This window comes from Pyrus communis, chromosome 2, assembly GCF_963583255.1.
Source record: "Pyrus communis chromosome 2, drPyrComm1.1, whole genome shotgun sequence".
NCBI lineage: Eukaryota > Viridiplantae > Streptophyta > Magnoliopsida > Rosales > Rosaceae > Pyrus > Pyrus communis.
In genome coordinates this window covers 16,973,692-17,085,532 of record NC_084804.1, presented here as the reverse complement: position 1 = coordinate 17,085,532, position 111,841 = coordinate 16,973,692, and the positions used below count along the sequence as shown (strand labels likewise).

Sequence of the window (111,841 nt, the reverse complement as noted above, 5' to 3'; positions counted from 1 at the left end):
ATTTAACTGATAAATAAACGGCCAAGCTAACGGAAGGTATAACATTGACACAAATTCGTAAGATTAGGTATGACATTGTCAATTTTAAAAGATGAGGTATGAAAGTGTCATTTGACCCATAATTGAGGTAGTTTTTTGTACTTAACTCGAATTTTACCATGACAATTAAATGAGGAAATGATTTCGGATTGAATTGATTTTTTGTAAAGTTGATCCATGCATGAAGATTAAAAAAAAAAAAAAAAAAGTTCAGATCGTTAAAGTTCGATAGACAAAGAATCCCGCAATTAGTCCCTTTTTTTTTTTTTGAAAAAAATAGAAATCCCTTTACAGCCCTGTCATTGTAAAATTGATATAAGGTCAAGTTGCGTAGGTCATCCTCTGGTCATTAGAATTCAATGTCGTTTAATTAGGACATAAGTTAGAATACACAAACTAGTTCTAGAAGCTCAATCTAGCTAGTTGTATTTTGTACACAATACACCTCGCCTCTAGAAGCTCAATTTTGTCAACTTTGTACATCATCTCATCTACCTCTGGCTCAATTAATTTGCAGTAAAGTCATCATTTTGCCAACCCTTTTTTCTTCGCTCCACAGAAATGGTAGGAATATGTGGTTAATTATAAAAACTTTTAATTTATTTTTCTTGCATTTTAATGTCGACGAGTAGAATATTGGACCGCCATACTTAGGTGAGGAAATAAATAATAAGATCCCAATTGATTTTTCCAACACTGTTACATGATCGCTTCTCTGCCAATAAACAGAAGAACAGAAAATTAATGTCACGGTCAATAATTCAGAGAGTTCAGTTTCTCCTGCAACATCTCCAATGCAAGGATTCAAATCTTATATTGGAGTTCAAATAGAAAACAAAACATTTTTAATGCACGTGAGACTTAAAACTCAGATAAAGTAAGACCCATGTTTGGGTTTCAATATGAGATTTGAGTTTAAGGTGGAGCCTTTGTCAACTTAAAAAAAAAAAAAAAAAAAGGTAACGTTAGAGAGATTAAATTTGTAGACTAAACTTACAAACTAAATGATGTGTTACCAAAAGGAAATAAACACGTTTATCAACGTTTAAGTAATAATCCAATTATCAACTTTCATGTCATTTAGTTTACAAAATTTAATCTCTCTAACATTACTAAAAAAAAATGTTATTCAACCAAAAAAATTGAGATTTGAGTTTTCCAATGCACACAACCAAATTATTAAACCTCAAAAATGAATTTTGAGTCAATTATTTTCTTTTTCAATACAAAGACTCGGGACTCAAAACGAGCCTATTTAATCATCTCAATTACAAAGACTCGAACCTTAAGACTCAAAACAAGCCTATTAAATCGTCTCAACAAACTATGTGCCTTGAATTTCTTTATTACTATTTTTTTTTTGCTTTTCAGTGCCGCGAAGATAGGGATGGCAACGGTTCGGTTTGAGGACGGAAATGCTAAATTTATCCCCATAACCACGAAAATTAATCATATCCATAACCGCAAATTAACTATCGGGAATTATCCATAACCATATCCACCGGGTAACGGATTTTCAATCGGTTATCGGTTATATCCATCTTCGTCAAAAAACCAAAAAAAAAAATATATTTATCCAATTGACGCATTATAAATTTTAGTAGATACTAATTCCGTCATTAAATAACAACATCCAATTACAAAAAACTAACAATATATTTGAAGTTGTTCATGATAACATGCACCAATTTCTTAATAGTGAGACTCTTGAAGAGAGATGAATCTGATAAACTTGTAATATTTGATAATTGATATATAAAATGATTCAATGAATTAATTTGGTTGAGTATAACAATAAGAGTATTGAATTGATGAGGTTGTTGGTATGCCCCATGCATGATGTTTGGTGTATAATAAAGATAGTATAGGGTTTGATGCATGCATAATGAATTAGTATAGGGAGGGTTCGGTAAATTGAATAAAATTATATTATATATTTGGGTCGGATTCGGGAACGGATACGGATTGGAGACTCCTATAACTATATCCAAAACCATAACCGAATAAAGTTCATGGTTTTTCACCCATATCCATATCATACCCGAATTTTCATATCCAAATTCAATCTGTTCGGACAGTTATCCACGATTATCGAGTTTAACGGTTAGAATTGTCATCTCTACACGAAGGGGGTTGAGTGAAAGAGGATTGTGGTGTGCCACTGTTGGATATGCTGTCAACCGACAGAGAATGTGTTAGCGTGAGTTAAAGTATCATTAAGAGCTTGCTAATACTAACAACCGACACTCAGGCTATCAGTAAGAGCTTGCTAATACTAACAACCGACAGGGTATGTGTGCCACTGTTGGATACGCTGTTCAATTTTTACTTCACGTACATAATGTATTGTACACAAACGAAGCCCGTTTGCAGGTTTTTGATAAATAAAAATCATTTAGCCCTTTAATAAGCCTGATTTTTATTTGTTTCCCAAACACATACATGTATTGTAATGTAATAGCGATAAATCATAAAGGAATGATGCTTTATCAACAATTTGCTCATATACGCATGAGTGCCATTAGCACAACTCTTAAGTTCATCTTTTCGTAAGATGTCACTAGTTTTGTCAGTACTAGCAAAGTTCACTAAGGGGGCGTTTGTTTGCCCTCACTAACTTGGACTGGACTGGACTGGACTAGCTATTAGTCCAATACTGTGTTTGTTCCATGCTGGGACTAACATTAATGAGACTAAAGGGGACTAGCATGGACAAAACCCTTCACTAAGAGGTCTTAGTGAGACCCCCCAATAACCATGGGACTAGCTAAGACTATCCTCTATTTCTCGTCCTTGTCATGCTCAACGACCACTCCCGACAGACTCCTCGTCATCACCGGTCACCTAGATCAATCATTAACTTCCCGACTCTCTTTCAGATCCATTTCACAACCAACTTTCATATAAAATATACCAAATTGAAGCTGGGAGTGACAATATTACGATTTTACTTGAACCGAGGCCAAAATGTGGTCGAATGTGGCCGGAAAATGGCTTGGAAGTCTCGGCCTGTTTGGGCTTCTTCAAATCCATGACAAATTCGAGCATGCAAAGCTAAGATCTCGGTCCAGGGATGGTGATGAATTTTTTGGCGTGCTAACTTCATCTAATTTAATGAGGGTTGGCCAAAAAACACATCGGGAAACCTGCAACTCATCGGGAAAATTGGAGCCGTGAGGTTCCGTTCGAACAACGCATAGCTAGAGAGGGAGGGAGGACAGAGAAATAGAGACTGGAATCAATAAGGAGTTTGACCAGGAATGAGAAAGAGACAGAAATTGAGAGGTATGAGAAGAAAAGATGGAGAAAAAGATAAGATCATAATAAAATATTAATAATTTATATATTAAATAAAATAATATTAGAATTTGTTATTATCCAGCTTTTTAGTCCAATACTGCACCAAACGCTTCACTAAGTTAGTCCAGTTTAGTCTAGTCTAAGCCAGTCCAGCTTAGTCCTTGAAGCTAATCCAGTCCGAGATAGTCCGGCGCAACAAACGCCCCATAAATGGATAAGGGTGGTGATATTTTACTTCACACATTCTTTCAATTATTTAATAGCTTTTGATGTAATAGCATATAAGATGATGATTTTCGCACTATTTTACCTCACATACATCCTAACATATTATTAAATAATTAAAATAGTACGTAAGAGATAAAATGGGTTGTGTAAAAATCATCACCCAGAACTAGTGACATCCTAGCGTGATTTCAACAAGAGCTTGCTAATACTAACAAAACTAGTGACATCCTAGTGTGATTTCAACATACATCTATATCCAATGAAATTAAGGGCCTGTACCATGCATAATTATATAGTTATCAAATTAATGATGGAGTATACCTTTTAAGTAACTTTCATTTTTTTTAATAACCTGTATGTGGTGGGCTGTTAACCGGCCATTTCATCTAAACGGGTGACAAGTCACGAGCCCTAATCTTACACCAGATGGCACTTCCTTGTGATATTGCTTGTTTCTGTTTTCAGTTGAAACTTCCAAGTTCCCAGTAGTAAAGGTAGTTGAAACACGAAACAATATGCTGAAGCCAAACGAATAAAAGACTAGGTGAGGTAGTTAGGGTTCTAAACGCCAAATCAGGTCATGCGATTTGCCTTTCCCATAATTTCCAACTCAAATATAATATTTTTAGATTTTTTTTTTTTTGTCTAAAATATCTCACTATGTCGTTTTATTTTAAAAGAACTCGTTTGAGACTTCTTTTAACAAATTAAAATGCTTCTAAAATGAGATAAAAAAAAGTTCACAAGAAAAGTTTTGAAGTGTTTCTAAATTATAATTAAACAATTTTTAGTGCTTTGGGAATGAGCACTTTCAAGTAAATTTTGTAAAACGCATAAAATTTCAGTAAAATCACTCATAAATTTTACTAAGCGACTATGATATATTAGGTAAATTAGAGTTTTTAAAGACATTAATTATTTTACTACATTATGAAACAACTGATACATATATACATGTATATATATTTGTATTGGTACCGATTGGTCATAACAATTTATATAAAATGAACCCACTTATATCATAATATGGATTTATTTATGAGGTTGAGAAATATAGTCGTGTAGCACTGTTGAATTAAAATATATCATTTTTTTTCATTGGCAATAAGGAAATAAAAACAATTTTCTCTCCTTCATGCATGGGCTGCAGTTCACCAACCAAGGTAGCTAGCCAAGCCCTAAACACGTATATATAAAAAGAAACATTTGTGAGATGGGGAGGGTTCAACTGTTTTTTAATTCTTGGTTCTCGCTCACTCGAACCCAGAATAGAATATATATTGACGACTTTGTTTCTTCTCAGCTTGCAGAGATGGGTATCTTTCTGCGATACTGAGGTGAGGTGGATGCTGTACTGTCTGAGCTTAATTTTTGAATGATGAGTGTGAGAAGTTGTTAACAATTGCTATCGAGTAGTAAATTTTGCTTGGACCCTTCTAGCTACCATTTTACCTTTTCTCATTAATATATTTTCTTTCTTGTTTGTTCTTTCATTTAGTAATTTTCTTTCTCTTCCCAGTGAAAACAGTCGGCTGCAATAGTCTTGGAAGCAAGAAGTACTAATTGTCATCTGACTGGTAGGGTTTGCATGTTCTTCTGTTGGGTGCATGTTAGTTGACAAAACTTGTTGCATAATAATAAACAAAAAAATTTGGAGCATTGTAAAGAATTCCCAAATTATGACAAATTTTAGCTGATTCTTCAAAATTAATTCTCTGTTTGAACAATTTGAAATTAATTCCATGTCTCAATTATTGACTAACGGAATATTTGGTGCAAAACTGAGCGCAGTGACATTATAAGATTCATACAGCTAACCCCACTTAGTGGTATAAGGCTTTGTTGTTGTTGTTTCGATTATTGGCTTTTCACAATTAATCATATTATTTTGCAGGTGGCATGAAAATCATTATGCAAAATCTGATTGATAGGCTTAGACCCCTTGTGTGTTTGAAAGGCTGGGATTATTGTGTTCTATGGAAATTGAGTGAAGACCAAAGGTTAATTAAGAGAGGAACTACTTAATGATCTGTTGCTAATTGAAATTAACTAAATATTACCCTCCTTATCTCTTCTTTGTGTGACAAATTTAAAGATTTTTTATATTTTAATTAGGTTTATTGAGTGGATGGATTGTTGTTGTTCTGGGACTGATGGAAACACTCAGACAAATGGAGGACAAGAGCTTCTTTTTCCAGTTTATCCTGTCCTTCCATGCCGGGATATAATGCACCACTCACGAACCAATTCTTGTGATCTTCTTGCCCAGCTTCCTTCTTCCCTGCCCTTAGAATCTGGGTACCTCTAAATATTATTTAGCCTTCATTTTTTGTATATTTTTAATCATTCAATTATAATTAGTACTAAAAGTAAAAACTAAATTGTGTTTGCACAGGATTTATGCACAGGCATTAATTTCAAACCAGATCATTTGGTTGAACTCTGCTAATAGAGATTTAAGTCCTATGGTATAGTGGTCGTCCAATTCTTTTAGATATTTTTAAGAAAAAAAATCCCCTCTTTGTTGAGCATATAATTAAATGTAACTCTATACTCCTCATCACTTATTTTGCAGGAAAGAGATGAGACCAGGGTTTTGGTTCCAAGTGGTGGAGGGCTGATTGAGCTGTTTGTCTCTAGAGATGTATGATATATATGATGCTTAACTTTTAAACAGCTTCCTTTCAATTTGTTATTTTAGATCTTTCATGTAGAGAAATTCTTGCATATGCACGTCCATATGTGCCACCTCTTACACAAAAGTTGAGCCTGAGTTGGACCCAAATACAAAGGCTCACCTTTTGTATGAGAGTTGCCACATGCAAACGTTTATATGCTAGTAGTTCTCGTGTACATGATATAAACCAACTATTTGAAACATTTGTGTCCTACATAAATTTTGTGAGAGATGGGGTAGGTAAGTGTCACAATTTATAGTTTTGCCCGCAACTAACAAATTCACACATTACAATTTTTAAGTATTTGCATTTTTTTCCACTTTGACAGGTCTCTGAAGACCAACAAGTGATTGACTTTATCACTGCCCAATGCAACATTTCACATGAGCAAGATATCCTGCTTAGTGCAAGCTGCAATGCAAGCACAAATACAAGCTTCACCGTGGATATAAACAACATGAGCAATGACAGAAGACCAAAGGCATTTCTTGTAGATGATAATGGGGGAAATGATCATCTAAACAACAATCATAGTTTCCAGCAGCAACCTGTTTTTCCTGCAATGGCATTGGATCACAATTCGAATTTGCCATGCGATATCTCAGTTGACCAAATCCGCCTATGCAGCACTTCCCCAATGAATTTCCTCCAAAATAGTAACAATAATAATGTCTATAATTTTGATCAGGGTTCACATGAGTCTTTGGGAGAGATGGGGCTTCAAGCTGATACTAATGCACAAAACTTGCATAATAATATTCAAGTTCCTGAGGGAATAGAAAACATTGAGCAGCAGGTTGTGGATGATCAAGACTCAATTAAACACGAGGGTGGAAGAACTGCAGATCATTCAGCTTCAGATTGCAGTGATCAGTTTGATGATGATGGTGGCACGAATTATAGGAGAAGAACAGGAAAAAAGCCTCAGTCCAAAAACCTTGTGGCGGAGAGGAAGAGAAGGAAGAAACTTAATGAGAGGCTCTATCACCTCCGCTCATTGGTTCCCAACATTTCTAAGGTGATGACCACGGCATTATTATTATTATTTCAATTGTACTAGATGGATCTTTACACTTTCTTATGTGATAGTTGATAATTAATTAACAGTTGACAGTAGTAACTAGTGTGATAAGTATGTTGTCACATCATGTGGTCGGCCTAATGTTATATAAAATACGTGACATCTTTAGCAGAATCTAATGCCTACTCATTTTGATTCACAGATGGACAAGGCTTCCATACTCGGGGATGCGATTGAGTTCGTGAAGGAGTTGCAGAGGCAAGAAAAAGAACTCCAAGAGGAGCTTGAACAGCATTCAAATGATGGAGGATCTAAGAAAAGGAATTCCAATAATATCTGTGGAAACCACACCAATTTCCAGCCAGAAACTCTGAGTCAAAACGGAAATACCATTGCAAATAAACAAGAAAATGATGAGCTTCCAAATGGGTTTCATGTGAGAACAGCAGGAGACATTGGCAATATCTCTAAACAAAAAAACCAAGACTCAGATAGTACTAATGACAGGGGACAAGAGATGGAGGTATGACTTAATCTTATATATGTTTTGTTAATTTAAAATTTCAGATAACAAAAAGATTAATGGAAAAATATGGTTGCAGCCACAAGTAGGGGTTACTCAGTTGGATGGAAATGAATTCTTTGTATCTGTATTCTGTGAGCACAAGCCTGGAGGGTTTGTGAGATTGATGGAGGCATTGGATTCTTTAGGCTTGGAAGTGACCAATGCAAATGTGACTAGCTTCAGAAGCCTTGTCTCTAACGTCTTCAAAGTAGAGGTAACCAATTATCTCCTATTTATTACTTAATTATGTAGCTCCTGACAACTATTAATGTTAATGTTAGTGAATATTTCGAGAATCTTACTATAAAAGACAAAATCCCTCATTTAACAACTAAGTGTGAGACACACTAATTGACGGGTCTAATAATAGTTGGATCAATGAGTTTTTTTTCCTTCTTTTTCTTCAAACCGGTGCTTTAAGTGTTTTTGACATAACCAAGAGTTTTTATTTGTGAAAAGCACTTAAGTTTTTATTATATGTTAATTACGCAGAAAAAGGACACTGAAATAGTTCAAGCTGATCATGTGAGGGACTCCTTGCTGGAGATAACAAGGAATCCATCATCAAAAGGGTGGCCTGAGATGATTGCTAAAGCATCAGGGAATGTCAGTCCATTGGATCATTTTCAGCATGATCATTACCAACAACACCATCTCCACGATTACCATGCTTCTTCGTACCAGCTTCAACATCTTTATAGTTAATTTAGCATAATCTACTAATTAATTATGTATTAAGCATTCTGATGAGAACAACTAGCGGGACAGATTATGGACATGCTCGACATGCGTTATGCGGTGATTTATGGTCTTTTGGGCCAAATACATGTTTGCTAGATCAAAACTACGTTTGAAGAGTTGAGATAATTTTTCTAATTTCCTGTTTCCTCTCTATTTCAAAGCTACGATTTGGTAAGAGTTTTTAAACACCAAAACAACTTGTATTCAGACCATCATATCATATTTTCAAATATAATTTGATAGTGTTCTCATATCAAAAATACTTAAAATATTTTTTTAATATAGTTAAAACACTATTTTGAACAAGAAGAAAAAACATTATTTCTAGAAATTTTAAGTATTTTCAAAACTGTATTTCAAGTGTTTTAAGCACGTACAGCGATTTAAGTATTTTCAAAACAGTGTTTTGAGGAGTTTTTTATTTTTTATTTTTTCCCTAGAAACATCGTTCCTAGAAATTCCTGTTTCTAGGACTTAACCCTGTGCTCTTTTCTTTTGTTATTATTTATTATATCCTCCTTTTTCACCCAATAACTAAGAGCCTATAGACTATTCAATATGATGCAACTTCATTATGCATGTATATGTACTTGGAAATTCGCTACATATAAGTGAGGGAGCACGTTAAGAGTTTGAATTCCACGTTTAGGAAAGAAAAGACTTTGCATATACTTGTAAGGAATTTTGGATTACTCTTCATATTGCTTATTGATGTTAAAAAACCTCAACTTTCTTCCCACAAAACATGATTAATTTTAAAAGCTGAGGGGCTTCTTGGAAGATCTTACACATGCCTAGCACCATCCACATTTAACTTAAAGGTCCCAGATGGAGTGAAAATGGAGGATTAATTAAAGATTCACGGTAATTGGATCATTGGTTTTATTGCTAAAAAAGGAGTTGGGGAAGTTCTGTATGCTGAGCTTTGGGTTGTTTTATGAGTTGAAGATAGCTAAAGCTAGAAATTTCTCTCATCTTATTATGGAGGTTGATTCTTCTTTGGTGGTCTCATTCATTATTTGCCTATCATTAATCATCCTCTCTATGGTCTTGTCTCGGAATAAAGAAGTTTGATCATAGATAACTGGAGTTGTAATTTGCAACATGTTCATAGAGAGCGTAGTTTTGTAGCTGAACGGTTAGCCAAATTAGATTTAAATAGCTAAATAGATTTCCAAGAGCTTGGGCAGTCTCCTCCTGATTTAGTTCGAACTCTTTCCGATGACTGCTCTGAAGTCGCTAGCTAAACTAGTTGTTCTTTAGGTGTTTCATTTTTTTCTTCTTCCATGTTACCCAAAAAAAGAAAAAAAAAAGATCTTACACTTGAGAATACATCACAATTAATAGAATACATAAGACAAGAGCCTAACTAATCACTAGCTAATCTGAAGTAAACAATAACAGTTTTACAGGAAGATGACGTGTGATTAACAAACTTCACTAACAATTTTACAAGTACATGGCATGTGATAACAAACTTTGACTAAGAGGTGACTTGATGAGATTATTCTGTTTTGGCAATGAGTTGGCATCTGATGTGTGGAAGATACCATACCTCTATCCCTTCTTATTCCTTGTGCGATATAGGTTTGAACACAACCTAATCCAAAAGTAGGCATTTTGTGTTCACGGGTTGCCATTTCAGTTTAGGTTTCTTAGACAATTGCCCATCCAATTTAGATTATTTTAGTCAATTGCCCCTTCGGTTTAGTTTTTTTAGCTTTATGGAGTAGTTGAAACATGAGCAAATGCATATACCAAACCCAAGTGAATGAAAAACTTTAGAAAAGTTTCAGCTCATTCATGCAATATGCTCTCATATTTACCAAGCCATCCTGTTTAATTACCGAAAGAGAAGAAACAAAAAAAACACAAAAAGAAATTAATTAGTTTGTGTAGTTTTTTATTAAGTTCTCTTTCACGCTACACTCATGCATGGACTTCAGTTCACCTACCAAACTCTCTCTATAAAAAAAGAAACACTTTTTTCAAATGCAAGAGTTCCAAATTGATTTACTTGATTTGATCAATTGACTGAAGTTATGGATCTCTACCTTTGCTTCATCTGCTTCCTCGTTTCTTCTTTCGTCCTCGTCGCGTTTTTCTTACTGACATGTGCAGGCACAAGAGGTAGCTATATATTTTTCTTCTCTCAGTTCTTGTTATGCACTCAACTAATCCGGTAAGGTTTAGGATTTTGAAATTAATGTTTTATCGATCGTTTACAGGTGGCATGAACATGATGATGACCCTGCCAAGCCTCAGACAGATGCGTGGATCTCTAGTGCGTTTGAAAAGTTGGAAACTGAGTGAAGACCAAAGGTTATAATTAGCTAGCTACTCTCTATTTCTTCCTTTTCCCAGTGACTTTTTCTGTTTTTTTTTTTTTTTTTTAACGTTTACTGATGAACTGATTGTTGCGGTAGGAATGAAAAAGTACCCCAATCAAACTTTGAAGCTGAAAGGAAGAGAAGGAATAAGCTTAACGACGTATTCCATATCCTTCGCACTTTGCTTCCCAACAATACTGGGGTGATGATCAATTGCATTAAGTGTTTATTTTTATTTTCAGATTAGTATTATCAGCGTTTTCATTTAGACATATGCAGAATAATGGGAACGTGCGCTGACAGTTGATATGTTAACGAACAATTGATGTGATTAGTACGCTGCATGTCACATCTTGTATTCAGCTAATGTGATTACAATCTTTAGGAGAAGCTCTAATATAATGCCTAATCATCTTGATTCTTAGATGGACAGAGCTTCCGTCATCGGGGACACAATTGCATACGTGTCGAAGTTGCAGAGGCAAGTAAAAGAACTTGCTGGAGAGCTTGAACTTAACTCAAATGGTGGAGCAAAGGAAACTAGTTATATTTGTGGAAACAATGGCAATTTACAATCAGAGTTTCTCCGTCAAATGGAAACTATCATTGCAAACACACCGGAAAATGAAAAGATGGAGGTATAGACTAAACTAAAATCTTATATTTTTTAAATTTGGATGTATATTTGGACTTCTATCTCTTTAGGTGATCAAAAGAATGTGAAACTAATTGCAGCCACAAGTGGAAGTAACTGAGTTGGATGTTAATGAATTCTCTGTGACTGTATTATGTGAGCACAAGCCAGGAGGGTTTGTGAGACTGATGGAGGCATTGGATACTTTAGGCTTGGAAGTAACCTATGCAAATGTGACTGGCTTCAAAACCCTGATCTTTAATGTCTTTAAAGTACAGGTAATTAACGTTATCTAAATTGTCTTTAATACCCCAAGGCATTTTATTATATTTTATTAATATTAGCTGATAACTATTATGTTTGGTTGTGCAGAAAAATGACAGTACCGGTAAAATAGTTCAAGCTGATCATGTTAAGGACTCTTTGCTGGAGATAACTCGGAAACTGTCAATGGAATCCATCATAAGGGTGGCCTGAGAATCTGAGATGATGGCTAAAGCATTATATATATGGAATGGCAGATCAGTGGATCGTCACTCTTATCATGATCGTTACCAATAACACCATCTCTACAGTTACTTCGTCATACCACTTACAACATCTTTATCATCAGTCGATCATAATCTACTCAGTTCATGTATGAGTTAAGTAGGAGCATTCGGTTTCTTTCACTTCATGTCGTACAAACTTAGTTATAATGGTTATTTTAAATATACTTCATGTTTTTTCTTTTATTGGTGGAGGTGGGGTTTGAACATACGAGCATCAATGAGTTCAGAACTTCTTTAAAATAACACGAAAATATGTTTTGTGATTTTGAACTTCGCAAGACGCACACATATAAAGAGCTCATAGTTTAGTATAAAATGAATATTTTAATTTTTGTAATACTCCATTAAATTTAAAAAAATGATGTTATTTATCTCTCTAAACATTTTTCCTTAAGTAGCCGTTACCACCTACCACTACAATCACTAATCTTACATCACCATCATCATCACCACAACCATCGTTGCTGCCCCACAATTGTCACCGTAAAAACTGACTTTCCTCGTATTAGCATAGAACAATTGTACACATATTTAGACAAGCAATGGAGTTAGTGTGTTCTACAGTTACAACAGGCATGAATACAAGATAAATATAGAGTTAGAGCCTAATAACAACACAACGAAAATACATAGAGTTATTGCCTGATAACAACATCGGAAAGATCCCTTTATACGACCATAGTACTCCCTAAATAATGTTGAATTAATGCTTATGACTCCCTTAGACTCCCCCACAAACTTGACTCGGAGTAGGAGACAAGTTTGGAAACGAGAAGCTCAAAACAGTCTGTATCGAAGCCTTTTGTAAAGACATCGGCAAGCTGATGTGTGGAGGGAATGGACTAAACACGGTGACTGCCTGATGCAACTCTCTCACAAAGTTATAATCAATGACTATATGTTTCGTCCAGGCATGAAATACTGGATTGGCAGCTAAATATGTTGCTGAGAGATTAAGAACCAGACGAGTGAGTGGACAAGGAAGCTCTTGCAAGACACCTTGGATCCATATTATATCCACACAAGCATAAGCAAGAGCTTGATACTTCGCTTCCGCAAGAGAGCGGTAGCAACAAAGGTGTGGTAATAGTAATGGTGGTGTAAGGCTAGTGTTTGTCTTCTAAAACTCAAACTTCTCCACTAAACTCTATTTTCGATTCACGATGATTTTTCGTCAACCTTGTCAATATAACTGATAATACTCAACGTGGCATACTCCGTCAATAAAACTGAAAATACTCAACGTGGCATGAGTGAGACCCACTTAACTATTAATATAACTGTTGAAGAAAGTTAAGGTTCCACCGTAAAACCAATTAGCAATATGGAGAGTAGTCTAACTATTTATAAGCACATGCAAGGTCCCTCCTCTCATCAATGTGGGATTCATTCTCAACACTCCCCCTCACGTGTAATGAATTTTCAAGCCTAACATGTGGACAACACAATATCGGTAAATGGTGACGTGGAGCACGTGTGACCGTTGGACTTCACGTGGGACGACAACCTGCTATGATACCATGAAGAAAGTTAAGGTTCCATCATAAAACCAATTGACAATATGGGAAGTAACCCAACTACTTATAAACATGTGCAACATTTCTCCTCTCATCAATATAAAATTTATTCTCAATAACTTCCACATCACAATTTTCTAACATAAAAAATTCGACCAAACCCAAACGGGAACCTACTAGTCCCTCTCTCTCCCCACGGTTCATGGATTTTTATCATGTAGTAAGATTGAGCAAATTTCCTACATGGATTCAAATTTTGGTCACCTTCTTACCTAATAGTCATGGATATTTTTCCAAACTTGATGAACAAATATCAAATTTTGCATACGATGAATGCATAGAAGTTGGAGTTATAAACAATTGTCAAACGATAAATGATAAGCACACATTTTTTTAGCTTCTTTTACATTCCTATGTAATTCTGGTTGGTGGTTATGTTTGACTTATTCAAGGCTAGTTAGGAGGTAAATGTTTGGTAATTTGTAGTGCTAAAAGTGTTTTGAGCAACCACTTAAATATTACAGTTTAGTGGTATTTCTCTTCATTTGTAAGTGAGAGGTCTTCGGTTTGATTCTCGCCAAAAGCGAATTTGAACCACGTTATTGCCACCACCTCCCCATATAAAATATCGTTTGTTATAAAAAAAACATTTTTTTTCTTTTCAAAACTGCTTATGTTTGTTGTGAAAATAAACAACTGTAATAAAAAAAAATTAAAAAAAAAGGGTAAGAAGTGCTTTGAGCAACCACTTAGATACTATGGTTTATTAGTATTCTTCTTCACTTGTAAGTGAGAGATTTTAAGTTTGATTCTTGCCAAAAGCGGATTTGAACCATGTTATTTCCACCACCTCCCTGTAGAAAATATCAATTGTTATAAAAATAAAAATAAAAAACAACAACGCATTAGGTTTAGGAGAAAGAGTCAATATGAAAGTTGCATTAATTAGTCGGTTGTTCACCCACCTAGGTTTAGGATAAAGAGTCAAAGGTGGGATTGTCGATATGAAAGTTAACACCCAAGTCTAAACCCAAGGTTCAAGTTCTCCAATGTCCATCTCTTCAATCACTTAGAGAGAGAGAGAGAGAGAGAGACAAAAGTTTTATAAAATGTGAGAAACTTTTGGTGATGACCAATGTGGGATAATGAGATTTCTTCTAAAAAACTCCAACAAAATAAAGTAAAACTACTAACAAGGCCCTTCAAGAGCTAGAACATTTCTGGAATGTCCCGGATGATTTTTTTTATAAACTTATATTGCGGAAAACTAACACGAAATAAGTCTTACGATGATTTTGTAAAAAAAATTTATGAAACTTTGCAAATATGATTACAAACCGCGAGTTAAGCTGATAGTTTTTTTGAAACTGTTTGGCCACTATAGGGGGTGCATGAAGGGCTTTTAATCCTTAATTAATTAGGTCGAACTTCGTAGCTTAGCGGACTGTTGGGCATTTCATCTAAAAGGCGGACAATCATCCGAGCTAGCTTGCATTTCCTTCACCAACTGTTTGAATGGAATGCTCACGTATATATGGTTTCCGTTTTTGGTTTAAAGCATTTGGAGAATTGGAGTAGTTGAAACATGAGCAAATACATATCCCAAACCAAAACGAATGAAAAACTTTAACAATGTTAGTTACCACTTTGCACGCTATATTAGCTCATGCATTATGCTCCTCCCATCATTACCCAGCCATCCTCCTTAGTTATCCAAAAAAAAAAGGAGAAAAAAGAAACACAAAAAATTAATTGAGCTCTCTCTCTCTCTCTCACTCTCTCTCTCTCTCTCTCTCTCTCAGAGTCATGCATGGACTGCAGTTTACCTACCAAGTTCTTGCCATATAAAAAGTGTTTTCTTCTTGATTTTATTGAAAGCTACAAAATTATGTACAAGGTTTTAGAATCTTTGTTTTGTTCTTCTGAGTTTGCTGAGGTATTGAATATGATGATGGTGCAGTTAACTATTGCTGCCAACTGAACTGATACTCTTAAGATTCTGTGTTGGAATTTGAAATCAGTTTACTCCGCGTTTTCCCCTCGCTTTTGTATTTTCAATCGTTACAGGCGGCAATGATGATCATGCCATACCTCATCCACAGGCTTAGATCTCTTGTGGGTTTGAAAGGCTGGGACTGCTGTGTTCTCTGGAAACTAAGTGAAGACCAAAGGTTATGAAACCATAACTACATTATCAATCTTTCGATTTCTTCACGTCCCAATATATATGTATATGTACGCGCGTATGTGACTTGCTTGTGGTTTATTTTTAGGTTTATTGAGTTGATTGATTGTTGCTGTGCTGGGACTGAGATCACCCAAAGTGATGCTGGACAAAATCTTCCTTTCCCTCCAGTGCTTGCTTGTAGGGATACAATCTTACAGCATCCAAGAACCACATCTTGTGATCTTCTAGCCCAAATACCTTCTTCCATGCCCCTAGACTCTGGGTATAACCTATTTATTTGTTTCAGTTTTCTCCTTTATCCCTCCTTTTTTTTTGTGCCGTATGAACAAAGTGTTCTCCTTCAAGGCGGCCTGACATGTTATGATGTGCGATCCAAATTGACGATATAGAAAAATGAAAGACTGTATCACACTTTCTTTTGTGTACTTTGATTAATTTATTAACCATTTGGCCTGGCCTCATTTAAATGTGTGATTACTGACAGGATTTATGCAGAGACCTTGATTTCAAACCAAACCAGTTGGTTAAACTTCTCTACCAACACATTTTTAAGTACTTTAGAGGTATGTACCACTAGCTCCCTTTCTCCTGTTTCCAGAAGGCACAGCCCTTTTGATATCGAGCTCATACTTTTCTTGATTACACTTGCAGGAAACTATTGGGACCAGGGTTGTGATTCCAATACCGGGGGGAATAATCGAGCTTCTTGTTACCAAACAAGTAATGTTTCCAGTATCTTTAACTTTTATTTGTATATTTAATTGCATTCATGCACATTTCGTATGAGCCATAAAGTAAAACGTTTTCCTTCACTATCCGAAAAAAATGATCTTTAGCATGGCAGTTATTTTATTCTTCTGTTTTCTGCGACTGCAGGTATTTGAAGATCAGCACGTTATTGATTTTGTCGCAGCCCAATACAACATCTCACTAGAGGACGAGGCCCTGACTAACATAAACGGTACGCGCAAAATGAGTAAAGTCGGATCAAAGTGATTTTTAGACCATCTTTCATTCAAAACTACTTCAGAGAATTTGAATATGCATCCATATGATGTATCCATGGAGAGAACAAGCAATTCTCCAATGAACTTCTCGCAGCAATTTACTAATTACAACTCGAGAAACCTAACCAAGAATAATATTGATATTTCTTCAGCAGAAAATGGGTTTCAAGAGATGGAGGCGATGCAGAGGTCTATCACTAGTGAGAGACAACAGCACATGGATATGCAACACTATATGGAGGCATTAGTACCAAACATTGATCAGCAAGAGGGTAACGAGAAGCGGGACTCGAATACACATGAGGCAGAGGGACAAGCTGCGGATTTTATGTCGGATTGCAGCGATCAGATTGATGAGGATGAGGATACAAAATATCAAAGGAGGACAGGGAAACGGCCTCAAGCCAAAAACCTTATTGCTGAGAGAAGGAGAAGGAAGAAGCTTAATGACAGACTTTATGCTCTTAGGTCTTTGGTTCCCATTATTTCTAAGGTACCCATTGCATTTCATCATCTTGCATCTTTTCTTTTGAAACCTCATTCGATTTGTGTCATGTCTTACTTCGTTAATGTGTTGGATCAATTCAGGCTTTATAAACGATATGAAAAGAAAGAACTCACTAGTAACCTCACGTAATAGGCTCATAAGAAGACCTATTCATAGTCAAGTTAGCTAGGGCAATGTATCCTCCTCTCTTCTACACCCAAGTTCAAATCTCCCTCCCTACAGTTTAGATTAAATTAGAATATCACTCGACTATAAAAGTAATTGGCTCATTGAAAATGCTGTCTTTTATCTAATGCCAACTCCCTTTCAATTCACAGTTGGACAGGGCCTCCATTCTTGGGGATGCAATTGAATATGTGAAGCAGCTGCAGAAGCAAGCTAAACAGCTCCAAGATGAGCTTGATGATCATGCTGAGGATGATGCTGCTACGAACAATGTCAAATCAGAAATTCAGAGCCGAAGTGGAGTTAATCACATTAGGCCTAAAACAGATGATCATCAAGATGATCATAAAGCTTCAAATGGTTCTCATTTTGGAACACCGGGAGACTGCAGCGTCTCGAAACAAAGCAGAGATTATTCATATGCTGTCCATGATCACAAGACAGAACAGATGGAGGTACATATCTTGTGTTCTTCTCTTCTTGAAGTTTTTCTTTTTTGGGGAAGTGATTTTTTCACTTCACCTACATTCCTTCCTTTTTTTAGCCATTGGATTGAATAAATCCATGTAGAACCAATGGACAAAAACAATGGGAGGAAAGCATAAGGAGAAAACGAGATTGTGAAAACAACTACCTTTTTCTATTCGGGATTAATTTATTTCTTGGGTATTAATCAAAGAAATGGAAAATGTTGCAGCCCCAAGTGGAAGTGGCTCAATTGGATGGAAACCAGTTCTTTGTGAAAGTGTTCTGTGAGCAAAAGCCTGGTGGATTTGTGAGGTTGATGGAGGCTTTGAGTTCACTGAGCCTGGAAGTTACTAATGCAAATGTGACTACCTTCAGATGCCTTGTGTCCAATGTTTTCCTTGTAGAGGTTAGTTGCTTTTCTAGCTCAAAACTCTAAATTTTTTCCAACCGTTGCACATAGTTGGGAATTTTTTTTCGGTATATGAGTGTACACAATCCCTCGTCTCACAACTATTTGTCACATAATCAGTATGTGAGGGTGGTTTTTGCGAGTGCAACGTTGTGTATACTCGTTGTATGCAAGGATTTTCCTTAGTAAGATGAGGCAAGCTCGTGTGCACATTCGCCTTATATGTGTGAGAGAGTTGAGAAAAAGTATTGGGAGAAAAGTTAAGAGGGTTGTAACATCTACCGTACAATTTAAAGAAGCATTGATCTTACATGAAGTGACTTTGTTCAATTTTTTTGTTGCCAGAAAAAGGATACTGATATGGTTGAAGCTGATGATGTGAGGGACTCCTTGCTAGAGCTAACAAGGAATCCGTCAAGACCGCGCAGCGAGACAGCTAAAGCGGTGGAAAATGGGGTTGGCTTGGACAACCATCATGACCACCACCACCAACACCTCCACAACCACCATTTTAGTCCCCTCCACTTGCACCATCTTCCTAATGAAGCATAAAGCATCAGTGTTCCATATGGGAAAAGCATTTTTCAGTACTTTATGTTTTGGTTGATTTTCACTTTGATAGAAGTTTTAGCACAATCTCAAAGGACAGATTCTACATATCTTAAACTAACAGAAACATTGCTCTCTTTATATATCAACCCTAAATCACTATGACTATCCAATCAATTGCTTAGTCTTTGATATATTATTATTAACCAATTTTCGCCAATTGTCTAAAAATTACATTATAATGATATATGTATGTCCGACATTGGGATTTCACACATAGAAAGAGTGAGTGTCGCCATGAACAATGAATCTCACACTCTTTCCATTGATGTGAAATCTAACAAGTTTTTTTTAGAGTCACTTGATAACTTTGTTTTCAGTTTTTGTATTTATTTTTTTAGCAAAAAGTTTTTTTAAATAAAAATACAAATTGAAAACTGAAAACCAAAAAGTTAAATCTTTCTTTCATTTTTTTTTTTTTTGAGGGGGCCGTTAGAAAACCAATTTATTTGCAGTTTTTGTTTTCACATTTTTTGAAAATTGAAAACTCATTTGATAAATACTTTTAATTTTCAGTCTTGCTTGTTACACCTACCATTTGTAAACCACAAGCTTAACTAAGTCGGCTAGAACGATGTACTCTCATCTTTACACCCCAATTCAATTTTTTTATAATTTAGATTAGATCAACTATATCCCTTGAATAATAAAAACCAAATTTACTCAGGATGGGTTATTAGTTACGGCCCAAAATAAAATTAAAAAAAAAAAAAAGGACCTAGGGACATTACCAATTGGCCCAACAAAGGCAGAGTGAGGCCCATAACCAACCACTTGGCAGTTCCAATATCGAGACTTTCCCCATCACCAAGTAATCCCAGGAAACCTAGTAACACGGTCTACGTGCAAAAGTCCACAAGAACCCTAGACTCGACCCTCCCTCTCCTAAAACCTCACTGACATCCCAAAAAAATCCCATCTTTTTTGGTCCATCAATGGCCCCTGTCGCCACCGGCGGTCGATTCAAAGAGCTCCTGAAGAAGTACGGCAAGGTCGCACTGGGCGTCCATTTCACAGTCTCAGCTGCCTCGATCACAGGCCTCTCTGTCGCCATCAAGAACAACGTCGACGTCGAATCGCTGCTCGCCAAGCTTCACATGGGGAGCGTGTCCTCCAAAGACGAAACCCCCCAAAACCCACCTGTAATCTCCGATGGGTCGGTGTTTCGGGACGGACGCACATCGGGAAACGGGCAATCGACGGCTGTGGTTGTGGAGAAAGAGAGGAATCGGACGGCTGAGCTCGCGGCTTCGACTGGTGGGGCTCTGGCATTGGCTTTGCTCTGCAACAAGGCTCTGTTTCCGATTCGGGCTCCCATCACTCTGGCGCTTACTCCTCCTGTGTCTAGGTTTTTGGCGCGAAGAAGGTTCATCAAGACCGGCGGTCTCTGAACGTCGTTGCCTGGTACTTGTTTATCCTTGCTTTTTATATATCTTTTCTTTTTAAATTTAAATTTTGGTTATTTTGATGTTTATTGAGATGAAAATGAACATAAAACCGGCAATTGAATGTTGAATTTTTTATTTTGCAACGGGATGTATGACTGGTAGCATTTGGGTGAGAATTGAAGTTGAATAACTGATTTCGATGTGCCCTAAGTGGTGTGATTCTGGAATGCTTGAACTATAAATTTGGGTGCACAAGTTTGTTGCCGGAAAAATTCGGATATTTGATGAACAATTTGAAGTTTAAGACGGAGTATCAGATTTTAAGTAGCTGTGAACGATGATGATGATAGTGATGATACTTTCTGATTAATTGAAGTTTTACTTCTCATAGATCGAAATGAGTTGAGTGACATGTAATTGTTAATATTGAACTGCGTAGTGTTCATGAGCCGTTATTCCATTAGAGGATCAACTGGTGTAACATCTTATTGTTAAGTAATTTGTATCTGTTGTAAACTTGTAATCGCCGGAGATCTTTAAATCCCTGAACTTCTAACTCTAATTTATATAGAATCGATAATTCTCAGGCACTTAATTCTAGGACACATTCCACATTCCACATTATATGGCACGGTATAAATTGGGAAGAAGCTGCATTTCCCGCAGTGAATTTTCAATTGTTTCAGTGATTCGACGTTCCTGCAAGCTATTGCCTTCGGATAAGCCTTCCATAGTTTCAAAAATGTGAAACCACAAAGCCTAACCTGGTAATTAGCTAGTATAGCAATGTGGATCATCTTTCTTGCCGGCGAACTCACGTATCTTTCTTGTGGCATATCAGGAGAAGGAGCAAAGGAACTATAATAATCGTGGAAGTTATAGTAATTACCAATAACAGTATCACGTGGAATCCTAAAGTTTGCACAAAGTAGTGAAGGTGGATTCAGTTTAAGCATTGCAGGAGAGAGCGGCGATCGCTCCCGTAGCAAATCGGTGAGAGGAGAATTTTAGTATTGTTATTGTTATTATGTCAATCAGATGGGTTCTCCCATCCCACTCTTCTATTCAGATCTGAATATGTGAGCTTATACTCTTCTTTTTCTTACTAATAATGTAAGTGTTGCATTGATGGATTTTATGCAAATCTCATCATTTAAGTTATGTTGATTAGCTTGAACAGGATTGTTCGGTTCATTCGGATGTCAATTGTTTATGTTGCAGAAATTTATGATTTCGTTTGGACACAATCCTTGTGTTTTTAACAGATTGGTGAATGACGGGTTCGATGTTTACTCGAAAATGATAGGGTTTAGAGGAGTTTTATAGAAATCAAATCAACTTAACATCCATTACACTATGTTTGGATGAAGAAATTTAAGATTACCAAATAATTTTATTTTCTAAAATTTGTGAATTTTCTTGTTTGGTTAACTTAAAAGAACAATAGAATTGAATACGGAATTTGTTATTTTTTAACTCTCAATTATAGAAATTGAAAAATGATATCTATTTACATGAAATTTAAACTTAGGAATTGAAGGTCTCAAATTCCAAGTTTTCTTTCACTCAGAAATTCTAAATTTGTATGTTTATGAATCCAACAGGGGAATTGGTGCATATCAATTTATAAATTCTGACTTTTACCCAAATTCCAAGTTTAGTTTTCTACTATATTTTTGCAATATGGAAGCAGTCCATGGTAAAAGATGCAGCTCAAAATGACCGAAAACAAAATAGCATTCTAAAAACTGAAAAAAAAATTGTTTGAAAATCTTGGATTTCGAATTAAATCTTGTTTACAATGTTGAATAAGTGAATAGAACAAATGAGGCAAGAGTTGAGTCAATTGTGAGAAGCCAATCCACACAGTAAATCTGATATAGTATCAATTAAATCCATAAAAATCCTGAAGAGGGAGCAACCGAAAAGTGATTGCAAAGCTATGGTTGCTTTTGCGGCTGCAGAAAGCACCTGCCAAAAGCTACCAGAAGATATGTCAACATAAGTTAGCAACCAGATGCCGAAAGTCACTCCCAATCAGGGGAGTGCCGGCAACTTTGCTTCGACAAACCCCCAGTATGCCTAAAAAGGGAGATAGTATACCTAATGACAAGGTGTATACGTCTGGGGATAGCATGAAGTCTCAACTAAAATGGGTCAGGCCTTCAATTTCTATTGAGTTTGAAAAAATGAATTCAAATTGAATGTGAAAACCTTTTGACAAGTATCCGAAATCTTCAGAAAATAACAACGAAACAAAACGGATTGACCTTTTTGGCTTGATGGATCCGAGACCTTGACAAATAGAATCTTCAAACCTATGCTACGATTGTTGCAGATGCTTAAATTCTTGACAATTAGCTCCAACCTCACTCAGGGCTGAGCAAAGCTTTGGCACAATCTTAGCTAACATCAACTTGAAACCAACCGAAGTTGAATTTACATCACTCTTATCACTAAGAGAGGCATCTTTAGTGAGAGAACCAATCGAATAGCCTTTCATATATGCATCGCAGGCCTTCAAGATATAGAAACCACGCCTCCGGAAATGGTCATTGACGAGCTCTTCAAAGTCCTAGACATGCCAACAATACTATTACTAAACTTTATTGAGTCAAGGATAAAAGCAACATATAGGACTTTCTTTGTAAAATTACCACACAACATAAAACGTGAAGAGCGTTCCCCAAGTATTTAGCAAATATAAACAAAACATCAAGTAGATTCAATATTTTCATGATGCCATGTAATGCATACAGTTCACTTTTTTTTCCTACCATGTGCAGATAATGCTCATATACTTCAAGGGGTACACCCAACTCAAACGGAAAAGATTATATCAACAGACTGAGTAATATCCAACTAAAATAGAACCCCTATCACCAAACAAATTTTAATGAATCAAAGATATGAGGAAACGATCATATATGATGCACACAAAGAAATAGAATCTTATAACGGAACAAGATAAAAATTGAATATTCGATATCTGATACATCACCTTTGGTGGCCTCCGAATAAGATACATCATTGTCTTACAGTTCAGTAAGAAAGTATTCTCATTGTAGGACAATGAATTTTTCTCTCCTTCAGCCGTCCCAACCTGCTTATCGTAGCCCGCTTCATTAAAATATGGCTTAGAATTTAGCACCAACCCTTGGAGCGAAACAAGAACTTGAAGGATGCTAGAAGACTTTGGATCCCATACTTCATTCCCTCTGCCAGTCCAAGTATTCAAAAGACTAAGACACACTTTGCCTTCTTCATATAGATTTGGATTTATCCGCCAGCCACCAGAATGATAGTATGCTGTCTGTAACACATAAATCCATTCAGAAAACGACAGATAAATGCTCTTTCTTTTTCTTTTTCTTTCTTTCCTTTTTTTTTTTTTTTTTTTTTTTTTTTTTTTTTTTGGCATCAAATCCAAAAAAAATGTTGTGAAAAAAAAAATGATAGTATAGCCAAAGATTAATAAATAATAAAAAGTAGTTCTAACCAGAGGAACATCAGGGTACTCTGGAGGGAGGTGAAAATCAAAAAAGAAGAGGCCATCTTGGTAAGGTGTCCCATAAGCCCCAACTATAACTGCCCTCAAGAGATCCATTCGATCTTCATAAACTCGTACACAAATCCCATCTGTTTAAAAATTTACTGTTAAAATCAAGTGTTTCTAAAATGGGACAGATAGTGAACGTCAAAATAAGAAACTGAACCCTTACCAGGAAGGTTATTTTGAAGGATGTTCCAATCTTGCTGAACCTTCTTAAACCACTTTCTTCCACTGGTATTCTGTAAGTATCATTTAATGTGAAAAACAGGTTAGAAGTATGAGGACAGTTGACCTATTAACAAGGCCAGAATAGAATGACAGGCTTTAGTCATTGCGGCAAACGAATTTTAGAAAATTAATAGAAAGCCCCTCGCAAAAAAAATTATTCAAATACTCTTAGACAACTTCTTTATCATTAAGGGCACCTCTTTTATTATTAAGGACATTTGTTTAATTCAAAACCCTCATGAAGTGTGACTCCTTTTTTGTTTTTTGTCCTTAAATAATAAGAAAAATGGTCCAAGTGTTTTTTGATAAAAAAACAGTTTTGTGTGACTTTTTATTAGTTCTCCGTAACAATTTCCAGTTCATTAGTCCTCGTATGTCCAATAAAATATAAAGCAGGAACAGAAACTGGAAAATCAAATAGACAAATATATCTAACCGCTTTATTTTCATTTCTTCTTTCTCATCTTTAAAGGAAAAATATGTATCCTTGTCTAGCCTATTATACCTAATCTATAAAAGGTCCATGCTACAGAACGAGGATCCCTCAAGAATACAAAGCAATAATGGGGTTGAAACTGAAATAGAAAAAATACCTGCCCAGCTGCACAAAGGAAATGATGGTCCAAAGGATCTTTGGCAATATCAAAGCGTTTGAAACTGCAAGCATCATTCTTATTGCATTCTACAAAATCTGATTCTTCAGTCTTTAAGTTGCATAGAATTTCTGCTGCATCAAACATTTCTGTAGCCTGTGGGGTAACATGTTTCTCTTCTTCTTCCTTATTTATTTCTAGACCATAAGGATCCACCACATTAGATTTCTGAGAGCTGGAATCTTCACCGTGATCTCCTCCCTGAGCAATTTCTACTTCCCGAGGCTCAACTTCACCTTCGCCCTCACCTTCAGTATCCAAAGAATTTGAATCCATATTTCTTTGTCCTCTTGAGAATATACCATGTGCCAGTCTGGTAACGAACCTAAGTGCAGCCAAGGGAACAGACAATGCCGGGTTCCTCCCAGAATTATTCTCTCCACTCTCTTCAGCTTCAAAATTCATCCCAATGGCATTTTGTAGCCGAACTTCCTGAACATCAACAACTTTATCATCTTATTCAACAATAAGAATCAAACCAAATAAAGTATATTTAAGGTCTTCTCTATACAAATATACTCTAAGAAAATAATAAATTCATCTAGAAGAAGAATCAGTTTCCCAATATGATGAATTCAAGTAACCATAATCAGTTTCCCAATACAAGTACCCAGTCTGTCATTTTAATATTACTTTAAAAGCCAATAAACTCAAAAACTCACGTCCTTAAAGAGGGAGGATTACAATTAGGACTAGTGGCCCAAAGCTCCTCTTTCCCAGATGAAAGAACAACATCTTGAAATACACGGAACAATGTAATTATTTTTTGGGCAGGTATCGGATTGTAAATATGGTTAAACATACAGCTATTTCAAACAGAAACAAACCTCTTCTGTACTCGCAGGGACAAATAGTGCAGGCATCTCATCATCATTAACCGTTTCCCAACTAGCAGCATCACTAACATCACTTCCAGCACCGATGGAGTCATCATCATCAGCTCGGCCAACAACATAAATTGCTTGAGGTCCAACCTAATAACAAATCAAAGAAACAAGAAATACATTGGAACACTTCCATAAAATTTGACATACGATTGAATTTTGAAAAACAAGCACAAATTTAGTTGTCTTTATGCCAGAGCAAGGTAAAACAACCAAGAAAAAAAAAATCTTGTGATCAAACAATAATCCAAAATAATATATTCGAATAAGATCCCAATTTTGTTTTACACCCACCATTCTCCGAGCAGCTGCTTACCATCAGAAGCTTCCCATAAGTTTCTACTCTTTTCTCTCATACTCTATTGAATCGAAGATTTTATATGACATGGTTTACATCCCTCCCTTTGACTAGATTCTTTCATCCTAATCAATATAACTAACAATTCCAATACAAGATAAGCCACTATTAAAGTCTTTTTTGATTTCGTTTCCGAGGCAGGGAACGGGTTGGACGCCCATCAGGAGTGGAGCCCTCAGGAAAAGGACTTCCGAGACCTAGAATTTTTAAGTGGACTTCCAAAAGTAAACTGAACCATTTTTTGGGGAGGAGAGGTTAGAACTAAGAAGTAATAGTGATGATGTTATCAATTTAATAATTCTAAGTTACTGATACAAAGTTTTATGTTGATTGACAGCCAAAGCGTGAACAAGAAAACAAGAGTGACAATTTGAAATTAGGCAAATGAACATACCGTAGAAACCATCCCATCAGCCCATGTAACTTCAATATCCCCATTCTTAAGACCAGTTATATTTCCAACCCAAGAAAGATCGGAGAAGTCCAAACAAGCTTCATCACTAGATAGATCTTCCTTTTTTGTAGAAGCGGAACTAAGATCACTTGGTCCGTTTTGTTGCTTTGGTTCCTCATCTAAGTCTGTCCCTGAAGCAGTTTGTGCAGAGACAAAAACTGGCAACAATCTGACAACAACATCCCCATGACAGTAATCATAATCCGGATGCCCCTCAAGCTCATAGACACTCACAACTTCCTCCTTCTCAAACTCTCTAGGATCTTCCGGTCTGGAAACTGGCTTTAACCACCTCACACAAGCTGTTCTCTCCTTGGCATTGACACTTTTCACAAGCCCAACACGCCTAGCTTCATAAGCATCCTCACCATCATCAGAGGCCTTCTCCACCACATACTGTTCAGCAACAAATTCGTGATCACCCGGACTATCAAGCGGAATTAAATCTTTAGAGTCCAGTTTCAGTTCTATTGTACCATCCTGCCATGCCACATCAACTGTTGTCTTGGTATTGACAATCAAAAAGGATCTTTCAAAATTTTCTTCCTTCCGTGCCTTCTTGTCTCTCCTAACCACAACTTTGCGGATCTTTTTGCGATGAAGAGGCCAGGTTTCATGAACTGGCTCCTTTGAAACTGACAATAAACTATTACACAAACTAGATTCAACAGATGTATTCCTTCCAGTATTTCCATTGTTTCCATCTAATACAGATACTAGATCGATGTCCATGGATTCGTGATTGCCATTTGGTTCATCAAGCGCACTCTCCTCTGAATCACACTTACTACCCATTTGAGTAGGTTCTAAGTCACTGCTTACAGAATCATGAGGTTCTAAATTTGATGATCCCTTGTCTAAGGGAATGGAAGATGATGACACTGATGAGGGAAGAAGACACCAATCACCCAATTGCCAAGTTGCATGTGTAAAACAAGACAATAATTTCAAGTTCTTGGGAATCTGCTCTTTAGCAGGTGCGGTAGAAGAATCTGGCCCACAGCCAGCAGAAGCTATCCAATAAATTAATACTGAAGCAACTGTAACCTTAGTAACAGTACCTTCCACACGATTAGGTTTCCACAAGCCAGATAGCCACCTAGCATTCTTGAAAACTGACGATCTTGCCTTCACACGCTGACCTGGGTAGTAAGGGAAATGCACATCCTCAAGCATATTCTTGGAAACCGGTTTCAGATCCATCGGCTCTGCTTTCATAATTTTACACACAGAACCATCATCAAACAAAACTGTCACATTATCATAAACATCATCAATCCTACCTAGCCAGGGACCAAGGACCACATAATCACCCACGGTGAACTCCCTCACACGTTTTAATTCGTTGGATGAAAGGTCTTTTATGACTGACCCATCAGGAGCTAATAGATCAACAGAGATATTGACATCCACCACAACACCAACTTGCCCGGTTGGGTCAGAAGCAGCAGCAACAAAATCCCCATGTAAGAACCCTCGATCAACAACTGTTAAATCATTAATGTTTTGGGTTGACTCAGTCTCATCCATCCAAAGTACTCGAACCTGGTCAGCGGGAAGGGGACCAGTCTTATCATTACTACCATTTTTGTTCTTGTCACCATTCCCATGAGTAGTATTATTGTTATTACCACCTTCTTCCTCATTCTCATCGTCGTCGCAGTCATCATCTTCATCGTCATCCTCGTCATCAGTGATGCTACTATCAGAATCTGAATCACCAGCAACCTCAGTCACAATCCCAGTCATACCACTCTTGCTCCTGACGACATCTTGTCTATAAATATATGGGGTATTGTTAATGTTACTGACAGCCTCACTTAACTTTTTAACTTCATTACTTTCAGTAGTTACATTTGAATCGCAAAGAACTGTGCTTGTTGAAGAATCAACCTGGCTCAACGAAATATTATCGTGGTCAATAGCAGTAGGCTCGTCATCTTTAAAAACAGCGTCATGCTCCTTGGTTCCCATCCAAAATCTGACAACAGGCGATAAATGTGGTATCTAACGTCAAGCTGAAATCATACACAACCAAAACGAATAGCAAAATTTTGAGATTTATCATCTTCTTAAGAGAAAGGAAACACATTTTTATCATTGATAATTTATCAACTTAATCATAAAGCTAGACTCATGTTTTCAACCTTTAAAAAAGCTTCTGGGCAACTAGTTCTACGCATTACTACTTTTAACCAAAAAAGTGAGTTACTTAAAAATGTTCCTGTTATAAAAAGAGTCCAATAACAACAGATTAACACATAATCCCTGTGACTACCTACTTCTCAGATGGAAAACCAATACTAAACTACAAGTCTACACCGAAAAGTTTCAACCCCGAAAAACTAGTTCAACAAGAAGACACATGTCCAAATACATGATATTCATCCAACATAAGAAACTTAATAATTAACATCAGAATCCAAACACAACAAGCTAAGAAATATTCACAAGCACAAACCAAGGCGCGAATCCGATAATAACGTGGAACCCAATATTCCAGTCGGATTCAACAACATATAGGATTATTTGGGTGCACAAAAAAATCAATTTTATCAATAAAATTGCAGCTTAGAAAGCCGAGAGCAGCTCACATTTAGCAGACAAACCCAACAATCAAACAATACAAATGGAAAAAGCATAATAGAAAAAACCGATATAAAATATCATCTCCATTAGATTGTGTGTTTGATCATGGATTTCAATCCAGCCCATTTGAAATCGGAAGTAAATGAGAAAAACGATTAAAATTAATAAAACTAATAATTTAAAAATGGAGCTTGGAGCTATATGTAATTAGATGATTGCAGGAGGGGTTGTGTGAGAATATACCTGAAGAAATCTAGGTGCTCGATGAATGAGAGAGAGAGAGAGAGAGAGAGAGATACTCTGATGGAGGAGGAAGACGACGGAGAGAGAATGGGAAGAGCCTTTCGGTTTTTTGAACGGAGGGTATAAAGCTCTGAGCTGGAAGGGAAGCGGCACTAGGGGTATTCTCGTAATTCGGATGATGTTGATATGAGAGAGGCCTCTATTTAAGAAAAAGATAATAATGACATTTTAAATTCTCTTTCGCTTCTAGATTTCTTTTCCTTCTTATTAATTGGGGAGGTGAACCTGTTTTTTTTTTTTTTTTTTTTTTTTTTTTTTTTAAATTTATTTTGTAACCAGAAAAACTTCACAACTCACTTAGAATAAACAAAAATATCTTTTGACAAAAAAAAAAAGAAAATCTATTGTTTTTAAGAACTAAGAGCAAATTATGTTTTACCGTAGTGACAGAAAATAATAATGTTTGTGCACTTTGGTGCAGGTACGATCCGTATTACCCCTAACATTTAACAATTTAATCTACTAACCTTATCATTTGTCCAAAAAAATTATTCAATTACAATTGTTGTTCACCTATATCTATGGTCAATGTTACAAGAGAATCGACGAGAAAGAGAAAGCAACACGATTTCTAGATCTTTAAAACCAAATACTTGGTCAAGCAATGGTAAGGGAAATGGAACATAAGACCTCAAATGCATGATAGATGTTTTAATCTACAAGTTAAGAAGTTATATACTTAAATTGGGTATTAGGGTTTGTAAATGATAATATACAAATATACTTTCAAGGCTTCACCCCCTATCATCATATATCAATTGAGTAAACTCTCATTTACTAGTTTGATGTGAAAATGTCATCTTGTATTCAAATTACAATTTATGCCATTTATTATGTATTTTTTTATTGCATATTTTCTTTATAAAATTACAACAAAACTAAGATCCAAGAATGTGATGACCAAAGTTACCAAAAGTTGTATTGAAAATGGGATATGGATGGTATATGTCTTTTGAGAGAAGACTATTAAATTAAGAGAGTTTTAACGGAACATTCCTGATACTGTTCACTCTTAACGAAAATGATATTTTTACTCTAAAAAATCATTCTTGTTACTATCCACTTACAACCTTTTTGTCCTTTTGATTAAAACTCAAAGTTTTCAAACCATTTTCATTAGTTTTCCTTTAAATTAATTTCAATTTTTTTTTGTTGGAAAATTAATATCAAATATTAATTATGATTTGAATACTTACTCGAAGCAAAGAAAATTGATTATGCTTTGTTTGGACAATGGGGAGAATAGTGAGAGTTTGAAGGACTAGGCAAGGTAGCCTTTTCTTGCAAGGGAGGACTGCTTCAAGGTCAAGAAGTCATCCTTTAGGACAAGCAAATTACCATTCTATTTTTTATAAATATTTAAGCCTATTGAATTTTTTTTTTCTCTTCTAATAATTATGGTTTATAAAACTTGAACATAAAGTTTCTGTTAGAAAAGTGATAATGGGTAGCCCGGTAAATCAAATGATCATATATTAGAAAGAAGTTAATCTAATCTTCATTTTTCACCACTATTAAACACAACATTTGAAAAAGATAAAAACAAAAAAGAAGAAAGATGAGGTTTATTGCCATTTATTTGATAACTAACCTCAAGACAATGAGCAACCCTAATATAGTCGTAATTTTATTTTTTAATTTCAAGATCGTACGTAAATTTGAACTCAAAATCTCCAACTTTTTTTTTTCTATCTGAACTTTCTATATGGGCCTGAGGCCCAAAACAATGCTCCGTAAATGTAGTTAAACCCGGGAAGATGTAGACGATCTAGATCCACTACCCCCATATATAGCAAACGACGTCGTAACTAACTCCCGGGACTACGTGGAAACGCGGCATCATATCGTTCTCACCACTGAAGCAAAACAAACGGAAAGCCGAGCCGGAGAAGATGATCGTCTGCGTCGCCGTCGTCGGCCACCAGAACAACCCGCTTTACATTCAAAGCTTCACTGACGCCGATGACGCCCTCAAGCTCCACCACATCGTCCACTGCTCCCTCGACGTCGTCGACGAGCGAGGTAAACAAAATTCAAGATTCAGATGTGGGTCAGGGTCTCCTTTACTTTTGAAATTCTCACTTCTGCGTTCTGCTAAATAGTTTTGATTTTTCTGTTCGATCGAATTGGAAATAGACTAAACACTGAAATCATTTTTGGGTCTGCTTTATTTAGCTGAAAAATTAGACCTTTGATTGTCGGGTTTGTGTATTTTAGTTAGAATTTATGTAAAGTTTGTGTATTTTTGTGTGATTTTGTAGTGAACAATCCGAAAAAGTCCGGGCCAACATTGAATGAGACATTCTTGGGTCTGCTGTATCCAACTGAGAATTACAAAGTGTGAGTACTTTTGTTGTGTATGCTTAGCTTGAATGTATTGATCTTTGGTGTTCTTATATGGTGATATTGTTTGCAGGTACGGCTATTTGACTAATACAAAAGTGAAGTTTATCTTGGTAACTACTGATCTTGATGTCAAAGATGCCGATGTTAGAAATGTGAGTATTGCTCTTGGTGTTGCATCTTACTGAATTACTCATTTTCTGAAAAATTAAACATGATGCAGCATTCACTCAGAAATTTTCATCAATGCTACGATGTTTTCCGACGTAAATTAGTTGCTATGTTTATATACATACTTCTGAAACAAGGTTTCTTTCTTTTTTGAGGAAATGACTTAAATAGTAAGTTATGGATGCAAGTGTAATGCAAATTGATTTCGCAGTTTCTGCTTCCTCCAGTGAGAGAATGTTCATAAAGCAGTCATGACTTCATGTTTATGTACATAAGATTGATGAAATTTGGTCTTCTCCAAAGATTGATTGAATTCATATGGTTTTGAGAGATTGAAAGCCCTCTTAATCCACCTTAGTTCATGCATAGTTTGGAAATGAGATGCAAGAATAAGTGATACAAAATATTGTGACAGTAGTTCCCTTGACAAGAAATGCATATGTGACAAATTTACCCGTACGTCTGACATGTTTATTTCCTGCCATCATGTACTTCTTAAACAACTGTAGGCAGCTGTTATGTTTCTTGAGAACATGAATTCTTGAATTATTTGGATGGGATTTTCAATGGTTCTCTGGAGTGTGGGTTACTCCGTTTGTTTAATTGGTTATGATTCACTATTCTTCCATTTTGATAGTGTGGGTGGCCACTAGTTTTTGTAAGTGCTAAATATGTTCCATGGTGTGCTATCTTTAGTGAGTATTGTCTATATATGCAACAAGGTTTGGATAATCCCTCTAATTGGTTTATTTGTGTTGTAGTTTTTCAGGAGATTCCATGCCGCTTATGTGGACGCAATTTCAAACCCGTTTCATGAGCCAGGTAAAAAGATAACCTCGAAAACGTTTGCAGAAAGGGTGAGCACAATCGTCAAGTCATTTGGCATGAGTTCAACCAGGTGAATGATCTCGACAGGATCGTAACTGAACATTCTGAGTCTTTCTTTGTTGAATGGGTGGAGTTCATTCGCTTTTCTCACCTACGAAGTGGAGTTAGATAAGATCACATGTTTTGTATCCCAAACTTCAGTTCTACTACAGATGAAACAATTTGTGATTCTTCTTTTCCAATATAACATTGTAAAATTTCTAACATTTGGCTTCACCGGATATGGCTTTCATCTTTCGCGTTCTTCGTTTGCAACGTCTTTTCGTTTTTTTCTTTGAACATTGGCATACAAATGCAAAAACAATTCCATCTCCAAATGCACGTATGAAAACGATAATAACGTAAAAATGATTGTAAAACCATCCACCCTAAACAAGTTAATACCGATCACCGAGTAGCCGGACAAAGAAGAAAAAGACTTTACAGGCATCATGTGTTGAACCAAAATTACATGGTTTACGACACAACTTTCTCAACCATAAGCGGAAAAAAAGACTCTGCTGGCAATATGCCACTTGAACAATCGTCAAATTACAGGGAACATAAGAATGAATGACAGCACGCAAGAGAGAACTACTTTGGTAACCTGATAAGCATGTTCAATGTCTGGTGAAATGTAAAATATTCGATGTTCGTATCATATTCAACGGAAAGAGGAGGTCGCTCAGGCCCAACTCGATAAATCTGTAACACAAACGGAAACGGACGCTATCCCAGTCAATCAGACAAGGAACTCAAAATATTCTTGATACATTTTCAGAAAAGAAAACAAAACAGGCACAGCATTTTGAGAGCATTGCACAGGGAAAGTAGATGGCTGGCTTTCTCAGTATATAACCTCTTCAAAACTCATCATCATCTTCCTCGGCTATGTGCTTTGCAAGCTCTTGCTCCTGTTGTTGCCTCTCCCTCCTCTTCTCAGCACTTTCTTTCTCCTTGTGGGAATTTGGTGGGAACCTAAGTGCTCGCACTGCATCGTTGTGCAAATTGAGGCAAAATGCAATTCTTGTGTCGAATGCAGCTTGGGGCTCGTTAGTAGAGTAGATATCCCCAGTTTCCTTTGACACCATCCATCCATTTGCATGATCCAGAGTGGCATCAATTGCACCATCTCGGATTGCCTTCGCCACAATGCTTTCAGCATCAGCAACCGGGTTTGGAGAGTCCAATCGCAACTTTTTAGCAACATCAACCAGAGAAATACGGGAATAAGAGATGCTAATGTTACGCAACCCAGTCCTTATGACATTATGTCGCAGCCTAACAATCAAATTATGGGTTCGGTCTGCATTGAATACATCTGAGAACTTTTCTGCAATATTCTTGAAAAGCTCCAAGTCACCAATTCTCACAGCCTGAAAAATAAATCGTCTCAATCAAAACCAGCAGTAGAAAAAGCTCATGGCCTATTCAGGGAGTTGATTCCAAGTAGACCCTCCCAGCCTCATATACTGCATTACTACTCTTCAACACAACAAAATTCTGCTCAAACTTGACAAGAGTAAAGTTCAGAATTCAGAGTTCAAGGTTTTTGAGAAATGCGGGCTTACATTTGTTAGTTCGAAGTATGGCCGCAACGCCTTCTCCATGCCTTTTTGCATAAAAACGGTTCTCTCAGGGATTTCTCCAAGCAACAAGCGTACAATGATTGCCCACTTGTTGCACTGAATCCGAAAACCAAGGGCTGCTATAGGAGCTTTCCTAGCAGCTTGCAGGAGGGACTCCTTTGCATCAGTGTACTCCAACTGAATTGTTCTGATCTTTCCTAGGTAAAAGAGATACCGACAGAACTGCAAGAAAACATTGGCCAATCAGAATACGCATCTTACAATTCATATAAAGAGAACTACTGAGGTAATATATGCTATTGTTCTGATATGTACTCCTCTACCACAATGTTTTGAACCAAGCTGGTACAAATTTGACTCTATGAAAACAGTCTTGTGGTAATCCACATACTTCCCAAGGACCCTCCTTGTTTCCCTTAAAGTTGTAAGCAAACAAGAGACGCAAAAAAAATGTATGTTCCTCTGAAAAGAAACCAAGTTTATTCCTCAGAGAACATAAATCACTAAAATTTTCTGAAATGTAGAAAGTAAGGAAGAGTAATATTTATTCACAAACTGCAACATGGTAACAGAGTAAGGGGATGTTCTTGATAGTAAGCAGTGATTGAAAGTGGAAGAAGGCAAAAACACAAGAGAGACCAGCACGTTATAAAAATATGGTTTTTGTTAATTAAGAAAAAGGAAAAAGGTTGTAGCCATGCAGTCCATTGATAATAAGCGTGAGAATAACAGTTGAAGAATGCAAAAACACAAGAAAGACCAGCATCACAATACATCTTCTTCATTTTATTTTTTTTTAATAAGAAATTGAAAATGTTAATATAAAAATATAATAGAAGATCTAAATTACAAAAGAGATGAAGAAGCAGTGCACCAAATCCAAATGACCCCAAATAAAAACTAAAGAAAGAAAAAACTTTCAAGGAAACAGCACCGATCTCAATGAACATACATGTCACCCAACAACATCTAGTAGTACCTATGTTACATCACATTTGTAATTTGTTATACAACTGAATATGCATAAGGTTAGAAGTTGATTATAAATTATAATGAGACTGAACCATACATTCACACACAATTGTGATCCTAGATACATTGTTTAAAGATATAGATTCAAATAATTGAGCATTACCTGCTGGTTGGAGTGAGCCTCAAATCGAGGTGCCTTGGACCTCAGTTTCTCAGCCTGATCATACAGGTTATAGTGGAGATAATTGCGAAGCAGAAGATTAAGAAGTGTTTCCTGCATCACATTGTTATCCACAAGTAAGAAACCAGTGGGACAGGCACAGTAGCTGACAATATTAAAACAAAAAAAAAAAAAAAACACTACCTGACCCAGCTCATCATGGCGCAAAGTGGCAATCCGGTGAAGATTCAGGAGATTTCTGTGAATGAATGAGTGAACAAATTAATCGTAATAGGAATAAGTTAAATACAGAAGGTCGGAAACATTGCATACCTTGTCCTTAATACAAAGACATTTGTACCTCAAAAACAAGCAAACGGATTCTTTAAATACAATAACACAATAACATACAACTCACCCTCTAATTTCTGCAAGATCACCAGTGAGTTCATAGCTAAGGGAGTAATAGAAGTACAGCCTGGATGCCAGAACATCAATGGTTCTCCTATTCAAGTTCTTAATACGAGCAATGCTTGCCGAGGCACAAGCTTTAGCCTAAAAGACAGCAAGTTCAATGTTATCACAAATATAAGAGCTTCAACTTTAAAAAGTAAACGATCCAGAGCCAGATGTAATAGCATGTTGTAAGTATATTGCTTCACCTCATTGTACTTTTTCTGATCAATCAGAAAAATGAGCACAAGCAAGTAGGAGTACATCTCTAGCTCTGGCAAGGCATGTTTTGCGGGAACTTGAGTAGCAGATGTTGCGGTATCAACATCCATATCCTGTTCATCATCCTGTACAACCAAAAGTCACTTTCACAGTGCTCGAACCTAAACAAGAACATCGTATACACCAGGTCAAATCCAAAACTCAATACGGTAGATCCAAAATCACCTTGGGAAGAAAGGACGATAAACGGCTATGAACCTCAGATCCCGGTGTAAGGGCAAAATTGAGGAATGCTGAAATCACAGAAACCTTCAGCTTCCGCCTCAACATCATCGTTAGCCTAACGGCACGCACAATCCGCCTAACCTCCCGGGTATAAGCAGCGGTCTCAAGGAGTGAAGCAATCTCCTTCAAATCTAACAAAACCAGTAAAAATTGAACATTTCAAGTCAAATCCCACATACCCAGTTCGATAAACTACCAATAACTTACTTAAACCCGTAAAAAAATGCGGGAAAATTAGTGTTTTACAGATACATATACAGATATATATATATGGATGCGGATGGTGAACTTACTGTGTAAAGTTGACGGAGAAGTCGAAGAAACTGAGTTGGAAGGCGCCGGGACCTCCTTCATCTCCACGTCGTGAGTCATCTTGTAGAGACTGTATCCAGATTACACAGAACGTGGATTTAACGAACGACGAACGAAGATGAAAGCGAAAAATTCGAAATTTGCTTTGAAATTAAGGCAAAGTTACCTTGAATCTGGCGGCGGCTCGCGCTGATCGGAATGGATTTGGTGACTGATGAACCAGGGTTTTGCTACGGTTTCCTCCTCTGCAAGTTTATGCGAGACCGAAGAGAGAATACGAGGAACAGTGGGAGAGACAAGTGAAGTGAAGGCCGATGTTATACGGCGTCGCTTCTTTCATTTCTTATTTTTCTTTCGGATTTTTAGAAAAACAATGCTTTTTTTTTTTTTTTTTCTTTTCGAAAAGGACCGCATATATTTCATAAAGCCAGTAAGTCAATTGGTACAAGGTGAAGAAACATCCTCCACAAGAAAATCACTAATTATAAAAGGAGGTTTATCTATCCAAGTACAATTCCCCTAGAGTGGAGGGCAAAATGGGCCAGACGATGGGCTGCCGAGTTTGCTTGGCGGCGGATATGGGCAACCAAAGCTTCAGCGACCAGAGACAGCAAGAATTTGGTATCTTCGATGATGGGTCCCATGGAAAACAAGTTCATCAAATACCCCAACACTGCTGAAACGATCTGAAGCGCATCACTCTCAATATCAATCTTAATTAAACCCCGTTCAACCACCAATTCAAGACTAACTCACATGGCCAGTGCTTCCACCTGGATAGGGGAAAACACTTCCATGAAAACACGGTAAGCCGCACCCACAAAGTTTCCTTTAGCATTTTTTATTATGATCCCCACTCCACCTAAGCATTGTTCTTCATCCCATACCCCATCTACATTAAGTTTCAGTCTGCCAGTTGGAAGACAAGACCATCGAGGAGGGACACCATGGCTAACCGATTGGGAAGGAAAGCAGGCCACACGTAAGAAATCCTGCCACCAATCCACCGCATGACCCATGACTACCATAGGATTCGAATTAGGAACCTCACCCCAAAGTTTAGCATTCATGGTCTTTCAAATCGCCCAAAATAACATAATGATACAATCAAAGTCCGACTTCACTAGATTTTGCGCTATAAGTAGAGCCCATTCCTTCAATGAGCATCTATTCCAGTGAGAAAGGCGGAACGCTAAGGGTGAGGCTCGCCAGATATCAACTGCGAACGGGCACTCAAGCATAATGTGACATCCCACATCGCCCAGGGGAGTGATCCTTAAATGTATATTCACATCCCTACCTAGCATAAGGCCTTTTGGGAGCTCACTGGCTTTGGGTTCCGTAGGAACTTCGAAGTTAAGTGAGAAGGGGGTACTCCCTTAAATGTATATTCACATCCCTACCTAGCACGAGGCCTTTTGGGAGCTCATTGGCTTCGGGTTCCGTAGGAACTCTGAAGTTAAGCGAGAAGGAGGCTAGAGCACTCCCAGGATGGGTGACCCATCGGGAAGTTCTCGTGTGAGTTCCCAAAAACAAAATCGTGAGGGCGTGGTCGGGGCCCAAAGCGGACAATATTGTGCTACGGTAGTGGAGTCGAGCCCGAGAAGTGGTCCCGCCTGGGCCGGGATGTGACACATAAGGTGATGTGTCGATTATGCACCGATTCACAGAGCACACATAACGGATCAATGGGGACTTTCCGAAGAATGACGTTTCCAGCCGTAGGGACAATATTTGAGATAATTTCCATGTCGTCATCTTAACTTTGGGAAGAACACTGGTTTGCCATAATATATCCCACAAAATAGAAAAAGGGTTGCAATGGGATGAAGAAGATGAAGATAGAGAAGGATGGAGAATCTTTTGCTGAGCCACATGATAGGCATTTTTAACAGTGAATTTGTCTTTTTTATCATAATGTTAAATCAAGTTGTCACCCATTGACCACATAATCAGTGGAAAAGTTCGAATAAGACCAACCTCTTCAAGAGGCAATACAGAGTTAAGCAAGTTCACATTCCATTTGGCATCATCAGTGATCAAATCTCGAACAACAGAGATGGTAGAGTTCGCATTCTTAGTGGATAAGGATTGAAAGGTTGAGGGTCGAGGAATCAAGTGATCTCCCCACACTTTGATAGTACTTCCATCACCAATTTGCCACTTAGATCTTTGTTTAATTACCTGTCTAGCGGCACATATGCTTCTCCACAAATAAGATGCATAATGCCGAACCACAGCATCCATGAAAGAAGAATTAGGGAAATACTTAGCCTTTAGAGTCCGTGCAACTAAGGATGAAGATTCAAAAATGATTCGACACCCTTGTTTTGCAAGAAGGGCTAGATTAAAGGCATCGAAAGTGCGAGAGTCCACCCTCATATTTTGGGAGGCAAAGCTTATTCCAAGCCATCCAATGAATTTTCCTCTCATTATCCGATTCATTCCACTAATAAGAGGCCACTAATTGGTTCAACTCATCACAAAAATACTTTCGAAATAGGAAGCAATACATGGTATACAATGGAATGGTTTGAGCCACAACCTGCACCAGTAACTCTTTCCCTGCGGCACTAAGTGCTTTGCCTTTCCAGCCCTGAAGTTTTTTTCACAGCCTCTCTTTAATATGGTTGAAGTAGGCTCCGCGATTCCTCCCGACCAATACTTGAACCAACTCTAACCCTTAGACCCAAATTCAAATATTTAGACCCACTAAGAGTCAAATTACAATTGATGGTTGATGTCAAATTTTGTATTTCTCCAACCGAATTATCAAATATTATTTTATTATTTAAATAGAATTTTAAATGGCTACAATTAATAAAAAAATATTGAAACAAAATTTTTATTAGTTGAAATGTTAGTAGAATAAGGGACACACCATTAGTAGGGGTGGGCATAAAAACCGCCAAACCGCAAAACCACATCGAACCGTAAGAAAAAAAACCGAAAAAAACCGTGTTGACCGGAAAAGTCAACGTTGAGTGAAAAACCGAACCGAACCGTTCAAACCGGTTCCGGTTCCAGTTTCGAATGACCAAGAACCGGCCGAACCGAACCGAATCGTTTTATTAATAATAAATAAATAAATTATATATACACACACATGTCATGGTATAATAGGTTGAAAAATAGTTTGAAAAATTGTGTACAGGAGCTGCTGCTTCTTGCTTGCTCTCTGAAGTCTGAAAACTTGCAATTTGTTTCATCATTTTTTTGTTTGTTGACTGATTGACCAGTGCATATGTATTTTAGTTGTCTCTTTTTGTTGACTTGGTGCCACTACCAAAGACATTTGCATTAAAAAAGATGTGTTGTATGCAACTTTATGTAATCAGTTTTAGAAGATGTATTTGAATGCATAATGATTTGGTGTTCAAATAATTTATTATTAGGAACCGTAAACCGGCAAGAACCGAATCGGAACCGGTGTAGACTGAACCGTAATGTTCTAGTCATAAATTTAAGTGGAACCGCACCGAATCGAACCATTAATATATTTCGGTTCCAGTTTCAATTTAGGGGTGGAACCGCACCGAACCGCACCGTGCCCACCCCTAACCATTAGAATGAATTAAAAATAAATTTGACATTAATGTCAAATTTGACTCCTAATCACAAAGCCTTCAAATCCAGTCAACAAATAACACTTCAATTGAACAGACTTTTGATGTCAAATATGCACAGTGGCATTCCACATAGGATTTTGACGTCTCTTTTGAAGATGCTCTAAAAGATAAAATTTTACGTCTATGAAAAGTGAAAATTACACAACCCTCGAGACCTAAATTTCAAGACATAAAATGTATTAAACTGTAGTGGAATGGTTTTAATCCTGATTTTTATTTTTCGGTAAATTTTTTTTTTGTAACTTTGAGTTATGTTATTTTAATTTAATTTTATAAATGTTTTAACCTAAAAAAAAAAAAAAAAAAAATTAAAGTCTAACAAAATTTTCAAGATCAAACAAATCATAACATAAATGAACAAATAAATGAGTATATATAGAGTTTGGGATAATTTTTAAGTGGACATGTTTTAAAATTTTTATTTATTATTTTGACCTTGGTATTTAAATATCAGTCGTTGGATTAAAAAAAACATATATGAACCGTTACATCAAAAGACTGCAAAAGTAAAAAGACATTTAATCTGGACTGTTGGTTACGGCTGCTTTTGACTCAATTGGACGGTTGGACAGCTGGGGTCCCCTGCCATGCGAGGCCCATTTGTCGCCCACAACCCTCACCCTTCTGCCTGTTGCTTTCTTAAAAATATGTGAGGCCCCCAAAAATTTGGGTCAACTAAATAGAAACCCAAATTTGGGTTTTAGTTTGAGTCTGAAGCAACTTTTTTTAGGTTTAAACCGAAATATTTGGGTTTGAGTCCGCCTTGGAGTTGGTCTTATTGAATTGGGGTTCAATATGTATTCTTTTTAATAACAAAAGAGATGGAATTCAAAGTTGGATACTTTCCAATCATAAAAAAGAAGTAGATATCCAATACTATTTGTATTTAAATTTGAAAGAAATTATTGCAAGTTTATATCCAATACTATTTGTATTTAAATTTGAAAGAAATTATTGCAAGTTTATTGTGAGGTTAAACTCATATTCGTTTTCCTTACTTTTAGCGTAAATAATATCGTGTGTTAAAAAAAACTGTTTTAAATGATTTGAGCATATTTGACTATTAAAAAGGATTTTGTTTTGGTTTGTCAAACATTTGGAGTGATATATTCATTATAATTGCCCATCATATATCGTAGCTACTAGAAATAAATGAAATTTCATTTATTACTTTGATCATAAAACGATTACAAGACGGTAGCACATAACTAACATTTAGAAAATTAAACTACTTCTAAAACAAAACATTTAGTTGCATAATTTTCTTGCATACATTATGAAAGCATCTCCAGCAACACTCGTCAAAATTGTTTGATTACCATTTTCACAAGACATGGCATTTTTCATTAAGATATGATGAGTTTCCCACAATCAAAATCAGCCTTCTTCAAAAGCAACAAAGCGAGGGTTGGAGCCAGAAATTTGTTCAACAATGTCATAATTTTTCCTCCACTCCCCTGCATAAAACCAACCACATAACCTGTGACAATGAGATCAAACCCTCTCCATCTCCTTTCATTGGCATACTTTTTCAACCCCATCTCAATCCTCTTATAATATTCCTCCACTCCTTCACCTCCATCTTTTATTTCTCGCCTTGAGTGTTTCAACAAGGCCTCACCAAGACACCTTGCTAACACAACCCCGTCTTCTAACGCAGCGCAGCCGCCTTGGCCTATGTCTGGTGTCATGGGGTGGAGCGCGTCCCCAGCAACACAAACATTGCCTTTGCTAATGTTTCCCCAAAGAAGCTCCCAAGGATGTCTATATCTCAGTGGAGATGATATAAAAGCATCCAAGTTAGTGCTTTCTATAACTTCTCTTACTTTCTCAGGTGCCTTTCCAAGGTTGCTCAGAATATATTGCTTCAGTTGAGCTGGGCTTTCTTCTAGCTCTCTCTCTACAAGACATGAAAAATAAATAAATGCGACACACATTTGACATTTTTTTTTAACAAGTGATCTTATTCTTTAAAATAGTCTAAACTACAGGGAGAAAATTTGAACTCGGGTGCAGAAGGGGAATACATTCGCTCTACATAGTAGCAGAAAATACAGTTTGAATTGAGAACAAAAATACGTACTTTCAAGGATGATTGAGAGCCAAAACTTTTGGCTTAAATAAAAGGAAGTAAGCCAAAAAGTCTGAAAATTGGTGTGAGATGCTTACCTTGGCTGGTAGGAGCCCAAGTGTAGTACCAATAAACAGTTTTATCATCACAAGGGATTACACCATATCTAATACCATTTCCAAAGAACTGCATAAATATGGGATCAAAACCATGGCCGCTCTTGAAGTTGGCAAGGCCTCGGATGGCAGATCTCCCTGTAAACGCCGGCTGCTTGAACCCTAGCCATTTAGCAACCACGGAGTTCACTCCGTCACTCCCAACTAAGACCTATTCAATCACGGCATTGATGTATAGGCAATTAGATCAAAAGATACCTATACATAGAGTTCAAAGAATTAGAGCGTCGAACCTAAAACTAATTGATAGCGATGAAGAGGAAACACAGTAAGGCAAGGCTCTACATTCCCTATGTGGGATATGCTCTCAACAATACCTTGGCCTTGAGGATGGTTCCATCAGCAAGATGCACCAGCTTCAAGTAGCCTGATTCGTCAATGGAAACCACCTTGGACGAAAACCTAATGGTGCCACTAGGGAGTTCATCTGCAAGGGCTTCCAAAAGCAATCTCCTTTTCACGCGACGAACTTCATGATCTCCGCTGCACGTCATGGTAAAATCTCAATTATATCTGAGCATGCTTGCATTAAGAAGCTGGAGAACGATACTGGGGGGCTGAAAAGCATGCGAAAAAAGGAGATGCAGCAACTGGAGGAATGTAAGCTATTGAGGGGATTAAGCAAATATTTGGAAAACTTACTTCTTTCCCTTGGCCTTAAATGACATCTCAAACACAGGAAGCCCAGAAATTGTTGAGGAAGTCACATTCCTGCATTCACAGCACCGTTTAGTTCCGTGCGAAAAAAAGCATCACACAGAATCATTTCTACACTGCCTGCTGAAATAATTTTACTTATTCATCAAACAAAAGGGTATATAATTTATGTCACTTATTCATTTTTGGTACTATATATTGAAATTAATTCGCACATGAACAAAATAGTTCAAAAGGAGATGGATCGAATATAAGGCCGGAGACTGCGTTCTCTTGTATATGTATGTGTGATCTCAAGGTGTCAAGGCACGCACCAAAACAGGCGTTCATGAGGGTTTAGATTGATTAACCGTTGGACAACATAACATATCAAAATTGTCCACAACAAGTAGTTATAAGAAAGTGCTGAGGTAGAGTCAGAATATAATTACCCACGAAGTGCCCCATGTTGTTGGCGAAGAGTATCACCAATGCCAAGGGCATCCAAGGCCTTCCATGCATTTGTCCATGTTGTTAAAGCAAACCCGGTCGTCCTCAAACTATCCGACGATTCTAAAACTACGCTCCGAATCCCCAGCCTGCAGCAAAACAAAATTAATTTTGCTTATTGCTTACAGTCTAAGTGAACATATTTGCAATTAATCATATTAACAAGTTTTGGTACGTAGTAGTAATTAAAACATATTATTATCCAGATCAGTCTGAAAACTTGAAGAGAGAGAGAGAGAGTGAGAGAGAGAGAGAGAGAGAGAGAGAGAACCTGTGAAGCCCCAAGGCTGCAGAAAGACCAGCAATTCCAGCCCCAACAATCACAACACTTTCTTCTACTACTTCCATGAGTGATGGTATTATTGACGCCATTTCGGAGTTGCTCTGTTGGATGGTTATTCCATAAGTTGGATTACAGTACAAAGTCTTATTCCATAAGTTGGATTACAGTACAAAGTCTTATTCCATAAGTTGGATTACAGTACAAAATCAACGGAAGGTGGGATTTGACGATTCCAAGGGGAAGTAGAGAGATTGATGGCGTCTGAAACTCTACTTTCGCAAACATGTGTGTTTTCGAAGAGAACAAGATAGAAAATAAAGAAATCTTAAATTATTTTTTAGGATTAATCTCAATTTACTTGTTGGTTTTCAACATTTAATACATGAAGTTTTTTTTATTCTAAAATGGTACATAAAATCATAATTTTGGAATATTTTCATATATCTTTTAAGTTTGCTGTTAAATTAGTTGTTAACTAATGACATGACTCTCACATAAACAGTGATTAAGCGTCACATGTTATAGAACCCACATAAATATATGTATTAAAAAAATTATATATGGAAGAATTTTTTCCATAATTTGTGGCGGCAATTGGATTTGTCATTGTGGGATGATGACGAATGGGATTACGATTGGGATGACACACTGGAAGGACAAGTAACACTGACAACAACGAACTTTCAACCTTGTTGCCCTTTTAGATTTTGTGCAAAGAGGCTTGTAGATAATGATTAAGAAAACTCCATCTTGCTGTTTTGCCCTCGAAATTCCGAGTTCATATACATATTGAATATGTCTACGCTTCTTGAATTTAAGCTTGTTATCAAAATTGACTATGATAAATGAAAAATATGATTGTGGAAAAGGTTTATAGGGCAACTATGAAGGATAATTTTGTCATAATGGGATATTGGGATTACTTTTCTTTGGTGGAAGCCATAAGCCATAGTGGCATTACAATTTGGAGGAGATAGGTGGCAATCAAACTGCAATAATTCCACCAAATGCTTTATGTTATTAGCAGTTGAGCACTAGGATAATTAATATTATCGGTTTAAACTTAGTCTGATGATATTTCTCTTCTTAATGTTGAAAAAGTCTCAAGTTCAAATTTTCTTTTGCGGTTGATGTTGAAAATGAAAAATTAAAGTAAACTTAGTCACAAATGTCTAATATAATTGTGATATAATATGATTAAAACTCTCTCATGGTAGTGACAAAATTACAAGTAGGGTAAGAAAGGTCTTTTACTAATATAATTGCGATATAAGAAAGATTACTTGGAAGTCAAACGAAAATTAATATACGTACAGAAGAACTACATTGTTTTAAGAGATGCTGAGCTTTCCACAATCAAAATCAGACTTCTTCAACAGCAACCCAGCAAGAATTGGAGCCAGACATTTGTCCCTCAAAAAGTTCATGATTTTCCCATTACCCTCTTGAAAAAACCCAACCACTAAAGCTGTGCTGATCAGGTCAAAGCTTCTCCATCTCCTCTCAGTAGCATAGTTCTTCAACCCCGTCTCAATCCTCTCATGTTCTTCCCTTCCTTCTTCGCCCGCCTTATCTTTTGTTTCGTGCCGTGAGCTCTTCAACAAGGCCTCACCGAGACACCTTGCCAACACAACACTGTCTTCCAATGCAGCGCACCCGCCTTGGCCAATGTCCGGGGTCATGGGGTGGAGCGCGTCTCCTGCAACGCAAACATTGCCTTTGCTGATGTTTCCCCATAGAATCTCCCAAGGATGTCTATATCTCAATGGAGAGGATACAAAAGCATCCAGTTCGGTGTTTTCTACTACAGCCTTTACTTTATCGGGTATCTTTCCGAGCTTGCTTAACATGTATTGCTTCAGTTGACCGGGGTTCTCTTCTAGCTCTTTCTCTACAAGACATGAAGAATTAGCAAAAAAAACGTGACACACACATTGATAGTTTCTGAATTGCAACGAGAATGTTGTCTGAGATGCTAAGTCATAGTATGATGCATTATCGCGTTTGTCTTAATCGTAATTTTTGTAGTGAGATTGAAAGCTGAAAACAATTTCTGAAGCACTCTCTCTACATTAATGTTGTAGAAACGGTGCAAAACCTAAAAATCCGCTCTAACTTTGAGCCTTAAAGGTATTGAAAGGAAGCATGGAAGCAAAGAAGTCTCAAGATTTTTGTGAAAGGCTTAATTACCTTGGCTGGAGGGAGACCAAGTAATGAACCAATAAACATTTTTATCATCGCAGGGGATGGCGCCCGATCTAATACCATTTCCAAAGTACTGCATAAACAAAGGATCAAACCCGTGACATCCCTTGAAGTTGACACAACCTCTAATAGCAGATCTTCCCGTAAAGGCAGGCTGCTTGAAGCCAAGCCATTTTGCCACCACAGAGTTCACTCCATCACACCCTACCAAGACCTATATATTCATTTCAATCGCAGCATTGATATCGCAAGCAATTAGAGTTAGGTTGTCAGCACAATGCAAACTAGTCATGGTTTGTCTTTACGAAGAGCAAAAAGTAGCGACAAAAAGAGGCGAGATAAGTCTACCTACCTTGGCTTTGAGGACGGTGCCATCGGCGAGATGCACCAGCTTAAATAAGCCTGATTCATCAATGGAAACCACCTTGGATGAGAACCTGATGGTGCCATTTGGGAGATCATTTGCTAGGGCTTCCAACAACAAGTTCCTTTTCACGCAACGAACTTCATGGTCTCCGCTGCGTGTCATTTACAATCTCAATCATATGGAATACTTGAATTGCATGTTACAAGTAGGGAACTAGCAATTCAAATAAAATAAATATACACGTGATATTCTATTGGGGTTCAAAGCAAGGAACAACATCTGGGGGTTGAAATGAATGCAGAAGGAAATGAAGTACTGTTACAGAGGAAACAGCTACATATGTAAACTTACTGTTTTCCTTTGGCGTCAAATGACATCTGAGACGTTTGAAGCCCTGTAATTCTCGAGGATGTTACATTCCTGCGTTCGAAACTCTGCCATCAGTTTCATACCTATATCTCGATGTAAAACAGCAAGTACTAAAATTTTTTTACTAGGAGTCATTGTCTACCGTCTGAGAAGGTCGGAAAAAAATACTAGCTGGCTAGCTAGACTATCAAGGGCAAGTGTTGATTAACTTTTGGAAATGGCCACTCAAACGAAACAATGCTTATAAAGAGTCGAACATTAAAAGGAGCGATGTTATCTAGCTAGACGGATTGATATGTCATGTTGTTACACAGTGAACCATGCGTTTAAACAAGCATGTGTCCAATCGATAATCGAAAACGTAACATGTTAGACTGTATGTCAAAGAACGTTGTGAAAACACAATTACCCATCAAGAGTGACGTGCTGTTGGCGAAGTGAATCGCCGATACCAAGGGCATCCAAGGCTTTCCAGGCATTTGTCCATGTTGTGAGTGCAAACCCTGTTGTCCTCAAACTATCAGATGATTCCAGCACCAAGCTTCTAATGCCCAGCCTGTGCACCAAAAATTTCAATTCTCCTTATAAATCATAGCCGGTAAACAGTCCACAGAGGAGCAAATTAAGCCAATATGATACCCAAATTGTTTTTCGGATACCATGCTTTTGTCTTGTGTGTGCGAGCGAGAGAGAGAGAGAAACCTGTGAAGTCCTAAGGAAGTGGCGAGGCCAGAAATTCCAGCTCCCACAATGACAACGTCTTCTACTATTTCCATTCAGCTCTTTGCTTTCTCTTTTACTCTCTATTTTTATGTGTGCGCGCGCGCGCAATAAAATGAGATGGATGGATGGATGTATGTGTGGCTATATATTTGTATGTGAATTTGATGGGCATGATTAAGTTGACGACAGGTATGACGTCAATAGTCGTGTTTGGCTTCGCTTTCCCCTTCTTGTATTATTGGGAGGTAGATTGTGTGCTTACAACTCTTCACATCTCTTCCTATTTGCGCGATTATGATTAAACTACGTCAATATTTTATATTTTTATTATTTTTTATCTTATTATTTTTATAAAAAAAATCAATATAAAATGTTAAGATGATTTAACCGTAACAGTACAAAATAGGAGATAATAGGAAGTGCACCAAACAGGAGGCAGACAATCTGCCTCCGTATTATTGATTGCTTTTCTCACCCGAAAGAGAAAATCACTGGTGCGGCGGCGGAGGCAAAATCAGATTAAGCTTCCGTTCTAAACTGTATGAAATACTTTTGTAAGTGATTTATTAGGAGCGCTTTTATTAGAATCATTTTTAAAAGAGTAATGATTTTAGAAACCAAATCCTCTCCGGATCCAAATGAATTGAGCTCAAAAATCAAATGATTCAAACCATTAAAATTTGATCCAACGGTTACAAAAAGGAGCTCCCTAAAAGTTATAATAATTGTAACCAAATCAAATTTCAATGATCCGGATCATTTGATCATTGGACTCAGTTCTTTTGGGTACGGAGGGGATCCAGTTCCATGATTTTAAACTAAATTTGCAAGCCAAATGATGTATCACCAATAGAAAATAAGCACGTTAATCAATGCTTAAATAATAATCCAATCATCATCAACAACCACATCATTAGATTTAAAAAAATTTAATTTCTCTAACATTATCCTTTCTGATAAATGTATTTGAAAGTGCTTTGTAAAGTTGTTCTTTTGATTGTCGTAAAGTGCTTTTAGCTTTTCCAAAAGCTGTACCAGGAGGCACTATAAAACCCACATTAAAATAAGATAATTGTTGTTGGCACTCTTGTTCTTTTAGTCAGATGAAGTAAAATCACACAAATACCATTTCAGCTACATGCCCCATTTCTCTGACCCAAAAACTACAATTCGATTTCCAATTTTCTTCAGCTTGTCAAGGGTGAAACTTTCAAAATTCGATTTTGCATTCGAAACATAAAAAAGACATAATATTTGAAATCCTTCTTTACTAGCAAATACAGGACTTTAGCCATGAGGCAATTTACTGAACAAGTCTAGTTACAGCACCCCATCCATTAACTAAGACCAAAACAAAAACGCAAACTGGAAAATTCAACCAATGAGAACGTCAATCGTTCTACAAACCCGTATTCTGTAAATTGACACTGGCTGTAAAAATTTCCAAGTCACCTAATGACATCCCTTCTTTCAGACAGCCCTGGCGATAACAATTCATTCAAACGCTCGCACGAAAATTGGACCAAAATTTAAAGGCTACCACCAAGGCATACATACACCAGCTACTTTTTCTACATTTGCTACCTTATCCTATCTGCTTTCCGGGAATTTAGCCTCGTAGGTCTGGGGCAACTGCACGAATAAACAGACATTCTCATAAAACAGAATACGAAGCAAAATCAATGACATGTGTGGTCACCAAAAATATGAATTACCATGAACGTTGCCTCGATCATCTTTCCAGCAAACCACCTTCCATGGAGAACATGCCGAGCACTAATAGCAGCTTGTGTATTTTCAAATCGCAAGTACACATGTCCAGCAGTATTCCTGCTTATTGACAAGAATGTGAGTTAGATGTATACAATAGAGCGGAAGGGCCATATAAATAATACAAATAAAACTTACTTGTCCACATATATATGCTTCAAAGTCCCGTATTTTGAACACTCCTCCTGAACATCATCTTTAATGTCCAAGTCAAAGTTTGGTTCCGACTGCTCAAAAACCAAGACAAGAAGTTAAATAAACGGCATAGAAGAAAATTTGAAAAAGAATCAGAAAAATCTATATTTATCAAAGGAATCCACCACCAACCTCAGCTGTGGGATCAAACATATTTTTCAACAGTAAACATTCGCTTGGAACACCAATTGTATCTACAGAAGGAAGAGTAGCTGCTGGAATTTGAAGCCCTGCAACACCAAGTCCGGCAAAACCAGGAATAGAGGCAATGGGAGGAACAAGAGAAGAAACCACCGGTGCAGCTCCCAGGATTGGTGCCATCGGTAAGGAAACGCCTGCACTATTGACAGCGGGTGTGCCTAAGGGACCAGCAATACTGCAAGCAAAGCCAATGTAAGACTAATGAAAACAAATCAAAATACACTAACGCGCTCAGAGAAGACAAACCTTGGTGCAGTTCCACTACGGTCCAATTTCTGCATAAGCATGGCTCGAGAGCGCGCATTCAATGCCTTTAAGATTATCAAAACATGTCAATTACCTTCAATTAGGTCAAGCAAAAAATTATGCAGTACAGATACTCTTAAGTAATCTCATTCTATTCCAAACTGCCCGTTCTTTGTAGTGCTGATGTCAACAATGCCTTGAGAGGCAAAGTACATCTTACTAGTTAAAGCAACAAGGAGGGAAAAAAATACCGAAACCAGTAAACATTAACATAATTCATGACTGGTGTGTTATTTTGAATTATCAAGCACAAGCCATCTGAAATGAGCGATATTACTAACCAAGCCACCGCCTTCATCATCATCAAAATCACCAGCATTTGCTCCAAGATCTTGCATTCCAGCTTGGTCTGTAACAGCCGACACCTAAATAAATAAAAAATGAGGATTCCGGTAAATAAGCAACAGTCTAAGTGCCACTGATCCATCCAGTTAAAATCAAAATGATAGCAGTTAACTGACACATCACCACAAAACATTCAAATATTTTGAATCACAGAAGTAAAAAGGCTTTTGCACTCATTTAAGACAATAGTCACAATACTAATGGTATCATCAATTAGTGCTTGTAGTTATCTAAATAATTACGTGCACCATTAATGTGAACATACCACATCATTTACTTGCTACTCAATGTGCATATTAAGAAAACCTGAGCTAATACGCTATCGCACAGTATAAGCATCAGTAATTGACCAGCTGAGATGAACAAACATACCACGCACCACTCATGCCACTATAAGCATCAAACACATGATGTTGAAGAACTACCACACGGCCTAATTAATGAATTTGGAAAGAGTACACAACGCAAGCATATCTTTTGGTGAAAGAAGTACAATAACAATATGATAAAGTGCCATTACCTTAATTACTCGACCTGCAATCTCCAATTGTCCATTCAAACTCAGAGAATTTCTAGCATCTTCAAGACGTGCAAACTGCATGCAAGTAACTGATTCAATGAATTTGATTTATCCAATAAACTAGCACATAAAGCATCTGGAAAGGAATTGGTGTGATATGCTGCAATAAATAAAAGAGAAAAGAAGAGAAAGAGAGAGAGGGGGGGGGGGGGGGGGGTGGTGTGGTGGTTTGAATAACTCAAATAGACATTTTGGTGGGGATGGGGTGGGATTTTAAAGCCAATTCTAATCTCCAACTCAAGCTATAATGAACCGCCATACAGACAGATATGCTTATTTTATATCCACAGTTGGTTAAGATGCAAGTTCTAATAAAACGGACCTGCACAAATCCAAAACCTTTGCAGTTATTAGTTTCATCAAGAGGCAACTGAACCAGTTCTACAGGACCAAATGCTCCAAAAACCTGTATAATATCAAATATTAAAGGTTGAAATAATCAAGCGAGCCAAACTGCAAAAAACAGCAATACTTCCACATAAAAATAAAAAAAAGAACTGTGAACAAAAGTGCTCAAAAAAATTACCACCAAGAGCAAGCTCGATTATGTAACGTAAACGTAATGAGTCTCCAATATGAGAATCAAGTCACAAAAGTACTCACCTGGCGGAGATCATCTTCTTTTATATTGCTATGGAGATTTCCAACATACAGCCTTCTAGCTCCACCAGAATATGGGCCTATCATCCCACCTGGTCCAGTGACAACAGATGTCGTTGACTGAACTAGATTCTTCTCAGCCTCTGATGGCTTCACCATCACTGGTTGACCAAGAAGAGGCTGACCAGAGAGTGCGATTGCCATAGGTACTGACATCGCATCATAAAACTCAATATACCTGCAAACTAGACAACATTAGATTCTTGAATGATTTAAACCTAACTGCCCATACAGATACATGTTAGCTAGATTTTACTGCAAGTTCCAAACATGGTTTACATAAGAGGAGAGAAAAATGTCCTTTTTATGATCATTTGACCAGCTGGAATAACCTACACCATATGCATTGCATTTAGACAAAGAGATCTGTATCATTGTAAATTTCCTATGATGATGGTGCAAAATTCTAACACTGTGAATGATCTAATGAAGCCACGTACTGCACAAGAAAATGTAAATAAGGAATGTAAGCCCCTTGAGAAGGAAGAACTGGCAGCCATTCCAAAACCAAATTCCAACGGTGAACAATTGACTTTAATCAGGACAGTCTTATTTGCACATAGAATGTATCCATAGCTTCTTGTCAACAAAACCAAATGACTTTAAACTCACACCATCTTAAACCCAATAATTTAACTCAATTTCTCTTAATGACCACAGCTTTTGCCACCAAGATAGACAAAAACCTACCCAACTCCCTTTGAACGTCTTGAATTGCGGTCCATAATAAGACGTACATCGCGGACCTGAAACACAAATCAGAGCTATTATATAAACAGTGACAGAAATACACTTACAACTACAGCCACAGAAACGCTTAATTAGAATATCAAATCATTATGGAAACTTTCCAGTTATCAGTTTAGTTAAAGCAAGGACTGAATCAACAGCAAATTTAAACTGTCTAGAATATGGTAAAAGATACAGTTCCTCAGTACATCTTTCTAGCATGTATGTTTATATGTTAGATGCTAAGCTGTTTTTGTTACAAATATTGCAATTACATAATTAATATAAGGTACAAAACATAATGCATTCAAACCAAGAAGTCCCTTTAGCTAAAAAGTGTAGAATCTTTACCGTCTATGATTTGTTAAATGAACATGATATAGATAAACGTGAAATCTACAAACCTTTCCGGCCCTTGAGAAGAATTCATATACATCTCTTTCATCTGCCTTCAGACAAATCTGTCAAATTTGTTCACCAAAAGTTGTTGTTAAGATATAAGAATCTAGAAGATAGAACTTTCAACATAACACAATAGAATGCATATACCAACGTATTTGCTATACCTGATACGCAAATACTGTCCTCTGATCTCTTTCAGGATCAGCCTCTGGTTCTGTCCCTTCTTCCTTTTTGTCTTTATGTCTTCTGCAACACAAAAATGAGAAATTGACAAACAATTGTATTGTTATTGACAAAACATTAATCTCTCTGGAAAATACATCCAGGAAGAACATGTAAAGATCAAACATAAAGCATCCTCGGATCCTGAAATTGAACAAAATAAAATCGCTTAATTTGGTAAAGAAAACAACCTGAATGATACATAGAAAGGATTCTGTTATCAAATATATAATAAAAACCAACCTGGAGTACAATATATCAATTGAGTGAAATTAGAATATTGATGATAATTGCTAAGAAGGTAATGCATGCAATCCAACTTCAAACAATGGATTAACAGATTGGTACCTTCTATGCACAATATAATGTTAAATGAAACAGCACCATCAAGTTGTATGGATGGCGGTACCAAAGGACTTAGTTGCAATTATTTGGAACCTGTTAGAAGCTTTTGTCCCAGAAAAAGAATCATAAACACACAAAGCAAAGTGATAACCCTATAAACTGAAAACATATACCATATCTACTTGCAGTCACACCCAAACGTCACTTTAAAATGATGCAACTTTTTTAACCGTGACTCTTAGAAAGAGCCTGAAAAATACCAACTCCAAAGGTGAGACCTGTAAGATGAGCAATCTGCATAAATTTCTAATATCAGGGAATAAAAGCTTGTATGTGGTATAATTTTTTGTACATATACAGACACATTGGGTAAAATAATAGCAGGTATCTAAGCTTGCAAAGGAAGGTCACAAAAGTCCTCTCCAGCACCAATGATCACAAAAGAAGAAAAAAATATCTTCCAAAGGTCGCAAAGGTCAGCCTACCCTAAAGGCAAGCAATCAAACAAGTGAAAATAACAGTACATATATACACTAAGAAAATAACAGCCAATCTTGTAACCACTGAAAACTGAATTTCCCACAAGAATCAGAAGATGAGGTGCTTATCTAAGCAAAGCCCATCTCTCCCCCCACCAGCATTTCTGCAACAGAATAAATATAATTAAGCAACGGAGTTCAGAGGGTGACGATAACGAAAAGCATTACATGACATCACCACCGTGGTCAAATTCTCGAACATTGAACCCTCAATCTTGCATTGCAAGCTTCTAAATAGAGTCCACAAAGTTTAGAAGAAACATTTAAGACCCATGACCTGAGCTGTGCCTGGCCCAATTGCCAGAAAGACCACCTGATGATTGCTCTAGCATATCTGCGAGTTCCCAGAATCTAGTGTTCAATATTCAGAATTTCTAATGGTGTTAAATACAAGTAACTTATGAAGCTAAGTATGACTAACTGAGAATATTCATTTATACAATAGCATGAACCCACTTATCCAAGCTGGAAAATAATTGGGAGGAAAGAAATAACAATCTATGGCGCAGAAAAGGTGACTAAATGTTCAAGATGGATACGGTTCCATATCCAGCACAGAACCCATGTGAAACTAGGCTGAATAAAAACAAAAGGCAAGCAACTTATCAAACTGTTGAGCAATCAGAGACTACAAATAAGTAAACAACTGGTTCACTGTCAAGCAATTTTTAAAAGTCGAAGGCGAGCCAAGGCGTTTCATGAATACCCTCGCCTAGGCGATAGCCTCACGGTCCCTAAAATTATTATAGTACTTAATATATGTAGATATAAAATATAATAATTTGTAAAACAATCAAGTATGGATGTCAAGCAATCAAATATTTGACTATTATTATTATTTCTCGAATTCACACCATAAAGTCATAATAAACTAATAGAAACTAAGTTGGAAACATAAAATTAGCATGAATTTTATAAAAACCTTGCCCAAAACAACGTTGTTTTGGGTTTGGGTTTTTTTCAAAAAAAAAAAAATTCAAAGGCCCAGGTCGCCTAGGCATTTAGGCTAGTCTATAGTCCACTCCTGCTGGGCAGAGGCGTTTTCTTCATAGCTCCGCCCCAAAATCCACCTAGGCGAGTCTTAAAACTAGTTTTTTAAATCACTGCTGTCAAGTGAGTTGACCACTTAGCAAAAAGAAAGAAAGTTAGTTACCAAAATGTAGCTGGACATATGCAATTTTTTTTCTGCAGACAGAGTCTCCGTTAACTTAAAATGTTACTATAATGAACAGGATTCTCTTTTTGGCGGATAAATTTCTCCCCAAGGTTCTTACCAACACTATAAATGCAAAGCAGCTCACCAGCTCTCCAGTTTCAGAGACATCAAAAACCAAAAACTTACATGAACTTCAATCTAGAAAATTGTATTAGCAATTTGGATCAGTTTAGCCTGAAACCCTAATCCTAATTCATGCGTTTGTGATGACATTGGGATACCACAGAGCAAATATAGCAAATAATACACAAACACAACCATCCTAACCATCAGCCCTTTCCCAAAATTGTCACATTGATACTAAAGTGCACTGAGCAACACAACTACATTACCCAAACAACCAAAAATGCTGCCATTATAAATGGCACGTACAAGTGAGAGAAAAGGGTGGAGGAAAATACAGATGCCTGTCACAGGTCCAACAATTATGTAACCCACAGAAGTGTCACTCATGGAAAACAGCCCATTTGAATTTGTTGCATACAAATATGCATACATACAAATGACGAAAAAAATATTGACGCCACAAAAAGGTTTGGTAGGCACTAGTAACAAAAATTGCACCAACAAAATTCTGACTAAGGATTCTCAGTAAATGTCTCTTTGGCCTCGATAACAGATTTACACAAATTGTTCCACCATAACTTTTTGAAGGGTGCTTGGTCCATGAATCATAATTTCAACAAATTGGGAACAGTGGCTGCTCACATTGTTCCAAGACATTTCAGAGGTCCAAAATTTAACATCAATCATACTTAAGAGGTGCATTATTCTTTGAAGTATGTTATATTCTTTTGATGCTCAATTAAAAGCATAATATACTCCTTAACTGCTAAAACTAACATCCTTTAGATCCCTGATTTCATAAAATAGAAAGGCACTAATGCATTATTCCAAAAGTAATCCCCTTGAAATGCATATCTAAAAAACGGGCTGCGATGGTGTCCCATAAGAACTATTGTCTAAATCAACTGGGAACAGAAGAAGAGGTCCACCCGACATTTTAGAAATAGGTACATCATCCACTCCCAAAATAAGGCACGTTATTATGAGAAACAATAACATTCCTCCAAAAGTTTAATCAGTGCAATCCAATCCAAGTTTAGAGGGTAGAAAAACAAGTAAAAGATGACTAAGTTGATACGTCTTCACCCAAGTAGCATATGAACTTTCTATAAAATGGAGTTCAGTATCTAAATTATGTTAAACTGCAAATAACTTAAGGTTCACATATGCGGTTAATATGCACTAATAGTAATAAGCTCATGCAATGACTTTCCATCAGTAATCTCCACTGTGCTACAAAGGATGGTGGTCATCCAAAAATAAACTATATAGCCTAACAAAGAATTTAACGGCTAAACTATAGGAATCGAAATAATACCTATTTTCTTTTTCCCGCTCCCTCAAATCCTTCTCCTTGTCTCTTTCTTTATGCTCCACCTCCCGGCTCCTTTCTCTTTCATCCCGATCACTTCGATGCCTTTCTGAATGGCTCCTGCTTCGACGTGACCGCTCTTTTTCCTTCTCCCGGTCCCTGTCACCCTCACGGTCACGTTCTCTCCTGTCTCTATCACGACCAGGATCCCGCTCTTTGTCTCTTTCCCTATCTCTCTCCTTACCATTTCTTTCCTCCCTTTCTCTGTCTTCTCTACCTCTATGATCCCGGCTACTTCTGTGGCGATCCTTTTCTCTGTCTCTTGACTGTGAGCGGTGATGAGAAGATCCCCTCTCTCTGTGTCGATCATTATCACGTTCACGTGACTCGTCTCCAGATTTTGAGCGCTTTGAGTGACGTTCCTCATCGTGACCTTTCTCGTCACCTTTGTGCTTTGAACTTCGGCTGCGACCTTTCTCTCCAGATTTCAATGTTTCCTCACCACCATTTGCAGTTTCCTTTGATTTCGGTGGTTCAGGATTTTCAACTGTTTTCTCTAAATAATCATACTCGTCAAAATCCATCAGACCTTTCTTCTAACCAGACAATGTAGCACAAATAACCTCACGGGTAAACCTCAGTTCTGGCGATATCTGCAACAATTCGGAAAAAATCAATGAACAGAACAATTAGTTTCCAAGCACTAGACCAGTAAGCCTGCAGTTATCCGAGAGTAACCAAATTTATACATTTTAAACTCAATAGTTTCTATATTTTGCACAAACCCAATAAACCCAATATAGAACCAAGTTTTCAAAACATAATTCTCCAATAAACTGAGTTCTCATGAAACTATAGTTTCTCAAATTTCCAGATTTGTAACACCTTTAACAACTGAAGTAACCAAAACCTTCAATTTTACCCGATTTTAAACGAATTACCGATCCCAAAACCCTAAAAGCAGAGTTGAACAAAACTAAAGCAACTAAACCGTGCCCTAATTCGTAATTCCAGCCTAAATCATCTGGCTTTGAGTTTCAACAGTTCCAAAACCGCAGAAAAACCTACAACAGTCCACGTTTCCCTTGTACCATCTCCCAAACCCAAACCCGTACCCTAAATTCATTAATAAACAAAGATGGTGCTAGGGTTTTAAGGCGAGCTCGAAATCTGTACCTCCAGTGGAGCTACGAGCAGAAGAAACAGCAAGAAGAAGAAGGAGGAGGACGAAGAAGAATTGCAGTTGCAGAGACGCGGACGCAGACGAAGGAAGAGCTGACTGAGACTGTGTGGGTTTGAATTGAGAGCGGAGAGGATTTGGTCCGAGCTTGAATTTGAGAGGGTGTGTCTCTGGCGCTCGCGCTAGGGCTAACTGTGTGTGCACTGGAAAAGGACGATAATTTGGGCGCCACGTGGTATATATACGACTTTGTTTTCACCGGGTTCGGAGCCTTGAATAACATATGGGTTTGGATCCACTTTAGCATAAGGGCCCCGTTTCCAAATATGTCCCTTTGTTTTTTTTTTTTTTCATTTATTAACAAAAAAAAAAAAAAATTTAACAAGTGATATTATCTACACCAAAAGAAGGGAGAGTGGGATAAGTCTTCCCATAATACGGTTCAAATTCGCCTTTGGCAATAATCGAATCTAAAACCTCTCACTTAGAGTTAATTTCATCTTATGGCCACAAAAATTTTACCATGCTCTAATGTATTTCAACCTAATTTTGGGTCACCAAATTTTAGCTATTGAATCTTTAACCAAGAATCTAATAGCTCAAACCCTTACAACAACATACTTTGGAGCATACTAAAAAACCCCAATCACCGACCACTTTCGGTCCAACCGAAAAGCTTATTTGATTCAATCGACTTCAACAGTAGTCGAGAATGGTGAAAATGTTTTATCAAATATGTGTGCAAGTGCTAGTCTTGGGTATGAAGTTAGTGAAATAGATGCGTTCATGCAAAACGGCGTGTGTGGTTGCACTATCTGCTAGACAACTAACTTCATCACTAGTCATACCTAGAATGAAAAGTTAATTTCAATCGGTCATATGCATAAAAGTTCTAAAAAATAAATATCCATTCAAAACAATTTTTAAGTATTCAAGGACGGAAATTAATTAAAATATCCAAAAACAAATCACCAACAAATAATCCAAACATAAAGGAAAATTGTTCAAACTTAACCAAAAAACAGGGGGGGTTCAGCCACTACTGTGGAATTCAACCCCAAGGTCTTATTTCAAGTAAAAAAATAAGTCTATGTTAAGATTCTAATCTTCCATAGGTTTGAAAGCCTCTTAAAAGTCAGAAACCTCCATCTTCAAACTCTCTGGTTCCTCCACTTGCATAAAGTTTAATTCAAACTTATTACGATGAGAATGATATTCAGCCACAACCTTTTGGGGAGCTCGGCAAACACGAAACCAATGGTCATTTGAACCACAATGATAACACATATCCGCATCCATGGTTTCAAGTGATTTGCCCTTATTCTTGAAGTTTAGGGCCTTGGGAGCGAGGTTTGGGCGCTTTTAGGCTTTGTTTCCTCCCTTAGATAGGCCTTGGCTCCATTGACCTTGGCGAGGTGGCTTATGGCCACCCATACCACGACTATTTTGGTGTTTTGGGTGTTGGTTTGTGCTATAGTGTGCTTTAGGCACAACAGTCGCCCTAGTAGGTTGAGCTTGATGATTCTTCATCAACAGTTGGTACTGCTTTTCAGTGAGAAGTAAAACAGATATCAAATCCAAGAACTTAGTGAACTTCTGAGCTCTATATTGTTGCTGCAGAACAATATTAGTAGCAGAGAAGGTCGAATAGGTCTTCTCTAGAATATCCTCTTCGGTCAAAGTTTCGTTACAAAACTTGAGAAGTGATCGGATTCGACAAACTTCAGAGTTATATTCATTCACAAACTTAAAGTCTTGGAAGCGCAATTGCTGCTAGTTATGTCTTGCTTCAGGCAATAAGATGTCCTTTTGGTGATCAAAACGATCAACCAAAGCGACTCATAGTGCTCGTTGATCATCCTTAGCAAGAAATTCAGTTTGCAGGGCATCATGGATATGTCTTCGGATGAAGATTATAGCGGTGGCTTTCTCAGCTTCGCCAACAAGGTTGTTTGTCTCATCTTTAATGGCGGGACGCAAATTCTTTGCAATGAGGTAGAGCTTCACATCTTGGACCCACTTGAGATAGTTTTTTCCAAATACCTCCAAAGCGGTGAAGTCGAGTTTGTTCAAATTCGAAATGTTCCTATCACAAAATAAAGGACAATATGTGATTAGTGCAATGGAGAAAAAAAAAATCAATCAATTCACATAGGAGTAGAACATTCATGTTTTAATAGACATGTATTGGTTAAATTCGCATGAAAAAGCTTTGGGTTTCCATGGGTAATGTTTGTAATGAAAAACTTTAGGTTTTCAAACAAGGCATGTTTATTGAAACCTCAGGTTTTAAAATAATTATGAACTTCAGGTTCATATGTTCCTGCAGACAAACGCATATATACACACACAGAAATATGCAACGAGAAAAATATGCAAATAGAACTCCAGTTCTAAAATTATAATTGAATTAATTATTTGGACTTCGGGCCAAAATTAAAGTGTGGGTGAAAAAATATATAATCCAAATTGTCTAAAAATATTAAACAATCGAAGCTCGGGGCCCAAAACTATAGGCCAAAGCCCACGGGTGGGCTGAGCAAGTCTCCTGCCGTGAGGTCCAGGCCCAGATTAGGCTGGGTTGATATTAGTTGGGCTGCAGGCCCAAAGGCGAGAGAGAACAGAAGAAAGGGGTAGGATCCAAAAGAGGAGCCTATGAAAGGGTATGATCTGGTGCACGTGAACAGTGAAACCGAGGGAGGACGCGATCCAGTGCGTCGCAGCGTATGAGACACCGTAGCCCTTAGGCTGGTGTCGTGCTTGGGCTGGGTTTCAATGTATGGGCTGCAATCTGGGAGCCCAGATTGCTATGTCTCTCCAATGGACTTCAAATAGAACACCAAAGCCCAAAGGGCTGATGTTGGGATAAGCCTTCCAATAATACAGTTCAAATTCTCCTTTGGCGAGAATCAAATCTAAAACCTCTCACTTAGAGTTAATTTCATTTTATGGCCACACAAATTTTACCATGCTCTAATGTATTTCAACCTAATTTTGGGTCACCAAATTTTAGCTATTGAATCTTTAACCAAGAATCTAACGGCTCAAACCCTTACTACAACATACTTTGGAGCATACTAAAAAACCCCAATCACCGATCACTTTCGGTCCAACCGAAAAGCTTATTTGATTCAATCGACTTCAACAGTAACCAGGAATGGTGAAAATGTTTATCAAATATGTGTGCAAGTGCCTGACTAAAAAACAACGAGTGCCTGACTAAAAAACAACGAGCGAGGTAGAGACGTCGTCCCTTTACACTTCAAAAAAGTCATCATGCATCCCTCTACCGGGCACAAAACTGAATTCTGAAGGGGAAGACAATTCTCTGGTCATCTCAAAATAATGGGTTCATAAAATGACTAATTATTTTTACGTAATAATATATTCCTGAAATAATCATCACTTCATCACATTTAAATATTATGCCTGCATCCTAGTTTGTCTTAGGTATCCGGTTTGGGTTCTCACTTGAGCTCTCTACTGAAGATCCCGAATCCTCGTTGTCCAACCTTATCCGTGCTTGTGCTGGTGCCTGGTCTTTGGCTGCTATCAGGTCTTGAACCAGGCGAGTTTGAATCTGATGGGATCCTTTCTGATACACCTTGTCTAGCAGGAGCATCACCTTTCGGATTGCTAAATATCCCAAAACCAAGTCCTGGAGTACGGGGAGCACTAGGACTTGAGGGTTCTTGCTTGGGGATATCATTAGGAGGAGGATTCAAGTTTCTAAATACAGGTGCATTCGTCTGAGCTTGCCTGGGTTCTCCCACTGGTGAGAAGGGTGGCATCGGGGTTCCTGTTCTTTGATATGGAGTATGGGGCTCTCTCATTCCCGGTCCCCTATTATCCATTCCTCTTGTTGGTGAGAAGGGCAAGTCAGTTGGTGTTCCTGTTCTTTGATATGAAGTATGGGGTTCTCTCATTCCCGCCCCCCTATTATCCATTCCTCTTGTTGGCGAATAAGGATTCCTCGACTCATTATTTCCGTGCCTATTTTGAGTCCCATAAGAGGATTCTCGCAAGGGCAGTGGAGTTGTGCATGCTCTTGTAGGTGTGACATGCAACGTGTCTGGATCACTAATATCTGACTGAGAGGAGGCTCTTTGTGGCACAGTCGAATTATCAACCTGTGAAGTAACGCCACTTGCATCCTCACTACCCTTCTTTTGAGCCTCAGGGCTAGTTTTTTCAACAGTCTTTGTTTTTTTTGCACCGCCCTTCTTTGATGGGCCAAACTTCACATGCCTGACGATTATAAATGCCTCTTTTCCTTTTCCTAGCGTTGGCTCACATTCGATGAGAGCTACATCTTCTATCTGCAAATGGTTGTCTAACTCAGAGTGGGAGAAAAGGAAGACAAAGAGTAATGAATACAAAACAATGATAAAAGAGCATCTGGCAATACCAACACAGTGAGACGAGAAAACAATTCTCCTAAGTCCTTATTCTCAGCATCCGAGGCAGTACACTGTTTCAGATCCATACAACACAATCAGGTAAATATTAGTTCATTCTTGCAGCTTTCACTGAAGGATGCTGTGATAGATCCATGCAACAGACATATTTAGCAAAACAACACAACGTATCCCATGGTTCTACAAGGTGTTCGCTTAGACAAGCATACATATGAACATGGTGCAGTAATAAATAAAATAAGTAGAGAAATACATCTGTCTTTTAATGGAATAAGCAAAATATAGGGAAATCGATGTATCAAGAAATTAACAAATAACAGCACCATGTTTTAGGTCGGCTTTTTTTTTTTTGGGTCAACTTCTAGGTTGACTTATGATGCAACTTTTGGCATTTTTTAAAAGGGCCAAATTTTTATCAAAGTTCCTATAAACTCTTTCAAAAGCTCGTTGTGTAAAAATGTTTAGATTTTAAACCAAATCAACCCCCTCCTGCATTCATAGTTCACTATTAAGAGTCATTTGTAAATAAACAAACTCAGTAGTTATCAATTCCCACAACGCATTTTTTTAGGAAAACATGAATAAAAGCCAATAGGCTATAGCTACCATAGCAAACATGAAATCCAGAAAAAATTGGAATATTTATCTCCCCATTGCCAAAGTCTCACTTGAACTCCTCCATTAAAGAGAGTGGTGCATATAGAATCATCATGACATTGTTTTTCTTTATAACCCTGAACTCAGAGATTTCGTTTGAACTGGAGCATTGAGAAAATTATGCAATTTCAGTTTTAATTACATAAATCTAACACATCACAGGTGTTTGCCGACAAGTCAGACAAAATCTTAAGAAGATTGTAATTTCAGGTTAAAGTTACAGAAAGTTTGACACATAATTATTTGGATTTGAACTTTGAAGTGATGCAATGTTTCAGGAGATTGTGTAAAGGGTCCGTCATCTTGATAATTTTTTGGTGATCATATGAAGGCTTTGAGATATTTTATTAGAATTGTCAAATAGGATTTTTCTTATGCAAATGGTAACTTCAGTCGTTTGTAGTGTTTACAAGGATAGGAAAAGGAATAAGTACCTTCACCCGGTAACCTTTCTCCATAAATCTCTTCACCATATCAGCTTTCATCTTTAGGTCCTTAGCTTCCTGAAATCAGTAGTAGTACGTATTTTGTAACATCAGAACTCAGCAATGTGTTTCAAATCATAACATTGCTACATTGATACTCAAAATGTAATCACCATATTCATCAAGAGATGAAAATAAAAACAGAAATGGTCCAGCCAGTGAGGTGACTTGCTTACCCAATGTACACTATATAACCCAGTATAGCGACGAACACCAAGACATAAAGTATTATAACGACAAATTTTCATCTCTTAGTTTAAATCTAATTATAAGATTAAAAAAGATACTATGATAAAAATTCTTTATTTTGAGTTCAATTTTCCTGTTATCTCCAAGCAACCCGTACAGAAGCAACATATTTTCCGTTAATCTGAAAAAGTGACATTTGCTCGAAGATGTATAAATTGATGGTGAAAGGAAACACAGAACACTTGAAAAAATAACTTACAGTTTTTGGAGAAAACTTCACTTCCTTAGAATCTGCTCGCAAAGTCTTGTCAGACTGCATAGATTACAAATCTTATTAAAACACTAAAAGCACATCACCAAAATAAAAACTCTAGCACGACGTCATAGGAAAGGCTGCGAAAAAACCAAAAACAAAAACAGGGGGGAGAAAGAAGTGGACCGCCCTAGAACCATAAGCAGTTTACTAATATGGGTTTTCAATAGAATTAACTTAAAACTACAGTCCACTATGGACAATTTGACATCTAGTAGATCTGAGGAATAATGCTCATTTGACTCTACAGAGCGTAATGAATGGAGGTATCGCTGTATCAATGTTACCATTCCTGTTACCTGTTTCTAGCATCATCACGGCCATTAAAAGATCAGTAGTGCAAATTTTTACATTATTGAGAATATGGGATGTGTTTCCCCTCTCCCAACCCAAAACACTTGAGCGCAAAAAGCATAAAAGTAAGGAAGCAACGAAGTCCACAATGTTTTCAAAAACACTTCCATCCCAAATCCATACCCAGACAAAAAGGTTTCAATTGATTCTGAAGTTAGAGAGAGAGAGAGATCTTATCATTTGCTTTTTCATTTTAGCATCAAAGGCAAAGGCATAAATATACACCATAACCTACCTTAATTTTAAGCTTCTCTTTCTCCCTTAATTCCTTTTTGTACTTCTCTTTGTGGAAATCCATGATTTTACAAACAGGAGGATCAGCCCTGGCTTCAACCTGTGCAAAATACAAGAAAAGTTATTGGTAATCAATAAGAGAACTAACTCATTGTCGGAGTAGATCAAACAAAATCTGCTACTATATAAAAACGTGGTTTAAGTTGACCATTCAGATAAGGATCAAAGAATTAAATATCATAGCTCAAATGACAGAGAAAGTAGCATGAAAAAACCCCTCTCAGTCTGGTATTGTAATAAGAGACAAGAAAAGATAATTGATTTGGAGAAAATTAGGCATCGTTACATGATTAAAAAAAATTACCTCAACTAAATCAAGGTCAAGTGTCCTTGCCCGTTCCAGAGCTTCACGCCTTGAGACAATAAAATGCTCTGCACATATAAATAAATTAGAATGGCATCTAATAGAGGTCCACTACACTCCTACTCTACCTCCAGCTCATAATTTCATTGAAACCACCCTCTTTTAATAACAGAGAGAACTCTTCCATTCCCTTCTCCTTTCGACACTCTCATAACTCTCAATACTCAATTCACTCCCTTTGAGTATTTAGTTTAGAACCGCCAATTCACAAGACAGGCTGTGATTCACTGGAAGATGATTTCCAATAACAACTGTTAGTTTTTGCTTCTCAGTTCTCCGCCATCAACGGTCAGAAACTGTTTGATGAACCATTTCATTCTCTTACTTTCTTTCCTTTTCTTCACAAGTAAATTCGTGCACCCTATAAGTATCAACCCAAAATTTCGGTGAGACACCCCTTGGCCTGAATGCCATTTGCTTCCTCCTATCAGTTCCTTAACAATACAGCATTTGCATCCAAAATACAACATCTTTACACTGTTACCATCATTTTCTCAGAAACCCAATATGGTGTTTGTACCATTACTTCCTAATATTAATTTCAAAGTAAACACACTAAACAAAGTTGATATACATAAACTCATAAATCTTTAATCACTTATAAAAAGATAGTACCTTCATCCAACACAAGCCTAACGAACTCAGCAGTAATCTTCTCATTCAATTGCGGACCGCTCGTGCTTTGCTCTACCTTCTTTGTATTTGTTTGAAACTGAACAATACATGAATTAAAACCACACATCATTCAACATTACCAAAATCATGAATACCCACATATCTCACAAGTCACCCCCAAACATAATCCCCAAATATGCCACCTAAACTGCTCACCTCAAAACACAAAACACAAAAAACAAAATAACCACTCAGCACTCCGGTCCAGTGGTAAACCTCAACCTTCGATGCCCATAGATGGAAAGTTCAATACCAAATGTAACATTCTACCTAAACTGCTCACCTCAGAAAACAAAACCCAGAAAAAGGAAAGAAAAATAAAAAAACAAATTCCCAATATCTATCTACAAATAAAGTGCAAAGTCATCCCAGTTTAATCAAATATGACTTACTACAGATTTCTCAATATCATCATATTATCCAAATAACCCACAAAATACAATAAACAAATAAAACATTTAAACCCCACAGAATTGGATAACAAATTAGATTACCCAGAAGATCAGATGGCCATGCGGGAATAAGTACCTGGACGGGAGCAGCAAAGAACCTGACTTTACTGCCGAAATCCGTTGGTCTACCGTGAGGGATCAAATGTGGGATTTCTGAGACGCATGCTTTCGAATGTGCAGCAGTCGGGTTGATCAAAGAGGCGTAAGGGATAGCCTTGAACTGGTAGGAAAACTGCCGCAGCTTCGACTGCCAGATTCTACTCCAAAACGCCATCTTTTTTTTTTTTCTGGTTTCACATATCGGACTGTGGCATTGAGATTACAGAGAGAGAGCGAGAGCGAGCGAGCGAGCGAGAGAGGGGATTCGGGGCGAGTGTCTTCGCAGGGAAATAAAAACGGGTCGGGTGTTCTAAACCTGGGCCAGGTTATCAAATGATCGGGTTAGATTAGAATGTGGGCTTAGATGTAGGCCCATTTTCTTACTGGATTCAAAGCTTCCCCTGCCCTATTGATTTGTTTTTCTTTCTTGGGTCCAAACGCCTAAGTACGAATGCTTTTCCAACGTATTGGATTGGAATTTTTCATTTCAAAAGTTTTGGATCAAATAAAAAATTTCAATTCGTGATTTTCAGATTACTCAAAGTTTTTGGAATTAGAGTTATATCGAAATTTTTAGAACATAATTTTTTTTTTTTTTTTTTTTTTGAAAAGATCAAGGCAACACGTGATGATGTGCAGGAATGTCATCCCTAAAGCAATGGATGTCAACTGCTTGACATGCATGGATGGCTTGACAAGCAGGGAGCACCACCCCCGTAGAACATAATTAAGAATTCATATATTTTACGAGTTTGTGAATATTCTCGAACTTTTATATATATATATATATATATATAAGTTATTGTTTTTTTTTTTTTAATTTGGTCCATGATTAATAGAAAAACTATGAATAAAATTTATCCAAAAGAACCAAAACTAACAATGAACATACAGAAAATACATAAGTTAACTACGAAATACATTATTTTTGCAAATAACTAAGATAAAATTAAAATATTTTGAAATAAGTTTGGAATACATCGGAAAATTTATATTGAAATTCAAAATTTTTGAGACCTCTATATACAATTCCAATTTTCATCCAATCTATTTGGAAATGTTCAAATTCAAAAATCATAATGAAAAATTCAACGACGAAAATGAAAATTTCAGTCAAAATTTCACCCCTAGCCTTATTGATTTGTTTATTCTCCTCTTTGTTTGCATAGCATTGATTTTTCGCCTTACGTTATTGGTTGTTTTGTTGGTTTGACTAAAAATTAGATTTAAGTTTAGTTATTTTGATGATTTTGTTCCACAGTTGAGTTGACAGTCAAAGTTGCAAAGCAAAAGATGAGAAAAAAGCACTTGACGATTTGATGGTTTCATCGTATCTGCTTCTGATCAATCAAATTTGAACACCCATTTGACATTTGACCTTTTACCTCTTCTGCGATCAAACCGTAAAGCCTCACGTTAATCTCTCAGCATCGTCAGTGTTCTAGTTCTAGAAGAATTATCGCGGAACCAAAAGTAAGCATCGAGACAGTTTTTTCTTCCGATCATCTCTAGACTTCTGCTGTTTTTGACAATGCAAATATATCATTAAATATGAGCTGATTAGTCTATAAAATTTTAATTAATCTCATTTAGATGAAAATTTTTTCATTGTGACGGAAACACGAGTGATACATCATGTGTTTTTATGTAAATGGTGGGAAATTTTATTTTTTAAGTTATTAACTTTTTAACACACATATCTCACCATTTGTATAATGACACATGATCTACCACCCTGTATGCCGATCGCGTTGAAAAAATTATCCACTTAGAAATCAGTTTAGCATGCAATATCATCCTATGTAAGACACGTGGAGTGGACCAAGTTTATGGGCCAACTTAAGAGAATAATTAAGATTAAAAAAGGGAAGTGTTATTGGCACTCCAAAAATCTCATTCTATACTCCAAACTTTCTATATTTGGAAAGAAAAATACACTTATGAGCAGTGTAGAATGAGATTTTTGGAGTGCCAATAACACTTCTCTTAAGAAATACCCTAACACTATGTTTGGATGAGGGAAATAAATATGAAATTTTGGTAAAAAATCATAATTTATAAATTGATAGGCACCAATTTTTCATTGTGATGGAAATATAAGTGATACATCATGTGTTTTTATGTAAATGGTGGAAAATTTTATTTTTTAAGTTATTAACTTTTTAATACACATATCTCACCATTTGTATAATGACACATAATCTACCACCTTATATGCCGATCGCATTGAAAAAATTATCCACTTAGACATCGGTTTAGCATGCAATATCATCCTATGTAAGACACGTGGAGTGGACCAAGTTTATGGGCCAACTTAAGAGAATAATTAAGATTTAAAAAGGGATTTGTTATTAGCCCTCTAAAAATCTCATTCTATACTCCAAACTTTCTATATTTGGAAAGAAAAATACAGTTATGAGGAGTGTAGAATGAGATTTTTGGAGTGCTAATAACACTTCCCTTAAGAAATACCCTAACACTATGTTTGGATGAGGGAAATAAACATGAAATTTTGGTAAAAGTCAGAATTTATAAATTGATAGGCATCAATTTTTCATTGTGACGGAAACACGAGTGATACATCATGTGTTTTTATGTAAATGGTGGGAAATTTTATTTTTTAAGTTATTAACTTTTTAACACACATATCTCACCATTTGTATAATGACACATGATCTACCACCTTGTATGCCGATTGCATTGAAAAAATTATCCACTTAGATATGGGTTTAGCATGCAATATCATCCTACGTAAGACACGTGGAGTGGACCAAGTTTATGGGCCAACTTAAGAGAATAATTAAGATTAAAAAAGGGAATTATTATTGGCACTCCAAAAATCTCATTTTATACTCCAAACTTTCTATATTTGGAAAAAAAAAATACAGTTATGAGGAGTGTAGAATGAGATTTTTGGAGTGCCAATAACACTTCCCTTAAGAAATACCCTAACACTATGTTTGGATGCGAGAAATAAACACGAAATTTTGGTAAAAGTCAGAATTTATAAATTGATAGGCACCAATTCTCTTGTTTGGATTCATAAACATAGAAATTTAGAATTTCCGGATGAAAAAAAACTTGGAATTTGGGACCTCCAAATTCCAAGTTCAAATTCCATGTAAATAGGTGTCATTTCTCAGTTTCTATGATTGAGAGTTTAAAAATAACTAATTCCGTATTCAATTTCATTGTTCTTTTAGGTTAACCAAACAATAACATTTACAAATTCTAGAAAATAAAATCTCGTCATTTCAATTTCCTTCATTTTTAAATTCCTTTGTAATCTTAAATTTTTTCACCCAAACATAGCGTAAGTCTATATTTTGAGCTGCTTTTTTCAAATATCCGACACGTTTCTTTTATAGAGAAAGAGAGGGGAAAAGATAAACACGGAACATGAGTAACAATTATTCACAATCAGGAAGGTGATTTGAATTTTCTTATCTTTTTCAATATGAGAAAGACATATTACTGCATCATTACACTTAACTATTCTACCAAACAAAATATGAAAAACCATCAACCAAAGAGCAAACCACTAATAGGCCACTCGAGCTAGTCCACTAGTGAGGTTGGTTGAGACTATATTACGTTTAAAATTCGAAACTCTTCAATTTACAAGTAAGAAAAGAGTATTTATTCAAGGTATGATTACATACATTGTATGGGGATGAGAATGAATGATTATGAGATAAACAACTCTCCTATTTGAATGAGATGCCTTCATTTCATATATGTCATACCCAAAACCTATACGACCCACTTCATTTTTTATTCACTTAAATTTTAATTGGTTTACGAGTAAGAATGATACTTATTCATTCCCAATCCATTCTTTGTCATTAAACATGCACGCATGCCCTTAGAGTCACAATCGAAAATTATAATATATCCGAACTCCTAACACTTCTTCAAATTTGTTTGATGTTTAGAATTTGATTGAATTCGATCATTTTTTTAATACAAAACGATATGACTACTTTAATTTATATTAAGGATGAGGAGAGTTGAACATGGAAGGTTTGGTATGTCATACTCAAAACCTATAGGACCCACTTACTTTTCATTCATTTAAATGTTAATGAGTTCATGAGTAGGAATGATACTTATTCATTTCCACTCCACTCCTTGTAAATAAACATGCACCATGCCCTTATAGTCACATTCCATAATTATAATATCCAAACTCTTAACACTTCTCCAAACTCATTGATATTTCGGATTTGATAATTTTTTTAGTACAAAGCGATATGACTATTTTAATTTATATCAAGGGATGAAGAAGGTTGAACATGGAACGCAGTGGGTTGAATAATAATACCCTACTTACTAGACTAAATGGGCTTGAATGAAGAAATTAATATTGTCACATCCCGCCCCGGGGCGGATCACTTCCCGGGCCCGCTCCACCACCGTAGCACGATATTGTCCGCTTTGGGCTTACCATTCTCTCACGGTTTTGTTTTTGGGAACTCACGAGCAACTTCCCAGTGGGTCATCCATCATGGGATTGCTCTAGCCCTCTTCTCGCTTAACTTCAGAGTTCCTACGGAACCCGAAGCCAGTGAGCTCCCAAAAGGCCTCGTGCTAGGTAGGGATTGGAATATACATTTAAGGATCGCTCCCTTGGGCGATGTGGGATGTCACAAATATCAACTTCTAAATTCTAGTTGAAAGTAAAATATGGATGAGAAATGCTAAAAAGACTCTCTTAAAGTAGAACTCTCTATAAACTCTTTGACATCTCACAATTCAAGATCAATTTTCGTGCTAATTTTATAAATTATTTTGCCAAAAGTATGAGCCTACGAGTCCAAATCAATTTAACTCTAGATACTAAAGTCCTTTTTTTGAGGACCTGTGAGGACCTGTTTTATATGAGTTATAAGATTAATCTTATGGTAAAAAAAATTTATGAGTTTATATATATAAACCTATTACACCTAAACAAAATCAAAACACGCTAACAAGCTTCATGCTCATCCTTCCTTCCTGCTTCGCGAGAGGAGCAAAATTGCAACCCGTTCAATCTCAGAGGAAATCTTTTGTCAAGGACATCGTGCCGACCCTCCCTCTCTACTGCTATGCTCCCACACTTGAGGATCATCGCTAACAGTTCGATATCGTCCCTGGGAAGATTGTTCTTCCATCATACAACAATATGCAATTAAAATTAAAAGTGAAGCGAAAAAAAAAAAAGGAGGAATGGAGTCGAGGTTGAACCATCACCACAAAGGAATATAAAATAGAATGGTGCTATTAGGAGAGCATTAGATGAAACCCAATTAAAAGAAGAATGGTGCTCTCGATTAAATTATAGCTTCCATTCCACTTTTTTTTTTTTCAACATCGGGGAGGGAGAAATTGAAATCCATACAACCACAAACGAAATACCTTTTCATAGCTTTGAAGAGAATTTTAATTTTCCGAGGGCATTGTGAAATCGGGTCGCGTTGCTCTCCTTCAACATCGAAAATTTGAGCGTGAACCCGATTTTTATTTTTTTTGGTGTTTTAATTTTGTTTTAGTGTAATAGGATTATATAAACTCAATAGTTTTTCTACTGTTAGATTAATCCTATGACTAATATAAAAGAGGTCCTTATAGGTCCTCAAAAAGAGAACCTTAGGGGAGCACTGTCGATATTTATATATCTTAATACTCAATGTAAAAAAAATCCCATAATCAAAATATTGACAAAAAACAACAACAAAAATTTAAATTGATATAAAAGTACTGGAGGAATAATTTAACAGTAAAACACTGCTAATTGTGGATATAGATTGATGCCGGCCGTCAAACAGTACACAAATAAAGAACAATATACATGGAGGAATAAACCCCAATTATTTCTCAATAGAATTTGCCTCAGATCTCACCTTTCCAAGTATAGATAGGTTTTGAATAGGTAGCTTCCAATTAGTCTAGAGTGACATCTGATGTAAAGTTTACCTAAATTTAAATTCAAAGAGTCAATCACATACTATCATCAGAGCATTTCAAATGAGATACGAAAAACGTCTTAAAACTGGTATTTTATATATTTTTATTGGCAGGAATATGTAAATATAAATATAAATTTACTTTTTTTTTTTTTATATATCTATTGGAGGCGAGCCTAACCAGTTAAAGAGAGAAAAATAAATGACATTTCAAATTTGCATCTCTTTCATTAGAAAAAAACTGTAAATATTCTTGAAATATAAATGAGATGTAAAATATGGGTTTTACATCTCAAATTTGCATATTTCATTTGAAAATGACCTTACAACACATGATCATATTTCTATTGTTTTTAAATTGTATATGGATTTCATATTTTCAGTATTCAATGAAAACATCATTTCCAAAATACAGATTGATTCTTGCAAAGTCCCGACCACTGACCTCAAGGTTTTATTCTTCTACTTGGAAAATGACTTCCTTTTTTTCCCTATGCTAGTGTGAAGTTAGAAAATGACTTGCACCTTACACTTTTAAGTGGTTTACTATTGCTGTCAACAAATAACTGTTAATTGTTCTTTATTTGTGAAGTGATAGGTTGGTATCGATCGACAATTTATAATACATGATTTATTGTTAGTATTAGGGGATGATGTAGGACAAGATATGAGTTGATTTTGACAAAGAAAGAAAAATAAAATAAAATGTTTCAAATTCTGGAGAATAAGAATTAAAGTTGGAAAATATTGGATTCATTTGATATGATGACAAAAAAGGCATCAAAAAATATTCTGATGTCAAAATTAGGCATATAATATGTCGATTTTGAAGAAAATTGCGAGCAAAACAAGTCGTTGATGTTATCAGTTTAAGTCATTTGTCGTCCAAAACTTCGTTTTAAATTAAAAGTCGAACTTTGCGTTTGTCGTCCGATTAATGTCATTTTAATTTCCTAAGCTTTTAAGTGATTTATTTAAGTCGTTGATGTTATCATTGTAACTCATCAATTCAAGACTTAATAAAATAAAATAAACTTTTGAGAATTTCTCTCTAAGTTGGTGGATTTCAAAATTTTGTTCTTCCAGAATTTACGTTTGTAATCCTTTCACTTCTTGCTGCGTTAAGGGATTGGCTACGATATACTTACAATCACCATCTTGCAGATATAATTTATGTGAATATATTATAATACCAAATTTTGATCAAATATCAATAGAGTATCAAACAAATATTGGAAATGTTTCAACTCATGGATTGGTACTCAGACTTCTTTTTTATTCGTTCACAGAAATTTTTTATTCCCAGACTCCGTCCATAAAATTAAAGGTTAGACCATGTGAAGAAAAAAAAAATGGTTTAAGGGACATTGATTTGATGCAGACGGAGGAGTTAAGCTTGAGCTATGAGAGACAAGATCTTCTTATGTAGCCGTGTTAGACACTGTATTTTTTAGACGCCTTTCAAAATTTCAAATGAAAGACGTTTTCAGTCAATATGTTCTGCCGTTCATAGAGGGGGAAAAGGGAGAAGAAGAAGTGGAAGATATTAAAATGATTTTGAATTATTTTCTCTTTTTCCTGTTCAAAATCGCTATCAGAGACTCGATTTTAGTACGTATTTTTTGTTTGACGGTCTACTCTTTTCATATTGTCACCCTTTGACAACCGTATCTGCAGATACTACCTTCCCACAATATCAGCAGTGATGATACTAAAGATTCTTTATTGACCTTCAACACCAACAAAACAATTAAAATTTGATTTCAAATTTCTACTACTTTTGGATTCATCCCATCTTTTGCCCCCCGTGCTTACGTCCTTCTCAGACATGTGCATACATCCCATTTTTGCAGGCATATACATATATATACACATAAATATATATAACATTCATTATGCACGTAAATATTTATAAATATATATAACTTTCATTATGCATGTAATCTTGACCATTCTAAGTATCTTATCTTATTGTATGATATTTTATTATCCATTTTACAAATGTAAAACAATTAATATTTCCAAATATTATGCATGTATGTCACAGCATACATCATCCATTCTTGTAAAATATGAAATTGAATGATGGCTTTACACATGCTGTGAGTTCAAAACTAAGCTTTCATTATTCCAAGGCAGTTCGGGAGTTTAGAGAAACATTCCAAGTCAGTGGTGACTTAACAGAAGAGAATAAGTTAACTAATCGACCCCAATCAAACTGGTCCATGGTGAAAGATGGGTAAGGGGGTCTTAATTAAGGTAAAAAAAATAGAAAAATGCTTAGGGTCGCTTGAGTTTTTACTACACTTTATGTTATTTTCGAATAAATTCTTCTTCAATAAACTAGCAAGGAAGAATAATGCAAAAACAATAAATTATTTTTAACCAAGTGGAAATTATCGAAATATATATATGGATGGTCCACTTCATTAATGGTTGAGAACCTAGGCTTCTCTTAGGTTCATTGTTTCCATTTGAGACATGACAATCTATAGAGTTGAATCGAAGATGGAAGAACATATCCAAATTCCTCAGATCTGGTGGTTGGGATACTGGATAAGGCCACAGCAGACTTCATGGCTGATAGGTCATTATATTTTTGCTGTCATTGAATGGGTTTTCTTTCTTTGATTGATGAAAAACCTTAACAACCATCTTATTCTTTGCAACTTGTAATTAGTAATGTTTTTAGGATTGACAGGTCAGATTTGACATGATGACACGCATTAACAAACATTTTATACTACAAACTTATTACTCGGGAGCATTTCGTTTCATTATTCATAAAAAAAGAAAAATCAATTTTGAGATAACTAAAAGCGATTTTAGTAATTTTCATACACTACCTTTAATCCTTTAAGATTATAGAAACACTTTCCACTACCTTGTTATAAGTACATTCACCACCAAAGATATCTTTGGTAGTGAATATTGTTTTTAGCAAAAACGCTTATGAAGAATAGTGATTCATAGGTAAGCATTTTGGTTTATCAAATTTTATGATTTAACCATCAACTTGGATGTTTGAATTTACAAATTTATGGCAAAAAAAAAAAAAAAAAAAAACACAGATGTATTGGATAAATAGTAATACTGTACTTTCGTTTCAAAGAGGTATGGATGTCTAGGGTAGGACCATGTTTGAAGTAAGTCCCAAATAATTTGCAATCAGTTCTTCGTGTCTATTGTGAAGGGTTGCGATACACAGAGAGAGAGAGAGAGAGAGAGAGAGAGAGAGGAGGGTAGGACGTCCTATTCTTTATTCACATGGCACCCTTGAAGCTTCCAGAATGTCAAGTTTAATTTGTCCCCATGTTGTACGGTCTATCTGTAGCGCCCATGCATCAATCCTCATCTGTCTTCCTCTTGAGTTTCTGTACAGATTTCAACTGGTAAATTACAAGGCCCTGGATCTTCGGGATTGAATCTGATTGAACCAGATTTTATGAGAGGGGAATCATTTCAGTGGTTCTTAATCATAGAGGTTGGACTCCTGTCCCTGCCCATTTCTGGCACATTGAATTTAAGTGTTAGGTAAAGGGACACATCTCTCTTTGCTTTTTATCTAACTTTATCTGTTTAATTACGGTTTAATTCCATGCAGATGCGTGCCTCCTATCACAAAAATATTATAAAAAAATTGCAGAGATTTGAATGAATAATTGTACAAATACACATTCAGGGGAAGGCTTGTTCCCGGGAACAATCAACTGGTATTTGCATTGAGACGAAGATTACAAATTAGGCAGTGATTGATTCTAGTCAATGATGGAAGGCCATTATTTCCTTTTATAATTTAGCAATATTATAATCTCAAATGAATTAGAGAAAGAATATTCAAACTACGGTGCAAAAAGATAAACACATTATTACAACTAATTTAGTTACACACGAGTCTACATGTATTATATGTACATAAGTTCATCCTTCCCCCTTCAAACTAAAACATGAAATCGTATATGTACATAAGTTCATGGATACCTTGGGTGTTGACCCTTTGAACTTTGGTGAATATCCATAGATACCTTGGGTGTTGTCATTTTGAAGATTAGAGCTGGCTTCATACATGTCCTCCAACTGTTTGATAAAATGTCTGAAATAAGAGTGAATAAAATCGTAATCTCAGTAAATAACAAAGCATCATCATTATTGGACAAACATATTAATGGGATGCAATGATATCAAACATTGTTAGTGTGTTTCTTTGTTAAACATTCATATGGGAGCAACCTTCAAACATGTTAGTTACCCTCACAAATGAGACATTAACAGGTGTGCAATATGTCTTTCCAAATGACTTTAGGCCTACCAATACTCGATGAAATGGCGATATGCATGCTATTATTTATAGTAAAAAAATTTTGCACGCTATGCGCTATTCTTACTAACCTCCTTAATTATTTCATGAAATGACTTCGGTGAATATCCATAGATACCTTGGGTGCTGTCCTTTTGAAGATTGGAGTTGGCTTCATACATGTCCTCCAATTGTCTGATAAAATGTCTGAAATAAGAGTGAATGAAATCGTGATCTCAGTAAATAACAAAGCATCATCATTATTGGACAAACATATTAATGGGATGCAATGATATCAAACGTTGTTAGTGTGTTCAAGCTAAGCGTGTTTCTTTGTTAAGCATTCTTATGGGAGCAACCTTGAAACATGTTAGTTACCCTCACAAATGAGGCATTAACAAGTGTGCAATATGTCTTACCAAATGACTTCAAGCCTATCAATCCTTGATGAAATGACGATATGCATGCTATTATTTATAGTAAAAAAATTTTGCACGCTGCACGCTATTCTTACTAACCTCTCGAATTATTTCATGGATCCGCCACTAGCTATATAATAAGAGAAAGTCTTTTGTTTTTTGTGTCTTTAGCACAAGCAGATCTATACATAGGACAGTAAATTTTGTGTTTCTAACCTTTCTTATTTAGCACCGCAGTAACCATTGAATTACCATCTACTCCTGCGTCCATATTCGTAAAACCCGTTACTGTGACAGAAATGTGGTGAACTTTTAACCATAGAATCTAAACTTGATGTACAAGCAATATGCCATAGATACATCTTCTTGTATCTACAATAACTATCACGTGATCAAGTTACGAGATTATATATCTTCTTGTAGGACAGATTATCCCCAAGAGAAAGGCAAAGCAAAGTCATGTACAATTTGAAACAAACATAATTAAGGAGCCCCCACAATGACTGTTGTACATTATGATTGGTGCATGAACGTGCCACATCTGTGGTCTTTTTTAGTGCACAACTCCTACGGATATGGTTATTTATATGCCAAACTTATCAAATAGTTGCTATATACGATAGTGGAATGAATAGTTTTAATGATAGTTAGGTCTTGTAGTTGTAGCAAATCGTTTTTTAGCAGCCTATAGAGGCTGCTGCTGCTGCAATTGCATAAACTAGTGCCTCATGTATATCCCCTTGTGCCTAAGTAATGGTTGGTCCTCATAAAAACCCTTAATACATAAAGGCAGATTGGAAAAGAAGCGTACCTCATTTGGTAGAAAGAAACAAGATATTATTAATTAGCGGAGAAGAAAGCAATTCAAACTTCATAAAAGTGGCCAATTGATTAATTGGTTGTTAAGTTCGAATAGAAGGTGTTTTCGTCACTAGCTAATTTCAATCCTCTTATTCTTAGTTGAAACGTTTTATTGTCAGACTGTTTAACAACACAATTAAGATGTCTATGTTTAAGTTTGAATATTGATCAAATTGACTGCTGCCTAAATATTGACTAGAAGTGTGATTCAAATTCACAGTATGACAAATGACAACAAAAGTTTGACAAGAGAATAGTACTCACCTTTTCAAACCAGTTCTCACTTTCTCGCTACCATTAATATTTTACCACTATTGCTTTTTTCCCTTATATCTTCTTCATGGGTAATAATAAAATAGTTTCATTTCCTAATCTTTCATACTCACAAAGAAGAAGACTAGCTAGGTCAGTCGATCGAGCAGTTTTTTCAATTCTCTTACAATACAGTAATTTAGAATATATATCGTCTTGTAAAAATACGCACGGAGACAAACAAATGCATGAATTAATGAGATTATGTGAAGAGATGGAACAACACTGAGTAGAATGGGACCAGTCATGTGAAATAAATAGATACAATACAAGTTATATACAAGAAAAATAATTCTGGTGACTAACTTTATGCAATGGAGGATCAGCCAAAATGACCTTTAAAAAATGGACCCAGTAGTTCTGGAAACCAAACATTATTTAGTTCGTGGATCATGCCATCTTATCCATTTACCTGAAAATGACAAACCCCTAGTTTATTATCTAGTGCTATGTGCGTACGTTAGCAATCACTCAACTCTCCTTTTCCATCTTTCTCCATAAACATTTCTTCATTCTAATGAAAATGGACTTGTATCATTTGTTGTCTATTTCGTTACTTGATGGAAGGATGGTTAATGTTTTTTTATCAGACTTATTTTCGTTAAGCACATGCTCATGTTGTAATTCGATGAATATGGATGCATTCATTCATATAAGAATAAAATAAATCCCTAACTCAAACTCATAATCTTACTTACGGCATCAAACAAACTTTAATACGAGAACTTTTCACATCAAGAGCTTCATTAAGAATTTCAAAAGGAAACCACAAGGAAAAATACAAAGATCTAAATGTCCTACGAGGGAAGAGTAATTATATACGTGTGTGCGAAAAGGGAGGAGAAAAACTATATGTACCTGAAAGGTCACGATAGCAGCAAACGAAGAGGGTTGTCTAATGTTGAAAACTTCAACCCTAAAATAGCTTCTATGTGAAGTAAGTGGTAGGGCAATGTGTATGGGGTCCCAGAAAAGATGGCCAATTGTCCATGAACACCAAAGTTGAAGTGGGTTTTACCTCAGCAGGAATCCAAGACTCAGAAGAGGACACTGTCCAATATGTGTAGGACAGTGCCCTAAAAATTAGGCTTTGAAATAACCACGTCCACACAAATGTTACATAAAGCTAGCTTCGATTTCACAGGACAGCAAATAATTCACCAATAACTTACAACTGCACTTACCTCCATGGACGAAAGAGAAAGTAACAAGTACCCATCTCAATTAAAAAAAAGAAAAGAAACGCTATTAAGGGTTTCTACCACGTATCACATACAAACACTTTCTGACCGTTACTGCTAATCAAATGAACGTATATAATACGTGTTCATATAGCCTGATTTTCTCTGCATTTAAACCGTGGTAAGCATGATACACAAGAATTTATGCATTATTACAAGGATGACGGCAAGGTGGACAAAAATGGGTAAAAGGTTTGTGCAATGTGCATCATCAGTGGGGAAGTGTCTGTGAGAGAATGATATGACCCAAAAGTTGCATGGAAAAATAAGTTTTTTTAGCTAAAATTATTTCTGAAATTGACATAACTCTTTACTTTAATCATTGACATTGAAGCCTACCAAAATAAGAAGATATGTCAATTTTAGAACTAATTTTAATAAAAAGCCTAAGAAAATACTTCTGATATTCAATACCTGCTACATATGTAATAATTGTAAGTATCGGCACCGTGTTGGTTGGCCTCCCACATACCTCTGTAGTAACGCACGTAGAGGACATGGGCTTGTTACGGGTTGGACTTGAACGAAACTCAGGTGATGGCGTGAGTAACCAGAAATAACAGACTATGTTACTCCGTTCAGCAGTAACCTAGAAACGCAATATCTTGTTACGAAACAATCACTTTGTGCTACAAGGCATTTTTTATTTTTTATTTTCCCTTTCTCGATAAAAAGAAAAGAAAATGAAAAGTGAAGGTGAGTATGAACAACAAAAAATTGTTTTATTTTGAATTCATCGATTGGACAATCTTCCTTAAAAATGCACAAAGTTTTTAATTTGTTTATTTTACCTCCACATATTTTTAAGATTTTAAATTTTTTAATTGTACTGAAATCAAGACTTAAGTATTGCCGGTGCTACATCGAGTTAGAAGTGGTGAAGAATTTTCAAAATTCATTGTCAAGTACATAATATAGACACGTTTAGTTTTATGATATATTTAGATTTCTGTTACATTTTGTTTCTTCGTATATTTAAAATATAATCATATACGTTTATTTTCAAATGTATCATAAGTTTTAAATACATTTCTCATATAACTATATGTAAAAAATTTAACAAATTAATGAAGTTTTCTTATGAAACTGTTAGTGACTTTTTCTTACGTACAAGGAGATTAATTAAATATAATAATAGAAATAAAAAGTTCTCTCTTTTTTAGTCATAATGAGAAATTAGTTAAATTAAAAAATTTAATTGAAAAAACACGAATTTAAAATTCTTAGATTGTAGGAAATTAGTTGTTAGCTAGCTTAAGTTGATATATAATTATCTATTATTACGAGATGATAGGGTCCACTAACACATGTATTCTCATCTCTATTAGAAGTTGGTACTAATGAATAGTAAAATAACAATTTTGTATATTAAATAAATAGAAAAATGATGAGTTGGAATTGATCAAAGCCTCTGAATCAAATTTTGTTGAGGAATTGATGTTTAGGGCTGGTTTGGTATTGCTGTGCTTTGAAAAAAAGTTTATTCTGCTGTGCTGTGAAATAAAACAGCAAAGTGTTTGGAAAACTTTTTTGTAAAAGTGCAGTATTATAGTATTTGGTAAACTTTTATGTAAAATAGATGTGAAAAAAAAGCCGATTTTTCAAAACTGGATTTTGCAGCTTCTTGTTTTTGACTTTTTTTTCACCCAAAACTGTGAAAAAAACTGAAGCTGAATGTTTACCAAACACAAAAACAGCTCCTAGCTTTTTTTTATACCAGTTTTTCTCATAATCACCTCAATACCAAACCAGACCTTATCCAAACAAGTTGAAAAGAGGAGATTCTAATTACTCCAAAGAAATATCAACAACAAAAATATGGAGAATGGTATCTACATCGTAAATCAAGAATAATGCTATTTGTTTATTATTTAATTATTTTTTTTTGTTCATTATTTATTTTTTGTTCATTATATTTATTTAAAATAATTAATTTTGAATCGACATTCAAACAAGAATATTGTTTTTTTTAACCAAATTGTATTAACAAAGACTTGAAATGCATCGTTTCGCCTGGAAAAAACAGTTGATTTCCATAGTTTTTATTTTTTTATTTTTTTTATGTTGGAGTTGACTGCGTGTATTTTTACTCATCACTATTTAGTGTAGTGTATGCTTATTATCCTATTTATTACTATTAGATGAGTTTGAATTTCAAGATTTGTATAGTAGATAAGCATAAATCTCATAATTCAAACTTAAATAATAATAATAAATAGAATAATGAGCATACATTACACCATAATAAAGAGTGACATGCAAAAAAGCACTCAGAGTTGAATTCCTTAGCCGGGTGACTCATAACTCGTGAGACACACATGTCACATGAAACCTTCCCACCTCTTCCACGTGTCATGACATAAGCTGGAGTTCATGGAATGCCCCTAATACTGTCTCACACATTATCATTGTCAAAAGTATTAACTTCATTGACTCTCTTCCTCTCTCTTTCTCACCCTCTGTAGCATATAGTGGTGTGGAGCCCATAGCTGGGCCTTTGCTTTGCTGGCTTCAAGCTCTCCAATCTCCATTGTTGGTCTTTTATGGGGCTTGGATGCTGAAGAAAAAGAGAAAGTTTTCATTTTTTCAGTTTTGCCCACTATTTTCCTCCCCAGAGACCTTTTTTAATGCTCCCATTCACTTTCTCCGCTTGTTCAACAATCTCATCGTCTTCCACAAGCACTTATTGGAATACATGAACCAAAAGTTTGCTCCTTGTTTTTGACTTCATGGATCCACAGATCTAATGGTTCCCTACCCACGTGACCTTCTAGATCTTCCTCCAATTCAGCTGTTGCAAAAAGCTGGTTCCAACAAGCAGAAGCAATCAAATTAGGAATTGGGTAAGTCTCCTTTTGCCTTCTAGGTCCTGGTATTTGAGAAAGAAAAGTTCTTTTTATATTCAGATTATTTGGGTGCTTTTGGAATTTGTGAAAACTCAAGATTCATATTTAGCAATGTGAAGGGGAGACCTTCTGGATTATCAAATGGCTGACCAAGCTCTTTGTTAACGAATAAAAAAGGGACTTTTATTTTCAAACCTCCCATTAAGTTTCTGTTGATTTTTTTCTCAATACCAGCAGCTTTTGTGGTCATGGTATTTTGTTATAAATGGAAACTCAGATGGGTTTTTGGGAATATTGGGTTTGAACTCGTCATTCCTTCTGTTTGGGTTCAATACCCAACTGAAATTCAGTGTAAGGGTGGGCTGCTTTATGTTGTTTTCTTGATCTGTTGGGTCCTGATTGTCCTGCTCCGATTGAATGAAAGAAAAACAGTTTCAATTGTGCACTTATTGACTACTTGTATTTTTTTGCTGTGGATGTGTTTTGCAGTGAATAGTTGAGCTGAGAAATAGAGGGCAATACTGATACTGTTTAGGATTGGAATTTTGGGGGCAGAGGGTTTAATTTAAGTTGTTCTTACATGTGGAGATTTTGGAGGTTGTTTGGATGAAATGAGGGATGTTATCAGAGTTGATGAACTTCTTGAGGTCCTGTTTTCGGCCGAGGTCGAATCGATACGTTCATACTGGTGCAGATTCCGGGGGTCGCCAAGACGGGCTCCTGTGGTACAAAGACATAGGCCAGCACATAAATGGTGATTTCTCAATGGCTGTAGTTCAGGCCAACAATTTACTTGAGGATCAGAGTCAGCTCGAGTCGGGTGGTTTGAGCACACATGAATCTGGCGCCTATGGTACTTTTGTTGGTGTTTATGACGGCCATGGGGGGCCAGAGACGTCACGCTATATCAATGATCACCTCTTTCAACATCTCAAGAGTAAGTGACTCTAGCCTTTCGAATGGGATTCTGAACATTTTGAGTCCCTTCAGCAAGCCTTGTAGGCTTTGTGGCTTTTGAATTGAAATTTTGTTTGGCCCTTGTATTGGTGAGGAATTTGAAGGGAAGAGATTTAGAATAGAGGGCATCATTTAGCTATGTGGTGCATTAGTTGGGATTTCAAACCTTGCTGAGTTGAAAAGAAGATAACATTGTGAACGCATGTTTGATTATGTTTTTAGTGTTCAAAATGATAACTCGCTCTTACATAAGTTTAGTATTTGTTGCAAAGGCATGTTCAAAATGACGATCTGAATCGAGAACCCTGAGAATGCATGCTTGATTATTTTTTTTAATGTTAACAAAAGATGAGTCGCCCTTAATTAAGTTTAGTGTGTGCCGTAAAGGCAGGTTAAAGTCAATGATTTTGCATTGTTCTTAGCAGCAGCTAATGGTGTAGTGTACAGAAAGTAAACTTTACACTCCATTAAGTGCATTTGGTCTTAGATTTGTATATAAACTTCCTGTTGTAAATTTAGAGTTTCTTTGTAATATGCAGGATTTTGTTTGGAGCAGCAGTCCATGTCTGTGGAGGTAATACGAAAAGCATTTCAAGCAACAGAAGAGGGTTTTCTTTCCGTAGTTACTAGGGAGTGGCCTATGAAACCACAGATTGCAGCAGTAGGATCGTGCTGCCTTGTTGGTGTTATTTGTAATGGAACTCTTTATATTGCTAACTGTGGTGATTCCCGTGCTGTTTTGGGAAGAATAATGAAGGCAACAGGGGAGGTGCTCTCTATTCAGTTGTCACAAGAGCACAATGCCTCTATAGAATCTGTGAGACAGGAGCTGCAATCCTTGCACCCTGAAGATCCACATATCGTAGTTTTGAAGCATAATGTATGGCGTGTGAAAGGCTTAATACAGGTACTCTTTTACAGTATCAGGAAATGGTTATTGATATTAGCTCCTTGGAGTTAGACCTCGTTAAATAACTTCTCTACTTTCTTTGCACCGAACCCAAGTGGCTGTAAATACTTGTGTTCTGTCATAATATAATAGTACAATAGTGCATGCTGGAAGGGTCCCTATAGCTTTAGTTTAACTATACTTCTCCATCCCTATCCCCCAAAGAAGTTTATTGGCCTTTATGTTTTTCAGATGACTGTATCTGTGTTGCGTTGGCTATTTTACTAGTTATATGGGATTAAAAGTGGATCAAGTTTTCTTCTCATGCTCTTTCCAAGTTTGTCTTGCTTTCTTGTAATTGCTAAGCAAGAATGTGGGAATTCTCAAACTAGATGTTGTACTTAACAAAGCTACAAAATAATCAGGAACTTTTACTGATCTAGATTGCTTCTGGCTATGTGTGAAAGAATAATGAAGTTCAAACATTCATGTCTAAGGAAAATATTGTGTGGTTGGTATGGTTTCACATCTTCAGACCAGTGATTTGGGTTCAGATCTAAATACCAGTGATATCTCTGGTAGATCATTACTCAAATCTTGATAAATATCATTCCACGGAGGAACAAGATGTGTGATCACCATTAGGTGGCAGCTTATCATATATGAAGACAAACTCTGTGGACAACATTTGGTTATTTTTAGTTTGCAATGTTACACAATAGATGGTTTGACTTGATCTGGTTGATCATTTCTATGATGTGACTCTGATTTTGGTCATTTTGCATCTTGCAGATTTCTAGATCTATTGGTGATGTGTATTTAAAAAAGGCTGAGTTTAACAGGGAGCCTTTGTTTTCCAAGTTTCGTCTTCGGGACCCTATCAAAAGACCAATTTTGAGCGCTGATCCAGCAATTTCAGCGATCCAATTGCAGCCACATGATCAATTTATTATATTTGCATCTGATGGGCTCTGGGAACACCTCACCAATCAGGAAGCAGTGGACATAGTTCAAAAACATCCACGAAATGTAAGATTTATTGTTCAATAGTATACTAGTACTCTAACGATAAAGGGATTATATTTGTTAAAAAAGATCGACTATGCTTGTACCTGAAGGTAGAATCAGGGAGCAGTTGTCATTTTAAACTTATTGCTAGTGTAAGAATCGTATCTCCATATTTTGTTAGAGATAATACTGGGAAAGAAATCAATTTTCTACCACACTAACCTATGTCGGTCTCCCAGACTTAGAACATTGATTCACAGAAAGTAAAGTTGGATTTTTTTTAAGATCATAAGATTGCCCTATAAGTTCGGGTCTAGGATGGCTGTTGCTTAGTTGTGCCTTTAGCCTCCACGTAAAAAGAGAAAATGATTGCCTTATAAGTCCCGGTCAGCATGAACTGAAGACTTTCTGCAAGTTATCAAAATTCTATCGTGTTTTGGTACGTTGAATTGAATGAAAGCTGGTATGTTATTGGATGTGTATGCATTCCAAAATCTGCAACACATCGGTTGCTGGTAGGATCCATATGTAAGAGTGGAGCCTGCTCTATGAATAGAGCCACCTCAGCTGACTATATGGAGAAATGATGTCACCTTGTGAGATACTTGAAATGATCCTTCAATGAAGTCATTGTTTAGATCCTGTTGAAAGCCCATGGTTTTGTAGGACATATTCAAATTGCTATTAGATATCATGCAGTAGGCAGTGCATATTGATACAGTAGAGCATTCAACTGGGTTTCTATAAACCAAATTTTCGGACTTTTATAATTAGGCCAAGTAAATTTATCTGTATTGGTTCTTGTACTCTTAGACAGGAATATCACTCCATTATGTGCACAGTCGTCAGAATCAACATTTTCCGGTGTGCCTCCTGTCTTTGATGAATAACTGACCTATAAGTTTTAGCTGTATTTTAACATCGGGTTTGTGGGGGAGAAAGAACCACTGTTCTTATATTTTAACTTCAGATTTATTTGCCCTTCTTATTACTTCTTGCTCACAAGTCAGTCTTCTATGGAAACTCTTTCCTTTACAGAAGAGAATTTAACTTTTGTTTCCCAACCTCATGCAGGGAAGTGCAAAAAGGCTGATAAAAACCGCCCTGCAAGAAGCAGCAAAAAAGAGAGAGATGAGGTATTCGGACTTGAAGAAGATTGACCGTGGGGTTCGCCGCCATTTCCACGATGACATAACTGTGATCGTCGTGTTTCTTGACTCAAACCTTGTGAGCAAGGCTAGTTCTGTCAAGGGCCCGAACCTATCGGTGAGAGGAGGTGGAATCAACCTGCCTCCAAACACTCTGGCTCCATATGCCACGACAACGGAAGCTGGCAGTACCTGAGTAAACGGTATCTCTCATGTGTGTTTTATCTGTTGTACCATTATCTTGTGTTAATACTAGGTAGCTTCCGAACGAAGACAATTTACGAGGAGGAGCCGGCCTTCAATTCTTTAATGTACACTGTAACTTTTGACTGGGAATCTAATACTTGCATTTAGCTTCTGTGTCAACAACGGGCAAGAACTGGAGAAGACAAGGTGACAGTTCACAGCTATATTTCCTTCACAATGTTCTTATCCTTTCCTTTTTTTTCTTCTTTTTTTTTTATTTTCTAAGTTTCCGTCGGAATTTCAGATCTGTAAATTTGTACGACATGATGAATTAAGTATTTTTACTTTCATTTAGTTGTTTGCTTGCTCTTTTTATTTGTTAAGTCTGCGTATCATAATATAAGTGAAGAAATTATAAACCTTTCAATAGAGTACGAAAAACTTTCTACCAACCCAGGAAGCTGAATATGAAACTTTCTACAAACCCAGGAAGCTGAATATGAGGTAAAGACTAAGCAAGATAATTTTTACAATACAAATGGTTAAAGCTTAAAAAAGGTTGATAGAATAAAGAGAAGTGAAGATTGCACCGCAATAAGAGAGACGGAGAGGAAAATGAGGCCAACTCAGAATAGAAAAGAGTTTGACTCGAGAACACTGTTGAATTTTAAGGGTTTAGATTGATATACAACAATATCTATGAAGACAGAAAAAATAAAAAAACAAGATGGGCCAAAGATCATTTTGATCCCTCAAAGGTTCTGCCCATGCATAGTGTACCGTATCGTGTTTCTTGGTGGACTAAAAATCTCTCCATGAACATATGGTTTTGAAAGATGATGAAAGCATCTGTGCCTACTATGTACCTGTGAATTGTTGTTTTCTTCATAAAACTGTGATAAAACCATAATCTGCAATACAATCTCTGTGAGGTTCTGGTTGTATATGTGGCTGCCATGGCCTGGCATATACAAATACAAATATACAGCTATCATGCAATAATACATGTAATCCAAATCAAATTCTAACAAGGTCCTACAAGAATTTTCAAATTAAATATTGGAAAAAAGAGAAGTAGGGAATTACGAGGGGGGAGAGAGAGAGAGTGTGTGTGTGTTTTTACTGTCTCACTTGTCACTTGCCTGACACCATCGGGCATATTCCCACCAACTCAGATACGAAGCAACACTTAATTAGTTTAACCTAATTACCAACTAATTATTTTAATTTTGTACTGTAATCTAAGTTATCTAAACCCTAGACAGAGGCACAACAACCAATGCCACTGTTCCTAATACCCTTTTGGATTGCGATTTGGATGCTCTCCTGAGCTCAGCATGCTAAGCCTACTGAGCAAATAACATGGGCTGTTGGATCAAAATCTAACGGTTATAATTATTATAATTTTTAAAAGAGTTTATATTTATAGTCGTTGGATCAAAATTCAATGGTCCATATAATTTACTTAGTAGACTCAGGATGTTGAGCTCAGGAGGGGATCCAAATCCTTTGGATTGATCTCTCAATCCATCTCTGAAATTGTGTGAGTCAGATTTCAAACATTTCATTGACATAAAAAAGAAATACGAAAATACTATTTCTTGAATTTATATCTTATCATGTTACGGACATACTATTTTTTGAAGAATAATATTACGAAGTCAAGTTTTTAAATTAAATTTGTAATTCAAATAATGTGTTACCAATAAAAAATAAACACGTTAATTAACATTTAAGTGATAATCTAATAATCAATAATTATATCATTTTGTTTATAAATTTGACTCTATATCATTACCTATTTCTTAAATATGGCTTATCGTAATGAGCTTGTTGCTTGGCCAATCATGTTATGAACATACTATTTTTTGAATTTATATCTTATTAGTTTCAATTTGGTCATCAAAATAAATTATTGGACTCAATAGTCCTATAAGTCAATTCGGTTCAGAGCTCTGCATTTGAACCATAGTTTCAGTTTTGTTCTCAAACTAAATAATTAGATTTGTTAATTCTTTGGAAATCCTAAAATAAAGAAGAATATTGTTAACATTTAACATAACTAAACCGGAAATGCCAAAATAAGCTACGTATCAATCTCCATTTATTAAGAGAATGTCTTAAGTTCGACTATTGGATAGAATATGTATATATTTATAGTAAATTTAATAGCTAATTATCTAATTTGATGTACACAAGAGGGTCAATAAAAAAAAACAAAAAGAAAGAAAAAAAAGAAGGTCAATCGTCAATCTAATGATTATGTTCCGAGTAAGTATGAATTTTGAAGAGTCATGTAAGCTAGTACTTCAAACAAACATGTAAATATGGGTAATTGCGAATTATTATCATGTTTTACAGTTTCGTTTTATAGTTTATGAAGTATGAACATTTACAAATGTCACTTCATGTGGTACATTTGGAGCAATCAAATGGTGCAGAAGAACATTTGAAGCGAGATCAGTCCAAATGTGCCACTAAATACGCGAGTGTATATCACATCATTTTGACGTGCTCATTATTCAATGTATTAGTGTATTGTAAGATGACTAACCAATTTATTCAAAACTCAATCATTCACTCGTAATAAAATATGCGTGGAGAGAGTTTTCAACTTTTCAACTCTCCAACTATTACCATTCTAATGATTAACCCATTTATCTAAAACTCAACCATTCACTTGTGAAAAAATATTAGCGGGAGAGAGTTTTTAACTCTTACCATTCTGTTTTTAACTCTTACCATTCATTCTTTTTAACTTATTTTTTTGTTTCAATAAAGCATAAGAAGTTGTTTCTAAGGTGACCTGCAAAGTTCATGTGGAATTCAGATCAGATGTGGCAGGGTGTACTCATTGCACAAATTAATGGTACCACCTGATGGACCAAACAGGAACTTCCTTTTCTTTTATGTCACAACACTTTCAAATCCTTGCAAAATCCAAGTGCAATAGATTTTACCTCCAAGGGGTATATTTGTCTTTAACAGAAAGACAGTGATGGTTGAGATTTTCACCACCTAAAATCCCCATGCATTGCTTAATTCAGTTTTCATTCGTGCCAATTAAAACTCTAATTCAACTGCCTCTTAAGTTTGATCCTTGCACAAGTAAATACCAAGATTTTAAAAGATTTTAGGTGTTAGTCATACAGCGGGTTAGGGCCTAATCTAGATTTAAGTAAATTTGTTATATTTCGTGTAAATAAGTGTCTGTTTATACTTAAAATATATATAAACTACAAAATAAAATGACATATATATTATGAAATATTGGAATATAATGAAAATATTGAGAACAAACATATAATGTGTGTTCATTTTAGTATTCAACAAGTTTCTTACAATTTATTAAAAAAACAATGCAAAATGAAATTTATCTATTTTCTGTTTATGTAAGCTGTAACCTAGTCGGGTGCCTAGGCGAGTCTGGGTGGGCTAGGTGCGCGCCTTAGCAGGTCTAGGCGCTCTTATTTAATTTTCAAACATATACGCATTAATCGGGACGGTGGCCAGCTGCTTAAGCGGCACTAGGTGGGAATTTTTAGAACAGTTACTAAATATTACACGAGAGATTGAATCCTAATCACAAGTGTAAGAGTAAATATTAGACACTCTTAACCGAGTGAAAATAATAACCCTTCCTCCTTATACGCAAAAATGGAATGATGATCACGTTCAATCAATTGAATTACTCGTTGTACATATCTGTTTACCCTAAAAACTACCAAGCCTACGTGGCACACATGCTGAGTAATTAATAAGTTAACTATGTCATTCGGTTGTGTACGGGGTGTGCCAACTCAGCCAGGGAGTAAAATGTGTTGATGTTGCGTTGGGTGCGCTGCTGACTTCTTAACCTTGCGATTGCCGTCGAGGAAGGAACACGTCTCGGCTTTCGGGTTTTAGGGCCTAAAGACAAGGTTGCTAGTCTTACGAAGTTCACAGATCGTCGGCGTTGGGTTTGGTCACGGTGATTATATTCGTAAGAGTATAAGCACGATGAACCGGTACCAGACTATACGGACACAAGTACTCAAAAGAGATGGATGTCTTGATGGTGAATGTGGTTCGGCCGTCAGAATGCCGAACTCTAAAACTTACTTGTGAATACCTAATCATAAAATAACAAGGCGTTCAATGTGCTGAGCCCAATAATCTATAACACCTCACATCACTAAGAAGGGTAATGAGATGACATCTGTCAATAAGGACTCGAAAATCCTTCTTGACCGAGACTTGGATAGGTAATCAGTCGGCCTCGACGCAGTGTTGTTTATCCAAACTGAAGGTCTCAGCGATCGGTTGATTCCATGGTAACATTGCTATTTATTCAAACTGAAGATGCGTTAACGGAAAAAAGAAAATAAAAATCTTAAGGTTGTTGAGAGGTTTCCCGTAAAGTGAGAGTTTGCACAGGGCAGTTTGTGTGTTGAATTAGAAAGGCCTTGAATGTTGCCTACAACTCTTTATTTATAGCAGTGAACCTACTCATGGCCTAACCAGAGATGTATCCAGACTAAAACTCCCAAAATCTAATCTGATTAGGATTCGGCCAATCCTAGTTTCAATAGGTCTCTGAACCAAGCTCTATAATGAATCAGATTCATTCCCGAATTCTCAATGCCTTGAACTTTGAAACCCCTTTATTATACCAGGACTTGACTTATTCGTTCTAATCCAAATCAATCTTTCTTGCAATAGGAAGCCGACCTGATTGAGCTTCTTATGACAACTGGACGGCCCATAGTATTTTCGAAAGCGTGTTAGACCGAATACAAACCTAATCTCGGCCCAACAATATAATTTTGGGCCCAAACATTGTCCATTGCTTCTGAGGTCTTTGGCCTAGAACTCCCTGGCCGAGTTTCGACCTTGAAGAAGTGAAACCAAACCCTTAAAGTACCTTTGAAAGACAACGAAAAGTCTTGAATATTCCACCCACAAGGCGTATTTATGAAGCATGATTGCACGATCTTAGTTTTGTTAGACACCCTGCCACGTGGCATCTCCTTAACATGTTTATTCTTTCTTAATACTAAAGTGTCCCCTCAAAACCAAACTCTCAACCACATGCCATCATTATAACCTCGATGCGCCAATTTTTGGTCTTTTTGAGACGTGCGGATACCCAAACGTCTCTTCACCATTAAGCTCACCGTCACACGCCATCGTGTAGTCTCGATCTGCGAGTTTTTTGATCCCTTCACTTAGTTCATCATGATTAGGGCTGGGTTTGGTTCAGTTTGGTTCGGTTCGGTCTTTTTTTTTTTTTGGTTTTGGTTTTTTTGGGTTCGGTTTCGGTTTTATTTTTTATTTTTTTTTTTTCGGTTCTTCATTTTTGCCTCCAATGGTTGTGGGTATGATGTGACCGGTTGGATCGCTGCCATCTACAACGGGAGCAGAAATTTCCTGCACAACACATAAAGTTAGTCTTTGAAGTAAACAAATTTACCACAAAATATATGGAATTCACTATTAGAGCCACCAGAAACATGCAAAACACACCACGAATCACCCAAAAAACCCAAAAGCTTCATGAAACGAAATCCCTGAAAGATCACCCAAAACATAAACAAATATTTTGCTATCTTTTCACAAATCAGTAACACATGATGCAAGTGCGATGCAGATTGAAAACTTCCAAATTTAACCTAAATAACACAAAACCTTGAATTTGAAGAACGCAAGCTCATACTAAAATCCAGATCAGAGAAAAAGAAACATAATTGTTACTCAGTTGAGAAAGTTTCTACCTTTCGCAACCAATGGCTGCCAACGTTTTCATCACCAAGTTAGTCAAGGAGTGCAGCAAATGTCAAAGCATTACCGACCAAAACACAATCAAAACCATCCGATTTAAGGATGAGCCAAACGCCTTTCACCAAACCCTAGGTTCATTGTTCAAGGACGACGTTCTAGAAACAATCACCGACATGTTTAAGGAGCACTGCCTAAAATCCTTACCCCAAAGGCATGACTGGTCGAAATAGGAATTGGCCAGACCCTAGGGCATTTGGCCCTCGACCACTTGGGCCTGGTGACCTGGATGGAGTCATATTTTGACGGCGAGTGGAAGGCTCTTAGCATTTTTGATGTTGTCAAACTCTCGACCATCTAGATGAGCTTGGATCAAAAACTCGTGATGGCCGCATTAAGCTTCTGGTGCTCAACCACCAACATGATGGTTTTCCCCCTTGACCCCATTGGCCTAACAATTCTAGACATGACTGCCATACTCGATACCTCTCCAACCAACCTCTCGGTTGATACCTCTCTCGCCGGGTACAAATTCAACTTGGACTTGAAAACGGTCTTTGAGGAACGCGTTGTCGAACTCCTAACGAAAGGAGATCAGAGGGCATCAAAAGAGGAAGTGTAGAAGCTGTACAAAAACTTTTTCAATTACAACACCTTGATCACCTACTTCGCCGGTTCAGAAGGGGAATACCTTAAGAAAGGAGAACATGCGGCTTTCTTATTCTACTGGTACAACAAATATTTCTTTTGTGCCAAGTCGAACAAGTTCTTAGCTGAGAACATGTTTGTTGCCAAGGCCATGGCTAGCGGTCACATCCTGGCTTTCAATCCAGCTGTCCTTGCCAACCTTACCCGGTGTTTGGCCGAAACAACCTTTAGGACAATCGACCTCCATCAAAACGGCCCACTCTGGTCTTTTGGTCTTCCAGCTCTGGTTGCAAGTTTATTTCTCAACCCTCCGACCTGAAATCCTAAGCTGTAGTTCCTCCACAGCTATAGGTCTAGAGTTGGCTTCCCGCCCCATCCCTACTTACTCGGCCGAAGAAACTTTCAAATATTTCTTCGGCCTAGAAGATTTGTTTAACGACGAATTCCAAATCTGTTGTCGCCAGACATACCTATCTTCCATCATTCTTCCACAATCGGTGTGGGAAGTGACTGAGGATGCTGATCTTTGGGAGTCCTGAACTCTGGATCGGCATGTCGGTCGTGGATTTCCTATGACTGCTTTTTTTTTCATTGACCGTGTCTCAATTGGCATGAACTTAGTAGTTTTAGCACTTGGTCCCACTGGGTATCCCAAAATGTTTACCCTAAAAACTACCAAGCCTACATGGCACGCAGACCGAGTAATTAATAAGCTAACTACGTCATTCGATTGTGTGCGGGGCGTGCCAACTTGTCCGTCGAGTTTGGTCAGGGAGTAAAATGTGTTGATGTTGCGTTGAGTGCACTACTGAGTTCTTAACCTTGCGATTGCGGCCGAGGAAGGAACACGTCTCAGCCTTCAGGTTCTAGAGCTTGAAGACAAGGCTGTTAGTCTTGTGAAGTTTATGGATCATCGGCGCCGGGTTCAGTCACGATGATTATATTCATAAGAGTATAAGCACACCAAACTGGTACCAGACTATATGGACACAAGTACTCAAAAGAGATGTATGTCTTGATGGTGAATGTGGTTCAGCCGTCAGAATGCCGAATTCTAAAACTTACTTGTTAATACCCAATCATAAAACAACTCGGCGTTTAATGTGCTGGGTCTAGTAATCTGTAACATCTCACTTCGTCGAGAAGGCTATGAGATGACCTTTGTCAATAAGGACTCAAAAATCTTTCTTGATCAAGACTTGGATAGGTAATTAGTCGGCATCGACGCAATGCTGTTTATCCAAACTGAAGGTGCTATACAGTCGGCTAATTCTACGGCAATAGTGTTGTTTATCCAAACTGAAGATGTTCACCGGTTGCCTTTGCAGTGCTATTTATCCAAACTGAAGATGCGTTGGCGGTAAAAAGAAAATAAAAATCTCAAGGTTGTTGAGAGGTTTTGCGTAGGGAGAGAGTTTGAGCTGTGTAGTTTGTGTGTTGAATTGGAAAGGCCTTGAATGTTGCCTACGACTCTTTATTTATAGCAGCGAACCTACTCATGGCCCAACCAGAGATGTATACAGACTAAAACTCCTAAATCTAATCTGATTAGGATTCGGCCAATCCTAGTTTCAATAGGTCTCTAAACCAAGCTCTATAATGAATCAGATTCATTCCCGAATTCTCAATGCCTTGAACTTTGAAACCCCCTTGTTGTACCAGGACTTTACTTCTTTGCTCTAATCCAAATCAATCTTCTTTCAATAGGACTCGCCCGACCTGATTGGGCTTCTTATGACAACTGGACGACCCATTGTATTTCTGAAAGAGTGTTGGACCGAATACAAACCTAAGCTCGGCCCAACAATATAATTTTGGGCCCAAACAATGTCAAATATAAATTAAGAGAAATTATATTGACACACCTCAAATTACTTCTTCCTCACCTTTTTAATTTTTTAATATTTTCTACATACCACTAACACTTGATAGAAAAATATTAAAAAATTAAAAGGGTGTGAGAAAAGTAAATTGAGGTATGTGAATATAATCTCTCTAAATTAACTCTGAAGGAAGGGATGGACACCGAAATCCTTCTCTTTCACATCGATGCATATTATACATTGCTTACTAGATAACACAAATACACCTGTTTAACTCCTTAAATACTTCAACGCACATACATCAATTAAATTCACTCCACATACACATAGGGTAAATAGGCACTCAATTTTTAGAACAGTCACTAAATATTACACGAGAGATTGAATCCTAATCATGAGTGTAAGAGTAAATATTAGACACTCTTAACCGAGTGAAAATAATAACCCTTCCTCCTTGTACGCAAAAATATCGAGAGATGGGAGAATTAATTTTTGAGTTTGGAATGATGATCACGTTCAATCAATTAAACTACTCGTTGTGCATATCAAATATAAATTAGGAGAAATTATATTCATACCTTAAATTACTTATTCCACACATTTTTAATTTTTTTTAATATTTTCTACACACCAATAACACTTGATAGAAAAATATTAAAAAATTAGAAGGATGTTTAAGATGTGTAAATATAATCTCTCTAAATTAATTTCAGAGAAAAGGGATGGACACCGGAGTCCTTCTATTTCACATCGATACATATTATACATTGCTTATTAACACAAATACACCAGTTTAGCTCCTTAAATACTTCAACGCACATACAGCAGTTAAATTCACTCCGCTTACACAGCGGGTAAATAGGCACTCAATTTTCTCAACCTCTCTCTTTCACAAATGTGCTTTTTATATTATATAAATATAAAAAGAGATCAAAAACAAGAAGGGCAACAAAGACACGACAAAGGAGCCCTCTGGTTTTTGCAGTGGTGACCACCTTTTACCACTTATTTACTAACTTTGACTCCTCTTTTTACTCACTAGCCTGCTCACTCCTACCTCTATGAATTCTAAAAACGTTTTCGTGCACTTATATATTGTGCGAAAAAAAAAAAAAAAAAGAATTTAGTGTAAGATGAATTTTTAAGGTCCTTGATTTTTCAAGGAGTACTTTTTCGGTTACGTGCCAACACCACAACCCACTTAGCTTAGTCGTGTTATGATATATGTATTTATTTATTAATAAATATTATATTATATTTTTAATAATTTTTTATTTTGCTCATATTATAACATGTAAACTAATATCACATAGATATTCTTCTCATTGATATCTCAAACGGAAATATATTCTTTCCAGATCCTTTTCACATAATTCTACTTATTAAATAATTCGGACTCTTAAAATTTTATCAAAGGATTAAAATTATTATAACATTTAGAATAGATCTCTATTATCAATAATTAGATCAAATTTTAAAAATTCAGATTATTTGATGAAAAAAATTAAACGAAAAGAATCTAGAGAAGATCTCTTTCCATATCAAACTACCAAAAAAATACAGGACATAAAACACACTCTAGCTCTCTCTCTCTCTCTCTCTCTAGCTCCATCTTTCTCTCCCTCTCTCTCTTTCTCGAGCCCCTACCTTCTTTCCCTCCTCCTAGGGTTCTGCCTGACCCTTACTCTGTCATCTACTCTCTCTCTGTGTGTGCATACATGGTTAACTAATCGTATGTTGGTCAAGATTACCTGGTTAAGGGAACTAGAGGAGATAAAAATCTCTCCTTGAAACTACAAACCTTACTCTGTTCAACGGTCCTTTTTCGCAGAACAATTAAATATTTCCTTCCCAAAACACAAAAATAAGATAGATAAAATAAAACACTCTCCCCTGCTCTGCTGCACCATCTCCCTCTCTCTCTCTCTCTCTCTCTCTCTCTGTTTTCTGTGCTAAGAAATGGACTGGATTTCTGCTCTCAGATAGCTGCATTTCTAATTTTCTCTCAAAATTCTCCAGAAGCTATTTTGTTAACATAAAATTTCTCTAAAAATTCCTAGTTCTTAGAAGGAGATTGTCCCTTTTTTTTTCAAAAATCCACAAGATTCTTCCAAGAACTCACCTTTATCACTTTTACACCAATTTTTTTTGCCTCCTAAAAGCAGAAAGTCTACACCTTTAGCGAGAGAGAGAGAGAGAGATGGGGGGATGTGTTGCTTCCAAGCTGGAGGAAGAAGGAGGAGTTGTGACAATTTGTAGAGAGAGAAAGCGGCAGCTAAAGCTGGCGGTGCAGAAAAGATACGCCCTTGCGGAGGCGCACTGTAAGTACGGCCATGCTTTGTTTGCGGTGGCTGCCGCCGTGGACTTCTTTGTTGCAGGCTACTCTTCCCCTCCTAAACCTTACCTCATCACATTTTCGCCTGACTCTCCTCCTCAGCCGCCGGAGTCTGCGGAGTTGGCTCCGCTTCCGATCACTGAGAATGTGATAACCAACCCAATGTTTCTTCAGCAGAGACCGTCTGAGTCGACCCATGAAGCCATTGCTTGTCACTCATGTGGTTCTTCAACATCCTCCGACTCCTCTGAGGAGGAGAGAGAAGAAGAGGAGCGAAAAACAGACGTGAGAGAAGAACAGGGATGTGGGTACTTTTATATGCAAATGCCACCAGCAATGCCGTCACCGCAGACAGACTTTGGGTGGGATTTCTTCAACCCTTTCGACGTCGTGAGGCCGGAGGTGATAAGCGGGTACAGGCGTAGCTCCGACGAGGATTTGAGGGTGGTGAGGGAGGAGGAAGGGATACCTGAGCTGGAAGAGGAAGAAGGGGAGAGTCAGAGACAAGAAGAGCAGGAAGAAAACAAGGCTGTGGTGGTGGAAGAAAAAGGAAGCGGAGAACAGCGTGACGGCGGTGCTGAGGTGGTGAAGGTGGTTGAAGAGGCGGCTAATGCGAGGGAGGGGGAGCAAAAAGGGCTTGCTGTGATTAATACACCAGCTGAAGGGAGGGAGCTTCTGGAAGCACTGAAGGACATTGTGGACCTTCTCTCTAGGGCTTCTGATTCTGCAAAGGATGTGTCCAGGATGCTTGACGCTAATAAATTGCAAATGCAGTCTGGTTTGGAGGAAATTAAAGGTGGGTTCTTTTCAAAACTTGAAAATTTTTAACTCTTTTTTTTTTTTTTTAAATTTTAATTTATTTTCTATGTTGCTGAACAATTTCTAAGCTGAACTACAAAGGGTTTCGGTGATAAACAATTTTTTTTTGTCAACTGATTGATTTGATAGATTTATTAGATTAGATGTTAGATTAGGGAGTTCGAACTTTGAACCCACGATATGATGTAAGGTAACATTCTGTCTCCTCTACCGTAGTAGAGGACCACTTGCTTTGTGATAAATGTTGGTGTATTTAATTTATGTTTGATATCTTTTTTTTTTTTTTTTTTTTTTTTATAGTAATATTTCTTTGCATTTGTAAGCGAGAAAGTCTTAAGTTCAATTCTTGTCAAAGGTGAATTTGAACCGCATTATTGCTAACCCATTGTAAAGCTTAACTTACTCATTTTGTAGTGTAAAAATATTGATTGTTCAAAACATTTTAAATTTTTTTGGGTTCTTGACCCCTTTGTGAATTCTTTTGGATTCAGAGTGTTGATATGTTTGCAGCTGCCTAGACTAACTAAACAACCTAAATTCACTTTTCTTTCAACTTTATTGAACTAATAGAAAGTTTGCCAAAAAGAATTTTCCATTCACTTCTAACTATTTTTTTAGTTGCATCGCTTTCTTTTTCTCCCATCTTCTGAAAAGATCAATTGTGGGGCTCTAGTCTTTTTGTTTGTTTAGCAAATATTGTATATTCTGTGTAGGGAGCTTTTATTGGCGTTCCAAAATAGTCATTCAATACCCATCCAGGCTCACGACGGATGAGTATTTTAGAGTGTCAATAACAATTCTTTTGCATGGCTCCATTTTTACTTAAATACCCAAAACATTTCTCCCAAATTGCTGCAGACTGATCAAGGATTTGGGTTGTGGTCCTCAGCATCATTTCTTTTTCTCAAAGAGTTGGAATGTTGTTGTACATGTACTTCTTATTTTGCATGTAAGGGGAGGAAAAAACTTGGTTCTTTACAATTAAGGAGTTATTATCTGTTGCAGACAAATCATAGTTTGACATGTGTGTAAAAGTTTGCTTTCCTTTTGTGATTTGAATGAGTTACGTTTGCACGTGTCAACTGGGATTTTCATGAATGGAGGAATGACTCCGTAACATGTAAAGAGTCAAACAGTGTTCGTCTAATAAACACTTGTTTCTATAGCAATAATAAGTCTCTTACTTTCTTTCTTATCCATATGAAGCTAATAATTCTTTACTTATCCTATTTCAATGCAGAGAACTCAACAAAGCTAATTCAAGCTATAACATGGCATAACTCGACTTCATCGTCTAAGCTTTCGTCGTGCAAGAGTCTCGTGGCATCCAGATCTAAGGGTTCGTCAACATGGACGGAATTTAACAATGATCTTTTCAATGATTATGGAGGAATGGATTCAGGAAGTCATTCACTTACTCTAGAAAGGCTATATGCCTGGGAAAAGAAGCTCTATGAAGAAGTTAAGGTAAGCTATTTTTGCACCGTCTCCACGAGTGAACTATTTCCTTAATTTTACTAATATTGTTTGATTGCTTAACATTTGCATTGCTTCTAGGCTGGAGATATGACAAGGAAACTGTATGAGAAAAAATGCTCACGACTTAAACACCACGACATAGGAGACAACGAGACTATGGACAAAACTCGAGCTGCAGTAAAGGATTTATATGCCAGGATCTTAATTGCAATTCGGAGTGCTGAGTCAATCTCCAAGAGAATCCAGATACTGAGAGATGAAGAACTGCAGCCTCAAATTGTGGAGCTGTTGAAAGGGTATGGAAGTCTAACAGATTGAACTTAAGCAGTCGTCCAAATTAGTTTCATTGCGGGTTTCATCAGTTTACATTTTCCTTGTATCTTGTGCAGCTTAATGCACACCTGGAAAATTATGTTGGAATCTCATGAAACCCAACACAAGATCCTTTCCGAGGTGAAATCTTTTGCCGGCTCTGCATATGGAAAGTTCAGCAACATCTCTCACATGCGTGCAACGCTTCAGCTCCTCGCTGAGCTTCAGAATTGGCATGCATGCTTTAAAGAGTACGTCGCTGCACAAAAAGCATATGTTGAAACTCTCCATGGTTGGCTAACCAAGTTTGTGGGCCCTGAAGAAAACTTCTACTCGGGGAGCAGGAGTTCAGCTGTGCCATTTGGCGTCAATGGCCCCCCATTGCTCATTATCTGCCATGATTGGTTATCTTCCATGGAGAAGTTACCAGATACTTTGGTGACCATTGCCTTGAGAAGCTTTACAAAGGACGTGAGGGCTCTGTTGAATCAGCAAGGGGAAGAGCAGAAACAAAAAAGGAAAGTTGACAGCCTAGCCAAAGAGCTCGACCGAAGAATTCGTGCATTCCAGAAGACAGAGAGCAGGTTTCTGGAGCCAAAGCTCACAGAACAGAAATGTGAGACAGATATGGAACATAAGACCGAGTCCTTGACAGAGAAGAAGGAGCAGATAGATATGTTCAGAAGAAAGGTGGACATGGAGAGGGAAAAACACCAAAATTACGTGGAGGAAACTCAAAGGATCACATTGAATGGAATCCAGACTGGGTTTTGTTCAGTTTTCGAGTCCTTAGCGGAGTTTTCCAGGGCTTCACAGAAACTGTACAGCGATCTTGTGACTTGCAGTGAAAATGCAGATAAAGCTGGGAACCCCTCGTATATAGAAGGCAGCACCAAGGATGACGAAAACAGCAGCAGGTGACATGAGACGTTTGAGAATCGGAATTGGTGAATTGTGTATTTGTATTTGTATTTGTGTACATATATTGTGTCAAAGCAGCTCGCTGAGACACAATTATTTAAGTTTTTAGGGTGATGGTGTTGTAGCGAAGTAGCGACGAATTTCTGAATGTTGCTACAATTATTTAAGTTTGTAGGGTTGGTGGTGTTGTAGCAAGTAGCAACTCTCATGGTAGACTTCTTTGGTTCCAAATGAACAGATTTTTCTCCCAAGTTTGATGCTGTTCTGACTTCTCAGAACATCAAAATTGCGTAGTATCTACTCGCGGGTGGTTGCGGAGGGGTTTGTAAAGAATCCAAGTTGGTGATGGTGTGTGAGTCAATTGTTATGGCGTGCGCGGACATGTTACCCTCAGTACAAATTAGCATGAGGGGACGTGAGATAAAGCCCAACGAGGCAAGTAGGGTGACCCAGTACTGCTGTGAATCAATAACCGTTTGTGGCTTACTAGGCTTACTTAAGAATTGCGTGATATGGGGAAAAGGTGAAGCTTGGTTCCCAAGCAAGCATCACCATTATATAAGCTAAGGATCAACTTAATCAAAGAGACGTAAGCAATACTACAAAAAACACGCTGCAAACATTGACTTGAGTGTTTGAGTGTTTTTTGCAAGTACACTAACGTTATCGTTTGTAAAAAAAATTCTATTTTGACAAACTCTAAATATTTTATTATTTAACTATACAATCTTTTTTAATATTTCATGTTAATCAACCCTCGACCAAAATTAAAAAAAAAAAAAAAAAAAATCAACACACCTCTTAGGAGAGAGTGAGTTTTAGTAGTTTTTTTTTTAATATTTAAGTTTTGTTAGTAAAATACAGAACGGTTAAGCACTTGAAAAATATGTGTGTATTATTCGACAATTTGCTAAATTAATACTTTGCAAATTCGGCAATGTTATTTAAATTTTAATATTATTTTTAAATTATTTATTCAATAATATGTTAAAAATACAGGTGTAAAGTGTGAATCTTAAATGTATTATTGAAAAATGTGTGAAAATAATGTGTTTTAATATGAAAAATACGTATACAATTGTTGACCCTAAAAACTACTTAGCCTACGTGGCGCATAAGGCGAATAGCTAATGAGCTAACTACATCATTCGGTTGAATGCTACATGCCAACGCGACGATCGAGCTCGTTTGGTGAGTGAATGAATGCGGTGGTGGTGGTGTTGAACGCATTGTTGGCTTTTGTATCTTACGATTGCGGCCGAGGAAGGAACTCATCTTGGCCTTTGGGTTCTAGAGCCTAAAGACAAGGTTGCTAGTCTTTGCGAAGTTCTGTCTGCATAGGGTTTGGCCGCTTCAATTATATTTCTGCAATATAAGTGTGCCAAATATGTACTAGATTGTACGGACACAAATACTCAAAGGAGATAAGTGTCTTGATTGTATATGTGGTTCGGCCGTCGAAGTGCCAAACTCTGAAATGTACTTGTGAATATCCAACCATAAAACGGGTTCAGCTTTCAAGGTGTCAAATGATGTAACAGAAAAGCTAATGGAGTGACCTCTTCCAACAAGGACTCAGAGAACCCTTGTTGATAGAGACTTGGATAGGTAGTCAACTAAACTTGAATTAGTGTTGTCCAATGCAAACTTTAAGATACTCCACGACCATGTGACTCTACGATGCTCTAAGATGTCGCCGGTTGCCAAGTAGTGTTGTCCAATACAAACTATAAGATGTGTTTGATGAAGTTAGGGAGGTCGGTGTTTTCTAAAAAATGAGAGGATTTCATGTAGGGCGAAAAATTGCGCAGGACAAATTTGTGTGTTGTGTTGAAGGTCCCTTGAATGTTGCAAACCCTCTTCTATTTATTGAAGTGATTCTCACCTAGAGTCCCACTTGGACTAAATCTCCTCGACATGTCTTGATCCAATAACGAAAAACAAAAGTTCACAAAAAAAAAAAGAAAAAAAGAAAAATGGTATACATGTATTTAGCCCCTCATACACCTTTCTTTATTTTTGACTGTCAAATTAAATAAATCAAATGAAAACAACCATCAGGATTAAACATCATGCGTGAAAAAGTAAAAAAGGTGTTTGTTTACCATTTCCCTTCCATAACCCAACTCAACAAACATTCCACCCCACTAAAAGCCAATAAATAAAAACTTGTCCCACCATCCTACTCCACCACCGTGGTTTTGGTTCGGCCACGATTTTCTCTACCGGCCAAAGACGTCAAGCTCAAAGATATGCCAAGGCAACACACTTGGCTTTCTATCACCGTCCTTTTAATCTCTAACTCACGGTCGAAGACGAATGACGTTTAACAAGACAGTAAATCTTGGGAAATCAGGTTCATCACAACGGATGTCCTTAGCATTCTAGGTCTTACGGAAATCAGAAGGAATCCAAAAGGGTCATACCGGTATATAAGAAGTGCTTGGCCGGAGAATTTGACGCTGAATCTGATCTTACAACGTGGTTAGTGAATCAAATGTGGGAAACCGTCTTCGGTGCTTTACTCCTAAACTCCATAAAAATGAGATTTAAGGATAGAAAATAACAAAGAAGAAAACTGTCAACCCCCAAAGTTATTGCAGGTATAAAGTTATAAACAAACTCTTGAATCCGCAATAGAACAAGAAAAAGGAGAAGGAGAAACAGAGGAGAGAGAAAGGGTGAGCGAGAGAACGAGAAGTTCCACTACTTTCTATTGTCAGTTTTGTACAACATGCAACGGTATACATCCTAAATAGAGCTTGATATGATCTTGCCAATGAATAATTACAGATTTCACCATTCAAGTCACAGATACAATGCTGTTTTACCGTAAATATAAGGAGACCACTAATTGCAAAAAAATTATGAATTCGCTTACTACGGCAGCAGGAGAGTGGATGCCAAGAAATGGAACAATGTCTACTTGCAGAAAATTCTCTACAGCTGAACCCACCACGGCACCAGCAACAAGCCCCCCTACAGTTATGATGGTCGCCTTCCCTGCAAAGGTGAACGGAAAATTAGTCCAAATTACTTAATGCCTAATCTCAGGTTTAGAAAAACAGACAAAAAATCTATGGAGCCTGAACTGCATTAAGTAAATGCACTTATCCACAGATCAGATGCAGAAAATTTCAGAAATACCCTTTTATTAACCAATCGTTCTCAACGTTGGAGATAGATAACCAACCTGACTAAACAAACCCATGACTTTCATTCATGATTGACGAAACCATGCTAAACGATAAGACAAAAAAAAGTGAATACAAGGATTTATGACATAGAAACTTGCAGGTAATCTCCAATACAGTAAGGACATCTAATAAGCGACAATAAGGAAATGCCTGTACATAAGAAAACTCCATACCTAACTTAATATTCTTTTTGGTCATGAAGTACAAGGAAGCTCCAAAGCTACCAGCCAGGATCAGTCCAGGAACATCAGCCCCTCCATACGGCCCCAAAGAAGAACCCGAAGCTCCATTGACATAAGTTAAGGCCATCAAAGCTCCATAGACACCAACTTGTACACCCAGATCACTTGTCGAGGGTGTTTCCACTGCAATGGGTGGATTCTTCACAGTAGCCTGCAGCCACTGCGGCACTGATCCAATCCCAGGAGCACTCACTGGCTTAACATCAGCATAACGAACGCTGCTATTCACAACTTTCCCTGCCCGTCGCTGAGTTAAGCTTCTCATAAGCAACATGTCGTAGGCAGCCTCAGCCTAAACTAATTAACATTAGTGACAAGGAAATCATAATCATGGTATTACAAAATTCCAACCCAAAACTAGAAACCACCATAATAAATGCTTGTGAACTGTGATACCACTACAGCCCATCACCCTTAATTACCAAAAAAAACAGAACAGAACATCTAAATTCATAGCTTGTTTGCAAGCACTAAATCCCTTGCAAATTTGTGGTCCTAAACTCAATACTTCATTTGCAATTGAGTAAAACAAATCAAATTATTAACTGCACAAATTCTAAACATTTAACATAACATATTAAAGGCTAACATTTATTTATTTATATGCTAAAAAACTAGAGCTACAGTGGTTAAAATTATACATTATTCAATAGAACCCACAAAAAAAAACGCACCTTTAAACATTAAAATCTCTCTAAGTTTGCAAAAATTAATTAGTTCAACTTCAACCCAATACTATTCGTACAAAACCCAGAAAATTACCAAAAGAGATTGACATAAATTGCAGAAATTCGAAAGGAAAATGAGGAGATGTAATAACCTGTGCAATCGCCTCCTGGTCATCTTTACAAGCCGCGACAATCGAGTTCTTGGCGCGAAGAATTTCGTCGAACGAGGCACCGTCTGAGACGCCGAGGAGCTTGAGGGCGTTCTCGACTGACATCTCGAACGGTGCGTTGTCGTCGGCTCTGGAGGCGGCCGTGGCAGCCCAGGTTAATGTGCGGCGGGATGGGACGATGGAGCCCCTCCAAGGCTCGAATTGCGTGGCGGGTTTTCGGATTCCGGTGGGGCCGGGGCGGCGGAGGGGCGGGCGGGGGAAGGAGGAGCCGGCGGAGAGGCGGTTGGGCCGGACGGAGAGAGTGGCTGCCATGTGTTTGAAGAAATGTGAGGCTGGATTTGCTGCGAAAGTAGCGTGCGTGACGATATGGGTTGTTTTGTTGGGCTGAGTCTTTGCCGCGGAGGGGGGGGGGGGGGGGGTCATCTATAATTGTGGACCGTTGATGGACATGTCACCACCAATCAATAATTGTATTCTTCCTTCTACGCTACAACTATTTTCTTCCTTCCTTTTACGTTAATACTTAATAGACGGCTTTTGGGCCAAATTGGTTCCCTTGATAATCATAATTCATCACTTTAATCTTTGAAATTTAAAATTGATATGAATGATTTTTTCATATTGTCTTCTATCAATCATTTTGTAAAAAAAATTTCGTTAAAAAAACCACCAGTTCACGAAAAGGGGTTGATTTGATAAAAATACCTTCAATTTGATAGAGACCCAAATGATTAACGGTGAATAATCTCATAGACCACTTCTATTGATTTTAAATCTCAATAACCAAAGTAAGGAGTTATATCAATCTCATGAACAATTTTGGATAAAAAAAGCCTTTAAAACAATCTCATAGACAATTTTGGATATAAAAAAAAACTATTAATCTGCGTGGTACTGTTCACACACACATTTTTTTTTCTCACACACTTCTTTCAATTTCCGACCGTTGGATTGTAAATTGAAGAAGATAAAAAAAATTAATAAGGGTTTAAGAAGTAAAAAGAAATTTGTAAATAACACTACCCTTAAATCTAAGAATTTTGACTTACAAGTGTGAAAAAATATCATGAAAAATTAGTAATAAGTGGATAACTCAAGTTAGTACTAGCTAAAGTTGAATTTTTCTTGACCTCTATTATTTATAATATGTACGAGTAGGAGTCAATTGAGTTTGAGTTTTGATATGTTTGGAGCTTGTATAATTTATGAAGGGATGTGATATCTACACACATTTTTTTACTTCTCCCACATCTTTTTAGTTTTCAGCCGTCAAATCGGAAGAATTGAAGAAAATCAACAGATATAAATTAACAAGGGATGTGTGAGAAGTAAAAAATGGTGTGGATAGTATACCCCCTTATGAATAGCTCGTTTAAAAGTGTTTGCTTGGACAAAAGGATCCTTGGAATAAAAATTGCTTTGTAAGTTACTTAAAATAAAAAAACTCACTTAAGATTTGATTAATTGAAACAAATTTCCACCCATCCCTAATGCGTTTAGATGTATGTTTAGTTGTGTAGTTCCAAAATCTGTGATGCATCTTCGTGGAATTAACAAATCTCATGCTATCGTGTCGGTTACAAAAAATAAAAAATAAAAAAAAATTGTCTGGTGTCATAAAGTATCAGATATTTCAAATTTTTTTATAGTGAATCAAGATTCGGCTACAAGCATACAAGTATTTGTAGAGTTTTACATTGGTCAGAGAAAAAGGAGAAAACTAATTTAAATAGGATTATCCTATTCTAATTAATTTTGAAATTTTTTGTGATAAAATATCACATTTGACGGATTGTGTAGGTGTCTTTTATGATGAAATTCTACACCTGACGGATTGTACAAGGGTAATTAACAAGTTGACAGATTGTACAGTGGTAATTAACAAGTTGGGGATAATATCGGCGTTGTTGGAAGTGGACCTATGACCTGTCTTTCTGATAATTCTACAGTACTGTAATGAGCGAAAAGAGTAATTGATCAAATTCGTGGGCGGTCCTATAAAGAAACATTTGTGATACTAGAACTTATGCCTTAATGAGCATTTTACTGGAATATCGGAGGAATCCCTTGGATAAGTGAGGCAAAAGCTGAGATCGGACTTAGGGCTGGTTTGGTATTGCTGTGTTTTGAAAAAAAATTGATTTTGCTGTGCTGTGAGAATAAGCAGCAGAATGTTTGGTAAACTTTTTTTTGTAAAAGTGCTTTTGTGAAAAAAAAAAAAAAAAAAAAGCAGTATTATAGTATTTGGTAAACTTTTATGTAAAACAGATGTGAAAAAGCCGGTTTTTCAAAGCTGGGTTTTGCAGCTTCTTGTTTTTGGCTTTTTTCACCCAAAACTGTGAAAAAAAGCTGAAGCTGATTATTTACCAAACACAAAAACAGCTCCTAGCTTTTTTTGATACCAACGTTTTTCAGAATCACCTCAGTATCAAACTAGACCTTAATCTTACAATTCGAGGACCTTAAAAATTTTTTAAATGAAAAAAATACTAATCTAATTTTTTTTTTTTCAAAGCCTAATCTAATCTAATTACCTTTTCATTACTACTATTCATTTTCGTATGTATCGCTTGTGGGGTCCGCCCAAATTTACCGGCTCTTGGCGCCACACATCCCTCCTGGATATCTCTTCTGCACGTTAGTTACTCGAAGCGTGGGGTACTCGGTAGCCTTTGAAAGTGCGCCGTACTGGAAACTCGAACGATGTCGTTGGCTGCCTGTTGGAGGCTGACTCTGACATGCCCGCCACCGACCTCCTCACGGACTTCACCCTGCTTCTCTCCCAGAAGCAGAAGTGGGTTCCGTTGCAGAGCTTCTTCTGGGCAAGCCCACGCTGCAATTGGGGGCCCAAACGACAAGGAAAAGAAGAAGGTTGTCGTTGTTGGCTCTGGCTGGGCTGGCCTCGGCGCTGCTCACCACCTCTGCAACCAGGTCTCTCTTTCTATCTCTCTATGTTTGTGGAAGAATGTGAGAATCATTCCCACCTCAATCCACGCATAAGATACAATATATGATGAATGGTTCTACTACTAGTAATTGCACCGATGCCTTTTATGATAAAACTGCACATATGTTTGGGCTAGTAGGTGATAAGATGATAAGTGAGGATATCTCTGAAATATACCGTATCTTGGTATTTCATTTGCAGGGTTTTGATGTTACTGTTATCGAACGAGGTAGTGACTTCGGCGTACTTGATGAAGTTGGTATCCGCGGTAAAAGAAGCAATCTTTTGTTTTTTATAATGGATTTTGGAAACTGGGTTTCTTTTCGAATCTTAATTTGGCAGATACCCTTTTTGATTTTTGAGAAGCTCAACGTAGGGATTGTTGAATTGAATTCTGATAAATGATGTCGACATTTGAATTCTGCTGTGTTTTGTAGGTTATTGGTATCCTTACCGGAATATTTTTAGCCTTGTTGATGAGCTGGGTATCAAACCCTTTACGAACTGGACAAAGTTTGCACAATATTCAGCAGAAGGGTTGGAGGTAAGTTAATCTATAAACTGTTTACGTTTTTAGAGTTTGAGCAATGCTAGGTGATTGGTTTCTGGTTATTGTTTTAAAACTTGAGATTGAGTTAGAAGTTTTGAAATGTGTTAACGAAGGGAGTAATGTTCTACAGGTTGAGTTTCCGGTATTTCAGGACCTTCCTCAATTGCCAGCACCATTTGGAACCTTATACTATACACAGGTATTTTTGGCTTGACGGTTGCAACCTTATGTATCATTGATTCATTCCTTGGTACGGTGAAAAAGTTTAGCAGCATAGTGTTAATCAATAGAGTTTGCATTGTTTGCAGTTTGCTCAGCTGCCATTGGTTGATAGATTAACTTCACTTCCCTTAACAGCTGCAGGTATGTCTCATACTAAAATCTAAGATCTAAATTTAAAAAGTTTAATGCTTAATCAGCAAACATTTATCTGTCGGAGGAGCTAGTAGGAAGTCCTAAACAATTGTATATATGAGAAGCTGTTGGAAGAAATTGTTGAAGGTAGTCCTACACATCTTACAATTCCTGCACTGATGAATTTATCTCTGCATTTTCTTTACAGTGATCGATTTTGACAACACAGATACAGCCTGGAGAAAATATGATGCAAGTAGGCCCTCTATATCACAAACTATGGGTTCCATTATTCGGATAATTATTTTTTACGTGCACTGAAAACACTCAAAGCTAAGTCTAAGTAAGAGGTTTCACTGGTAGTTACTGCAAGGGAGCTTTTTAAGCAGTTTGGATGTTCGGAAAGCCTTTATCGGAATGTCTTATCACCATTGCTTCAAGTGGGTCTTTCAGCACCAGCTGAACAATGTAGTGCTGCTGCAACGCTTGGTTTACTATCCTACATCTTTGCTCACCAGGTTTGATATATTTAGTTACTTTTCTAGAGTAAGAGGGGTTTTTGGCATTTGTTTCACTGTTTTTTTTTTTTTTTTTTTTTTTTTTTTCTCAGTCAAAATTCGTTTCTCACTGTTGAGCATTATCTTTTGATTCTGTCATTGTTTGTTATCTAATTAAATCGTAATTTATTGATGGGTGTAGAAAGATTTTGATCTTGTTTGGTGTCGTGGAACAAGTAGAGAAAAGATTTTCAAGCCGTGGATGGAGTCTTTGATGAATAAAGGCTGCAAATTTGAGAAGGGTACACAATTAACAGACTTTGTGCTTAATGAGGAAACTGGTTCTATTTCAGAAGTAGTTTGCGATGGAGAACTTTATAATGCTGATGCAGTTGTCTTAGCTGTTGGAATATCCACACTCCAAAAAATTATTGAAAACAGGTATCTTACGAATATCATGATGTTTAAATTATTCTCTCTTCTATCCAATGTTTATTCGAAATGCATTCCTTTGGATTTGGTTAGGAAACCATAGATTAGTATTGCAGGGATAATGTTACAACTACACTCAAACTACAGCTCACATGATAACTTTTTTCGAGATATATTATTGTTTAAAACTGCAAAATGCACGTAGAGCTTCAATTAACCCTAGACGTGCTATTCTACCTTAATTGGCAGTACTTGAGTTCTGTATAGTGCAGTGTTGTGTACAAGGGAGGAGTTTCTTAAAGTCTTGAACTTAGCTAGCATTGATGTACTCTCCGTTAAGCTGTGGCTTGATAGGAAGGTGAGTGCAGCGAAAGTCTTTAACATAGCTTCCTTATCTTAACTGCTTTTTGATGTATACATTTATTCTCCTCTTTATTATTAGCACGAAAGTTTTATGAACTTTTTTTTATGATCACTTCTGAGCTCTGATTTCTCCTTTGCCTTTGTTTTTCTTAATACGGAATCTTGTACCTACCTTATTAGTTGGCAGTCTGACTTAGCTTTCTGTAAACAAAGCTAGTAAAATGGTATTTTTCCGTTACTATTTGACAGATCTGATTCTTTTCGTAAACTTCACACCTAACCAGGTTAACATTCCAAATGCATGTAATGCATGCTCCGGATTTGACAATTCATTTGGTTGGACTTTCTTTGATTTGAATGCAATCCATGACGATCATAAAGATAGTTCGGTAACAGTGTTACAAGCTGATTTTGTGAGTATCTATGTTCCTAATTTTTTTGCCTCTCATCTTGTGATTATTCTCAGTCTGCTTTAGAGGTAAAATCTTATCCTTTCTTTGTTCCAAATGTCTCTCAAGTAGTATCATGCCAACGAGTTGTTGCCACTGAAAGATGACCAAATAGTCTCTCGAGCAGTATCCTACCTGTCAAAGTACATTAAAGACTTCAAGAATGTTACTGTGACAAACAAGAAGATTGGCAGATTTCCGAAGTCATTAACTCACTTCTTTCCCGGTAAGAGTTTTCATGTCATGACCTATCCCCTATGCCATCTTGTTATAGGTATTCAATTGTTTAGGTACGATTGTGTACACATTTTCGTATAGGCAAGTAAATTGCAATAAAGTCTACTTTACATAAACTACATGAGAACTCAGTTGGGAAATCAAAGATTTTTCCATGATCCTTCAAATCAGAGCAGACCGCAGCTGTATATTTGTCGTTATCAGTGATACTGGAATGCATCATCTTTCTTCGCTGTTGTGTCCTCTCGTAATAGGTTCATATAAGGACATGATGCGTGGGGCTACATCTTTCCCGAACTTGTTCATGGCCGGAGACTGGATTATAACCCGACATGGTTCATGGTCACAGGTTAGACTCAATCATATCATTCCCATCTTCCTGGATCAAGATAAACATAAACAAAAAGACTGAAGACATATGCTTTGCTGCATTCCTGAACAGGAGAAATCTTACGTGACAGGACTTGAAGCTGCAAATCGCGCAGTAGACTATCTCGAAGAAGGAAGTTTTGCGAAAATAATACCCGTAGAGGAAGATGAACCGCACATTCAAGCACTTCGCGGCCTAAACAGAAGCTTTAAGGAGATCACAGCACAGCTTCCGTTGTCCAGTTACTTCCTCCAATGAGCTTGTCTGATTTGATTGTTTGCTGCAGTTTAATCCCCATGTATTATTCTTGAATCCTACCATTAAATGAATAAATCTTATAATTCTGGACCTTTTATCACCAAATGCTGAGTATTTGAATTGATTTATTCACCAAAACTCATCCCCCTGTCAAGGCATCGATCAACACTAGCTTCGTATGTCTTAATCTCATATAAGCTTAGAACCAATTTGTATTTCATTAAATGATGAGTCTTTGGGGAAGTGGTTTCCGCATGATCCTTTTACCAAGCAAAACAAAGATTTTTACCAATATGTCTTAATAATTCCTCCCCAAATTCATTCAAAGAGTAATACCAAACAAAGATTTTTAATTTTTTTTCCTTAAATTTGAATTGCATGACATTTGATCAGATTTTTCTACTTTTTTCAAAATAAAATATTTTAAGTTTGTTTTTAAATATGGGTACGTTTCAAATATAAAAGGCTTACATTTTATTATAAAACATGGGTATATGATAGGTAAAAAAAAAAAAAACTGAATAAATTTTACGTTTGAAAAATGAGTATATTTTATATTAAACATTGGTTCAATCCACATATAACAAAGCGGTAAAAAAATTTATGAAAAAGATTTAAAAAAAAATCATGGATACATTAAAAGTTTAAAATATGGGCACAAAAAGAAATTAAATATTAGTACAAATTAAAATTAGAAAGAAAATTGTTAATAATTACAAAAATGATTGCAATACAAAAAAGGGTACAAATTAAAATAGAATTATATGATACAAAATTTAATCATAAATATAAATATGCCAAATGCAATGTTTCTAATAATATTAA

General features: G+C 36.7%; 15 protein-coding genes across 18 annotated transcripts; 8 read left to right on the top strand and 7 right to left on the bottom strand.

The window, feature by feature from the left end:
* Positions 1–5,466: 5,466 nt before the first annotated feature.
* LOC137722971 (transcription factor ABORTED MICROSPORES-like) lies at positions 5,467–8,536 on the top strand. Its single transcript, XM_068462112.1, has 8 exons — positions 5,467–5,567; positions 5,683–5,865; positions 5,963–6,035; positions 6,143–6,211; positions 6,574–7,263; positions 7,469–7,789; positions 7,869–8,045; positions 8,324–8,536. The coding sequence occupies exons 1-8, from the start codon at positions 5,467–5,469 to the stop codon at positions 8,534–8,536; spliced, it is 1,827 nt and encodes a 608-aa protein (XP_068318213.1).
* Positions 8,537–10,579: 2,043 nt separating this feature from the next.
* LOC137724370 (transcription factor ABORTED MICROSPORES-like) lies at positions 10,580–12,096 on the top strand. Its single transcript, XM_068463116.1, has 6 exons — positions 10,580–10,702; positions 10,801–10,894; positions 10,999–11,104; positions 11,328–11,540; positions 11,638–11,814; positions 11,909–12,096. Exons 1-6 carry the CDS (start codon positions 10,615–10,617, stop codon positions 12,011–12,013), a joined length of 783 nt encoding a protein of 260 aa, XP_068319217.1. The 5' UTR covers positions 10,580–10,614; the 3' UTR covers positions 12,014–12,096.
* Positions 12,097–15,575: 3,479 nt separating this feature from the next.
* On the top strand, positions 15,576–19,039 carry LOC137721894 (transcription factor ABORTED MICROSPORES-like). The gene is made up of 9 exons (XM_068460921.1): positions 15,576–15,775; positions 15,878–16,054; positions 16,277–16,355; positions 16,444–16,512; positions 16,669–16,753; positions 16,952–17,292; positions 17,625–17,927; positions 18,170–18,346; positions 18,695–19,039. The coding sequence occupies exons 1-9, from the start codon at positions 15,678–15,680 to the stop codon at positions 18,899–18,901; spliced, it is 1,536 nt and encodes a 511-aa protein (XP_068317022.1). The 5' UTR covers positions 15,576–15,677; the 3' UTR covers positions 18,902–19,039.
* A 750-nt stretch (positions 19,040–19,789) lies between these two features.
* Positions 19,790–21,577, top strand: LOC137726101 (uncharacterized). The gene has a single exon (XM_068464972.1). It carries the CDS (start codon positions 19,894–19,896, stop codon positions 20,347–20,349), a length of 456 nt encoding a protein of 151 aa, XP_068321073.1. The 5' UTR covers positions 19,790–19,893; the 3' UTR covers positions 20,350–21,577.
* Positions 21,578–22,172: 595 nt separating this feature from the next.
* On the bottom strand, positions 22,173–29,417 carry LOC137726385 (probable ubiquitin-conjugating enzyme E2 23). 2 transcript variants are annotated; one of them, XM_068465305.1, is made up of 8 exons: positions 29,309–29,417; positions 26,417–28,494; positions 25,608–25,754; positions 24,721–25,212; positions 24,069–24,138; positions 23,846–23,985; positions 23,348–23,659; positions 22,173–22,921 (listed from the first exon to the last, which is right to left on the bottom strand). In XM_068465305.1, the coding sequence occupies exons 2-8, from the start codon at positions 28,448–28,450 to the stop codon at positions 22,670–22,672; spliced, it is 3,447 nt and encodes a 1,148-aa protein (XP_068321406.1). In that variant the 5' UTR covers positions 28,451–28,494; positions 29,309–29,417; the 3' UTR covers positions 22,173–22,669. The 2 variants fall into 2 exon arrangements, with proteins under 2 accessions (XP_068321406.1, XP_068321407.1); XM_068465306.1 differs by having other exon boundaries at positions 26,417–28,457; positions 29,309–29,408.
* Positions 29,418–31,169: 1,752 nt separating this feature from the next.
* LOC137725716 (uncharacterized) lies at positions 31,170–33,006 on the top strand. The gene is made up of 4 exons (XM_068464485.1): positions 31,170–31,390; positions 31,630–31,708; positions 31,785–31,866; positions 32,644–33,006. The coding sequence occupies exons 1-4, from the start codon at positions 31,261–31,263 to the stop codon at positions 32,782–32,784; spliced, it is 432 nt and encodes a 143-aa protein (XP_068320586.1). The 5' UTR covers positions 31,170–31,260; the 3' UTR covers positions 32,785–33,006.
* Positions 33,007–33,347: 341 nt separating this feature from the next.
* LOC137725715 (probable 26S proteasome non-ATPase regulatory subunit 3) lies at positions 33,348–37,079 on the bottom strand. Its single transcript, XM_068464484.1, has 9 exons — positions 36,909–37,079; positions 36,724–36,812; positions 36,371–36,561; positions 36,133–36,270; positions 35,889–36,025; positions 35,675–35,729; positions 35,474–35,584; positions 34,321–34,560; positions 33,348–34,125 (listed from the first exon to the last, which is right to left on the bottom strand). Exons 2-9 carry the CDS (start codon positions 36,800–36,802, stop codon positions 33,613–33,615), a joined length of 1,464 nt encoding a protein of 487 aa, XP_068320585.1. The 5' UTR covers positions 36,803–36,812; positions 36,909–37,079; the 3' UTR covers positions 33,348–33,612.
* Positions 37,080–41,520: 4,441 nt separating this feature from the next.
* On the bottom strand, positions 41,521–44,353 carry LOC137726730 (monooxygenase 2-like). The gene is made up of 6 exons (XM_068465686.1): positions 44,036–44,353; positions 43,707–43,853; positions 43,261–43,329; positions 42,936–43,101; positions 42,541–42,769; positions 41,521–42,271 (listed from the first exon to the last, which is right to left on the bottom strand). The coding sequence occupies exons 1-6, from the start codon at positions 44,134–44,136 to the stop codon at positions 41,718–41,720; spliced, it is 1,266 nt and encodes a 421-aa protein (XP_068321787.1). The 5' UTR covers positions 44,137–44,353; the 3' UTR covers positions 41,521–41,717.
* An 842-nt stretch (positions 44,354–45,195) lies between these two features.
* Positions 45,196–47,824, bottom strand: LOC137726510 (monooxygenase 2-like). Its single transcript, XM_068465444.1, has 6 exons — positions 47,691–47,824; positions 47,398–47,544; positions 46,971–47,039; positions 46,605–46,770; positions 46,238–46,466; positions 45,196–45,938 (listed from the first exon to the last, which is right to left on the bottom strand). Exons 1-6 carry the CDS (start codon positions 47,762–47,764, stop codon positions 45,379–45,381), a joined length of 1,245 nt encoding a protein of 414 aa, XP_068321545.1. The 5' UTR covers positions 47,765–47,824; the 3' UTR covers positions 45,196–45,378.
* A 1,095-nt stretch (positions 47,825–48,919) lies between these two features.
* LOC137725143 (uncharacterized) lies at positions 48,920–57,972 on the bottom strand. Its single transcript, XM_068463732.1, has 14 exons — positions 57,776–57,972; positions 56,606–57,252; positions 53,064–53,145; positions 52,902–52,958; positions 52,459–52,514; positions 51,712–51,946; positions 51,431–51,514; positions 51,049–51,123; positions 50,465–50,548; positions 50,124–50,188; positions 49,809–50,052; positions 49,620–49,708; positions 49,427–49,541; positions 48,920–49,343 (listed from the first exon to the last, which is right to left on the bottom strand). Exons 2-14 carry the CDS (start codon positions 57,181–57,183, stop codon positions 49,302–49,304), a joined length of 1,806 nt encoding a protein of 601 aa, XP_068319833.1. The 5' UTR covers positions 57,184–57,252; positions 57,776–57,972; the 3' UTR covers positions 48,920–49,301.
* Positions 57,973–61,119: 3,147 nt separating this feature from the next.
* LOC137725394 (translation initiation factor IF3-1, mitochondrial-like) lies at positions 61,120–66,325 on the bottom strand. The gene is made up of 8 exons (XM_068464059.1): positions 66,057–66,325; positions 65,469–65,565; positions 64,794–64,861; positions 64,431–64,529; positions 63,788–63,841; positions 63,289–63,357; positions 62,188–62,250; positions 61,120–62,098 (listed from the first exon to the last, which is right to left on the bottom strand). The coding sequence occupies exons 1-8, from the start codon at positions 66,252–66,254 to the stop codon at positions 61,247–61,249; spliced, it is 1,500 nt and encodes a 499-aa protein (XP_068320160.1). The 5' UTR covers positions 66,255–66,325; the 3' UTR covers positions 61,120–61,246.
* Positions 66,326–81,651: 15,326 nt separating this feature from the next.
* Positions 81,652–86,542, top strand: LOC137725578 (probable protein phosphatase 2C 60). The gene is made up of 5 exons (XM_068464308.1): positions 81,652–81,997; positions 82,490–82,937; positions 83,497–83,864; positions 84,639–84,875; positions 85,929–86,542. The coding sequence occupies exons 2-5, from the start codon at positions 82,619–82,621 to the stop codon at positions 86,196–86,198; spliced, it is 1,194 nt and encodes a 397-aa protein (XP_068320409.1). The 5' UTR covers positions 81,652–81,997; positions 82,490–82,618; the 3' UTR covers positions 86,199–86,542.
* Positions 86,543–96,065: 9,523 nt separating this feature from the next.
* On the top strand, positions 96,066–100,523 carry LOC137727034 (protein ALTERED PHOSPHATE STARVATION RESPONSE 1-like). Its single transcript, XM_068465977.1, has 4 exons — positions 96,066–97,547; positions 98,811–99,037; positions 99,128–99,345; positions 99,439–100,523. Exons 1-4 carry the CDS (start codon positions 96,617–96,619, stop codon positions 100,280–100,282), a joined length of 2,220 nt encoding a protein of 739 aa, XP_068322078.1. The 5' UTR covers positions 96,066–96,616; the 3' UTR covers positions 100,283–100,523.
* A 2,441-nt stretch (positions 100,524–102,964) lies between these two features.
* LOC137726028 (protein CHAPERONE-LIKE PROTEIN OF POR1, chloroplastic-like) lies at positions 102,965–104,963 on the bottom strand. Of its 2 annotated transcripts, XM_068464886.1 has the most exons (4): positions 104,542–104,963; positions 103,653–104,013; positions 103,476–103,522; positions 102,965–103,285 (listed from the first exon to the last, which is right to left on the bottom strand). In XM_068464886.1, exons 1-3 carry the CDS (start codon positions 104,869–104,871, stop codon positions 103,503–103,505), a joined length of 711 nt encoding a protein of 236 aa, XP_068320987.1. In that variant the 5' UTR covers positions 104,872–104,963; the 3' UTR covers positions 102,965–103,285; positions 103,476–103,502. The 2 variants fall into 2 exon arrangements, with proteins under 2 accessions (XP_068320987.1, XP_068320986.1); XM_068464885.1 differs by lacking the exon at positions 103,476–103,522.
* A 2,238-nt stretch (positions 104,964–107,201) lies between these two features.
* On the top strand, positions 107,202–111,266 carry LOC137726119 (uncharacterized). 2 transcript variants are annotated; one of them, XM_068464990.1, is made up of 13 exons: positions 107,202–107,490; positions 107,708–107,774; positions 107,944–108,050; positions 108,187–108,255; positions 108,365–108,419; positions 108,619–108,666; positions 108,774–108,928; positions 109,110–109,348; positions 109,607–109,697; positions 109,987–110,115; positions 110,224–110,377; positions 110,643–110,737; positions 110,831–111,266. In XM_068464990.1, exons 1-13 carry the CDS (start codon positions 107,263–107,265, stop codon positions 111,014–111,016), a joined length of 1,623 nt encoding a protein of 540 aa, XP_068321091.1. In that variant the 5' UTR covers positions 107,202–107,262; the 3' UTR covers positions 111,017–111,266. The 2 variants fall into 2 exon arrangements, with proteins under 2 accessions (XP_068321091.1, XP_068321092.1); XM_068464991.1 differs by lacking the exon at positions 110,643–110,737 and having other exon boundaries at positions 110,738–110,876.
* The last annotated feature ends 575 nt before the right edge of the window (positions 111,267–111,841 follow it).

What these genes read in the sequence shown, in the direction of transcription:
- LOC137722971 (XM_068462112.1), top strand. Translation starts at nt 5,467, where the DNA reads ATGAAAATCATTATGCAAAATCTGATTGATAGGCTTAGACCCCTTGTG. An exon ending in AAATTGAGTGAAGACCAAAG is followed by an intron (nt 5,568 to 5,682) that starts GTTAATTAAGAG and finishes TATTTTAATTAG; the next exon opens with GTTTATTGAGTGGATGGATT. An exon ending in CTAACGTCTTCAAAGTAGAG is followed by an intron (nt 8,046 to 8,323) that starts GTAACCAATTAT and finishes TTAATTACGCAG; the next exon opens with AAAAAGGACACTGAAATAGT.
- LOC137724370 (XM_068463116.1), top strand. Translation starts at nt 10,615, where the DNA reads ATGGATCTCTACCTTTGCTTCATCTGCTTCCTCGTTTCTTCTTTCGTC. An exon ending in GACATGTGCAGGCACAAGAG is followed by an intron (nt 10,703 to 10,800) that starts GTAGCTATATAT and finishes GATCGTTTACAG; the next exon opens with GTGGCATGAACATGATGATG. An exon ending in CGGAAAATGAAAAGATGGAG is followed by an intron (nt 11,541 to 11,637) that starts GTATAGACTAAA and finishes AACTAATTGCAG; the next exon opens with CCACAAGTGGAAGTAACTGA.
- LOC137721894 (XM_068460921.1), top strand. Translation starts at nt 15,678, where the DNA reads ATGATGATCATGCCATACCTCATCCACAGGCTTAGATCTCTTGTGGGT. An exon ending in GGCCCTGACTAACATAAACG is followed by an intron (nt 16,754 to 16,951) that starts GTACGCGCAAAA and finishes ATATTTCTTCAG; the next exon opens with CAGAAAATGGGTTTCAAGAG. An exon ending in TGGTTCCCATTATTTCTAAG is followed by an intron (nt 17,293 to 17,624) that starts GTACCCATTGCA and finishes TTCAATTCACAG; the next exon opens with TTGGACAGGGCCTCCATTCT.
- LOC137726101 (XM_068464972.1), top strand. Translation starts at nt 19,894, where the DNA reads ATGGCCCCTGTCGCCACCGGCGGTCGATTCAAAGAGCTCCTGAAGAAG.
- LOC137726385 (XM_068465305.1), bottom strand. Translation starts at nt 28,450, where the DNA reads ATGGGAACCAAGGAGCATGACGCTGTTTTTAAAGATGACGAGCCTACT. An exon ending in TCCCTGCGAGTACAGAAGAG is followed by an intron (nt 25,213 to 25,607) that starts GTTTGTTTCTGT and finishes GTTGATGTTCAG; the next exon opens with GAAGTTCGGCTACAAAATGC. An exon ending in TTATTCGGAGGCCACCAAAG is followed by an intron (nt 22,922 to 23,347) that starts GTGATGTATCAG and finishes TGGCATGTCTAG; the next exon opens with GACTTTGAAGAGCTCGTCAA.
- LOC137725716 (XM_068464485.1), top strand. Translation starts at nt 31,261, where the DNA reads ATGATCGTCTGCGTCGCCGTCGTCGGCCACCAGAACAACCCGCTTTAC. An exon ending in CGACGTCGTCGACGAGCGAG is followed by an intron (nt 31,391 to 31,629) that starts GTAAACAAAATT and finishes GTGATTTTGTAG; the next exon opens with TGAACAATCCGAAAAAGTCC. An exon ending in CCAACTGAGAATTACAAAGT is followed by an intron (nt 31,709 to 31,784) that starts GTGAGTACTTTT and finishes TATTGTTTGCAG; the next exon opens with GTACGGCTATTTGACTAATA.
- LOC137725715 (XM_068464484.1), bottom strand. Translation starts at nt 36,802, where the DNA reads ATGACTCACGACGTGGAGATGAAGGAGGTCCCGGCGCCTTCCAACTCA. An exon ending in GCCATGATGAGCTGGGTCAG is followed by an intron (nt 35,585 to 35,674) that starts GTAGTGTTTTTT and finishes AATGTGATGCAG; the next exon opens with GAAACACTTCTTAATCTTCT. An exon ending in AGGCTCACTCCAACCAGCAG is followed by an intron (nt 34,561 to 35,473) that starts GTAATGCTCAAT and finishes GTTTTCTTGCAG; the next exon opens with TTCTGTCGGTATCTCTTTTA.
- LOC137726730 (XM_068465686.1), bottom strand. Translation starts at nt 44,136, where the DNA reads ATGGCGTCAATAATACCATCACTCATGGAAGTAGTAGAAGAAAGTGTT. An exon ending in CAACATGGGGCACTTCGTGG is followed by an intron (nt 43,330 to 43,706) that starts GTAATTATATTC and finishes CTGTGAATGCAG; the next exon opens with GAATGTGACTTCCTCAACAA. An exon ending in TTGGGCTCCTACCAGCCAAG is followed by an intron (nt 42,272 to 42,540) that starts GTAAGCATCTCA and finishes CATGTCTTGTAG; the next exon opens with AGAGAGAGCTAGAAGAAAGC.
- LOC137726510 (XM_068465444.1), bottom strand. Translation starts at nt 47,764, where the DNA reads ATGGAAATAGTAGAAGACGTTGTCATTGTGGGAGCTGGAATTTCTGGC. An exon ending in CAGCACGTCACTCTTGATGG is followed by an intron (nt 47,040 to 47,397) that starts GTAATTGTGTTT and finishes TTTCGAACGCAG; the next exon opens with GAATGTAACATCCTCGAGAA. An exon ending in TTTGACGCCAAAGGAAAACA is followed by an intron (nt 46,771 to 46,970) that starts GTAAGTTTACAT and finishes AATGACACGCAG; the next exon opens with CGGAGACCATGAAGTTCGTT.
- LOC137725143 (XM_068463732.1), bottom strand. Translation starts at nt 57,183, where the DNA reads ATGGATTTTGACGAGTATGATTATTTAGAGAAAACAGTTGAAAATCCT. An exon ending in TCTTCTCAAGGGCCGGAAAG is followed by an intron (nt 52,515 to 52,901) that starts GTTTGTAGATTT and finishes TTTGTGTTTCAG; the next exon opens with GTCCGCGATGTACGTCTTAT. An exon ending in TTGCAGGTCGAGTAATTAAG is followed by an intron (nt 50,549 to 51,048) that starts GTAATGGCACTT and finishes TTATTTATTTAG; the next exon opens with GTGTCGGCTGTTACAGACCA.
- LOC137725394 (XM_068464059.1), bottom strand. Translation starts at nt 66,254, where the DNA reads ATGGCGTTTTGGAGTAGAATCTGGCAGTCGAAGCTGCGGCAGTTTTCC. An exon ending in TTGACCTTGATTTAGTTGAG is followed by an intron (nt 64,530 to 64,793) that starts GTAATTTTTTTT and finishes TATTTTGCACAG; the next exon opens with GTTGAAGCCAGGGCTGATCC. An exon ending in TTTCTCGTCTCACTGTGTTG is followed by an intron (nt 62,099 to 62,187) that starts GTATTGCCAGAT and finishes AACCATTTGCAG; the next exon opens with ATAGAAGATGTAGCTCTCAT.
- LOC137725578 (XM_068464308.1), top strand. Translation starts at nt 82,619, where the DNA reads ATGTTATCAGAGTTGATGAACTTCTTGAGGTCCTGTTTTCGGCCGAGG. An exon ending in GTGTGAAAGGCTTAATACAG is followed by an intron (nt 83,865 to 84,638) that starts GTACTCTTTTAC and finishes TGCATCTTGCAG; the next exon opens with ATTTCTAGATCTATTGGTGA. An exon ending in TTCAAAAACATCCACGAAAT is followed by an intron (nt 84,876 to 85,928) that starts GTAAGATTTATT and finishes AACCTCATGCAG; the next exon opens with GGAAGTGCAAAAAGGCTGAT.
- LOC137727034 (XM_068465977.1), top strand. Translation starts at nt 96,617, where the DNA reads ATGGGGGGATGTGTTGCTTCCAAGCTGGAGGAAGAAGGAGGAGTTGTG. An exon ending in TGGTTTGGAGGAAATTAAAG is followed by an intron (nt 97,548 to 98,810) that starts GTGGGTTCTTTT and finishes ATTTCAATGCAG; the next exon opens with AGAACTCAACAAAGCTAATT. An exon ending in AGCTCTATGAAGAAGTTAAG is followed by an intron (nt 99,038 to 99,127) that starts GTAAGCTATTTT and finishes CATTGCTTCTAG; the next exon opens with GCTGGAGATATGACAAGGAA.
- LOC137726028 (XM_068464885.1), bottom strand. Translation starts at nt 104,871, where the DNA reads ATGGCAGCCACTCTCTCCGTCCGGCCCAACCGCCTCTCCGCCGGCTCC. An exon ending in ACCAGGAGGCGATTGCACAG is followed by an intron (nt 104,014 to 104,541) that starts GTTATTACATCT and finishes TAATTAGTTTAG; the next exon opens with GCTGAGGCTGCCTACGACAT. An exon ending in CAAAAAGAATATTAAGTTAG is followed by an intron (nt 103,286 to 103,652) that starts GTATGGAGTTTT and finishes TCACCTTTGCAG; the next exon opens with GGAAGGCGACCATCATAACT.
- LOC137726119 (XM_068464990.1), top strand. Translation starts at nt 107,263, where the DNA reads ATGTCGTTGGCTGCCTGTTGGAGGCTGACTCTGACATGCCCGCCACCG. An exon ending in ATTCAGCAGAAGGGTTGGAG is followed by an intron (nt 108,051 to 108,186) that starts GTAAGTTAATCT and finishes AATGTTCTACAG; the next exon opens with GTTGAGTTTCCGGTATTTCA. An exon ending in CCTACATCTTTGCTCACCAG is followed by an intron (nt 108,929 to 109,109) that starts GTTTGATATATT and finishes TGATGGGTGTAG; the next exon opens with AAAGATTTTGATCTTGTTTG.